We start from the raw sequence: 144,179 nt of genomic DNA on the forward strand, positions 1-144,179 counted from the left end.
ATTTAGGATGAACAGTGGTGATTATTAAACAAACTCACCTTTAAATGCAGTTACCCTTTACTCCCTTTTTAAAAAGGCTTCTGGTCAAAAATCTCTAGTAGGAGGTGGTTACCAGAGGCTTGGTGGTTAGGCAAAAGGGGGAGAGGGGGATATATTGGTCAAAGGATACATAATTACAGTTAGACAGGAGGAATAAATTCAAGAGCTCTATTGTACAGCAAGGTGACTATAGTCGATGACTGTATTCTTCACAAATGTAAAAAGAAAGGATAAGTGCTCTCATCACAAAATAATAACTACTTGAGGTAACACATTTGTTAATTAGCTATATTTAACTATTCCATAATGTATATATACATTGAAACATCATGTTGTACATGATAAAAACATACATGGTATATGTCAATTAAAAAATTAAAAAGTCTGTAGTGGCAAGTTACTTTTTCCATAAAGGATAATGGAGATGTTGAATTGAAAGAAATAGTCACCTTTTCTGAATGAAATAGAATTTTTAGGATCCATATGATTTTGAAAATTAAAAATGGGTGAAATGGAGACTGGATATTCTACATTTCTTGGCTTGAGCTAATGACCCATATTTTTACCTCTGAAATTGAATATGAAGAGGTTTCAGCACAGTATCTAATACACAATAAAAGCTGTATAGCCAAATTCACAGCACTTATTTTCACGTATGTCTTATTTTCAGCACTTATTTTCAGCTATGTCTAATTTCTTAATGTTTTTGATAAAAAGGTTTGGAGAGATGCTCAGAGAGGTGAAAACCTTTGGATTTCTTGAGTTTATATCTCTGTGAGTGATTTATACTTTCTATTATTATTTTCTATTATTTCTATATTTCTATTTATTCAATTAATGTGATCACTATGTAGTTTGTATCAAACTGAATGATCATAATGAACTTTTTCATAATTCTCCATCGAAGTCTCTTTTTAGTTTTCACAATCAGGTCTGTTGCTATCTTTTCAGAGCTTAGTACAGGGATACAAATGGAGACGTCCATACCATCTAACCTAATATTTGAAATTTGTAAGTCAAGCTAACAAGTCATAAAACTTTCTATCATACTTTCTTGGCCAATATACCTCCATAGGAACTGAAGAGTGGGTTTAAATTTAGAATCCCAGACTCCTTCACCAAAAGCATAGAGAAGTAGGAGGACTGCCACCTGGCCCTTGGTCTCCACAGCCTACTTCCTGTGTGTTCTCTCTGCATCTCATAGGCACATCCATGTCCACCACAATGGGACCTTTCAAGCTCTGTCTAAATCCACCCTCCTGGCTTTCACCCAAGAGCCACTCCTTGATCATTCCTCAGGTTAGTAAGCAGCATTATTCACCTTGGTTCAGACATAGACAAATACCAGCACAGGCCATGGAAGCAGTCTTGGGATTTTGCAAAATGCCAATTTCCCTGAGCATGATATGAGGGTGGAACATATTCTCTAGATTTAACTGCATGGACTTAATCACCCTGTAAAGGAAGGTCAGAGTGAGGTCTTTCAAAGCCTTGCCCAGAAGGCTGGCCCTACGTAGAATCATTTTCAGACTTCTCATTTTTCTACTGCTCAATGGCATTATCTTCCCATTTTTAGTTATTTGGTATTATAATTTGCATTACAATGAGCATTCTTGAACATTGTACTGGTGCTCATGGGCAAGGGTTTATATCTCAAAATAGAATTGCTGAATCTTAAAGTATGAACTTTTTTTTTTTACTTTAATACAAAATTATTTTCCAAAGTGAATATACCAATTTACATTCCTACCATTGGCACTCCCATTATGCCATAGCCTTGCAAAAATTTGGTAGGCTTTAATTTTGCCTAATCAGTGGATGTGAACTAGAATCGTGATATGGTATTAATGTGCATTTCCCTAGTTACTAATGAGATTAAGCATATTTTCACATGTTCATTTGGCATTTTCCTTTTTGTAAGGTGCCTGCTCATGTCTTTTGCCCATTTTCTATTAGGTTGTTTTTCTTGATTTATAAGAAGTTTACAGGGGCAGCATACACATACTGTGGACATACAGGATTGGTTATATATTACACAAGATGGCACATCTGAAGACACACCATTCATGTTTGATCAATTATATCAACGTGCAGGCAAGGCCTAGTCCTGAAATAGTGAGGGAGAGCCAAGTCCTTCGAAATCCCACAGGAGTACACACAGCTACTACAAATAACCACTTGGGAAGGCAAACATTGTGAAAGCATTTACTGAACTCTGGCTTCACCTGAAGTCATTTCTATTGCTTCTCTCTCCTGTCTCCAATTTTTTTGAGGAAAGGGTGCAAACAATTTATTTGAAAATGATCTCAGGAAGTGCTAGTTATTGAGTGGGGAAATGAAACAGGGAAGGGAGAAATATCAATATATTGTACATTAATGGATGAATTAATACCTTGAGCAACTGGGTCTCAATTCCACTGTGGATGATCTCAGAAATCATTTAGAATTTGCCTCAGAATTTTCTCTCAATAGGCAGGGAAGTGGAGTATTTATCCACAGTTTTCTGTCTCTTACTTTGTTGAAGTTTGCCCCGTGGCATTAAATCTTTCACATCTAGGCAGTCCTGCGCATGGACTGCATAAGTTCTTGTAGCACTAGAGGAAGTTCTCAGACAGAGAAGCACAGAGATACGGGCCTTTAAAGTCAGCATGTGTGTGAAATGGGACAGACATCAATAGTGTCCGCTGGCCTTAAAACTTCCACATTCTGCTTTTCTTCCAAAAAAAAAAAAAAAAAAAAAAGCAAATGCTGTTCGTACATTTTTTTGCCTACAGTTGTGCCTATGGTTGTACTAGGCTCGGTAGGCATTTGTTTGAAACTGTTGTCCACATCTTTACCACAGGATCAATATGTCTCCTTTGGCTCTAAATTTTTTCACTCAGACAATCATCTGGCTATAAATCACCTTCCCAGCACCCCTATCAATCACCTTCCCAGCACCCCTATCAACTAGTCTTTTAACCTGTACACAACATCATGCTCAACTACTCATAATTTTTCTAATATTCTCAGAACCATGTCTTTATTCATAGTGTTCCCTGAGTCTGGAATACGATTGAAAATTCATATCCTCTGAGATCCAATTCTATCATGGAAGTCCCCCCTTCCTGCCCCTGTTAGAATCCATCATTCATGTATTCCTGTTATGACTCGGTTCAATTTGCATGCCTCTATTTAGGCCTACTTATACTCTATTATAACCAGTTTTCATTATTGTTTAAAAAAATTTTAATGGACAGATAAATATTATATATATTGTTGTATACAAAATGATGTTTTGAAAATTTGTATTCAGACATTGAGGAATGGCTAAATCAAGCTAACTAGCATATGCATTACCTCTCACCCTTATTTTGTTATGGTGAGAACACATAAAATTGATTCTCAGCAATTTTCAAGTATACAATACATTATTATTAACTATAGTCAACAAGTTGTACAATAAATTCTTGAGTTTATTTCTTCTGTGTAACTGAAATTTTGTGTCCTTTGACCGACACTTCCTCAATTCACCCCATTCCACCATATCACATTCTACTCTCCTGGTAACCAACATTCTACTCTCTGCTTCTGAGTTCAATTCTTTTAGATTACACATATAGGGGAGATCATGCAATATTTGTATTTTTGTGCCTGGCACATTACATTTAACATAACATCCTTCAGGTTTATCCATGTTGTTGTAAATGATAAGAAAGGCTAAACGTAATTATTGTGTGTACATACCACATTTTAAAAATCTATTTATCTGTTGATGGACATTTAGGTTGATTCCATATCTTGGTTGTTGTGAATAATGCTGCCATGGACATGGGCGTGCAGATATCACTTTGACATACTGATCTAATTTCCCTTGGATATATAAGTAGCAAGATTGCTGTATCATATGGTCATTCTATTTTTAATTTTTTGAGAAACCTCCATACTGTTTCCCATAAATCCAATTTATATTCCTGCCAGCTGTGTACAAAGGTTCCCGTTTCTTCACATCTTTGCCAGTATTTGTTATTTTTTTTACCTTTTTGATAATAGCCAGTCTAACAGGTGTGAGGTGATACTTCATTGTGGTTTTAATTTGCATTTCCTTAATGATTAGTAATGTTGAACATTTTTTCATATACCTGTTGGCCCTGTGTATGTCTTCTTTTGAAAAACGTTTATTCAGGTCCTTTGCCATCTTTTAACAGGATTTTTGTTTTGCTGTTATTGAATTGTTTGAGTTCCTTATGTATTTTACATATTAACCCTTCATCAGATGTATAGTTGACAAATATTTTATCTCATTTCATAGATGATCCCTTCACACTGTTGATTGTTTCCTTTGCTGTGCAGAAGTTTTCTGTCAATTTTTGCTTTTGTTGCCTGTTGCCTGTGCTTTTGGGGTCATAGCCAAAAAAAAACCATTGTCTAGATTAACAACATGGAGTTTTTTTCTTATTTTATTCTAGCAATTTTACAGTTTCAGATTTTCCAGTTAAGTTTTTAATCCATTTGAATTGATTTTTATATGCTGTCTCCAATTTTGGAGGCTTGATTTCTACCTCTGCCTAAAATGATGGCCTCATCTGGAGGTCAAAAGAGGGCATGAAGTGTGTGTATTGCTGGTATGTGTGCCCCAGAACCTGGTTGAAGGCAAGGGTGTGTATACATGAGAGTATGGGATGTAGGGATGTGAAGCCAGAGATTATGTCTACTGAGGCATTGGAAGGCTTCCCAATTAGAACTGTTCAAGTTCTACAAAATGATACTAACAAAAAAAATTAAGGAATGATACCTTTCCTAATTTGTCCAAAGGTGCTATATGGGCACCTTTTGTAATCATTGTTAGTGGTTGGCTAAGGTCATTTATGTATTCTCCAAAAATTGGATACCTAAATGACCTTAGCCGGCCACTAGCAGCCCATATAGCACCTTTGGACATCACTTTTTGGAATGCATCACTTTCTTTATGTTGTTTTAAAGACAGAAATTCTTAATTTAAAGGAAGTCAAATTAATCGTTCCCTTTGTGGCTTGTGTTTTTTTCCGCTTATTTAAGAAATTATCCTTTACCGTGATGCCATACAGTTATTTTCCTATATTGTTTCTATAAGTTTTATTGCCTTGTTCGTTACATTTACATCTTTAATGTACCTGTAATTGAATGTAGCTTGCAGTTTTGTGTGAGATATAAGTTAATGGTCCATTTTAATAAAAACATCAACCAAATATTGGAAATACAATTGAATTTATAAATCAATTTGGAATCTTTGGACTAGTCTTCCAATAAATGAACACAACGGTTATCTCTCTAATTATTTGTCTTCTTTAGTGACCAAAAATATTTTCAAATATTCTCCAAGAATTTATTATGCAAACTTTGTTAAATTTATTTCTTGATATTTTTTACTTTTTGATCGTAATTGATGTGTTTTTTAAAAATTACGTTTCCTAGCTGTAAGTTTCTGACATATAGAAATACAATTGACCTTTTATGTTTTTTTTAATTTAGAAATCTGCTAATCTTTCCCATTAATTCTAAATAGTTATCTAGACACTCACATCATCTGTATGTAACAAAAACCAGTCCTTGTTCTTCTTTCTAATTCTTATGTATTTCATTTATTTTCTTACCTACTGTACTGTTTATGATTGTCAGTATAATGTTGAATAGATGTGGTAGAAGAAGTCATCTTTTACCTGTTTCTTATTTTTACCACTAAAATTTTCCTGCATAGATTTACTATAAAGCTTTACTATACTATAGGTTACTATACTATACCATAAGGCTTACTATATAGGTATAGGTTTTGGGAGCTAGTATTTATCAAGCTAAGGAAGTGTTATTCTATTCTCAATTTTGCAAGTGTTTCCAAGCTTTTTAAATCATGAAATGAATGTTGGATTTTATCAAATGCTTTTTCTGCATCTACTAAGATGATCATATGAAATCTTTCTAATAATATATTAATATGATTAATTACCTCAATTTGTATTTTTAGTATTAAACAACTTTGCATTTCTGGGATAAATCCAGCATAGTAATGGTATATTATCTTTTTATATTGCTTGATTTATGTTTTTTGGTATTTTGTTTTAGACTTTTACATTTATGTTCATGAGTGAGATTGGTCTTTACTTTCCTCTTTCATACTGATCAGGTTTAGGTACCAAGAATATCCTATTCTTATAGGCAGGAGAAAAGTGTTCTTTCTTTTTCTCATCACTATAAACACTCATGTATTTTTTTCTTATGCAGAGATGTTAAACTACCAATCTAATTTAATCTAACTGATTTGGGGCTATTTGTTTTCTATTCCTTCTTAAGCAGGTCTAGTAGGCTAACAATTTGTTCATGTTACCTAAATTTTAAATTAATTAACATGTTATTTACAATATTCTTTATTTTTAAAATTCAGTTTATTAACTTACTTTTAAAATATGTAATGTAGTCAATTGCTGAATGTCAATTCCTATGATTATTTCCTTTTCATAAAGTTTCCAAGTTTTGTAATCATTGCTATTACTTCTTATTATCCTGTAGACTAGTGCTGATCAATATGTTAGCCACTAGGGACAAGTGCCAAAGTAGTTCATTAGTAATTTTCATATTGACTATATGTTGAAATAGATATACTGGGTTGAAAAATATACTATTAAACTTTAGAAAGCTTAAAATTATACATGAAATTTGCATTTGTGGCTCACATACTATTTCTATTTGACTACAGTGCTTTAGACATGTATAAGCAAAAAAAAATTTTTTTTTGACACAAGGTGTTGCCTAGGGTGGTGTGCAGTGGTGCAATCATGGCTCACTGCAGCCTTAAACTTCTAGGAACAAGTAATCTTCCTGCCTGAGCCTCCCGAGTAGCTGGGACTACAAGTGCACATCACCATGTCTAGTTAATTTTTTATTTATTTTTTATGTTTTTGTAGAGACAACATTTCCTTTGTTGCCTAGGCTGGTCTGAAACCCCTGGGTTCCAGTGACCCTCATGCCTTGGCTTCCCAAAGTGCCCAGGTTACAGGTATAAGCCACTGTTCCCAGCCCAATTTCGTTTTTTATATTAAAATATACCTGGTATATTATTTCACATATATGCAGAGCTATAATTTATTTATTTTTACAGCTGCATAAATATTTATTGTGTGAATGAACATGCAGGTTGTTTCTAATTTAGTGGTATTATAAAAATGCTGCCTTTTATGTAAGTTATAAAAATGAACTGCCTTTTATATAAGTTATATTTTATATGTGCAAGTGTATCCAAAGATAAATTCTTAAGAGGGAATTTCTTGGTCACAAGGTATTGGTAGATATTGACCCATTGTCTATCATGCGGATTTCATAGACACTGGCAATGTGAGAGTGCCTGTTCCTCAGTACCTTCGCAACTTTCAGCATTTTATCTGAGAGAAAAAAACATGGTTTCTCATTGTACATTTATTATGAATCTCCCATGATGAAGTGAGGTTGTGCATATTTTTATATGTTTTACAAAATGTTTTTTCTTCCTCTTTTATTAACTGATAATTATTACACATATTTGTGGAGTACAGGTGATATTTTGATACATGCATACAATGTGTAATGATCAAATCTGAGTAATTGGGATATACATTACCTCAAACATCTTTGTTTGGAGATCATTCCAAATCTTCTAGGTATTTTGAAATATACAGTAAATTAATAATCATTGTTACCCTACTATTCTGTTGAACACTGTAATTTATTCCTTGTATCTAACTATATTTTTGGACCCATTAAGCAATTTCTGTTTCTCTCCGCTTTCCATTACCTTTCTCAGTCTCTAGTAACCACCAATGTGCCTTCTACCTCCATGAGACAAACTCTTTTAGCTCCCACATGTAAGTGAGAACATGTGATAAATTTCTTTTTGTGCCTGACTTATTTCACTTAATATAATGTCCTCCAGTTCCATCCATGTTGCTGTGACAGGATTTCCTTTTTTATGGCTGAATAGTATTCCATTGTTCATTTTATATATATACCATATTTTAAAAATCTGTTCATCTGTTGATGGGCACTCAGGTTGATTCCATATTTTGGCTATTGTGAATGCAATGAACATGGGAGCAGATATTTCTTTGATATTACTGATTTCCTTTCTTCTGGATACATACCAGCAGTGGGATTGTTGGATCATATGGTAGTTCTATGTTTAGTTTTTGAGGAAACTTCATACTGTTTTTCATAATGTCTGTACTAATTTACATTTCCACCAACAGTGTATGAGAGTTCTCTTTTCTCTACATCCTCACCGGTATTTATCTTTTGTGTTTTTGATTATAGTCATTTTAACTGGGGTGAAATGATATCTCATTGTGGTTTTGATTTGCATTTTCCTGATTAGTGATGTTGAGCATTTTTTTGTGTATTTCTTGGCCGAGTTTATGTCTTCTTTTGAGAAATGTCTGTTCACATCATTTGCCCACTTTGTAATCAGATTATTTGTTTTCTTGCTGTTGAATTGAATTCCTCATATATCCTGGTTATTAATCCCTTGTTTGACGGAAAGTTTGCAAATATTTCCTCCCTTTCTGTGGGTTGTCTCTTCATTCTGTTAATGGTTTCTTTTGCTGTTCAGCATCTTTTCAGCTTGATGTAATCCAATTTATTTCTATTTATTTTTGTTGCCTGTGTTTTTTCAGATCTTTGCTAAATATCATGTGTTTGCTAAATATCATGTTCTGAAGGGTTTCTCCGTGTCCTTTTTTATTGCATCTTTTCTTTGCACATATATTCTGTTGGATCATAGGTCTTTTTCTTAGTAATACTGAGAAATTCAATATATTACCAAAATTAACTTTGGTAGAGGCTGAAAACATATTTTCCAGGTTTAATTTTTATTTTTTATGTGTTTTATAATTTTTCTTGCTAACAAATATTTTGTTTTTCATGTAGTAGCATCTACCCATATTTTCTTTGATAGATTCTGGATTTTGAATCTTAGTTAAAATGACCTCTTTCACTCTCACTTTATAAAAATTTTTTCCCATGTTTTGCTGTTTTAAAAAGTTATAGAAACTTAATCCATTCAAAATTTATCCCTAGTGTATGATATGAGGTATGAATCTAACTTAATTGTATCCAGATGACCACTCAACACAATTAATTATGTAATTCGTCTTTTCGTCGTAAGTTTGAGATGTCATTTTAATCTTTTTCTAAGTTCCAAAATGCACAGGAGATCTGGATTTCCTTATCTGTTCTTTTGATCTGTCTATTCATAGTTGAGGCCACATAGTTATTAAAATATTATGACTAGTTCTCTCTCATTGTTTTAGTTTTTTCAGTTTGAATTTTTATTTTTTAATATAAAGTTTATAATCAGCTTGTCTATTAATAAAACTGTTGGTATTTTTGAATGATCATATGAAATTATGAAAATGAGAGCATTGGTCTATTGAATCTTTGTATCAATAATTTAAATGTTTTTCCATTTTTTCAAGTTTTTGTTTGTGTTTTTTAGTTTGGTTCATTTGTGTCATATACTTTCCTTAAATTCATTCATAGGTGTTATATTTATTTTCTTTTATATAGTTTTTGTCTCTTCAGAACCTATATTTATTTTTCTTCCTCATTTCCTATTACTATTTGTTTGTACCATTTCCCCCTCATTTGATTAATCTTCCCAGAGTGTTGTCTATCTTATTTTCCCAGATAACTTTATTGATCTTCTCTATTGCATGCTTGCTTTCCATTTTGTTATTTTTGCACTTATCTTTATTGGTTGTTTTCTTCTGCATTCTTTGGTTTGATATATATACATTTTTTTTAGATGGAGTTTCGTTCTGTAGCCCAACTGGAGTGCAGTGGCACAATTTCGGCTCACTGTAAACTCCGCCTCCTGGGTTCACGCCATTCTCCTGCCTCAGCCTCCTGAGTAGCTGAGACCATAGGCGCCTGCCACCATGCCCGGCTAATTTTTTGTATTTTTAGTAGAGACGGGGTTTCACCGTTTTAGCCAAGATGGTCTCGATCTCCTGACTTCGTGATCTGCCCGCCTCGGCCTCCCAAAGTGCTGGGATTACAGGCGTGAGCCACTGCACCCAGCCTGATTTGGTTTTTCTTTTCCTAGTCTAACAGATATTCTTAGCTTATTAATTTTTAGTTTTTTATATAAACACTCATGGCTATAGATAGACCTTAAAGTACCACTTTGGCATTATTGCATAGGTTCATGATAATTTAGTTTAAATACTTTACATTTATTTATTTGATGTATTCACCACTTATAAGGTCTTTCATAATTTCAAAGCTTGTTTTTATTTTCAACTTTTTCTAATTATCTTTTGGTTATTGATTTCTTACTTATTTGCACTGTGGTCAGAAAATTTGATTTGTATACTAATTTCCTGAAATATATAAAGATTTAGTTTATGGCCCAGCCTGTGAAGAGCTTTCATAAATGTAATATTTTGTGCTTAATCTGTACATTTTCTAGTTTTAGAGTAAAACTATATGGTCATTAGATAAAACATACCAATTATTTCGTTCAGATATTTTGTTTTCTTTTTACTTTAGCTCCTTGATCTATTAGTTACTTAAAAAGTTGTATTAAAATATTCCAATGTGATGATGATTTTATCTGTTTCTCCCTAAAATTTTGATCATTTTTACTTTATTATTTTGAGGTTATTTTAGTAGGTGCATATACATTCAGGATCATATCTTCTTACAAAATAAAACTTTTCTCCTCTTTTTGATTTTTGATCTCTTTATCTTCTTTATTTCTGGTAATATTTTCTGATTTTCACACTATTTTATTGTTGCTAAAATAGCCTTACCAGTTTTCTTTTGATAAACAATTATTTTAGCAACGATGTATTTTTAACCCTTATGTATCTTCATGTTTTAGATATTTGTCTTGAAAATGACATATGGCTGGATTTTCAATAACAGTATTAGTGTATTTGTTCATTAGCTATGGTATTTAGTCAATTGTTTTGAATTAATATTATTTGACTTTATTTTTACAATTTTTTGCTTTCTATTTGATCTTTCTCTATATTCCCATTTATCTTATTTTGCCTTATTTTCCTTTTCTTTTCTTTCTTTCTTTTTTCTTTCTTTTTTTAAGATGGAGTCTTCCTCTGTCACCCAGGCTGGAATGCAGTGATGCAAACTTGGCTCACTACAACCTTTGCCTCTCCAGTTCAAGTGATTTTCCTGCCTCAGCCTCCCAAGTAGCTGGTATTACAGGCGACTGTCACCACACCTGGCTAAGTTTTGTATTTTTGGTAGAGACAGGGGCTCACCATGTTGGCCAGGCTGGTCTCGAACTCCTGACCTCAAGTGATCTGCCCACCTTGGTCTCCCAAAGAGCTGGGATTTTAGGCATGAGCCGCTACACCTGGCCTGTTTTTCTTCTCACTCAAAATTTTCCCTTTAGTAACATTCTAAGTTATTCACTCTATCTTTATGATTTGTGGATGAATTTGGAGATTCCTCTAGAAATTTTAGATACATTAAAAAAAATCAAACTATAAAGCTAATACTGGACCCTTTAACAGTTTTATCACCCCTTTTCTGACATATACTAATGTTATTATATGTTTTAATGCTATCATTTAAAAAATGTATTTAAAAATGTTTTGTAGTTAATGTCAGTTTAAATATATTCACAAATGCATCACTTACTTTTTTTCCATCCCTTTTTGCATCTCGCAGCACTGTCTGGGCCCCACTCCATCTACTCAAAGTATATCTTTTATAATTTCTATTAGCAATGATTTGTTCCTTGAAAAGTTCTTTTCAGGGATAACTTTTATCGTTTGTTTGTCTATTGTACCCTAAGTTTTGAAATATGCTTTTGCTGAGTAGAGATTTCTAGGCTTATAATCTTTTTGTCATAGCACACTGAAATTATTTGTGTTAGTTTTCTCTCTCCGTGTAACAAATTATCACAAATAGAGAAGTTTAAACAGCTGCCATTTACTAGGTAAAGGTTCTACAGGCCGAAAGTCTGGCATGGTATAGTTGGTTTCTTTGATAATGGTATATAAAGGCTAAAATCAGAGTATTGACTAGTTTGAGTTTTATTCTGCATGCTCTGGAAAAGAATCTGCTTTCAAGCTCATTCTTGTTGACAAAATTCAGTTCCTTGAGGTTCTATCTGTTTCCTTGCAAGCTGTCAGTTAGGGGCTGCTCTCAGTGCTCAGAGGCTGCCCACATTGCTTGCTGTGTAATGTCCCTCACCTTTAAACCAGCTTCTGCATGTCAAATCTCATGATTCACGTCTCTGACTTCCTCTGTCTCTGACTTCTAGACCCAGATTTAAAGAGTCTATATGATTAGGTCAGGCATACCTAGTCTTCCTATTTTAAGGCTGATTTGGGGTCTTAATTACATCTGCAAAATCTCCTCACAGCAATGTTGGATTGACTACACACCTAGAATTCTACCTACCACATCATTCGAAAGACTTAGAGCTTTCATTTCCTGTAAATAAGCCAACTTTCAGTCCAATTCTTGTTCCTTCCATTTTTCTTTATTCTGTGACTATTGTTAAGAACTTGTTTTTGCTTTGGCATTCTTTTCCTCTAGATAGAAGTTTCCTTTTATATGTACTATTTGGAATTTGTTGCTTTTCCAGGGTCTGTAACTCAGTGTATTTTTAGCTTTGGGAAATGCTTTGCCATTATCTTGTCAAATATTACCTCTCTCTCATTCTCTTTCCTATCTCTTTCTGAATGTCTGTGTATACGTTTTTAAACCCTGCTCTCTTTATGCTCCCCATCTCTTAACCTCTCTTTTGTATTCTCCGTCTCAAATCACAGACGAAAGCCTGAAAATCAAAGTTCGAATTCACCGAATTTTGTAAATTCTTGCTTTTGCCTGGTGTTCATTTCTAATTATTTGTTACTTTCTTTCTATCCATCATTGCATTTAGCAGGTTTTAAAAATATATTTTAATCAGAAAATTTTTGTTGTTTCTATTGGTAGGATTAATAAAAAAGTAACCTATTTTACTGTCAGAAATAAAATTTCTTGAAAGGGAGAGAGAGAGACAGAAAGAGAGTGTGAGAGAAAAAGTGTTTACTGGTTAAAAAAACTGAGAGAATGGAAAAATTTATTGTTTCCTGTGTTTTAAGCACTAGAGATACAATGATTCCTAAGCAAAATGTATATGGTTCTTATCCTTACATGTTCACTAACATAAACGTCAATCCAGTGAGAAAACCAGACCAATCAAATAATAAAACAAATAGCCTTCCATTTCCTTTCCCCACTTCCATTGATTAATCGAATGAAGCTTCCCTGACTTTTGTGTTATATTTATTTTCTATTCTCTTGTCATATACATAGTTGTATACATTTTCAGAACTTGGGACAGATAAAATACAAAGTTCTGCCTACCATGTGTCATCTGCCCTACTTTCTTTTCTAAAAGAGGCCAAAATGAACCTCAGGAGGACTTTGAAAAGTAAAAGAAATCCAGGAAATAGCTGGCCTTTTGGCTGTGGGAGACTGCGTCAAGGAAATTGAGGTCCTTTTCATCCTAAGAGCTGTGTTCATGGGCTGATTGCAGGGCTCATGCACTGCACCTTGGTACTGGTCATTCATTCATAATGGTTCTAATATTTGGAGTGTCTGCTCTGATTGGTAGGTACTTGTGGTGTCCTCGCTGTTCAGAATTTTAAGTATTATTCATGACTGACTGTGTGAGCCAGAAATCCTTTTTAGTGCTGCTTTACGCCACACCTGCTACCTACCCCCAAAGCCTATATTAGTAGAAGAGAATTGCTATGGTTTGGATGTGGTTTGTGCCCATCAAAACTCCCATCAAAACTTAATGCCCAATGTGGCAGTGTTGGAAAGTGCCTAGAGGGTGTGGTTTGGGTCATGGGGATGGATTCCTCATGAATAGATTAACGCTACTTCTAGAGGGTGAGTGAGTTATTGCTCTCTTGGGAATAGAGTAGTTTCCCAAGAGAGTAGGTTGTTATCAAGGAAGGATACATGTCTGGCCCTTTGCATTCTCCTGTGACTTTTTGCCGTGATATGGAACAGCAGGAAAGCCCTCACCAGAAGCCAGCATCATGCCCTTGAAACTCCCCAGACTGCAGAATGATGAGCCAAATAAACCTCTTTTCTTTCTAAATTACTCAGCCTCAGGTATTCTGTCATAACAACCCTAAATGAACTAAGACAAAAAAATACCTACTTTCATCTGTCTGAGAGTGGAGCCTGTAGCATATGTCAGAATTCGAGTTGATCCTAGCAACTTTCCTCCCCTTTGGTAAAGAACAGGATTAAACAGGTTATACCCCACAGTCATTTATGTTGCTGCAGGAAACAGGGCAGAAAGTTTTATTTATGGATGTGTGCATATGTAAAGCCAGCTTACTTTTGGGTTTCCGGATCTTACTTAGCCTTCGTGTCAGCTTAGTCCTCCCTGTTTCAATTCTCTTCCTGAGACTGACCCCTGTTTTCTGGGACACACATTTGCAAACCCTTCTGCTTCACTGCTCTTCTGGTCTGGTTCCTCATGGTGACAACCCCTTAACTATCACTTTCTGCATCTCAGAGAGTCAAACTAAACATTTTTAGGGCCCTCTGCTCTCAGTTTCTGGACTCTCTCTTTTGAACTAAACTGTTTGCCTTGCTCTCCAACTTTATTTTAAGCTCCATGCTTTTATTCTGGCCTTCCGTTTTCACTTTGTTTCAGATTTAACTGCTGTATTTATTTCTCTCCTTGTTTATATACCAAATATTGAAGTGGAAAGATCATGCTGAGTTAAGAATGTGTCTAGTTAAGAGTTCAAGTGGACAGAATATGTTTTATGAGGAAATTTACCTTTTAGCTTCTAGTCCAATGGACATACAACATTAAAGGAAAGACTCATTTATCTAACCTTTGGGAAGCTTCTAATTATTTAATGAGTGTTATAAACAAGGGGAGTATTTTTAAAAACCCTTTTCTAGAAGGCAAAGTCCTGACAAAGTCAAGTTTGCGGGCTTTACATTTATATTTGCTTAATTTTTTAAATTGTTATCAAGCATAATTAAGTTGCTTGGATAATCAAAAAATCAAATTTGGGCATTGCAGATAAAAGTTTTTCAAAATTATATATTTAACAATGTTCTTGTCTCATAGTTGGGTATGTACCTGCATTTCTATGATATTTCATTATTAAGTAATTCATGAATACTTTACCACCACCACCCCCCTTTTTTGAGATATTGAAGGTCAATTTGTAGAAGGAAAATCAATTTTAGAAGATTTAAAGAACAGTGAATGGAAAACACTTATAATATGTCCATTTGGGTAGTGAGGAGGGAGCTGTAATGCATGGATATTATACAATATTTTAGAAAATGATAGAACTTCAGAGTTGTACCTTCTAATAAAATCTTCTCATATAACTCTATACCTAAACCAGAATTTTCTATCTCCTGCATCTTGGTTGTGTAGCTACTGACCAATACTCACTAAACTTGTACTTTTATAATGCAGTGAATTTTTAGACTGCTCTCTCTTATATTAAGCAGAATCCACCTCTTTGTAACTAATCTTCTAATTAATTAACTTTCTTATTTCTATTATAAAATTTACTGCATACAAATTGTGTATTAGGTTGTATGTTTAGATGTATGGGTACAAAAATGAATAAAACATAGTCCTTATTCTGGAAAGTCTCACAGTCTAGGTGGGAAGATAGATGTGTAAACAAATAATTACGGTAGAGAAAGAAGTGCTAATAGAGGTACTCACAATAGCATTATGTGAGTAGAGTTCTTTGAGCTATTCATCATATAATGTAGATTCCAGGCCCTTTATCATCATAATAAAAGATTCTTCAAGTAAAGGTTGAAGAGATCTTACAAATTGCCTACTTATGTGAGGTGACTGTTCTGAGGCGTTCAGTTATAGTAAGTGTGACAATAATTAGGACTCCTCTACAAGGTGGTTTTAGATAGAAATAAGTAGTGCAAGTTCAATCAATTCTGGATTGTCCATGCACAGACAAGAATATGTATTTGAATGTATAAATGTAATTTATAAACAGTAATGCAATTCACTGGCTCTCAGAAATAAGTTAGTAATGATGTTTGTCTATTCAATAGAAGAAATTTCCAAATTCTAAACTCTATTAATATTAATTAATGCATTACTCATGCTCTGTGTTTTAGGATTTTAAAAATGTTTCCAGTTTACATTCCTTTTAATTCTAGTTATTTCTTTTCATGCTTTGATGTATGATTTCTAGTTCAGAAGTTTACAGGGATTTATATTGTCTGCTTTATTAAATGGATTGGAATAATAGTACACATTCCATTATTTCTTTCATTTTAAGTAGGTGGCGGTGACAATATTTGGGACCTGAATTCAGTGTGGCTTTTAGAATTTTACTTGATTTAAGGTTTGGAGTGCTTTATCTTATGAACAAAAGAAGCAAAGAAAGGGGTTCCAAATTGTGCAGATGATTCTCTTTTCACAGAGACTTTGCTTTGTATAATGTTCTTAACATGAGCTTTTTTGAAAGCACTTGTAATTTTATGTGAAATCTTGTGTTTGTGTGCATAGGATGTGCATTTTTCTTGGAAGAACACTCCAGAGGATTGATCAAACACTGAAGAGAGGCTGGATTCCTGTAAAAGTTTGTTGATCCCTGCAGTATATCCTTCATTTCAGAAATTCATGCAACTATACCAAATGGCAAGGCTCCCAAAGCCACGAGCATGCTTTATGCTTTATATACTTCATTATGCAATTATATACTTCATTTATGTCATTCTTGACATAAATAGTAGTATATGTTATTTTTAAAATGGATTAGTAAAGATCATATTATTAGTTCATGACTTTATAGTTTCAAAACACTTTCAAATATCATCTAATCCTTAAAACTTATGAAAATAATATTATCCCCATTTTAGAGAAGAACGAACTGAGGTTCAAATATATACAGCTCATAACTCATAGAACATAAACACAAGTCAGCTCTTCAGAGCTAAATATTCTTTTCCACATCAAATAGTTATAATAAAAATTTTCCTTTGATTAATTTATGTTTCTTATTTAAAGAAAGGGTGCTGGACTTGTTCTATAATAAGGGAAGCATCAGCACAATAAACTATGAAATGAAGGAAGCCATGCAACCTCTTGAGGCCTTGGTGTTCTCACATGTAAAATGAGGTAATAAACCTAACCCACACTCAGGTACCTTCCAGCTCCCACATTCCATGTGTCTCTGTCAAAGTTTGGCCCAAAACTTCTTCTCAGGAGAGCAGATCCATTTATTACCTCTGCATGCTACATGAGTTGGCCTGTTCCCCATCCACCACAGTTATGCCCAAGGCTGCAAGCTGTGTGTTTATGATCTTTAAAGGGTTTCTTCCTGTTCTAGGGAACCCACCTTGGTTAATCTTACAGAAACAGTTTGCAGTAGCTGGCTTTCGTTTGTTTTCTCTTCACTCAGGTCTTGCCTAGAGAATTATGTTAATCATGGCTTCAGTGCCGTGAGGCCGTTTATGTTTTAAGATGTTGTTGTGGTTTTCTTGCATTATCATGTGCTGTAGAGTATGTAAATCAAGTTTGTCCAACCCTCAGCCTGTGGGCCACGTGCAGCTCAGGGCGGCTTTGAATGCAGCCCAACACAAATTCGTAAACTGTCTTAAAACATTATAAGATTTTTTTGCAATTTTTTTTTTTAGTTCATCAGCTATAGTTAGTGTGTTTTATGTGTGGCCCAAGACAATTCTTCATCTTCCAATGTGACCCACGGAAGCCAAAAGATTGGACACTCATGATGTAAATCAATGTGAGGAGTGTGGTGCTTGGGGAACTTAAGCTTCAGAACAAAAAATAGTGTGTAACAAACAATATCAGGAATTAACTTGATTAAAGTTCCAGGCCTTTAGAATTCTTGAGTCTGAGTGCTATTATTCCTAGATCTGTTTCAGAAGTTGCATATCTTGGTGAAAGGATAATTGAACTGGGGATCTGCAGACTTGGTTTTCAGTATAGGCTTGTCACTGGACAAGTCACTCAGTATAGTCTTATCTTTGTCACTTATTAACAGGAAGTTGAATTAGGTAATCTCCAAGAGCCATGCCAGTCAGAAATCATCTGCCTTTTGAACAGTTTTATTAATAATCCTTAATATACTATTTTCTTCTTACTCTCCTTATATATTGTAGGATGACTTAGCTTTCTAATGTTGTCATTTTAACACTTTAATAAGATCTGGACTTTTCTCTGATAAATACATAGTTTCAAATCTGCAATAGGCATTCTCCTCCACTTTGCCCAAACCTAACCTTCCAAAGTTTTTCCCTGGAATTGTTTGACTTTTTAATCCTTCTATTCCTTTTATTTTAAATTAGTTGCATAAATGGAAATTAAAGCCACAATTAAAGCCCGAAATACAGTAGGTCAATATCAGCCCTCTTGACCAAAGGAGGACTGTGTAGGCAGGCTGGTAGTTCTCAAGCTCAGGATTAAGTGGTTTCTTCATGGAGATCCCTTCATAGATTATGCTCAGCACTCTGCACCACCTGGTGCAATATCCACTCCAGAGCTGAAATCACAGGCTGGATTTTTATAATGATGGGATAACTTGCTATTGAAATACGATTTTGCTCTCCTATTCGCAGTCTGCCACCTGATAAAAGCTAGATTATGAGTCAGAATAATAAACACGAAGGTGTTGTGGTAGGCCAAAATGCTTCCCATTGTCTACTGTTACGTCTATCTCTTTAGGCATATTCTCCGAGGACAACAAAATTTGAATGTTTACCTGTACACTAACAGTTTCTGGAAATGGCGGCGCCTATCCATTTTCTTTTTAAATAAAGGCTTTCTGTAAACGGCTCACATACCAGTTATTTGGCTTCAAATGGCCTCCTCATGAAAATGCCTGCTTTAATGTCAAGGCAGGGAATAGTGAAGCCTTTGCTGGAGTCCCAGTGTCTAGCAGATATACTATAAATTTAATTTCATGGCAAAGTGAAGTCTATTACACAAAATCAGAAAGAACTACCTTCTCAGCAAGGCCATCTCTCTTTTTTTATTGAGTCCTTTTTGTGTGGCTTTTCCCAGCTTTGTCTGCACCTGCCAATAAAAAAGGGGCTCTTTGTTTGAGGACAATACTAACAAATTAACCAGCAAACATATTTCCAGTGGTGGGTTGGGGCAGAGGTCCAAGAGAGGGTCATGGCTACTACCTGTTTTATTATACCTGCAACCAAGGAGCTCGGTCTTGTTAACAGTTTTGATTCTGCTAAATTTGAATAGTCTTGGTTCTCTCACTGTCTTAATATGTTTGTCAGTGAAGCTGGGACATTTTTGTACATTTTGCTGCTGTAAAGGCATAAGCCAAGAAAGGAGGAAGATGAGGTGGATATGAGAACCATTGTGCCTTGTGGGAATCCCAAAGGTTCTCAGAGACAAGTAAAAAAATCTTCCAAGTCATACAGAAAGTATTTCTTAATTGGTGTTTACTGGTTTGTTGCCATGTGATATAACACATTAATTAAAGACCTACTTGATACTTTGAAAAAAACAGCTGATGACTTTGTAAGTGTTTGATTTAGCCAGGAATCATTATTTTCATACAGTCAACATAAAATTTTCTTGGGCATTTAGAGAAGAATTACGTTGACATATACTATGAAAGGGATGAGCTGGAACTGTCATTATTAAAACCTCTGTAACTAAGGTTTTTGAAAGATTTCCTCCAGCTTTCTTTCGAAAATTACCATGGAATACAAGCACTAAGCTTTTCTGGTATATGCAGGAGTGAACTAGACAGTATATTAAATATGAAAATAAAGCAACAACTCCATCACCACACTTTTCCTGTAATTAGCTGAATGATTAGGAGTTTCACTAGGTGTTCCTTCATTGACGTCTGGTGGTTCAGTTTTAACCCAGATCAATTTCTTATGAATTTCTTTTTATGGAATCAATTCTCTATCAGTACCTATGAGGCTGCTGGTGCTTTTCTGTGTTTTGTGACATACAGAAATAATAAATATGGCTCCTATCCTTAAGGAACTAATTAAGCATTCAGCAGACCTCCATTAATATTTTTTAAAGCAGTATAAGTAATAATCATAATTGCAAAAAGCAATATTTATTGAATGTTTGTCAAGTGTCAGGCACACACTAGGGGATGTGCTTTTCCTTAGGTGTCACATATAACTCTTATAGCTATATTTATGGAAGACTTAATGATGTCCATTTTATGAATACACATCTGGTGCTTGGAATGGTTATGTAACATGCCCTATATTGTATAATTAATATTGGTTCCCAGGTCTTTCTGACTCTAATGTCCATGCAATTAATTACTACTCTCTTCTACTTCCCCAACACTATTTGAAATGTAATCAATGTATTTATTGTCAAAAATATATTAGCATGGCTAAGTTTCACATCTACAACTAGAATATAGTGTTAAAAATATTGATTGGTACCATTTGCCAAACTATTGTGTGGGGAAAGAACCTGGATGACTGAAAGTGTTAGATACTCCTTTATGAAATAGTTTACTCACTGTTGGAGCCCAATTCATCTATGATTTGCCATCACCTTATTTACAAATATAATGAGAGCTTTGGGAGGCCATTGTCCTGGGTAAAATGTGTCTCTCTGTGTGTGTGTATGTATATGTTTGGGGAGCAAACATTATGGGCGTCCACTTATCTAAAATCTGTTCTTAAAAACTTTCTCATAGAGCAGAGGTGTATCCATGCACGTTGTATTCTACTAACAATGGTATGAGAGAGAACTGCTGACACAGGTGGAAACTGCCTTTAATTGTGGAACTTCGGAGCTAAGGGGGACTTTGATAATCATCTAAATAAATTCCATCAGCCATGTTTTGGGGATGTTAATAGGTGTTTCCTGAAAAATTGGGGAAAATTATGTGATAAATAAAGTTCGTTCATTTGTTTTTAACTTCAGGGCTTCTCAGTTTCTTTAATGTTACTATGGAATAGAAACTTTATGACAGATTATAATAAGTAACATTTCCTAAACTTACATGGCCGTGAAGCCAGCTTTCTTTGGGAGCATCTTTAGGAATTAGTGCTCCAAGAAACACTTTAGGGAACCTTAATCTATTCCAATAGTTATATCCTAACAGACACCATGGTAAAATTATTTATCACACCTGCTATTACTTAGTTTTATATCTATAGATACTTTAAACACATATAATCTTTGATCTAGAATAGGTATAAATTATTGTTTATCCTGAAATAAAAATGAATATATTAAATGAATAATTAGATAAAAAAGTGCTTACATATTAGAATTTGACAGTTGGAAATTTGGCTTTAGTGCATAGTTCAATTATTAGCGAGGCTACTCTTGGCTGGTCATTTAACAAAATATCTGAATTTAAAGGGACTTAAACCGTAAGGATGCATTATTCTCCACATATTAAGAAGTGGGCTGTAAGGTGGCTTAGTTGCTACATGAAGTCAGTGAGGACTGAGGCTCTGTCCATGGTTCAGGTTTGTTATCCTCAATGTGACAGTGATGTTGCCATTCATGGTGGCCCAGGTGGCTGCAGCAGCTTCCAGACTGGCATCCTTAAATGCATAGTCATGTCCAAAAGTATGGAGTTAAGCCTCTCTCAGAGCTCTGTACTCCAGCCTCCAGCCCCCTTACCTAGTGAACTTCCCTGAAGGTCCATTGGGCCAAAGTGAGTCACATACCCAGACCCTAGACCCAGGATGCTGAGAAAGTGACTATCTTGCCTTTCAGCCTCTATCCTGGGTACCAGCTCTGCCAGGAAGGAGAATGGTTGTGTTCTTCATGTGTTTTCAGTATTTATATTTAACTACTATTTTGCTATGGCAATGTGCTAGCTTGCTATTGCCCAAAATGTCTTTGTTAGTAATTTAAAATGAGATTAAATGCTGAAATACTGTAGAGTGACTGTAAATATGGACTTATTGCAGAAAATGACAGTATTATAAAAGAAAAGGTTCTCTGGATATGCTTGACTCCTTTAATTATGGTTAGAGGTTTTTTTTTTTTTAATCCACTTGGTTTTAAATCAAAGGTTTCCCAACATGACCATAAACCTTAATTTCAAAGAAAGCTATTGTTTATAGAAAAGAAGTAGGAATCTGTCAAGTACTGGCTTTTAAATGCTCTTTCTTACCTTGCCCAATGCCAGTTTGTGTTCCTCATGTCTTTCGTGTTTTACATTCCTAGTCAGGCTGTTGGATTCTATTTTACTCATGATATTCCAGAAGGCTATTGCCTTCTTCCATTTTTCCCAATCATGAGAGATAAGTGGAGACAGGGAGCACTGATGATAGGTTCCAACACAGATATAACTGGTTTTGCTGTTGTCGTTTGATTGCTTGTTTTTCTTTAGCTCAGCTTGGAAAATGACATAGATAATTTATAGATGTAAAATTTCGACACTGCAGGATAGAAGACAGCTCCCTGGTTTCCCCTGTTCTCAACTTCATATACTCTTTTTCAGCTACTTGGCAGTTGAACCAGAATAGAAAAGGCAGTGTAGCAAGAAGAGCAGTTAAGTATAATCTGAATATGATCAGGGTAGTTTGTGAATCTGATAAGAAGTACACACCATGAGTGGGGCATGTGTGAAACTGCCATAGACTGAGTGCCAGGGGAACCTAAGCTATTTGAGGTGTCATTTGAAAGAGTGTTGATGATCCCTGAAGGCCTGTGATTCATTTTCAAGTATCTTAATGAGGAGATTTGGAAAAGGAGAGGAAGCACATTTGACAGCAAGTGTATGTAGAATAATGTGATACTTTAATGTATGAATGAAATGAAACTTTATTATAAAAAAGCATTTTTTTCCAGGCAACATGTATTGAGTGTATACTTGTGCCAGGCACTGGGGTGCTTAAATTTGAAATAAGTCATAATCTCTACCCTCTGGATACACGTGGTCTAGTGAAGGATCCAAGTTTGTAAGCATAAAAATTATAATAGCAAATGACAAAAGTTAGTTCATTGAACTACAAGTTATTGAATACCTTCTATGTGTCAGGGTTAGAACTGAATGTTGGCCATTAGATGTAGCATCAGGGAGATTACGGTGACCGTGATAATAAGAACTATTTCAGTGGAATGGTAGACAAGTACATAACAGTCATTTGTTCAAGAGAAACTAGAAGGTGGTGATAGAATTGGTGATTATAAATGACATTTTTAAGATATTTATTGTAAAAAGGAGCAGATACATGGTGTGGCAGCTGGAAGATCAAGGGTGAGGTTTTTGTTATTTGCTTTTAAAAGACTGGGAATATTCATCATCTAATATCCGGAGTCTAGATAAAATAGTATAGGAAGATTCAAGAGTCATTTGGAAGATAGATTTCAGTAAGAATCACCTCTATATGTGGAAAGGAATGAAAAAGGAATTGAAAAATGTGTTCATATTTCTAGTTTGGGGAACATATAAATAGTATCAATTTAAAACTTTTTAATTTGAGAGAAGAATTTTTCTGACTTGTCCTGAATTTTAACTTATGACAGAAATCTCTGATGATGAGATTTGATGGGTGTTAAAGATGGTAATATTAACAGGTATTATGGTGATGGTAACGTAGTTAGTATTTATTAATTTCAATGTAGCTTCAATCCACTGTTCAACAGTAGAGTATGTACTATTCTTAACCCTATTTTAGTGATGAGGAGACTAAAGCCCAGGAAGAAAAAGCAGCTTACCAAAGGTATCGGAGTTTGTTAATGTTAGATCCAAGTATACTAATAAGAAAGTCCAGTTTATTCAAGAAATCCTATTGACTCCAGTAAAGATTTGAAGTAGATAGATTTTTACTGAATGCAGAACCAAGCCTGGAACTTGGGTTTTAACATTCACTTCAGTTTTCTCCTATCATTTTTACATCTTCATCAGACAAATGGTAATTGCTTAATCAACTGCAACTGGTGTTATCGAAATCCATTCTTTTTCTGGTCCTAGTTTTCTTGTTTCATTTCAGCTCTTACCAGGCCTTAACTAGAGATTCATGGAATACCTTCAAGTCAGTTCCGTCTCTCCCCTGCTAGTGAGGTTATCTATGTTTCTAACAAGAACAGAAAGATAAGGTATTAATTTGAGCCTGCATTCTAAAGTATACTTGAACATGCTCACACACACACTGACACACACACACTACGTGAATCCATTATGAAACACTACCAAAAATATCTTCCAGGGTACTTAGACTCCTAATTCTTTCCGACTTCTCTGAGCGTTTAGGTTTCCCAGAGTCCCGTGTTTCATTTGCCCCCAATTCTCTCACATAATAACCTCATTCCAGAAGGAGGTAAACCCAGGTACCTTCTGGACATTTTTACTACATATTTCCCACCTTGCATGTACCACTTGGCTCTATTGCTGTCTTCAGTACTGCACACATAATTCAACAGGCAGATGGCAGAGTTGGATAATGAGGTGACTCTTATACTTTTCAAGTATGTTTTACCTGTGGATTCCTTTCTTTAACTGGGCCTTTTAACATTATGGATATGAGCACAAATAGCTTGTGTAAGAACTGACAGTAATGGTTAATGCCATGGCTATGGGTTTTAATTTTAACTCTACCACTATAGAGTTATGTGCATGGAATACATATGTCTATGTGACCCTGCCCAAGTTATTTAACATTTCGTGAGGAGTGGCATATTATTATTTTCTTAAGCCTGCTGAAATCTTTTGATTTAAAGTTTAAGGATAATATAGTATAATCAATTTGTTATTTTCCCTAATTATTTTTAAGGAGTTAATATATAAATATATTATAAACAGATGTGAGTATTTCTACTCCTGTTCAGCTGTCATTAAGTGACAAGTCATCTGGAATGACATCCTCACTGGCAGGATTTTTTGAAGGAGGGTAACAGATCTCACTACAATTCTAAGAGTATTAGTCTCTTCTCCTGCATGCATTTTGTGTTTTGTTAAAATTTAACTCTTGGGACTAATTATATTCTTAATGGACATGTGTTTTCCAACTGCATATAAATATTGGTAAAGAAAAAAATGGAAGAAAAGAAGAGAGCCAAGCAGGCAGACACGTTTCATGTATCAGATCTATCATTCAATTTTGAGGGAATGCAATTATATGGAAGGCAAATGAGAAGGAAAGTGTCAGGAGATGCTAAAACGTGACATTCACATATATGTATACTCATACACAGACTTAATTATCTCATATATATGAAAGAAAATCCCACCCCTTCAACCTCATCCTTTAAGATACATTTTTCTTTTTGCAATTCTGTCTTCTACCAAGATTTATCTTGATGTTCATTTTGACAAGGTTCTATTGGTATAAAAAAGTTGAGCCTTTGGGGACGGGAGAAAAGGAGAAGGGCACAGAGCATGATTGGCTTCGTGTGTTATATACCTCTAAGGATATCTAGGTCCACAGAAAATAATTACCTTTACTTCGGCTGATCCAATAGTAAAGAGGCCACATGCCAAAACATCCCATCTTCTTAGAGGCCACAGTGACATAAAACAATGGTCATGGAGCCGTTTTGGTTTTAATTTTGATCCTTTGTAGCATTGAGCACTGTTCATTATGCTTCCTTTTGATGTTTCTTCCCCTCAGTCATTTCTAGACCACTCCCTCTCTGAGGGCCTCTTCTTCCACTTAACTGTGAATTACCAATTTCTCCCAAAGGGCTGTGTTCCACGACCCTCTGACCACTTCATTTATTCTGTTCATTTCATTCACTCTGTTGCCCAGGTTGGAGTGCCCAGCCTGGAGTGCAGCAGTGCAGTTATAGCTCACTCTAGCCTTGAACTCCGGGGCTCAAGAGATCCTCCCACCTCAGCCTCCCAACTAGCTAGGACCAGAAGTGCATGTCACCATGTTGGCTAATTTCTTTCAGTTTTTGTAGAGACTGGGGTCTTGCTATGTTGCTCAGGCTGGTCTCAAACTCTTGGCCTCAAATGATCCTCCAGCCTTGACCTCCCAAAGCACTAGGATTACAGGTGTAAGCCACTGCACCTGGCCTCCTTTTCATTCTTTATGCTCTCTCTGAGCAACCTTTTCCAGCCTCTAGAAAGGTGGGCTACCTATATAGTCTGCATCATTCTGTTATGCTGAGTTCTATTTATCTAGTATCCAAATATTAAAATTTATTATTCTGCTCCAGAAACCCACTCTTCCTATATACTTTTTTTTTTTTCAGTGAATGTCCTCCAGCAAACACCCATTCACTCAAGCCTGAAAGATAGAAGTCATCTTTGACTCTTCCCTCTTCCTCATACATAAGAAGTCATGACATTCTTCAGATCGACCTTCTCAATATCTGCCTTTTTCTCTTCCATACCCACTGTCGCTGTCTTAGTTTCAGTTCTGTAGTTTATTTCTTACCTAGGTCATGCCAACATCATCCTCTGATCTCTTCATATTAATACAGAAGTGATCTTCTAATATGCAAAACATGACCGTATTACTCTGCTTAAATCCTTTATTTATTTCTTTGAACATTCAGAAAAGAAATTAAGACTTCTGGCTTAGCATACTAGCTAGTGAATGATCTGTCTCCTGTCCACAGTTCTGATCATATTTCCCTTCACTCACCCGTACCCTCTCTTTGTTCTAACCAACCTATTTAGGGGCTGTTCTCTGAATGTATCATGCCACATTGTCTCTGCTAGAAATGCTGACCCTGCATTTTTCTCTCTCTTATTCCAGGTCATTTTTTAAATCTCAGCTTGTGTTATATCCTCCTGAAAGCTCATAATGGGCAAGAGTTTTTCGAGATTAGATAGTAAATCTAGTGAGAAAAGTAAGCTTGAAGCAGGTTACTGGTAATTCAACAGACACATATTGAACCTCTTATAAAATTTTAAAATTGAATGATATATGCTTTATGCCTTCAATCAATTTATAGGTCAGTGAAGCAGTCAGAGAAGGAAATCAGCAAAAGGCAATGTAGCCCTATGGGTATGAACACATCTTTGGAGACAGGAATACTTAAGATCGATAACTGTCTATACCTGTTCTCACTGTGTGTACTTGAGAAAGTCACTTAAACTAAATTCTTTTAATCTGTTTATGTCAAAATAAAAATATCTACCTGAAAGGGCTATTGGGATTATTAAAGTAAATGAGATTGTGCATATGACTCATCGTAAGTGCTCACCTTGTGGTGGTGAAAAGGAGGATGTTTATGATGACAATGACAACTGCAGTGCCCTGGGATAAGTACTGGAACAGTACATGCAGGGGGTGCTAATGCCAATGCAAGCACAGACAATGGTAACTCTACTTCGGAGGGTCAAGGAAGGCTTTCAGTTACTTAAATTCTTCATTGATTAAAAAAATAATAGAAATAACATAGAGTTGTGAGGATTAAATGAAACAATGACTGTGAAAGTTCCTTTTCAGAACATGGCACATTTAATAATCTTAATCTTAATTAATATGAATTGACTTGGGTTTACATTGACCTTCTCCCCTCTCTATGTCATTATGTTAGACAACTTGTTGAGACTCTTAATGACAGTCAACTATTTATTACTCACAGTTTAGGCAGTATCCAGAAACTCTCGACTTGTATAAAATCAGAAAATTTCTACATTCACAATAATTAAATATATACATATCTTATTCATACCACAACAAAACTTGTAAATTCCACCATGCAACCAACATTTACTAACAGCTAAGATGCCCAGCAGAGTGCTAAATATTTGTTGGATGATTCAGGTATCATTATAGAGGCATCATGGAGAAGGATGTCTACCAAGGCCTGAAAGAATAACGTGTCCATCTTTGAATCTATAACTTAAATGTGTCACTAAGAGGAACCCTGTTTAATATCTTTACAACAACTTTAACAGAAGTCTCAAGTACCGTTACAGTGATGAAGTATGGATGTCTCATCCTACTTGATGAGATGTCTAAAGTTACATCTTTAGAGTAATTAAACAACGTTACTCTAGAGATCCTGGGAAATACTGCATAGCATCTGTCATTCCACGGTGCACTGAAGAAATATGGCCATTGCAAAGAAAGGACTGATGCTGCCATCTTAAGTCCCGTGTTAGAGAGGTTTAATAAATATATGCTGACTTAAGAAAGGAAACCAGTTCTCTTTAGGGCAATCATTGTAGTACCTTCCACATTTCTATTGCACTTGAACATAAGTTCTTGATGTGCTCTACAGCTCTGGATCACAATTTAAACAATATTTACTCTATCTCAGATACGCCCCCTTTAAAACCACAACTTTTGTTGCATATTATTTAAACCAAACTGTCATTATTAATGTATTAGCTAAATAGACATGAACCCATGATTATATGCCATGTATTATTTTAGACCCTAGAAATATGCTGATATAAATACTCTCCACTTCATGCACTCAGGTAGCCCATAGACTACTGAAGTAGTCATGCTAATAGACATATAGTAAAATTATGTTGTAATGGCAATAATAAAGGGATAGAAAAGTACTATGGAAACCCAAAGATTGAAGCTACTAATTTTGTCTAGGGAAAATTCTTGGATGCTTTCTCATATTTTTAAGCATAAGTTGAAGCATCAATAAAAATATGCCCTGAGAATACATGATAGGGCATTCCAAGCATTGGAAACAAGATACGCCAAACTTTTAAGTCGTACAACGCCTGCTACGCTTGGGGAAATTTAATAGTGGTGGAGAGCAGGCTGCATGCAGGAGGATGGTTAAAGGTGAGTCTAGGCCGGGTGCGGTGGCTCACGCCTGTTATCTCAGCACTTTGGGAGGCCGAGGCGGGCAGATCACAAGGTCAGGAGATCGAGACCATCCTGGCTAACATGGTGAAAACCCGTCTCTACTAAAAAAAATACAAAAAAAAAAAAATTAGCAGGGCATGGTGGCCGGCGCCTGTAGTCCCAGCTACTCAGGAGGCTGAGGCAAGAGAATGGTGTGAACCCGGGAGGAGGAGTTTGCAGTGAATCCAGATCACGCCACTGCACTCCAGCCTGGGCGACAGAGTGAGACTTTGTCTCAAAAAAAGAAAAAAAAAAAAAGGTGAGTCTAGAGAGGCAAGCATGGGCCAGGTTATGAACAGCTGTGAATATCATTTGGGATTTGAATTGTATTCATTCTCTACATGGTAGGAAGAATAAATTAGAAAAGGCAGACATCAGTGTTTAAGAGACCTCGTTGTCATGATCTAGATAATATTTGGTAGAGTCTGAACTGGAAAGAATGGAGGCGGTGAGAGATGTATAACCCAGGTATTATCTGGAGGCCTTCTTACCTTAGAGTTTAACTGAAATGACCTTGCTCCAAAATCCATCTCCATTTTTACCACTGGTGAAGTCAAATTTTGCCCCAAGACTATGGCTAAATTTTTGATATGGGTGGACAGAAAAGAGTCTTGGACTTTCCTACCTACTTAGTTTCCATAACCAATTTTTTTAATAATACCAAGTGTTCATGAATTTAATGAGCTAAATTCAGGTTTCTTTTAAAGGGCATCATCACTTAGCACCCAGGTCTTAATCACTTTACCCACTCTTCGTACCTCTCTGTTCTTCCCGTTACTGCTCTTTAGTCCTTCCATTGCCCAATAAGTGATGCAAAAAGTTATCACTGCCTTATGCAGAGGAAATCAACGCCCTCAACTTATGCAAAATCCTTTCATTAAATGTTTATCAGACGGCTCTCAGTGCCATGCCTTGTGACTTGTGGGGCCAAGAGTGTTTAGTAAAAACGAACTCCAACTCTTCCAATCTGTAAATATGAGATTTTGATCAAATAATCATATATGTGAAGTATTATAAATGCAAATAACTGCCAAGAAAAGAGGCAATGTGATATGAGAAGGGCCAGAGAAGTTCTCCTGGGGACATGTGAGCTGAAATCTGCGGTGGGATGGGGGTTAAGTAGGGAATTATGTAAAGGGTGGGAGACATGGGGCAGGAAGGGCTTTCCTAGCAAATGGAACAGTATGCACACAGCCCTGTGGTGAGAGGTGCTTGCTGAAATTAAACAACTGAAGACCGAACTAGAATCCACTTGCAAATTGCTAAACCCCAAATCAAGTTGTTTAGTAAAAAAGGACCTTGGTATGCACAATTCGCAGCTCTTATTAAAAGAGAATCAGTCTCAAAAAGATCCTAGGCATCTTTAAAGAAATGGCTTATTCTTTACCTAAGGAAGGGCCAACAGGGATAAGATATATCAAATTAAAAAAATTAACAACAAATATTTACTAAGCTCCCATTATGTGGTTAGTAATGTTTACTAAGATACCATTCCAGGTGCTTGGGATATAAGGGTGAAAAAAAAAAAAAAAAACGGAAAAATCTCTGCCTTCATGAAACTTACATTTTTCTAGGAAAGAAAAAAGAAGTAAACAAGATAAATAAATAAAATGTACAGTTGGCTAGATAATAAGTTGTAAGGAAAACAATACAGGGAAAATTATATGAAGTTTCATGATCAGGGATTAAATATTACATAGGATAGCCAGAAGAGGCTAACTCTTTTGCAAAGCTACCTTTTGAATAAGGACTTGAAAGAAATGTTGGAGCAAGCTAGTCACATCGCAATCTGAGGAGAAAGAATTAGAGGCAGAGAAAAGGGAGCAGGGGCACAGGCCTGGAGGCAGGAAGGTACCTGGACTGTTGGGGAAGAGAAAAGAGCAGAGAGAACTGAGAGTGGTTGTGGACAGAGGTGAGGCACTGGCAGCTGCCCATCCACTGTGCCTCCTTGGTTGTAGGAAGAAAGTGGCTGTCCTCTGAGAGATGGAGAGCTGCTGGAAGGTTCTGAGTTGAGGGGGGACCTAAACTGAGTTAAATTTCAAAAGGATCCCTTTTTCTATCTGTTTCTCAAGGGCCACAGTTATATAGTGTATAATTGGAAGGGGTTTCTTAAAGTATGCTCTAATGAGATTTTGTCTCCATCCGAACTGAGAACAACTAGATGCCCTTTTACTAAATATGAAGAAAAACAAATTCTGGAGAGCAGTTGGCTAAATCATACATTTAGCAGCAATAAGACAGCCTTTCAGAACTTCTAGAGGCAGGAGGTGCTGGGGAGTGAAAAAGGGAATTTTTTTATAGTAAACTCCTTTCTTGGAGATTAATTTCACTGACACTCAAAAAAGCAGCCGGTGAATAATGAATGAAGACAAAAGAATGAATGAGGGGAAGCATGTGCATTGAGCAGGTGTGCTCAAAGCTAAATGATTTGCCCAAACCTGTAGTGAGGAAGGTGAACCCCAAGAAATGAAGTTCTGGTTCTCTCTCAATGATCAGTCATTCCACATTTTTGGTTTTTGGACCTGGGGGCATCTTTTGGTCTGGGTGCAATTGCGTGATTGTGCTTCAGCAGTGAACAGTAGATGCTGATTCCAGAATCATTAACAAAATTTACCACTTAACCACCATTTTCACTTAAAATAACTTTATTTGCTCCTAAAATGGTGAATGGGGGAGTTACTTCCTGATGAGATATTTATATGAAAAATGAGCAGAAGGGAGTTTAATAGAAGGAAAGGTCTGGTTCAGAGATCAGTGTCCCTCTGAAGTGCTGTTCTGGAAGACTAGAGGACAGAATGCTGTGGATTCACTGTGGGGCCAAAGTAAAAGACAACCTTGCAATTGTGTCGTGTGATCTTAAACCATTTTAGCAAAACCCAGTGCAGGAGGCTTCCCTATGGTGCCTTGACTCTGACAAGTATAAAGACTCCAAATAGTTTGTCTTGGTTTTATTATGTATTTTAAAAATAAATCTTAATATGTATATTCGAGGTTCACAACATGATGTTATGGCATACATATAGATAGTAAAATGGTTCATATACTGAAGCAAATTAACATCTTTTTCGGTTATGATTTTGTGATGAGAGCAGCTAAAATCTATTTGTTTAACAAAAATCATTAATACAATTTTAGTAACTATAGTCCTCATGTTATTCATTAGATCTCTGGACTTGTTCATCACACGTATCTGCTACTTTGTATTTGCTGGCCTACATCTCCCCCTTTCTTGCCTCTCACCCTGACCTTGCTAATCATTTAACCTCTGTTTTATTCTCTGTTTCTGTGTATTTGACCTTTCTTTCTTTATATCTTTCTGCTTTTTTTTTTTTTAGGTTCTACATATAAGTGGAATCATGCAATAGTTTTCTTTTTAGGTCTAGCTTATTTAACTTAGTATAATGTCCTCCAGCTCCATTCATGTTGTGGTAAATAGCAGAATCTCCTTCTTTAAGGCTGAATAATATTTCATTGTGTATATATAAAACACATTTCTAAATCAATTTGTCCAACAGGCTCTTGGATTGTTTTCATGTCTTGGCTATTGTGAACAATACTGCAATTAATATGGTACTTCAGATATATTTGTGAGGTAATGATTTAATTTCCATACCCAGAAGAGAGATTCCTAGGTCATATGGTAGTTCTATTTTTAATTTATTTAGTGACCTCCATACTGTTTTCTATAATGGCTCTACCAATCTACATTCCTACCAACAGTGTACAAGGGTTCCCTTTTCACTATACCTTCACCACCATTTGTTATCTCTTGTCTTTTTGGTAATAGCAGTCCTAATGTGTGTGAGGTGATATAGCGGTTTTAATTTGCATTTCCCTCATGATTAGTGACATTGAACACATGTGTCCCCTTGGTGATCTTGTTGAATACAGTTGACTGTATATGTTTGACTTTATTTCTGGGCTCACTATTTTATTCTATTGGCCTATGTTTCTTTTTTTGTGCAAGTACCATGCTGTTTTAATTACTATAGCCTAGTAACATAATTTTAAACCAGGAAATGTGATGCCTTTAAATTTTCTTTCAGTGTTGCTTTGTCTATTCAGTTTTTTTTATGTTCCTTGCAAATTTTAGGATTTTTTTTTCTATTTCTGTGAAGAATGCCATTGGAAACTAGATAAGGATTGCATCTAATAGGGATTAAATTTTATGTGACATAGTCGCTATCATCTGAGAGGGATTGTGTATTACTTTGACCAATATAGACATTTTAATAATATTAATTCTTTTGATCCATGAACATGGGACAGCTTTCTATTTATTTGTCTTCAATTTTTTCATCAATGTTTTATTATTTTCAGTATACAAGTCTCAGCTTCTTGGTTAAATTTATTCCTAATATTTTATTTTTTTGATGCTATTGTAAATAAATTATTTTCTTAATTTCTTTTTTAGGTAGACTGTAATGTGTATGTCGAAATAATGCTGATTTTGTATGTTAATTATGTATTCTGCAACTTTATTGAATTCATTTATTAATTCTAATAGGTTTTATTTTTCCTTGTAAAATCATTGGGTTTTCTCTATATATGATTATGTCACCTGCAAATAGATGTAATTTTATGTCTTTCTTCCCATTTTGGATCCTTCCTTCCTTCCTTCCTTCCTTCCCTCCTTCCTTCCTTCATTCCTTCCTTCTTTCCTTCCTTTCTTCCTTCCTTTCTCTTTTCTCTCTCCCTCCCTCCTCTCCCTCCCTCCCTTCCTTCTTTTTCCTTTGTCTGATTTCTCTTGCTAGTACTTCCAGTACTATGTTAAATAGAAGTGGTAAGAGTTGACATCCCTGGCTTATACCTGATCTTAATTGAAAAGCTTTCAGTTGTTACTAATTGATTATGATGTTAGCTATGGGTTTTTCATAAATAAACTTTATTATGTCAAATAGCTTTTCTTCTATACCTAAACTGTTAAGAGTTTTTATCGAGAAAAGATGCTGAACTTCGTTAAATGTTTTTTCTGCATTGATTGAGATGATTGTGTGGTTTTTAACATTCTATTAATGTATTATATCACATTGATTGTCTTGCATGCCAGAAATAAATCCCAGTTGGTCATAATGTATAATTTTTTGTTTGCAAATATTTTATTGATAATTGTTTGCATCTATGTTCATTAGAGATATTGGCCCGTAGCTTTCTTTCCTTGTGGTGTCATTGTCTGGCTTAGGTATCAAGACAATACTTGCTTTGTAAAACTTGTTTGAAAGTATTCTCTCTAGCTGTATTTTTCTGAAGAATTTAAAAAGCATTAGTAATAATTCCTTTTTGAATGTTTGGTGGGATTAATCTGTCAAGCCATTTGGGCCCTGACTTTTCTCTGTTGGAAAGTTTTTGGTCTGTTTGAGCTTTCTATTCTTCCTGATTCAACCTTGATAGGTTACATTTTTCTAGAAATTAATCATAGAAAATTTATCCTACAATTTTTTCTCTTTGGGGGGGAGTAGCTTTACTAGTATATAATTCAAATACCAAACAATTCACACATTTAAAATGCACAATTTGATAATTTTTAGTATATTCACAGACTTGTGCAACTATCACCACGATCAATTTTAGAACATTTTCATTACCTCAAAAAAGAAATTATACCACTTAGGTATCACCTATCAATTTCCGCATCTCCTCCAACCCTCAGCAACCACTAATCCACTTTTTGTCTCTGTAGATTTGTCTATACTGGACATTTGATATGAAAAGAATCCTATAATATTAGGTCTTTTGTGATTGGCTTCTTTCATTTATTAGTATAATGTTAATAATGTTAATAAAACATTAACAATATAATGTTTTCGGGTTCATCCATGTTTGTAGCATGTATGAGTACTGAATTCCTTTTTATGGCTGAATAATATTCAATGGTATGGACTATCATATTTTGTTTAATCATTTATCAGCTGATGGACATTTGGGTTGTTTACCCCTTTTATGTTTATGTTGCCATGCATATTCGTATGCAAGTTTTTGGGTGAACATATGTTTTTATTTCTCTTGGGTACATACCTAACAGTGGAATTGCCAGATCAAATGGTAACCAATGTTTAACTTTTTGAGACATTTCACACTGTTTTCCAAAATGGCTGTACCATTTTACTTTCTTACTATCAATATGTGACAATTCCAATTTCTCCAAATCCTAACACCTGTTATTTTCTCATTTAAAAAAATATATAGCCATCTTAGTGTGTGTGAAGTAGTATCTCATTGTGGTTTTGCATCTCATTTCCAGATGACTAATATCATATCTATAAATCTTAAAAAAATATTTTTTCACCTATGGTGTTGTTGCAGTCACTCTGGGATTATATAATACTCAATTTTTACCTCTTGAGTTTTTTGGTTTTCTTTTTCTTTTCTTTTTTTTTTTTTTTTAACTTTTGTTTTAAATTCCAGCGTACATATGCAGGTTTGTTATATAGGTAAACTTGTGTCAGGGGGGTTTCTTGTACAGACAATTTTGTCACCCAGGTATTAATCCTAGTATCCATTAGTTATTTTTTCTGATCCTCTCCTTCCTCCTATCTCTCACCACCAGGTGGTACCCAGTGTCTGTTTTTCCCTTCTATGTGTCCATGTGTTCTCATCATTTAGCCCCCACTTACAAGTGGGGACATGTGGTATTTGGTTTTCTGTTCCTGCATTAATTCACTAAAGATAATGGCCTCCAGCTCCATCCATGTTCCTACAAATGACATGATCTCATTCCTTTTTATGGCTGCATAGTATTCCATAGTGTATTTGTACCACATTTCTTTATCCATTCTACCATTGGTGGGCATTCAGGTTCATTCCTTGTCTTTGCATTTGTGAATAGTGCTGCAATGAATATACATATGTGTCTTTATGACAGAGTGGTTTATATTCTTTTGAGTATATACCCAGTATTGGTAGTTCTGTTTTTAGGCCTTGGAGGCATCACCACGCTGCTTTCCACAATGGTTGAACTAGTTTACACTTCCACCAACAGTGTATAGGCATTCCCTTTTCTCTGCAATCTCACCAGCAACTGTTATTTTCTGACTTTTTAGTAATATCCATTCTGACTGGTGAGAGAAGGTATCTCATTGTGGTTTTAATTTGCATTTTTTAATAATCAGTGATGTTGAGCTTTTTTATTATATGCATGTTGGCCACATGTATGCTGTCTTTGGAAAAGTATCTATTCCTTTCATTTGCCCACTTTTTAATGGGATTATTTTTCTTGTAGATTTGTTTAAGATCCTTATAGATGCTGGATGCATCTTGTCAGATGCATAGTTTGCAAAAACTTTTTCTCATTTTGTAGACTGTATGTTTATTCTTTTTATACTATCTTTTGCTGTGCAGAAGCTCTTTAGTTTAATTAGATCTCATTTGTCAGTTTTTGCTTTTGTTGCAATTGCTTTTGGCAGCTTTGTCATGAAATTTTTGCCTGTTCTTATGTCCAGAATGACATTGCCTAGGTTGTCTTCCAGAGTTTTCGTAGTTTTGGATTTTATAGTTAAGTCTTAACTCCATTCTTGAGTTGATTTTTGTATATTGTGTAAGGAAAAGCTCCAGTTTCAATCTTCTGCATATGGCTAACTAGTTATCCCAGCAACATTTATTGAGCAGGAAATCTTTTCCCTCTTGCTTGTTTTTATCAGCTTTGTCAAAGATCAGATGGTTGTAAGTGTACGGCCTTATTTCTGTACTCTCTAGTTTGTTCCATTGGTCTATGTGACCGTTTCGTACCAGTACCATGCTGTTTTGGTTATTGTAGCCCTGTAGTGTAGTTTGAAGTCAGGTAGCATAATGCCTCCAGATTTATCCTTTTTGCTTAGGATTGCCTTGGCTATTCAGGCTCCTTGTTTTTTTGGTTTTATATGAATTTTAAAGCTTTTTCTAGTTCTGTGAAGAATTTCATTTGTAGTTTGATGGGAATAAGTGTTGAATCTATAAATTTCTTTGGGCAGTATGTACATTTTAACTATATTCATTTTTCCTATCCATGAACATGGAATGTTTTTCCATTTGTTTGTGTCACCTCTGGTTTCTTTGAAGAGCGTTTTGTAGTTCTTATTGCAGAGATCATTCACCTCCCTGGGTAGCTGTATTCCTAGATATTTTACTCTTTTTGTGGCAGTTGTGAATGGAATTGTGTTCCTGATTTGGCTCTCAGCTTGACTGTTGTTGGTGTATAGAAATACTGGTGACTTTTGCACATGGAATTTGTATCCTGAGACTTCACTGAAGTTATTTAAAAACTTGAGAAACTTTTGGGCCAAGGCTTTGGGGTTTTCTTGATATAGAATTATATTATCTGGAAACAGGGATAGTTTGACTTCCTCTCTTCCTATTTGGATGCACTTTATTTCTTTCTCTTGCCTGATTGCTCTGGCCAGGACTTCCAATACTATATTGAATAGGAGTGGTGAGAGAGGGCATCCTTGTCTTGTGCTGATTTTTGAGGAGAATTCTTCCAGCTTTTGCCCATTTGGTATGATGTCAGCTGCGGGTTTGCAATAGATGACTCATTATTTTGGGTATGTTCCTTCAATACCTGGTTTATTGAGAGGTTATTTTTTACATGAAGTGGTGTTGAATTTTATTGAAAGTCTTTTCTGCATTTATTGATAATCATGTGATTTTTGTCTTTAGTTCTTTTTATGTGATGAGTGATATTTATTGATTTGCATATGTTGAACCAACCTTGCATCCCAGAGATAAAGGCTACTTGATTATGGTGGATAAGCTTTTCGATTTGCTGCTGGATTCAGTTTTCCAGTATTTTGTTGAAGATTTTTGCATTGACGTTCATTGAGGATATTGGCCTGAAGTTTTCTTTTTTTATTGTGTCTCTGCCAGGTTTTGGTATCAAGATGATGCTAGCCTCATAGAATTAATTAGGGAGGAGTCCCTTATCCTTATGTCTTTGGGGTAGTTTCAGCAGAAATGGTACCAAATCTTTTTTGTACATCTGGTAGAATTCAGCTCTGAGTCTGTGTGGTCCTGGGCTTTTGCTGGTTGGTAGGCTATTTATTACTGATTCAATTTGGGAGCTTGTTACTGGTCTGTTTAGGGATTCCATTTCTTCCTGGTTCAGTCTTTGGAGGGTGTATGTGTCCAGGAATTTCTAGATTTTTCAGTTTGTGTGCATAGAATAATTAATAATATTCTCTGATATTTATTTTTATTTCTGCGGGGTCAGGTGTAATATTCCCTTTGTCACTTCCATGCAGAATTGTTTGTGTGGTTGCCTTTATAGTGTCATTGGTCTGTGTACTTAGGTTCGTTTTTGTCGTGGCTGGTAACGGTCTTTTCTTCCCAAATCTAGTGCTTTCTTTAGGAGCTCTTATAAGGCAGGTCTGGTGGTAACAAATCCCCTCAGTATTTATTTGCTTGTGTGAAAAGAATCTAATTTATCCTTCACTTATGAAGCTTAGTTTGCCTGGATATGAAATTATTAGTTGAAATTTCTTTTCTTTAAGAATGTTCAATATTGAGCCACAATCTTGTAGAGTTTCTGCTGACAGGTCCACTGTTAGTCTGATGGGCTTACCTTTGTAGGTGTCCTGACCTTTTTCTCTAGCTACCTTTAACATTTTTTCTTTCATTTCAACTTTAGAGAATCTGATGATTATGGGTCCTGGGGATGACCTTCTTGTGAAGTATCTTTCTGGAGTTCTCTGCATTTCCTGAATTTGAATGTTGGCCTCTCCAGCTAGATTGGGGAAGTACTCATGGATGATACCCTGAAATATGTTTTGCAGGCCAAGCACGGTGGCTCACACCTGTAATCCTAGCACTTTGGGAGGCTGAGGTGGGCAGATCCCCTGAGATCAGGAGCTTGGTGGTCAACATAGTGAGACCCTGTCTCTACTAAAAATATAAAAATTAGCTGGATGTGGTGGCGCATGCCTGTAATCCCAGCTACTTGGGAGGCTGAGGCAGGATAATCACTTGAACCCAGGAGGCGGGGGTAGCAGTGAGCTGAGATAGCGCCACTGTGTTCCAGCCTGGGTGGCAGAACAAGACTCTGTTTCAAAAAACAAAAAAAAAAAAAAGAAAAGAAAAGAAGAAAAAAAGAAACATGTTTTGCAAGTTGCTTCCATTCTCCCCATATATTTCAGGGACACCAATGAGTTGTAGATTTGGTCTCCTTACATAAGCTTATATGTTTCAGAGGGTCTGCTTGTTCCTTTTCATTCCTTTTTCTCTATTCTTGTCTGACTGTCTTATTTCAGAAAGCCAGTCTTCAAGCTCTAACATTCTTTCCTCAGCTTGGTCTATTCTGCTATTAATACTTGCGATTGCATTATGAAATTCTTGTAGTGTTATTTTTTTCATGTCGGTTATATTCCTCTCTATACTGGCTATTTTGTCTGTCAGTTCCTGTATTGTTTTATTTTGATTCTTAGCTTCCTTGGATTGGTTTTCAGCATATTCCTGCATCTTGATGATCTTCATTCCTATTCATATTCTGAATTTTATTTCTGTTATTTCAGGCATCTCAGCCTGGTTCAGAAACCTTGCTGGAGAGCTAGCGCAATCATTTGGAGGAAAGAAGGCACTCTGGTTTTTGAGTTGTCAGAATTCTTGCTCTGTTTTTTTCTCATCTTTGTGGGCTGATTGTTCCTTCAATCTTTGAAGTTGCCATGGTTTGGACTTTTTTTTTTTTTTAATCCTATTTGATGACCCTGAGGGTTTGATTGTGGTATAAGGTAGGTTCAGTCTACTGGCTTCATTTTTGGAAGATTTTAGGGGGTCAAGGCTCAGTTTCTAACACCTTGACTGCGCTCTCTAACTGGAGGAGTGGTATTCAGCCCTTTGTTCTCTGGTTCCTCGAGGCTAGCAACCTCCTGTGCTGGGGAGGCCAAGGTGTTCCTGGACTGCTGGTCACAACACTCTGATGGGTTGTGCCAGCCAAAGTGTTTTGTAGGGCAGTGGCAGTGGGATTCATCCTTGTTTGCACTTGCCAGCAGAAGTGGCAGTGGCAGTGGCAGTGCACTGGGGTGAATGCTTGTTGGCAGCGGCAGGGTGCTAGCAGGTGCCAGGGTTCTGGCCTCTGTGTAGGCATTCATAGGAGCACCGGAGGAAGCCCAGCTGGGAAGTGGTGACTGGGTGTGCAGTTGCACTGGTAGTGATGTTAGCACATGGGCAAGTGCTGGGAGGTACAGGACAGTGTGCATCCTCCCTGCATATCATGCGGGTATAGCTGGCCACTCAGGCTGGTGGAGGGTTTACTGTTCTCCATACGTAGTTTTACTTCAACAGCAATGTTGGCTCAGGGGCTGGGCACTGATGTGGGTGGCACTGAGAGGCTCTGTGCCTGCTAAGGCTCCCACTACAATGGCTTTACAGTGAGAGGGTGGATTGCACTCACGCCAGCAGCACAGCAGGGCATGGTGCACAAACACACACACACACACACACACGCTAGCAGGGCAGGGAAGGCAAAATCCACCTGTACATACACATGCCAGCCAAGAGATGTGGGTGGTGGCTGTGGGCCTGGAGGAAGCCACAGTAGGAGGAGGAAGCGGGTGGGCTGGTGCATGTCCCTGGAACCCACTCTGTTGGAGCTCTGTACTGGTCAAGTACAGTCCACCAGCGCAGGAGGTGTCATGCAAGCCTCTAGAGAACCCAAGACTGCACTGCATGCAGGTGTGGCCAGGCTGGGGCCCCAGGAGAGGGCAGGAGACCAAGCAGAGCTCAGATCACACCGATCCCATCTGATAGGCAAGACTGCACTGCAGGGTTCAACTCTAACTGTTCCTCTCGGGCTAAAGTTTTCTGGAAGCAAGTTGAACCTGGGGGGATGGCCATCCCTGGCTCTGCTCCACTACAGACGCTTCTGCAGCAAATCCTCTGGGCTTCACTTCAACTGGATTGCTGTCTCTACTACTTTTCTAAGCAGCTTTCCCTGCCAACTCAAGTGTCTGTGGTGGTTGAAGGGTCTCCTCCTACTAGAATTCCAGAGGACCATAGCAAGAGCAAGTTGTTCCTTGCCAGTGCAATGTACCCATTCCTTCACAGTCACTAGGCACCAGGAATGAACCCCAATGCATGCTAGCCCCATGCAAGTTTCCCAGCTTTCTCCCCCTTCATCCTAGCTTCTGTGTCTTCCCACTGTCTGCTCTCAGGGCCTTCCCCCTGAAGATCAGTTAGTGTGCCAGTTGTTCCAGACCCTCCATTGCTGCTGCTCCACCTGGCTGCATTCAGTCTGCCATCTTTTGAAATTTTTCTTTAGATTAGCCAATTTATTGGCACAAGGGACTACATTTATTATTTTTGAGGTGTCTGTTTCAATGCCTCCACTTTATTTTATTTGTGCCTTTTCTCTTTTTTTTCTTAGTCTCAGTGTTTGTTGATTTTATTTTTTCAAAGAACCAACTATTGATATTATTGATATTTTCTATGACTTTTCTATTCTCAATGTGATTTATTTCTATTCCAATATTTATTATTTCCCTCTGGCTGCTAACTTTGGGTTTAGTTTGTTCTTATTTTCTAACTCCTTGAGGCATAATATTAGGCTATTTATTTGGGATCATTCTTCTTTTGTAACATAGGCATTTATTGCTATCAACTTCCATCTTAGTAGTGCTTTTGCTGTAGGTCACAGGTTTTGATCTGCTGTATTTCCGTTGTCATTTGTCTCAAAACTTTTATAATTGTGCGTTTGATTTCCTCTGTGACCCATTGGTTGTTCAGGAGCATGTTGTTTAATTTCCACATATTTGTGAGTTTTCCAAAATTCCTCTTGTTACTGATTTCTACTTTCACACCATTATGGTTGGAAACAATACTAGATATAATTTTATTATTCTTGAATTTGTTAAGACTTGTTTTGTGGTCTAACACATGGTCTCTCCTGGATAATGTTCCATGTGTATTAGAGAATTAAGTATAGTCTGCTGCTGTTGAAATGAATGTCCTACATGTTAGGTCTATTTGAGCAAAAGTGCAGTTTAATTCCAGTATTTCCTCACTAATATCATGTTTGGTTGATCTCTCCACTGTTAAAAGTGAGGAATTAAAATCCTCTACTATTATTGTATAGCTGTCTATTTCTTCCTTCACGTACATTAATATTTGCTTTATATATTTAGGTGTTCCATTTATGAGGTACATATATATTTATAATTGTTATGTCCTTTTTCTGATTTGACCCCTTTGTAATTAAGTAATGATTTTCTTTGTTTTTCCAAACAGATTTTGACTTGAAATCTGTTTTATCTGATATAAGTATAGTCACTCCTGCTCTTATTTGGTTACTGTTTGCATAGAATATTTTTTTCGTTCATTTACTTTCAGCCTATGTGTGTACGTAAAGCTAAAATGGGACTCTTGTCAACAGTATATAATTGGATCTTGTTTTTAATTCATTCAGACACTATTTTTTTATTGGAGAGTTTAATCCATTTCATTCAAAGTTATTACTGGTAATTATTGACTCCTGCCATTTTTGTTAATTGTTTTCTGGTTGTTTTATAAATCTTTATTCCTTTCTTCCTCTCTTCTTGCCTACCTCTGTGGCTTGGTAATTTTCTGTAGTGGTAAGCTTTGATTCCTTTCTCTTTCTTTTACTTTTTTTTTTTTTTCGAGATGGAGTCTCACTCCGTTGCCCAGGCTGGAGTGCAGTGGCACAATCTTGGCTCACTGCAACCTCCGCCTCCCATGTTCAAGCGATTCTCCTGCCTCAGCCTCCTGAGTAGCTGGGATTACAAGCACGTGCCACCACATCTGGCTAGTTTTTTGTATTTTTAGTAGAGATGGGGTTTCACTGTGTTAGCCAGGATAGTCTCGATCTCCTGACCTTGTGATCCACCTGCCTTGGCCTCCCAAAGTGCTGGGATTACAGGCGTGAGCCACTATGCCTGGTCTGTTTCTCTTTCTTGCTTGTGTATCTGCTGTAGTTTTTTTGCTTTGTGGTTACCATGAGACTTACATAAAAAAATCTTATAATAGACTATCTTAAGCTGACAACTGCAGTCTCTTATGAATACTCTAGCCTTTAACCCTCCCCCACAATTTATATTTTGCTCTGTCAATTTAGATATTTTTGCATTATGTATTCCCTAACAACTTATTGTTGTTTTAGTTATTTTTGACCATTTGAAATTTTAGCCTTCAGAGTAGAGATTTGAAAGATGTATATACCACCATTACAGTTATAAAGTATTCTGAAATTGACTACTATTTACCTTTACTACTGATTTTTTACCTTCACATTTCTTCATGATAGTTATCATTGTCCATTCACTTACGGTTGAAGAATTTTCTTAAGTATTTCTTATAAGGGATGCCCTTTGGTCAATTTCCTCAGCTTTTACTTGTCTGGGAAGTCTTGATTTCTCCTTCATTTCTGAAGCACAGCTTTGTTGGATATCATATTCTTGAACAGCAGGTTTTGGCACTTTGACTATATTATCCTATTCTCTCCTGTCCTGCAAGAAATCTCCTGCTAGTATAATAGTGATTTATTTCTTCGTCAATTGACATGTTTTTCTTATTGCTTTTAAAATTCTCTGTGTCTTTCACTTTTGACATTTTAATTATAGTATGCCTAGGTGAGGATCTTTCTGGGCTGAACCTGTTTGGGTACCTTTGATCTTTATGGATCTGAATATCCATAACTCTCCTAAGAGTTAGAAAGTTTTCAGCAATTACTTTGTGAAATAGCTTTTTTTAAAAAAAGTTTTAAGACAGGGTCTTGCTCTGTAGCCCAGGATGGAATGCAGTGGCGTGATCTCAGCTCACTGCAACCTCTCCCATCCAGGTTCGAGCAATCCTCCTGCTTCAGCCTCCCGAGTGGCTGGGATTACAGGCATGCATTACCATGCCTGGCTAATTTTTGTACTTTTAGTAGAGACAGGGTTATGTTGGCTGGGCTAGTCTTCAACTCCTGACCTCAATTGATCTGCATGCTTCGGCTCCAAAAGTGCTGAGATTACAAGCCTGGGCCACTGTGCCTGGCCTACTTTGTTAAATAAGCTTTCTGTGACGTTCTCCAATCATCTTCATCTGAATTCCCATAATGCAAAACTTATTTACTTAGTGATGTCCCGTAAGTCGTATAGGTTTTGTTCACTCTTTTATATTCTTTTGTTATTTTCCCCCTGTGAATGGGTTATTTTAAAAAACCTTTCTTCAAATGCAGAGATTATTTCTTCTGCTTGATCTAATCTGCTGTTGAATTTCTCAGTTGCATTTTTAAAAAATGTTATTCATTAAATTCTTCAACCCCAAGATTTCTATTTGGTTCTTATTTTCTGATATATCTCTGTTCAATTTATCTTTCAGATCATGGATTTTTTTCCTGATTTCATTGAATTATCTATCTGTATTCTCTTGTATGTCACTGAGTTTCCTTAATATAATTATTATGAATTTATTTTCAGGTAATTCATAAATTTTCATTTTAGGAGGGTCAGTTACTAAAGATTTATTGTGGGCTATTTTTGTGGTATAATGTACTCTAGCTTTTTCATGTTTCTTGTGTTTTTGTTTTGGTGTCTGTACATCTGGTGGAACTCTTATCCCTTTCAATTTTATAGTGCAGGTTTTGTAGGGAAATATTTTCACCTATAGATGGGTCATAGGGACTAAGTTGGGCAAGTTCTTTGGCTCTGATTTTGAATGGGTGCAGTAGTATAGTCTCTATTCAGCTTGGGCCCAGGAGACAGGGATGTACCTATGACTCTGATCCTGTGCTTCTGGGTGCAGTACTGACATGACTCCAAGGAAGACTATTTCTTTCAAAGCCTCAGGCCTCCAGGAGCAGTCACAGCTGCAATTTGTGTCCCAAAGGCAACAGGGTACAATGGAAACTCAGGCACCCAGGAGACACGAACTACATGGTGGTGACTCTTGACTTTGGAATGGTGGGACATAGCAGTGGCCCAGGCTTTGTGATGTTGGGGCACTGGCATCAAGGATTCAATAATGATGGGCAAAGTTGTGACTTGGGCCTCAGGGGGTGGAAGCATTGTAAAGGTGGCTCCATTCCTTAGGGAGGCAGGGTGCATCAGCAGGTCAGACTCCAGAGGACTGTTCAAGATCCAGGGAAGTTGAGCACTGCTGCTGTTTGGCCCAAAGGATAGGGTGATACAGATGAGTGAAAACTCTGTTTCCCTAGAGGGCAGTGCGCCATGTCAGCTCAGGTGCATAGAGGTTTGTCTGCTCTGCTGGATCAGATTCTGGGTCCCTTCAGGGCAGAGTGCCATGTGGGCTTGGGTGCAGGGTTGTGACTGTTCCCCTGGGCTGAGGCTCTTATTCCTGATGGACAGGTCACCAGGTTGTTTCAGGCACTAAGGGACACAGCTGCTCTGCCAAGTTGGGTGCAGCTTCTCTGTTCGGCCAGTGTACCTGGTACTCAGGGATCAGGATGCCATGTGGACTCTGATACTATGATTGTAGCTGTTCACCTAGGCCAAACCTTTAGTTCCCTAGGGGCAGGACACTTGGTTGGTTTAGGCACTGAGGGGACATGGCTACTTCTCTGGGCCTAGGCTCTGAGTAGCTAGGGGAAGATAAGGGATATGGATTTTTTCCTAGGCAACTTTTCCCCAGAAGGTAGAGAGCTGCAGCAGCTCAGCTGAGGAATATTATGTCCATTCAGGGATGAAAGGATGCAGTGGCTACTGGCTCCTGAAACCTGATACACTCTAGCAGTGGCTCTGGTTTCACAATGACACAGTGCAGTAACAGCTTAGGCCATGGGGGCATGGTACAAATGTGGTCTTCTTCTCTGGAGTAGTACAGCCATGTGAACTCGAGGCAGCTCTTTAAGCTGGGCTCAGAGCCTGAGAGAACTGCAGGATTTCCCAGTAGTGAAGACTTCAGGGGTCCATGGTAGTGGCGGGGGCCACTGAGGGCTTCCTGGTTACCTTTTCCCTTCAGGAAGAAGTCCCTTCTCTTTCTGAGCTGATCTCCACTTGGGGGATGAGGAGGTGGAGGCAAGATGTTTTCTTTCCTCCTCTTTGTGGCCATCCTAAGTTTCTGTGTTCCACAGGGATTTTACCATTCTCTTGCCATACTCTAGCCCTCTTCTTTAGTCACCCTTGTCAAAATGTGGTTATTTATTCATAGCTTTGGTTCCTTTTTGTCAGAAGAATGAGCGTTAGGCACCTTTAGACTGCCATCTTGCTCTGCTGCAGCCTCCTAAGCTATAATATTTTGAATACGACTGAAACTGGGGGATAAATTTGAACGCCAAAGTTGGATTGAATTTTCAACATAAGGAATCATCTCTTGAATTATGTATTATATAATGAAGTGCACTCTTGGTGTAATTAAAGTTTCTTAATTCACAGATATATGTCACTTTTCACGTCATTGAACACTCAAGGGCCTCTAAATGAACTAAAACTAGAAGGTTGTGATTTTTCCTTACAACTGTATTTTTACTTAGCTTTTATGGGAAAGCTAATCTGACAAGGTATTTGAAGGACTGCTGTAAATATTAAAATCTGCCTATTGTTGATAAAGGAATTTCAGAAATTATACTAAGCATATCATGGGGCTGGAAAAAAAACAGTACTAAATCATCACTTAATAAAAATTGCCTGCTAATTCAGTTTATAAAACTCACAACCTTTGTATTATAATATATCATTTAATCATGAAAAAGTAAATTAGATAACTAAAGTTTTAATTATTCATCAATCACGTAAAACAATGACATATTAATTTCACTATCAAAATGTATAAATTAACATCACAATTTAATGTTTGTTTTTAGTTATACAGTCTATAAATCAGTTTTGTTTATTCTTTTAATTACAGATTGATTTTTCTTATATCAGCATGATCTATTTTAAAACGACTGTGAATAATACGGTGGTTTCATGATAAAAATGAAGGTGAAGCATGGAGATAAGAAAAAGTAATTCCTCCCAAATAGATAATTAGACTTTGAAGCACAGTAATCCTAAAACAGTGACCACTGTGGGGTCTGATAAAGATTTGGATCACTAAAGTTTTGATAGATTCTTATTTAACTCTACACTTTGCCATAATATTGGAAAACCTTCTTGGCAAAATTTCTCAATTGTCAAAAAAATAGCCTCGGTCATCATCATCACCTTCTATTGAGTTCTTTTTGTGTAGAAAATTATAGAGAAGATTATAAGAGTACACCTTTACCTAACAAAAGCTTTTTTGAGTTTTCTTCAAAGCATGCATTGAATTTATTTATTTTTATTTGAATTTATTTTTATATTTATGCAAGATTCAATGAACACCTGCTATATGCTAGACATTGAGAGGTACTAAGGGCATCAAGGTACATATGACTCAGTCATTGCCCTCAGTGAGCTTACCATCTAGTGAGGGAGTCAGACAAAAACAACTTCCAAGCAACAGAGAAGACACTAGGGGAGGAGAGACCAGCTCTCCGTGAAGTAATGGAAGAGCTCAAAAAGAACTTCAAGAAGTAGCTTTAAGATGCCTTCAACTGAGTCCCTAAGGACAAGTAGAAATTAACTAAATTTAATTTAGGCAGTCTGGGTAAAGAAGAATCAAGGAGGGAAGAGCATATTTCATATAGGGAAGGGCCTATTAAAATAGGACATTGTGCTTTATTAACTAGAAAGGGCTTGAAAGACCATCAAGTTTATATTTTCCAATTCGTAGATGATGAAATTGAGGGTGAGAAAGAGGCAAAATGATTTGCTAAATTTCCTTCCTCTCCTTTCCCCTGGATAACTCCTAGTCATTCTTCTGGCCTCAAATGACATCTCATTTTGCTACTGGAAACATTCTGGACTACCTTTAGGCTCTGAGCTCTATAGAACACCATGTTACTCTATGCTTAATTTGTGAATCAGTCAATTAATGAAAATCACACTATTATCAAAACTTACTTGAATGGTTGGAATAATATGCATCATTTCCATATGATTCTATGTAAGATAACTTTTCTTAACTGAGTGATAAAATTAACAACAAAGTCAAAATTATAATGGTTAAAACAGGATCTGTTTTTATAGTAGATTATGCCAATGGCTTTCTATCTCTGATGTCTAGAATTCTACTGCAAACCAAAATTCAATCACCGTGAATCATTCCTTTTACAATAACCCATGTGGATGGCAAAAAGAAGGAGCACAGAGAAAATAAACATAGGATTTTTGGAGTTACGTAAACTGGAAAACTTATCTAGGCTATTTGGGGACTCTTTCCTATATGCATAAAGGCTTTCTGAAAGATAATTTTTAGATAACTAATAAAATGTTTTATGAAAATAAAAGTAATTGGTGGTTCTTTTTTTAAATATTTTGTAGTAGAATGCAATGCCAGAAATAGGCTTTTAAATAAAATCTAAGGCCTATTCTTAATAAAGGTACTGGAAAAATTTTATTTTAGAAAAATACACAAGTTTACCTTCTTTTCTTGTCCCTGGAAGATGAATATTCCTTGATACACTATCCTTAATCTCTCCAGGTGAAATCTGTCTTTATTTCTGTGGGAATGATTAACAAATAGTATCTTTGGCTCCAGTCTCTGAATTTTTTCGTTTTTTCATGATACCCCAGAGGCAGCAAGTTTAAAACTGAATTAAAAGATTTAACATTTTTTTGTTAAACAAATATTTTCCTTTTTAATACAGTTTCTCGTATTTACACTTCTTCTTTTGTAAATGGAATAATCATTCTCACAGTTAAACTAATTCCAGAACACTCTGCTTTCCTTTCCTTACCTCACCTTATTATCAGGATTTGTTGCTTCTTCTATGGAAATAGAAGAAGCCTCCTAAAGGTTCTTCTATTTCAGAGTATTATTGAATATTGAATAATGTTATTGAATAATATTAAATATTATTCAAACCTTTCACTGGGTGTCTTTCCAACCTGTAAACAAATCCCAAATCATTTCTTCAAAAGTGAAGTTCTGATGATATCACTCCTCCTTTTGCTCTGAAACCTTCATTTGCTTCTCTTTACATGGTGGACATAATAAAATCTCCTAAATAGCATCTTCAAGGACTTTCATGAACTAACCATAATTAACTTGCAGCAGCATCTACCACTTCCAGCTCTTATGAAGCCTAAACACCAGCCAAACTAGTTTATCCACCATTCCCAAATATACTGTGACTCTGCTACCAAGCACTTGCTAATTTGGCTCTTTCTACATCTATCAGAGTCCTACTCTGTTCATATTGTTTCCTCTGTGATGTTTTGTTTTTTCGTTGCCCTCAGCCCTTGATAATTGCTATTAAACATCAGATGCCTGCAATGCCGAGAAGGCATTCTACAGAATTTTTAAAAATCCGCACAATAATACTAGCACATAGATGCTATTTTGTAAATTTCACAATTTATTTCATCAATTGGGAAATACTTGCTGGGTGCCTAATATGGGCAGTCACAATGCTTGTTATTGAGAATAGAGAACCTTTGCAATCATGGTATTTGCCCTGAATTAAAACTTAAGAAAGATTGAATAACTTGGCCACATTGAGTAAGTGGCAGAACTGAAACTGCCAAGGTTTGTCTGGATCCAAATTTTGTGCCCATTTCATTATGAATGGAGAAGTTTTGTGCTGTACCTGGAAGAGCTTTTCTAATTACTCAGCATTTCCCTGTCTGCATGACCTACTCTCCATGATTCTGATACGTTTTTAAAATTGTGAGTGTCACTGGGATCTGTAGGGGTGTGGGAAGGGAGAGCATCAGGAAGAATAGCTAATGAATGCTGGGCTTAGTACCTAGGTAATGGGTTAATATGTGCAGCAAACCAGCATGGCACATGTTTACCTATGTGACAAACCTGGACATCCTGCACATGTACCCCAGAATTTAAAATAAAAGTTGAAGAAAAAAATAAAATAAAACTGTGTGTGCACTGGGCAGGGAGGGGCAGAGAGTGGTTGGGGTAGAGGTTGAGAAATAATTGGAGTGATCGGGAGTGATGATGAAAAATCCAAATATATTTAAAGAGGTTTCTTCTGAGCCGATATGAGTGACTGCAGCCCAGGTTACACAATCTCAAGAAGTCCTGAGAAAATGTGCCCAAGGCTGGCAAGTTACAGATTGGTTTTATACATTTTAGGGAGACAGGAATTGCAGATAAAATCATTAATCAATACATGGAAGGTATACATTGGTTTGGCCCCAAAAGGCAGGACAATTCAAAGTGGGTGGGGATTACAAGTCATAGATAGGTTTTAAGAATCTTTAGTTGACAATTGGTTGAGACAGTTAAGCTATTGTCTACAGCCTTGAGGTCAGCAGAAAGGGATTCCTGAGTTACAAAGGGGTTGTGGAGTCCAAGGATTTTTTTTTTTTATGTAGATGAATTCTCATAGGTGACAGCCCTCAGAGAGAATAGATAATAAATGTCTCTTTTCAGACTTTAAATGTGTCAGACTCTCAGTTATTCTCTCCTAGATCTGGGAACAGCCTATAAGGGGAGAATTCTGGCTACTTTAATGGAGATTCTCTAGGGGTGCAAATTTTTTCCACAAAAGACAATCTGCAGGGACATTTCAATCTGTTGGCCCTGTGGCAGCCATTTCAAAATAGGTAGAAAAAAATATATTTTGGGGTAACATTATATAGAGTCAATAAAGAGCCATCTGATGGGATTTTGTGGTTTGTAGGGCATGACTCCCCAGGCCTTTTAGACAGAAGTTTGGGCAAGAGAAAAAAAAATGAAGTCAGAGTTTAGTCCTCAGGAGAGTTAAAAAACCTTCCCAGATGTTTTTAACATCATATCCCCCAGTTGACACCCACTATATTAAATATATATATATACATAGCAAAGCTCCTGCATTATTCTCTATGTAATTGGTTTACATATTCAGTGCATATTACCCTGATTATAGTTTTTCCTGCTTCTCTAAAGAGGAAGGAAAGTCACAATGATTGACTGAATACTGATATTTTGCTAAGCACTGTATGAACATTATCTCCCCATTCTCATAACAAGCCCATCAGAAAGACATTTTTATCCCGATTTTACATATAAAGAACCAGAGACCCAGCTGGCAGCAGGCAGAGATGGAATTTGAACCCAATCTGTGTGTTTCCAGAGTCCTCTCCTTTCTAACATCTGGCCTCCTTGTCTGTATGAAAATGGAGACTCCTTAAAGGCAGAGACCATATTTTCCCTTTTACCCACTAAAGCACTTAACACAATGCCTCACACAGAATATGCTCTCGACATATATTTGTCTAAGGAATGAAGAACCAGAGCAGACCAGGAAACATTTTTTTGTTCAGAGAAATCAAATAAGCATCAATGTACAAAGTCCTTGAAGAATAAATAAGCCATCTGAAATTATAATGTCAGACACATTATTACATTTCACAGTTTTTCACAATTTGCACATTCCTATTGATCCATGCAATAATTTAATTACATAGATTATTGCATTGTGATAGTTTGGTATTGCCATTTTCTCCAGCATGTTGTTGGATGGAGATAAATTCTTTCTCAGAAAGGAAATATATTACAGAAGAGTCTAAATAAAGATGAAAGAACTTGCATTCAGCTCCTCCATCCCCAGGATAGTATTGGCTAGTTCCCTCCAGCATCTTTTAATGATTTTGTCCAGAGCAGTTTTAAGTATTCCAAGTGGAGTTCCAGTCAGTTCTCAGGGAATGCAATGGAGAAACTGCGATATTTAATGGAAAACTGTTCTAGTTAAATTCTTTCTTTCTTTTTCTTTCTTTTCTTTTCTTTCTTTCTTTCTTTCTTTCTTTCTCTTTCTTTTTTTTCTTTCTTTCACATATGCTAACAGTTGTTCTCATTAGAATGCTGAAGGAAATCAGAACCTCAAAAATGCCTTTCTAATGCTTTCATATTTACTTTTTATAAATATAAATTATGGAATAAAATTTATTTTTTCTGTTTATTCTAATTCTTTGTCATTATTGAACTTTGGTCTCTTTACACAAATACAGTTGCTATATATCCTGTTTTGTGTAGTTTCTAATATTTTCAAAAACATTTTCATATTTAATTTTAAACTTCTTTTGAGGCACATAGGGCTGCCTGTTGGGCTTTCTGGTTTCAATTCACAGAAATATGATCAGGTTGCTTCAACTAATGGGGGTTGTAAAGACCAATAGGGAAATAATGACAAGGAAACCATCTTAACCTTTCAGGCAGAAGTCACAGAGAACTTAGATATCAAAATTTACATAGTTGATTTAATGTACTTTTGACAGTACATTTAAAGCAGTTTTTTTTCTTCTTGATAGTTGTGATGAGAGGAGGATAGACATCTATGAATGCTTGTCCCAGAGTCTCTCTGCCTCTGACTTTAGTCTTTTCTCCCCTGAACCTCATGGTTCCCTCTGACTCATGATTCCTACAATTTTATGGCTTTTTTTCTTCAGCCTGTCTTATTGCCTGTGTGTTTCTGTGCGCGTAAGTGTCTGTCCAGCCTATTTGTATTGATTTCACGTCAGGCACGAATCCATGACACAGATGTTATGGGATCCTTGGAGTGTCACTTTTCTGGGCAGAAACCTCTGTGGCTGGTGGCTTCTTTGTCCAAGTTTTGCTCGGACTTGCTGGGCTTGTTCTTACTACGCAGCATGGCAGACTGTGCTTGGTTCATGCTACAAGCCTGGATCCCACACCTGCCAAGGGTGAGTCAGGCGTGGAGCAGCGAGGGTTGTGTGAGTGAGCATGGGGTCCATCCACTGCACACAGTCAGACATGCCTGCTGCTGCAGTGGGGCAGGCAGCTTCAGGTGCCGGCACAGGTTCTGGCTCTCTGTGAAGCTGTGGCCAGACCAGGCACACCACAGACAGCTTCCACGGTTGGCAGCGGGGAACGTGGTGGCACCTGGAAGCTTGGAATGCCAGGAACCACAGAGCCCCAAAGAGGGAGTAACAGCCCTGGCTCAGGGAGCTCCCAGGTCTGGGCTCCCTGACAGGTGGCAGATATTCACTCCTCTTTGCCTGCAACATGGTGAGCAAGGGGCATGTTTCAGCCCTTTTTGTCTTAAGGCTCTTTTAGCCTCACCATTTGGTGGGTCCCAAGTTCTTGTCCTGTGACCAGGAAGAGTGAAATACTCAGACAAGTAAAGGGTGAGCAAGACAAAGGGGAGCTTTACTGAGCAATAGAACAGCTCAGAGGAGACCTACAGGGGATAGCTCCTTTCTTTAGTCAGGGTGTCCCGTCAAGAGTTCAGCTCCTAGCAGAGAGAGTACCTCCTCTCTGCAGCTGGTCATCTTATCATCTGTCCCGGTCTGGCTGAGCCCAGGTCTTTTACGGGCCTCAGAGGGGAGGAAGTACGTGGCAGTTGGTTCATGGGCGACCATCAGTGGGCCTGGAAAAGGCACCAAAAGTTCCTACTCCAGTCCACAGGACTGGCAGCCCAGCCCCGCTCTGTGGCTTGAAGGTGGGGCTTTACCGGTGACCTGCCCCCTTCTTCCCAGGAAACTGTCTCCTGCCACTGTCTATGGCATCCAGGCTCCTCGCACCAAAGGGCACCTGCAGGTCAGCATCTAGCTGCCCTCAGTTCCCTGTTGGCTTCCCTGCAATGCTCGCCAGTGCCCAAAGTCCAGAGGGGGCCGAGGCAGCATGAGGGTGGCATATCAGCACTGTCCCAAGCATGTGCACAGTCAGTCAGGTGGTGACAGTGCTTGTGCTCAGCCCCAACCCCATTCTGAGGTCAGAGCAGGTGTGGGAGCAGGGAGAGGCCAGCAGCAGGCACAGACACCCCCAAGCCTGTGAGGGCAGCAAGAGCCTTCCCAACTGACCATGAGTGCAGAGTGCTGCAGAGACACCTGAGTCCTGTGCCTGGGATGGCAGGGCTCCCACCCAGTCCATGGAGCATGTAGGCAGCCCCAGCCACACTTGTTCATAGCTGGGGTGAGGGGCTCTGGGTCCTCGCTGGGCCCCTCTGCCCAGCCCTCAGTGCTAAACCATGCTGCTCCCCTATCCATGGGTAGCTTGGCCCAACCCCATTGCAGTGGACCCCAGGGCAGTAGGCTCCAGGGGGGGCTCCCACTTGTCCCTGCCTCCTGCCAGCTCCATGGAGCATAGCACCACCCGGGGCTCAGCTCCACCTCCTCTCCGTGCCCTCCCTACAGCAGCAGTGGGCAAGAGTGGTGACACGGGACAAGGTTCTGGAGCAGCAGAGGCTCCAGACCTGGAAGTGGGTCTTGCCTGGCCACATGAGGGTAGGAGTGGTGCAGTCGGCTGCCTCAGGGATGTGGGGTGCAGGGGACCCACCACTGCCATTGCTGCTCCTGCAGCCGCTCCTGCCACCACTGCTCATACCTTCCTGCTGCAGCCTGCACGGTGGCAGTGGCCATTCCAGATGGCCCACCGCTGCCATCACAGAGACCCAAGGGTAAAGAGGTGTTTTTTTTCCCACTTCTTGTGCCATATGAGGCTATCAAGTACTCAAAGTATTGCACACCTCCTTGCAAGTAGAGTTTCATATTATTTCGATGTGACAAATATGGACATGAGATCTCAGGAAAGTTGCCTGATTTGTTCATGTCCACTCAGTTGCTGGAGGGTGATTTAGATTTAGTGCACAGTTTTCCTGAAACTTATATATTCAATGATCATACAAGGACCTCACTTAGCAAAGCTATACTACTGAAACAGTCATTGCAAAATTGTAGCTGAGACAGTGAAAGATATCTGACCTAACCAACTCCATCTTGCTTCTAGCCTCCAAGCTGTCCCTGTTCATTCCTGGGTGTAGGCTGAACTAGCTTTGAGAGGAACTTAGTTTATAGTTTATGGTTTAGTCCTTTCTCAAAACAAAGCTCCTTCTTACCTGGGGACTAGACTGTCTTTGTGGCCAACATTAGCCACAAGAATAGAAATTATGGTTTAGGAGTCATGCAGCTTGAGGCTACAAGATTCTGATTCTCCCTAAACTGCTTCTAGGATCGTGCTTGAGACATTTTGCAGACCCTGCACTTGATGAATCAGCTGACAACACCCAGATCGATAAGCTGGCTCATCTGATCTTGTGGCCACCACCCAGGAACTGACTCAGTGCAAGAAGGCTTCAACTCCCTAAGATTTCATCTCTGACCTGACCTATCAGCACTCTTGGCTCACTGGCTTCCCCCAACCCACCAAGTAGTCCTTAAAAACTCTGATTCCCCAAATGCTCAGGGAGACTGATTTGAGTAATAATATAACTCTGGTCTCCTGCATAGCTGGCTCTGTGTGAATTAGTCTTTTTCTATTGCAATTCTCCTGTCTTGATAAATCGACTCTGTCTAGGCAGCGGGCAAGGTGAACACAATGGGCAGTTACACAACTATGCATATTTAGCTTGGTTTAACTTAATATCCTTAGTGTCCCTAATAAGTTATTCATCTTTCTGATCTTCAGTTTCTTTATAAAATCAGAGCCTTATAGGGTTGTTTGGAGATTAAATGATATGATGCACATAAAGCCATCAGGATAGTGCCAAGGGGCTAATGATTTATAGCTATTGTGATTTGTTTCTAGTATCTGAAGTATTTGAACATTTGTGTCTTATAATGTCCTTTTTGGGCAAAATTACCCACCAAAATAATGGAGAAGATAAAAATTATTCTTTTTATCTTCTCAGTTATTTTTTCTTTAAAAATGCTCTTCCATTTCTAAAACTTCTTTCAGATTATTAACAGTGATGATAAGGAGGTTGAAATTGAGGATAATGATGACAACTAAGATTTACCGAACAATAGTCTGCTAAGCACTTTACTTATGTCACTGAATTTTTTTAAACATCAACTTAAAGTGTTTATTATTTTATCCGTATTTACAGATGAGAAAACTGAGGCTCTGAGAGATGACATCATAAAGCCTTGTAAGACCCTGGTCTGTCTCACTTTAGTTCCAGAGGTTTTAACCAAGACACTTGCTATTTATTATTTTTCTTTACCATTTTTTTATTATACTTTAAGTTCTAGGGTACATGTGCACAATGTGCAGATTTTTGTTACATATGTATACATTTGCCATGGTGGTGTGCTGCACTCGTTAACTCGTCATTTACATTAGGTATATCTCCCAATGCTATCCCTCCCCCCTCCCCCCACCCCATGACAGGCCCCAGTGTGTGATGTTCCCCACCCTGTGTCCAAGTGTTCTCATTGTTCAATTCCCACCTATGAGTGAGAACATACCATTTTTGATAATAGAATCTATTCCTCAGTAGTCATGGGGCCCATAATCACCTAATCACCGTTTTTAATCACTTAGCTACGGTGATTGTTCTAAGATGTGTCTACCTAACCAATTAATTGTCCTCTTGTGTTTTTTGCTTTGTTTTAGTTTGTGTATGTATTTATTTTTACACAGATCTAGAAGGCAAATTCCTTATTTCTCTGGCTGCTAAGCTTTGAGGATACTGAACTCCAAATTTCTAAATGTCCATTAGTTTCATGTATAAGTCAGTCTGACAATCAACTGACAGCAGAGGAAGTAAAGCAGGGTAAGATAAGATGAAACCACCTTTGCAAAAATCATAACAGTGAGAAAATTATGACAGTAAAAGAGATTTGATCTAAACCTCCAAACTGTGCTTGGTCATTCCTGGATGTGGGCCAAGCTAACTTTGGGAGAAATTTATAGTTTAAGTGATAATATCCTTTCCCAAAACTAAACTGCCTTTGTAAAACTAAAGAAAGGCCAGGAGGTTAGGATGGATTCCACTAAAATGTAGGTGTAGTTAGGTGATTAGCATCCATTATTTTGGAGGTCATGAGATGTGCAACTTCCCCAATTATTCCTGCAAATAACACTGAAGCAAGAAATTTTCCCTGATCCCTTTGTGGGTGGGAACTGGAGTGCATGGGTGCTGGCAGGGGCAAACTCCACTCACTTGAACCTGCTTTGCTCAACCCCTTGAGGGAGTGAGTACACAGGTGAGGGGGTGCAGGAGCTGGGGCAAGCACTTTTGGGTGCCAGCAGGAATGAACTCTGTACCAGCCCCACGGCAGCATCTAGGGGGGTGCCCACGCTTCCTGAAGCCCCAGAAGGAGTGTTACAGTAAGCGCTCTTTTAGCTTTGCCATCTGCAGATGGCTTAAGTGTTAACAGCTCAGTGAAAGGTCAGTGTGACAGCTTTTTGCACCCACACCCAAGTTCTCGTCCAGTGTCCAGGAGGAATGAGTTCGCATGAACAAATTTGAAGGATGGTGAATGTGGGGGATTTTATTTCCAATGAAAGTGGCTCCCAGTGGGAAGGGGAGCTGAAAAGGGGATGGAGCAGAAAGGTAATCTTCCCCTGGAGTCCAGCTACAGCTGATCTCTTCTGCGAAGCTCTGCCGTCAAGCCATGTCTCTGAAGTTAAGTTGCTTCTTTCCAGTATTCAACTGTAGTCCTTGACATCCAAATGTTTCTCCTCTTTGCTGGCAGAGCCTGGGGTTTTTATGGGCACAGGATCAGGGGTGGGGTAGGACATGGGTGGTTTTGGAAAAGGCAAAGTTTGAGCAAGAAAACAGGAATGTATGTTCTCACTTTGGGCTGTGGTTCCAGGCTTGAGGCTGGGGCCCCTGCTGAGGACCCACCCTCTTCTGCCCAGAATTTTCCTGCCTTGTGTCTCTATCAACATCACTATTGTAGAACCTACAATAGGCCTTTTGAGGTATCTTTCCAGGCTTTTGCATTTCTGACTACTGAATGGCCCCACCCAGACCAGCAACTCCTCTGTGGTCCCCATCCAGAAGCTGACTCAGTGTATGAGGGCTGCTTTTGATACCCCTATGATTGTATCCCCAACCAGTCAGCATTCACCCTTTCCTAGTCCCCAGCTCACCAAACTATCCTTGAAAAATTCTAGTCCCTGAATTGTGGGGGAGGCTGATTTGAGTAATAACAAAACTCCAGTCTCTCATTTAGCCAGCTCTACTACTGGCTATTTTTCTCTACTGCAATTCTCCTGTCCTGATAAATTGGCCTTGCCTAGCCACAGGCAAGATAAGCCCATCGGGTGGTTACAAGTACAGTCTTGATGGTTTTGTATACTTGGATCTTGTTGTTCCTAAGACAGCAGTGCCCCTACTTTTAAAGGTTTTGTGTAGAATTAGATTTATTAAGATATACAGCATTCACGGTTCTTTCAAAGCTAGTTCAAGTTCTGTAATTTGCCAGCAAAGCATTTTAACTAATAAAATACTATTACCTCCTAAAATGAAAAGAAGCAGGGTATAAGATTATACAATTTATAAAATAAAAAAATTACAATAAAAAACAAAAAATAAAATTAGAGCCATAGAAAATATTTCATAGGGAATTTAAAAAATTACAGTGTAGAAAATGATTACTAATAAGTGTAGCCTAAAGTGACCTCATTATATATTTATTTTCAGTTTAGACTAAAGGTTTCTCCATTCATAGTGAACTGTAACTTAAGAGAATGTTCAAATAGACTGTCACCTATTGCTATAAGAGGTAGCCAAGTCTGCCAGTCACAGGTGGACAACTGTTCAAATTGTGTTTAAATAAGGCCAACATCAAACAGTAACCAATCCAATTGTTTCTGACCTCACTTTCTTTTCTGTATGTCACTTTCCTTTTTGTTTGTTCATAAATGCTTTCTGACTCTGTGGCAACCCTGAAGTCACTCTGAACCTACTCTGATACTGGGAGCTGCCTGATTCATGAATCCTTCTTCGCTCAATTTAGCTCTGTTAAATTTAATTTATCTAAAGTTTTTTTTTAATAATGGTTATTTCAGAAATTGAAAATTTGTGATTTTGTAAATAAGTATGCTTAATTTCCTAACAAGGGTATTGGTTCATTTCATGGTGATTATGATTGGTAATAAACTTAAAATCTTGTTCATTCATTTACATTCATTTACTTATTCATTTACCAGCTACTATTTATGTGCCATAGTATTTTGGCTTTCCTGTTAACTAGAATATAAAAATGAATAAGACATAGTTCCTGCCCTCTTGGAACTCACAAGCCAGTTATGGAAACAGATAATTATGGAACTATCTCCTAGTCCTACAGAAAAGATACTATGGGAGCAACAAGGACTAAATGATTCTAATGAAAATTAAAGCACTATGTCAAGAGAAGACTTTGTAAGCATGACATGAAAAATAAAAATCATAAATACAAAGAGGGTTAATAAATTCTACTCTATAAAAATAACAAATAAAAAATCAAAAGCAAACAATATTCCATAAAAATGTTTACCTCACAAATGGCAGTGTACATAATATCAAATAAACTCTCACACATGATTAAAAAAACTCACAATAAAATGGGCCAAAGGTGTACACAAGGCTGTTCAATGATCCATGTAACTGTATTGGCTGTACAAATGCCAATAAACACAAAAGAAGACATAATGCCATATCAGGGAAAAATACAAATTAAGACAAGAATAAATAATTTTCAAATATTAGATTGGCAAAGATTAAAAAGATTATTAATATTGATTCTCTGTTGGTGAAGATATGAATGTAAAACAAAGTTTCACATACTTTGAGGCATTTATTCAAGCTTTTTGGAAGCCAATTTGGAAAAAGACATCAAAAGTAGAACTCCAACTCAGCAAATGTTTTGTATTTAACCCAGCCTATATTTAATTTAAAAGATGACAATTACAATGCTATATAAATGTATTATAATGTAATTATAATATTGGAGCCAACTTAATTATATTCTGAGAACTAATTAATGCTATGTAAAAAGGAATATACACACACTTAAGTGTACATGGGAATGTTTGTGTAGACATAGACTACATACCAAAATATTGTCCACAGCCACCTGAGAAGTGGTAGAATAGAAAATCTCAATTTTTACTTAGACACAGCTGCCTGTTTTTGTCCATTTAAACAAATGAGTTTAATTATATACTGAAAATACTAAAAAAAATTACATAAAATTATGAAAAAGAGGATGCACAATGTGACTTTACTATGAAGATGGTGTCACTTTAGCTTTTTACTCAGCGAAAAATAACCATTAAATGAAAAGTGGAGGGTATTCTGTAAAGGGGAGAAAATTCATAGAGATATGAGAGAGTAGATGATAGGGCACAAAAATGGCCCAGGAAACACAGGAGAAGTAGCAAAAACCAAACACCTTAGATCTCAATGCTCTGAAATTTTGCATAATGCTATTGGAGGTTTATGCTTTCATCACTTGCAAAACTCTAGTTGTTTTGCTACATATATATTTTTTCTAGGATCTTTACCCTTGAGAGGTAAAGGTATGCTTTATTATCTGTATCAATAATAATAATAGCAATAACAAGATTTGTTATCACATAGAAATTCTACTTCAGTTTTCTGCACTATGAAACAGAAGCTTTTGGATGACAGAAAGAACCAGCTAAGTAGGTTATCTAATCATTCCCTTCTTTCTTCTTTTATACCACAGTCCCTATCTATTTCTAAATGACTTAAACAATGGAGATCCTCTTTCTCCTGTGGGGCCAAACTACCAGATGATAGATTTAATTTTCTGAAAGTGTTCATGATATCCACCTAAAACATCAGTCTCTAATTATAACACTGACTCCTTTATACCTTTGTTTATGATTTTGTAGCTCTCCGACGGTGTATTTTTGGCATTATTTAGATATTTTTGAATGCACATTTCATTTTTCTTCTGCTTATGTCATAATTTCTTGATTTAACTTACGAAATTTTCCTTGCTAGTAAATTGAGACTGTAACATTATGTAACCCATAATAAATTTATCTAGAAAAATTAAATGCTAAATAAATTAATGTTGTTATGCATAACACCATCAGATTAAAAAAAAGTGATTATAAATCCAGATTTCCTACACCTAGCATTTTCCCTAGTAATACCTTACTTTTAAAATGGGGTAGTCATTGAAAGGAAAGGGTTCTCCACATTATGACACATGCTTTAAAATTCACAGCCATTTCTCATACCTTAAAAAGCATTTTGTGGGCTGTGTGAGGGAAAAGTGGGGGATGGGACAGTCTCAATAGGTTCTGCATTAGCTCATTAAATACTAAAATACCATTTCTATTTTACATAATTTAACACGGCAAACTATAAAAAAGGTGAAACTGGCAACCCCTAGGCATGCGTTTTAAAACATCCTCATTTAGATGCTAATTTTGATTCTAAGTGTATGACTGGCTTAAAAAAAAGCCATTAACAAAGGGCCAGATTACTTAAAAGGGATTATTAGGCAAATATGTGAGGGTGTTCTGATACCAAGTGGCCTCTTTTATGACCAAATACAACCACCTCAAGTAAAAAGGGATGAAGGTATTTGTTTTAAAAGGAAACTGAAATCACACAATAGGTTTTAAAAAAGAAAAAAGTAGATAATAATCACCCTAAACATAAAATGTGCAGCTAATAAATAAGGTTACCTTTTCCCTAGTGCTAGAGGAATATGAGTTACTGTAACATCTATAGCATTTGAAAATATGAGGCATGGTTGGTCAGACACAGCCTTGTAACAAAAATCTGTTTAATAATTTCTTACACTGCCTTTTGTGTTAATGAAGTCCCCACCATGACAGAAAAAGTGAAACAAGAAAAATAACAGACAAGAAAGGAAAGTATGTTATCTTCAGCTGAGATTGAACTGATGACTGGCAAAAATGATGATATAATAATATTAAAATGAGACCTGTCAGACAAAAGAGATATATGTAAATGTACGATACTGTATAAATAAATGAGTTGTAGAGGATGCGCAGATGATTATGTAAGTACATCACAGCCAATCAATGCTGAACTGGCCTTGAATATGGTTCCCTGCTAAACACATGCACATTTCTCAGTATGAGGAGGACAAAGGAAGTTTGACCAGTGAAAACATGCAAACCTATAGAAACAGTCATATTTTCCCTTTGAAATTATTAGACAATTCATCTTTCCCTTCTCATCATTGGCTTCTCTGTGTTCAGTTTCTTAAAGCTTGAAGTTCTCCAAGAAGCTGCTAGACTACAGTAATTCTCCCTTATCTGTGGTTTTGCTTTCTACAGATTCGGTGGTGAACCGAGCTCTGAAAATATTAACATATTTTAAGAGAGAGAAAGAGGAAGACCACATTTACATAAGTTTTATTATAGTATATTGTTATAATTTATTGTATTATTACTCTTGTTTATCTCTTACTGTGCTTAATTTATCAATTAAACTTTATTATAGGCATGTATGTATGGAATCAAACATAGTAGATAAAATGTTCGGCTCTATCCATGGTTTCAGGCATCCTCCAAGGGATCTGGAAGGTATCTCTTGTGGATAAGGGGTGCTACTATAATTTACTTCAATGGCTTTTTCATTGTGTGATTGCTAATTGTTTAATTGTTTTATACCTCTTACAACAATATAAACAATTGTGGGATAGGAAAAAATAATTTTTTTCACTACCCTTCATAGTCTTTAGTTGGGACAAATCCCTGTATCAAAAGACAGATTAACAAGAGAAAAACAAACAGAAGTTTATTAACATGTATACCTCACGTACCCACACATGCAAAATGAGTAAATCTCAAAGAGGTGACTTCTAATTTAAGCTTAAATACCATCATCTACTGAAATACAGAAAGAAGGGTGAGGGCAAAACTAGGTTATTAGGAGGTGGCCAGGAAAATCACCTTAAACAAGGATAAGGTTTTTATGCAGATTTAAGTCAGTGCCTTCTCCATTGATAAGAGTCAGTAGATTTAGAATCATTCTCTTCCAGGTACAGAGAGGGAGATACCCTTACAAATGGAGGTTTCCTTTATAAATATACATTTCTCTTACCAAAGGGTAATTTCTATTTTCAGAGCTTCTCCTGTGTCTGCAGTGTCTCAAAATAATCAGCTCAAAATAAGCCTTAGGCCAAAGAGGCATATTTTGGGGTGGCATAATTTCAGTTTTCTATACTCATATTTTGGGTTTAGCATATTTTTGTTTCCTACAAAGTAAAGGGTGAGGGGTTATTTCCTACTCATTTTCTTTTGTAGCTTGCAGAGTGCCTTGCCTATTGCTACTTAGTGAGTTCTCATTGAATGCATGGGTGGATGGATAGTTGGATGGATGAATGAGCAATTTCAGATTTTTTCTCATCGCCAATTAAATTTTAAAATAATATTCACCCAGACACCCAAGGTACCTTTTATCTTTCCAGATTCTTTTTTATTCCTTCAGATTACCCAATATTCTGTAGCCAAAATGGCTGGCTCACTGATCCTGAATCCACCCCTCCCCTGCCTATTCTGTGTGCCTTGGACCATGCTGTGAACTCTATCTGGAATATCATTTCTACCCTCCTGTATATCTGCCTCTCAAAATCCTATCTGCTTTCAAGTTCCATCATAAACATCAGCTTGTCCATTAAACCTTCCTCTTGACTGAGTATTATGTATCTTTTCTTTCAACTTTCTACTTCCTATCACTTCTTTCAACAACGATGTCTGCAATATTCTGTTTTATTGCAATATCTCTCTCATTTTAAACTCTCAAGTTTAGTTTTCTTTCTTATTATTGTTATTATCCCTCTTTATTTTTTTGTCTCATTTTGGCTGTTTGATAATTGTAACTGTAATAGGTTCACTGCCTGATGCACACAGCAAGTCGATACACCAAGATACCTGGTTGCAGAAGAGAAAGAGGATTAAGACTAGGGTCACCAAATGAAGAGCGGGAAAGGAACCTCAAATCTGTCTCCCCGAGGAGTTTGGTGCTAGAGTTTTTAAGGGTTGTGGAGCGTGCCAAAGTGTGGAGATTGCTGATTGGTCAAAGAGTACAAGGTGAAGTCATGGGACAGAGAGGTGAAGAAGCTGTATTCTCACGCAGCTCTCATTACTCTGTGGGGGTCTTCAAACTGGTTGCTAGAATTTGGGATCTGAAAAACATCTTAAGCAATCCTTAAACAAAAGACTTATGATTCTAATGTCAGGGATCCTGTCTCTAGGTACAACAGGGATGCAAATCAATTTTTATAGTCTTACGACCCTAATGTCAGAAATCCTATCTATAGGAATAATGGAGATGCAAATGATCAGGATCTATTGCTGTGTGACTTTTGGCAACAAGGAAATGGGCCAAAGTGCAACTTGATTAATGCTTAATTGTAACTATATTTCTGTCCAGAATCTGGCGTGTATTATAATTCTTGTCAACCCTGTAGGGACAGTTTCAACATAAACTTTTTAAGGGTAGAAAATGGAGTATGATTTATGTTGCTCTCTCTAATATTGTTTTTCAAACTGCAGATTTCAACCCATTAATGGGTTCTAAAATTGATATAGTGAGTTGATCACTTTGTATAAAGTAGATTATAATAATAAGTTATTAATTAGAGTAGGATAGAAAATATCAGAATGCATCATACTTATTAAGGTTAAATATTATTTCATGAAATCTTCTTTGAGTCATATAAATATATTTCTAAGCATACACTGTGTCACAATATAAAATACATTTTTACTGTTTCTTGGAGTGAAAATTTTCAATTATTGCCTGAGCTTTTAGCTCAGTTAGTTGTACATAATAGGCAAATCAATAATAATTTTTAATAACAGAATGAATTTCTATGAATGTCTTTATTTTAAAATACCTTATGCATATTCAGTAATGCATATCTCTGCAGATAGATTTTACTGTCAAAATAACATTGCTAACCATTACTTCACTTCAGGAATGATAGAAGAGTTAATATTGACAATTCAGAGAAAAATGCTGTTAAAGTGTAAAGTATCTTTACTTTTTAGGGGCACTTTAATGCTTAGCTTTTGAGGTTTTTCTATTTGAATAGTGTGGTCCATTTCTATTCATTCCTAATGGTTTTTGTTTCTTAATTCTAGTCTCATGAAAAGGCTCTAAATAAATGTAGATTTCAATTAAAAGAGGCTAGACTGTTATTTATAATTAACCATCCTAATAGTATGAGATTGTTTACTAGCCAAATGAAATAGAAATGGTGGCTTTTACAATAAATTCAGGGTTGGAGCTTGTTGCAGCATATTTGACTTTCTGTTATGCCAACACAGCTGGAGGCAGATGGTGGAAGTGGTTCCGAGCTGCCTGCCCATGAATAATGGTAGGCAAGGGGAGCTCAGCCCTGCGGGAGGGTTCCGGCTCTGCCACTTTTAGGAGAGACTCGGAAATACCTCTTTGTGTTTAGAGTATTGTTACCTCTGAACAGGACAGAGACCCCCTGCTAAAGAGCAGGAAATAGGGAGCAATGCAGTTTGAAATTAAAGTGATTACTTCACACACAAACACCCACACCCCATAACAGACAGCACATGGGCTGTGGAGTCTGCCTTCCCTTTCTGACTGGGAAACCCTATGCTCCTTTTTTTTTTTTTTCACTTTTACCTTCGTGGGCACCATAATCTTCTATCCCTGTTGTAAATTTTGACACACTTCCAACACTTGCATAATAATGTTAAGAGAATTGCAGTCTTAGGGCTTAATGTTAACAAACTTATCCAGGTTGATAAGATGGAGTTGACAACACTGCACACACATTTATGGGGGTGTGACTGCTATGATCACTGGCATCTCTGTTTTGTATACCTTCACCTCTCTCATTTTCATTTATCGTTGTATTTTCTCACTTCTTTTCAACATTTCCTGCTCACTAATACATTCATGGATTTGGCAGAATATAGTGGTCTGTAGCAATGCTTTGGTCATCAACCACTTTGGCTATCACTGCCATGCCATTGTCATAGGTAACGTCTTTCCTCTCCTGTGTGCCTTCAACAAGGCTAGCATGACAACCAGATAGGACTGCGCTGACCTTTAAAAAATTTTAAAGGTGTTTAAATTATTTAGTTTGAAGGTTATTATTTATTTTCGTTAAAGACTTCAAGTCAATAAGAATTATTTTTCAGAAGATAGTATGCTATCCTCCAGTTAAAGGGGAATAAAAATAATTTTGTCAAAATGTTAGCATCATTTTTACCTTAGTCCTACTTGAAAGTATTTGGTTTGGATGATTACAGATTGTTCTTTGGCACTAAACACATCCCTAAATATCAGCAATGTGACCTAAAACTGTGCTATCCAATATAGTAGTCATTAGTCATGTTTTAGTTCTAATTTAAGTGAACTGAAATAAAATAAATTCTATTGCTTAATTAAACTAGTCATATGTCAACAGATCAATGTCCTCATGTTGCCAGTGTCTGTCTACCCTTTTGGAGAGTGCAGATATAGAACATTTCCACTGCTGCAGAAACTTCTTTGGGTAGCACTATTCTAGGGCCTTCTATCGTTAGTCCTATACTTCAGGATTCCAGGATAGTATGCAGCACCCCTAAGACTACTTTAAAGAGTTGTATACTAGCCTCAAATTGTTCACTTGACATTTTTTTTGTTTCTTTCTTCTTTTGTTCTTTTTAAATTTGTGTTATTTAGGAATCAGAAATCTCCAAGGGCACTTTGTTGAAATCATAAGTAAGTGGAGTAGAAAATGATACAATTTTTCAGTAAATATTTTTGGAGTACATAGTTGAGGCCATACAATGTGCTAGGTATTGCAGATAACATAGCTAGGGAGAAAGATATAATCTCTGCCTGTATGGTGATAACACTGCAATAAGGGGCACACACAAAAACCAAATGCATATATCTCTGAGATGTGTGTTGAATCCCAGATTCCCACCCTTTTTCTAATGGAGAATGGAATAGAAGTCCAGAAGTGCTGAAGATGAAACAAACCATTTGAATTGGGCTACCAATTGTCTGGTGATTCATTTAGATTTAGAGGTATCTAATATTTTTACGTCAAACTGAAGAATATCCTTACAACCTAAACACATTGCAGCTTCTGGTAAGAAAAAGAAAAAAAATAGGAAGAATAGATGAAGCTGAAGGCAGGTAAGGTGAGAGAGTAAGGGACATGCCTGTTTTAGAGTAGACCTTTGTAATGGGTCTTACAAGAGGCTTTCAGAATTCTGGTCTGTCACAGGGAAGTGTGAGCCATGCATTCATTCATCTACTTGGTCATGCATTCATTCATTTACTTGTTCATTTTTTTCTATTCAGCGTTTTCTGTGTTTGGCAATGTGCCCTAAGAGTAAAAGAACTTCAGGATCCATTTAATTTTAATCTGTAGTCATAAGACAGCTGGAATACACTAGAATTGGATCCAAAATTTAAATGTCCCATTCACATAGTTAAATCAAAGAGGTGGGTGATCCCTGTTCCAGTATATTGTTATGATATCCACTTGAAAGTTCAAAACCTTGGAAGAGGCCGGGGTGGTGGCTCATGTCTGTAATCCCAGCACTTTGGGAGGCCGAGACAGGTGGATCACTTGAGGTCAGGAGTTCGAGATCAGCCTGGCCAAAATAGTGAAACCCTGTCTCTACTAAAAATACAAAAATTAGCCAGGTGTGGTGGTGCATTCCTATAATCCCAGCTACGCGGGAGGCTGAGGCAGGAGAATATTTTGAACCCAGCATGCGGAGTTTGCAGTGAGCTGAGATCACGCCACTGCACTCCAGGCTAGGCAACAGAGTGAGTGAGACTCCATCTCAAAAAGAAAAAACAAAACAAAAAACCTTGGAAGAAGGCATGTATGACCCCAAATGCATTTGTTTTTATCCTGTCTTTGTCTGTTGCAAGCAAGTTTTATTTAACATGGACATTGCCTGACCCATAAGTGGGGGTTAGGGATTGATTTGGGAGAACATGTTGAATGTCTTCAAGGTTTTGTCTAAATGGGCATTGAGATTGCTAGTGATGGGGTTCAGAACGTGCTACCCCAAAATATCGCACTTTGAATACTGAATATTTTAAACTGAAAGAATTTGAGAAAGAGGGCAGAAACAGAAAGTTCACTTTCACTTTCCTCTATCTTTCTCCCCTGAAGCAGATCAGAAGAACCTCATGTGAGAAGTGTTCTCCCTTATCTAGAGAAAAGAAGCATCTTTGTCTCCAAAGATGAAGAAACATAGGGAAGAATCTGAACGAACAAGCTTGCTAAGTTTCCCCCTGTTTATTACCATTAGATCACACTCTTTTGCCCTATCATATTTCTCCATAATGGCCTACTCTTCATCAAACCTACTATAAAATACTCCGATTTACCCATTTTGGGGGGGTCTTCATTTCCTTATGAAGACTCTCATGTCAGGTAAAACTCATATTCAGTATTTGCATACTTTTATTTTGTAAATCTTTGGTTATTGGGGCCTCAGCCATGAATCTAAGATAAGTAAAGGAAAACATATTTTTCTTCCCGTATATTAGATTGCTACATTTTTTCCCTGACAACTGAGAGATAAATTGATCATCTGTAGTCAGATAGTCTGGTGTTAATGGCACCTCTTTCTAGACAACTCCTCAAACAACTTCTAAATAACTTCTTGAGTGATGATGTTTCTATCCTTCTTACTAAAAAAAACCTCGTCCTGCTTAACATATGCTTTGCTAATTTTGTGTTTCTAACCCCATCACATTGTGTGGCATCCTTAACAAAATCAGTACATTTCACTTACTTTTGTGACTGATACATGAAGCACAGGGATCACACTTGAAGTAACAAAGCTCTGAAGCCTCATTTCAATACTATTTAGTTGGTTACCTGTGTAGTCAGTTGAATGCCCAACCCATATGTCCTATGAGAGAAGGAATCATATTTGTCTGGTCCAGAGATGGTTCCCCATTACCAAGCATATGACTCAAATGTAATTTGCCATCACTACACTTGCAAATACACACACATGTAAGCACACGCACACACGCACACACATTGTTGGAGGGGTGAAAATGGATAAGTCAATCAGCATGTAATCTTGATCTTTTCTCCTGCAGATAGCTTACTGAAATTTAAGTAGACGTAATTGGAGGGTACTCTAGTGTTTATTGAATATTGTATAGACTCCATTCTTCCTTGATGTATTTTCAAAGAAGGTTCTCTGTAGTTATTTTCTCTTCTGTCAAAAGATAGGGATAGTGCTGGTGCCAGGTTCTCGACACTGAAATGGGCCTAATGGTTTGGGTTACAGCTTGGGGTTCTTTTAGGTGGGTATTCAATTGGCAGTATAATTCTTGCTGGAAGAGCAGATTTTCTGAGTTTGAATCCTGGCTCCACTGCTTTCTAGATTTTGGACTTCAGCAAAGTTACTTAACTTCTCTGTGCTTCAGTTTTTATTTGTAGAATAAAGATGATAATTGTACCTATCTTACATACATTGTAAAATACTTTAAATTGTTCCTGGCACACCGAGTGCTCAATTAATTTTAGTAATTGTTATTATTATTTTATTTTTCCAAGATTCTTAGCTTATTGCCAAATATAATACGTGCTTAAAATTGAAATGAACAAATGAATGAGTGTGTGGTGAGTACTTTCTTCTGCTTAGAAAAGATATCTGTGAGATTTTTTTTTACTGCTGCTAGAATAGAAGTGTATGGAGAAATGATATATGTCCATCCAGCTTTCATGACCCTTACTCAATGGAAGAGGGAGGTGAGAGCAACATAAGTAGCCTTTTGCTTTCTAAAATTGGTTATTTTACTGCAATTCATTAATTGCTTTCATTCTGCCACATTTATCTATCATTAAATTGCAGAAAATATATTATTTTTACACTTATTGAATGAAGAAAGTGGGAATTTGCCTGCAAGGAGTAGATGGGAGTGGATGCAAATGTTTATTTTATTAAAATAATTAAAACATATAGAAGAAATAATACTAACAATATCAAGGATAATAACAGTAGGCATTTATTGAGTGTTGTGTGTTCAATTAATTTATAATTAATTCATATATACAATCTCATTTAATATTTACAAGACCTCTATGAAGTAGGAGTTAATATTACCCCATTATGATGAAACTAATATTTGAGAAAGTTAAGTACCTCCGTCAGTGTCACACATTAAAAGAGGTGTTTGGAACCGGCTAATCTAATTTCATAACGTGAAAGCGTAAAATACTGTCGTAGGTTGGAAAAAACAATGGTCAATTAGCAGTGTGCTGTTAAACCAGCTCTCTGAAAACAAAAGCAAAAGTTTTGATTTGTAGCATATGCTGATTTCCAAGTTGGAAATGCTCCCACCATAGCCATGGTCAACTTCGAGATGACAGTGTGATGTCTACTGGCTCCCAGAATTCATGAACCTTAACAGTCAGCTCTGGCCGCTTCAGCCCAGCACTGGTGGAGGTAACTAGCCCCTCAATGTGGCTCAGAGGCTTGCCAAAGATGTGCAGCAGTGGCAGTGGCATGAATAGGCAAAAAGTTATGATGATGCACAATAGGGACAACATTTCACCACGGGCACATGAAAGAAAAGAAAAAGTACCTGGACAACACAAAAGAATGATTATGGTTTGGGAGGAAAAAAATTGAATTTAAGCTCATTTGGCAGAGAAGACCAGGAGCCGGATGCTGAAAGTGATTTGAACTTGGTCTAGGGATTTATGATATTTAAAAACAAACCCAAAACCTTCCTTATTAAGGTAGGAATTTGGTGGCAGAAACACTTATTTACCTTAACTGAGAGAGGAAATAGACAAAACTATAGCCACATTTTCTGTTTCTGTGAATTCGTAGGAACTTTCCCACAGAAAGATGTCTGAGCTTTGCTGGAAGGTGAATTCAACTTTGAAAATAAAAAGAGAAATTCATTGCGCATTTAGCTACCTTAAATCATCTCTAGGATAAGATATTATATATGTATATGCATGCATAAAACATACATATGTATATGTAGAGAGACATATATATGCAATACATGTACATACATAATTCATTCATCTATGAGATATTAGATGAAGCACCATTTGGTACATTGAAGTATCCAGCTTTACATTTTCCAGATCTCTACTAGCCCACTCTTTCTAATGTTCACCTTCTGGAACCACGCAGGTTGCAAAGTGAATGGAAATTAGCTGTCTATGGGTGTTCATCAGACACTGAAGAATACAGTTGGGTTGCAGCAGCTGTTATTTTCTGGCAGAAACCAAATCATTTGGAATGCTGCAGAATGAGAAGCTTCCTGTCAACTGGTGGCACTTACCACAAGGGAGCAGAGGCCTTTTTACGCCTGCTCTTAATCTGCAAGTCTAGAAATTCACTCATTTTTCTTACTCAGCAATGTCTACTTTTCTCATTAACAAGAAAAATCTATGAACAGATTGACTGTGTTGTTCCTGCAGTGTCTGGAGAGACACATGTTTGCATATGGGGGTGAGATGGGTAGAATTGGCTCCTTTTAAAGATTTTCCTGTAGTCTTCTGTTTAACCTGAAATAAGCACATGGTAGTAGAAATGTACAGAAAAGATTATTAGTCTATGCTACATGAACAAGATTCCATTATTTCAGAGTAAATTAAAGGTAGCCAGAAACGCTGTCAGACTTTGGCATGATGAAAGGCAGGTGAAAGTTAAAGGAAAGACACAATAGTTTCAATTACTTTGAATCTCATAATGTCAAAGTTATGATACCCTTTGTTGCTTAACCAGTAGAATTGGTTTTAAGCCCTTTATACTCAAGTTCTTCTTGATGAAACAAAAATATGAAAAATTGCTTCTTCATGGGACACAGAAGGCTTTGTAAAATACAGTGTAGTTTTCTGTAGTTTTATATGAGGTTCTGCTTTCTACTATTTTACAATAGCTGTGCTCCACCTTCATACCTTCACCTATGTTAGAACTTCTGAGAAGCTGAAGCATCACATATAAGAAGGTCTGAAGAATAATATCACTTGGGTTAACATGGGTCAGTTGTCTTTGGATTGTTTTGTATATCTATCTATCTATCTATCTATCTATCTATCTATCTATCTATCTATCTATCATCTATCTATCTATCTATCTATCTATCTATCTATCTATCTATCTATCATCATCTATCTATCTATCTATCTATCTATCTATCTATCATCTATCGTCATCTATCTATCTATCATCTATCTATCTATCTATCTATCTATCTATCTACCTATCTATCATCTATCTATCTATCATCTATCTATCTATCTATCTATCTAAATGTCTTTTTTCTTCAATCAGGTGATAGTTGTATTCCACTTTTGGTTTAATCATTAGAGTTAATGAGCTTCCAGAAAAATCAGCATCTCATGCTGTCTCTTCAAGAGTATCAGTGAAGCTGGCTTCTGAATGTATTCTGTTAACTTTATTGCACAAACCAAGGAGCTCATAGTCTCATACTCCTATTGGATAGCCTGAAGGATGCTTGTATTTGATCAAAGTATTGCGTGTGTTTATTCATTCATTTATTTATTTATTCTCTATGCAGTGACCAAAATGGAGGAAGCAACAAAATATCTATCCTGTTTAGAGCCTAGCATTTCATGTCTAAAACCAGTGATTTTCCAAGAAAAATCTATACAATTCCACTCAATTACTTTTTACTGAGCACCTACAGAGTAATAAACCTGATGCTAGATACCATCAAATCCTTGAAGTCTAGGGAGTGTGACTGTCTTAGTCTGTCTGTACTGCCATAAGAAAATACCTGAAACTGGATAGCTTTTAAGCAACATAAATATATTTCTCAACATTCCGGAAAGTCCAAGATCAAGGTGCTGGCAGATTCATCCCTTGTGAGGGCCCAGGCTCTACTTCCAAGGTGGCAGCTGGAATATTGTTTCCTCACATGGCAGATGGACAAAAAGGGGGCAAATACCATGGTCTCACATGGCAGAAGATAGGGAAGGAGTCTAACTCACCTCTTAAGTCCTTTTATAAATCACCGGTTGACTCTATGAGGGTGGAGCCCTTATGGTCTAATAATTTCCTAAGTGCTCCATCTCTTAATACTCTTGCATTGGGGATTAGGTTTCAATATGAATTTTAGAGAGGACACAAACACTCAAAACTATAGTATTGACAAACTATTTTTTTGTTGTTATCAGATTGTATGCCTTGTTACTACTTAAAAGTATAAACAGGGACTTCAAAATAAATTTATCCTCCTTTTACAAAATGGTATAATTTTTCTAGCTACATAAAATATTTCAAACCTCTCTTCATCTGGTTTATTGATGGATCCTTTAACAGATATTGTTTTAGCTGCTGTTAATAATTTATAATTTTAAAAAAGTTTTTGAGGATAATAACTTTTTCTGCATTTTCTTTCATTTTGTTTATTAAAATGGCTAACGACTTTTGCAAAAAAATTTTTCAAAGATTCAATGGCCTCATGTACTGTTATGTGTAAAAAAAAAAAAGAAAAAATGGATCCAATGTCTGCATACTATATAAATAAAAACAGTGTTGAAAATTTTTATTTGAAGGTTTTTTGTATTCAATTACAAAACTTTATACTTTGGTTAAAGATCTTAACATTTTCCATTTTTCCACATAAATAACAAAGAGTTCTTTGGAAAGACATTACTAGTGTATAAAATGCTGTTGCAAATTAAAAAGAATCGGCAAGATAAATTTTAATATAGTCACTTGAGCTATTCAAATCTTCTCACTAAAGTTATTTCTTGTTATAACATGAAAGCTAGAGAAGAAAAATGTGTTCACTTGAGTTGATATTCAGACCAACTCAAAAGATTTCATCCTTTGACCTAAATAAGACAAAAGCAAAAAAGGGGCTTAAGATGGTCTCATTTTGTTGCAATCAGAAGTCTTCCACTTGACAGTATGAAGTCTGAAAATAACGGGCCAGATTCGCCTCCTATGGGATTGAGTGTACATATGCTGTATATTCTCATATATATGATTTAGGGCATAAATATGATATTTTTAAAATAAGGTCAAGCTATGAAAAATTTAGATATTTTAGTTCAAAACTTCATGAACTTATTTTGTTGTGAATTGGTGATGTGTGTTGGCTTTAAGTTTAGTTTGAAGTTTGGTTAATTTAAAAAATTATCAACTTACTAAAACTTAATTTTGGTGGGTAAAACACCCTATATCACTTATTGCGTTCATAGTTTTAGGTTTTCAGTTTTCCAGAATATTTTCAAAAGATAAATAGGATTTCATCAATAAAGACTTTAGATTCCAAATTTTGTAGTGTAGAATGACAATGTATATACATTTAGTCATTATTTTTAACATGCGTTGCTGTTCTAAGTCACTCAACAGAAAAGTTTTTCTATTGAAAATTACATTTCCTTATATTTATATTAGGCTTTCCACATTTGCAAAATGCTTTCACAGTAATGCTTTGACCAATGCTTGTTGCACTTGAATGAAAATATGAATGAATTTATTGTCTCATTTTACTCTGATAACTGCCCTTTGACATTCAGCTTTATTACCCCTGTATTTCAGAAGAGGAAAATGAAGCTCCAAGGCCACAGGGCTTCTACTGGTTTTCCTGCAAGAACTGAAACTAAAAACCAGGATAATCTTATTCCCAACCCTGTCCTATTCGCTCACATTTTTAATTAATAAAATTGCAGCACCATTGTTCTTGTTGTTTTCTATTCTAGACACTATTGCAACATGGATCTCACTGTCAAACAGGTTTCAAACTTTTAGAAATGCCCATTTAACAAAAGTTTTAGTAAATAAAACTTTTGCTAATCAGCAAACGTCTGTTGGGTGTCTGCTATGTGCAAGGTACTGAACAAAATGGGCACAGATCTGCCCTCTTGAAGCTCACACTGGAGAAGGGGCAGAGAGTCAAACATTGTAAGTAAATCAGTGATATAATACATTAGCAAGTGCTCAATAATGTGCAGGAATAGGCAGCATGGATGTAAAAAGTTACCCTAGGGTAGACTGAAAATTTAAAGAAGGTAGCCAAAGAAGGTCTCTCTTACAACATGGTGTTTGAATAGAGATTTGAAAAAAGTGAGGAAGCAGGCTAAGTTGATGTGTGAGTAACAGGTGTTCTAGACAGAGAGAAGGCATGTGAAGCTTTGGTGGAGGGTGCCCTGGCCAGTAGGAGAAGCTGGAAGAGATCAGGATAACTGAAGCAGAAGTGGGGATTGTAGGTAATCAGGTCAGAGGAGAAGGCCGGGGGGAGGACAGCGCTGGGTGGTGGTGGTGACTTGAAGGCCATGGTAAGAACTGTGGCTTTTACTTGTAGTGAGATAAGTTGTGTTGGGCATAATTTATGTTCCATCAGGATTGGTTCACTGCTGTATTGAGAATAGACTTTGAAGGCCATGGTGGAAGCAGGAAGACCAATTTCAAAGATATTGGAATAATCCAGGGAGAAATGATGATAGTATGGATAAGGGTGATAGAAGTATTGATGGTAAGAAGTCGATATATATATACATATATACACACATATATATACATAGACACATATATATACATATATATACGTGTGTGTGTGTGTATATATATGTGTATATATATATATTTTTTTGAGATGGAGTCTTGCTGTGTCGCCCAGGCTGGAGTGCAGTGGCGCGATCTCTGCTCACTGCAAGCTCCGCCCCCCGGGTTCACGCCATTCTCCTGTCTCAGCCTCCTGAGTAGCTGGGACTACAGGCGCCCGCAACCACGCTCGGCTACTTTTTGTATTTTTAGTAGAGACGGGGTTTCACCGTGTTAGCCAGGATTGTCTCCATCTCCTGACCTCGTGATCTACCCGCCTCGGCCTCCCAAAGTGCCAGGATTACAGGCGTGAGCCACTGCTAAAGAAGTCGATATATTTTTAATGTCTCATGAGATTCGCTCAAGGAGTAGATGTGGGGTGGAGGAGAAAACAACACATCAAAGATAAAGTGTTTGGCCTTAGCAATTAATATTATTGGAGTATCATCAATCGATATAGAAAAGACTGTGGGAAAAGCAGGTTTGGGAGTAAAGGGAGTTTGCTTTCACTATGTTTGGTTTAAGAAGCCAGTTAGCTATCAAAAGGAAATATACAAATGGTTTGGTTATAACAGTCTGGAGTTTAGGGGACTCTGGATTGAATACATAAGTTTGGCAGTTCTCAGGATATGTAAATGATACGTAGTCTTGACACTGGATGGGATCACCTATGGTGTGAGTTTATATAAGGAAGAAGAGACATCCAAGAATATGATTAAGTAGGTTTGTTTTGTGATGGTTGGTGTTGTTTCGAAGAGGGAAGAAATATATTTACATGCCAATGGGAATAATCTAGTACAGAGGGAATGGTTGTTAACATATGAGAGAGAGGAAGAATTTCTGGAACAATATTCTTGAATAGGCAAGAGAAATAGGATTTAATCCAAAGTGAGTTGGGTTGTTTGCAGGTACAGACAGTTTATAGTAACAAGAAAGAAGACAGAATTACAGATGAATATAGTGATGAGAATTTGGAATGCTTGTATTTTCTTAGTGAAATAGCAAGTAAGGACAGATGCTGAACAGGAAAAGGGGTGGAGAGGAAAGTTGCTGAATATTTCCGAAGATAATGTAGAAAATCATTATCTGGAGTGAATAGACTTGGGAAAGTGAGTATGTTTATTGGCCAGCAATAAGAACCTATTTAGATTCTCATGGGCATTAATTTAAAATTATGCTGGTCAGTAGAAATCTTGTGTTCTTTTTTTTTCTTGTGTGGATGTAGACATGCAGGGGTAGAAAATTGTATTTAAACCAGTACTGATATGGAACCAAAAAAAGAGTTTGTCCGTCGATGCTGCCTCTGACAAATCTTGTCCAAAAAGGGGAAAATGGGAACTAGAAATAAAATTATAAGCCTCCCAACTGACTGAACAGATTATCTCTTGGCCAAAGAGACCCTAGATTGATCTTGAAAACTAAGTTCTCAGCCTCAACAGAATGAGGGGTCAGACAAATCTCATTATACCTCTTCCCTTGCTAACCACAATTAGGCTTTCTTCCCTAAGAGCCTATTGGGAACCAGCTTTTTCAAAAGACACCATTACTGGTATCAACCAACCACTTCATGCTGCACCCTCTCCGCCGCCCTTTTTTTTTTTTTTTTTTTTTTTGCCTGATTAGAGACCACCAACCATGGAATGGTTCTGGCCAGATGACAGAGGATGCACAGTGAGAGTTTTTGCATTCTCTGCTTCACATTTTTATGTCAGAGGGCCAAAACCTCCATCCTCATATCATGCCAACTCCACCATTTTTTGATCATGGGTGCCATGGAAAGGCAAAAAGCTCAACTGCATACATGCATGTCTCTTTTTTCATAAATGTTAATGACTCCTCCTATAGGTTATTGAATATGTATCTTTGCCCATGCTGCTCAGCATAAACTCCTGTTCCCTTTGCCCCTCCTTCAAAGTGTCTGCTTTTGGCTTCCAGCCAGAGGCTGTGCATCCCAGCCTGTCAGAATTGTCACCCTGCAGGCTGCAACCCTTTATGAGAAATGAAGCTCTCCTTTCCAAATTTAAAAATGAAAATAAACGAGGTCTGGACCTTTATTAAGCTAGTGTAATAATGTAAGGGAGGTGCAAAGGAGTAAAGTGTTTGTGAAGAAATAATTTAAAAGATTAACCATAGAGTGCAAGTGTACTAAAAAGGAAGATGAGGCAATTAGAGAATTGAAGAGTTGGGTATAGGTGTTCTGATTCATGAGATGGAAGTACCTGTGGGACCGAAGGATTGTTGGAGTCAGTGAGGTAGAGAGAATGGACTGGAGATATAGGAAGCAGTGGTCATAAAGCAGAAAACTTGGAATCAAGGTTATGGAAAGGGTGAAATCATTGAAAAAATAATTTCAAAGTTTAGTGAATGACCAAGAAGTGAGTGACTGAAGTAAGGTGAAGAAGAAGGTCATTGGAGGGAAGGAGACCAAGGAAACAAGAGGCCAGAATATTGGAAGGATCATCTTCATAGATACTGAAGTTACCAAGAAGTAAGATGGAAATAGTGCTGAAAAGAAGGACCTGATCCAGCAGGCGAAATCTTTAGATAAAAGAGGGAGAGTTGGTAGATGATTGGTATAGTTTGATCACATGAGATTCAAAGCTGATTATTTTAGGGGAGGAAGAATGGCTAGAATGCATAAAAAAGGAGCAAGGATACCCAGACGACTTCAAGTTCAGTATTGTGATTGACGTAGGAGGCAAAACTGCTGCTACTAGGAGCAGGGAGGTAAAAGGAAACTCAGAAAACAGAAAGGAGCTATGGAGGATTTACTATGGATGAATATGAGCAAGAAGAGGTACAGTGGAAGGGTAGTTGAAGGAGGTAGGATGAAGGACAAAGAATGGATTACAAAGCCTTCTGATGGCAGAGTTTAGGAGATACTTATGGTTTAGGATAATTTTCAAAAGAATATTTGGATAGTATAGCGTTTATGATAAAATTTTCTTGTTACATTTCTGTGTTTATAGTACCAGAATTTATTCACTTTTTCTCCCCTTTTAAAAAAATTGGGCCAGGGCTTTAGGAGCCCGAGGCAGGCAGGTTGCTTGAGTCCAGGAGTTCAAGACCAGCTTGGGCAACATGGCAAAACCCCATCTCTACAAAAAAATACAAAAATTAGCCATGTATGGTGGTGTGCACCTGTAGTCCCAGCTACCCAGGGAGCTGAAGGGAGAAGATTGCTTGAACCCAGGAGGTTGAGACTTCGGTGAGCCGAGACTGTGCCACTGCACTCCAGCCTGGATGACAAAGCAAGACTCTGTTAAAAACAAAACAAAAAAACAGATGCATAATAGATGTACATAGTTTAGGGATACATGGGATAATTTAATACATTCATATAATTGATGAAGATCAAATCAGTGTACTTAAGATATCCATCATCTTAAATATTTGTCTTTTCTTATGCTAGAAACATCTGAATTATTCATCTCTACCTATTTTGAAATGTACAATAGATTATTGTAAGCTATAGTCACCCTATTGATTTATCAAACACTAGCTCCTATTTCTTCCATCAAACCATATATTTGACTCCATCAATCAACTGCTCTTCATCACATCTCCCCCTTTCCCTATAATTTCCAATCTCTGGTAACCACTGATTTACTCTTTATATTCATGAGATCCAATTTTTTAGTTCTCATGTGCAAATGAGAACATATGATATTTGTCTTTCTGTGCTTGGCTTATTTCACTCAACATAATGACCCTAAGTTCCATCTATGTTGCTGAAAATGACAAAATTTTATTTACTTTTATGGCTTAATAATATTTCAGTGAGTACAGATACCACATTTTCTTTATCTGTTCATAGGCACTTAGGTTGATTCCATAATGTGGCTATTGTGAATAGTGCTGCAATCACTTTAGAAGTGCTATATCTCTTCTATATATTAATTTTCTTTCTTTCAGATATATACTCAGCAATAGAATTACTGATCATATAGTATTTCTATTTTTAGTTTTTTGAGGAACCTCCGTCCTTTTCTCCATTGTGGGTATACTAATTTACATTCCCACTAACGGTGTGTGAGGGTTTCCCTGTGTCCACATCCTGGCCGTCAACTGTTCTTACCTGTCTTTTTGATAAAAATCATTTTAACTTAGGTGAATGATATCTCATTATAGTTTTGATTTGCATTTTTCTGATGATTAGTGATTTTAGCATTTTTTTCTTATACTTGTTGGCCATTTATATTTCTTCTTTTAAGAAATATCTACTCAGATCTTTTGCCCAGTTTTTAATGGACTTACTTATTTATAGGCTATTGAGTTGTTTGAGCTCTGTATAGATTGTGGTTATTAATCTCTTGTCAGATGGATGGTTTGCCAGTGTTGTCTCCCATTATGCGGGTTTTCTCTTCACTATGTTGATTGTTTATGTTGCTGAGTAGAAGCTGTTAGCTTGACGGGCAACCATTTGTTTATTTTTGTTTTGGTTGCTTGTGATTTTAAGGTCTTACACAATGATCTTTGCCTGGACCAATGTCTTGAAGCATTTCTTCAATGTTTCCTTACACTAGTTTTATAGTTTCAGGTCTTACATTTAAGTCTTTTATCAATTTTGGGTTGATTTTTTGTGCATAGTAAGAGATGGGGGTCTAGTTTCTCTTCTGTATATAGTTACCCAGTTTTCTCAGTATCATTTATTGAAAAGACTGTCTTTTCCATATTGTATGTTCTTGCACCATTGTCAAAGTTAAGTTCACTGTAGATGGATGAATTTATTTTGTGGTTCTCTAGTCTATTTCATTGGTCTATGTGTCTGTTTTTATGCCAATAGCATGTTGATTTGGTTAATATAGCTTTGTAGTAAATTTTGATGTCAAGTAATGTGATGCTTCCAGCTTTGTCCTTTTTGCTCAGCACTGCTTTAGCTATTTGGGGTCTTTTGTAGATCCATATAAATTATAGATTTTTTCCTAATTATGTGAAGAATGTCAATGGCATTTGATAGGGATTGCATTGAATTTGTAGATTGTTTTAGATAGCATTGCCATTTTAATACTATTAATTCTAATTCCTAAGCATGGGATATCTCCCCTTTGTGTGTCCTCTTTAATTTCTTTCCTCAGCATTTTATAGTCTTCCTTTCACTTCTTTGGTTAAAATGATTCCTAGGTAGTTTCTATTTATTGTAGCTATTGTAAATAAGATTATCTTCTAGATTTCTTTTTCAGGATGTTCACTGTTGGCATATATAAATGCTACTGACTTTTGTATATTGGCTTTATATCCTGAAACCTTACTGAATTTATTCATTCTAACAGTTTTCTGTGGGAGTCTTTAGGTTTTCGTAAGTATAAAATCATGTCATATTGGAACAAGGCTAATTTGACTTCTTCCTTTCCAATTTGGTTAGCATTTATTTCTTTCTCTTGCCTAATTGCTCTAACCAGGACTTCCAGTACTATGTTGAATATGTTGGTATTAGTTCTTTAAATGTTTGGTAGAAATCTTCAGTGAAACCACCAGGTCTTGGGATTTTCTTTGATGGGACATTTTATATTACACCTTCAATGTCATTACTTGTTATTGCTTTTGTTGAGGGTTTCTATTTCTTCATGGTTCAATCTTGGAAGGTTATATGTGTGTATTAGGCTGTGCTTGCACTGTTATAAAAACATCAGAGAGTGGGTAATTTCTAAGAAAAGAGGCTTAATTGACTCATAGTTTTCTAGGCTATACAGGAAGCATAGTGGCATCTGCTTGGCTTCTAGGGAGGCTTCAAAAAGCTTCCAATAATAGTAGAAGGCAAAGGGGGAGCAGGCACATCACATGGTGAGAATGGGAGCAAGAGAGCGAGAGGGAGGAGAGGTGCCGCACACTTTTAAGCAACTAGATCTCATGGAACTCACTCACTATTGCAAGAACAGCATCAAGAGGATGGTGTTAAACTATAAGAAATCTGTCCCCATGATACAATCACCTCCCGCCACGCCCCACCTTCAGCACTGGGGATTAGAATTCAACATGAGATTTGGGCAGGGACAAATATCCAAACTAAATCAATGTGTCCATGAATTTATCTGTTTTATCTATGCTTGATTCCTTGTATTTCTGTGCTCTCAGTTGTTGTGTCTCTTTTTTCATTTTTGATTTTATTAATTTGGGTCTTCTTTTTTTCTTAGTCTAGCTAAAGTTTTGTTGATTTTGTTTATCTTTTCAAAAAACTGATTTCTCATTTTATTGATTGCATTTTTTTAGTCTCAAATTCATTTATTTCTGCTTGGTTTTTATTATTTCTTTTCTTCTACTAATTTTGGCTTAGGTTTGTTCTTGCTTTTCTAGTTCCTTGAGCTGCATTATTAGGTTGTTTATTTAAAGCCTCTACTTTTTTGATATAGTCATTTGTTGCTATAAATTTCCCTCTTAGTACTGCTTTTGTGTATCCCACACATTTTGGTATGTTCTATTTTCATTTTTATTTGTTTAAAGACATTTCAAATTTTTTAAAATTTTCTTCATTGACCCTCTGGTTCTTTAGGAGCATAATGTTTAACTGCCATGTGTTTGGGTAGTTTCTGAGGCTTTATTTATTATAGATTACTAGTTTTATTCCATTGTGGTCAGAGAAAGTACATCATGTGATTTTTATATTTATGAATTTGTTCAGACTTCTTTTGTGGCCAGAGATATGGTCTATTCTGGAAAATGTTTTATGTGCTGATGAAAAAAATGTGTTTTCTGCAGCAGTTGGATAAAATGTTCTGTAAGTGTCAGTTGGGCCTATTGAGTCTAGTGGGTAGTTTAATTCTGATGTTTCTTTGTTGATTTTCTGTCTGGGTGATCTGTCCATTACTGAGAATGGGCTGTTATTGTCCCCTAATATTATCGAATTGCAATCTATCTCTTTATTTAAATCTATTAATTTCTGTTTTATATACTTGAGAATGCCTCTATTTGATTCATAGATATTTACAATTGTTATATTCTCTTATTGAATTGACCACTTTATAGTAACCTTCTTTGTCTCACTTTATAGTCTTTGATTTGTAGTCTATTTTATTTGATATACATATAGCGACTCCTGCTCTTTTTTGTTTCTATTTGCATGAAATAGCTTTTTCCATTCCTTCACTTTCAGTCTGTGTCTTTATAGGTGAAGTGAACTTCTTATAGGCAGCATATAGTCAAATCTTTTTCTTTATTCTTTCAGCCACTCTACGCCTTTTAATTGGAGAATTGAGTCCATTTACTTTTTTGCTTTATTTCTTGTTGCTTTATAACCTCTGTCATTTCTTACTTCCTTACTGTCTTTCTTTGTGGTTAAGTTACTTTTTCTTGGTATCATTTTTAAAATTATTCCTTTCTATTAGAGGTTTTTGCATTGTGGTTACCATGAGGCTTGCAAAAAATATCTTATAGATAATAGCATGTTATTTTAAAGAGACGACAACTTACCTTAGATCACAATGAAAAGAATAAAAATGAAAGCAAAACAAAATTCTACGTTTTCACTCCATCTTCCCCACACTTTGCCTTTTAGTTTTCTCAATTTACATATTTTTATATTGCCTATTTATTAACAGATTGTTGTAGATAATATAGCTTTTGATAGTTTTGTTTTGGGCTTCATACTAGAGTTATGAATGTGTTTCATACCACAATTCCAGTATCAGAGTATTCTGGTTTTGTCCATGTACTTAATTTGACCAGTGGGTGTTATACCTTTAATTTTTTGTGTGTGCACATTAGTGTGTTTTTCTTTCAGACTGAATAACTCTCTTTAGCATTTGTTATAAGACAGGTCTTGTGGTACTAAATTCTCTCAGCTTTTGTTTGCCTGGAAAAGACCTTAATCTTCTTTGTAGTTGAAGGATAACATTTTTGGATACAATATTCTTGGATGGCGGTTTTTATTTTTAAGCACTTTGAAAATGTTATTCCTCTCATCCTGTCCCGTATGGTTTCTACTGAGAAGTCAGTTGCCAGGCAAATTGGAACTCCTTTATACGTTATTTATTTTTTTTCTGTTATTGCTCATAGGATTCTCTCTTTTTCCTTGACCTTTGAGAGTTGATTTATTTCACTTGAATTTATTTAGTGTTATCTGACCTTCCTGTACCTAGATATTTATATTTTTTCTCACGTTTCTGAAAGTTTTCTATTATTACTTCTTTAAATAAGATTTCTAGCCTTTGCTTTTGTTCAGTTCTCTCTTAGACACCAATAATCCTCGGATTTTTTTCTTTTGAGGTAATTTTTATTATCTTGTCAGTGGTATGCAACCTTTTTATTTTTTTTCATCTTTATTCTTCATGTATTTTTCAAATAGTCTGTCTTTGAGCTCACCAGTTCCATCCTCTGCTTGATCTGTTATGGTATTGAGAATCTCTAATAAATTTTTCAGTTAAGCAAATGTGTTTCTCAGTTCTAAGATTCCTGTTTGAATTTTTAAAATTATATCAATCTTGTAGTTAAATTTCTCTGATAAGCTTTCAAGTTGCCTTTGTGTCTTATCCTGGAGATCACTGAATTTCTTTAAAATAGCTCTTGAATTTTTGGTCACAGAGCTCACATATCACCAACTTATTAGGGTCAGTTACTGGTTTCTTGCTATGTCTATTTAGGGGGGTCATAGTTCTCTATTTACTATTGTGTTTTTTTGATGTATGTCTATATCTTTGCACTGGAGGGTGAATTATTTATTTCAGTCATTCCTATTTGGCTTGTTTTGTTTTATACTGGATGTATTTTCTTAGAGAGTCTTTATCCCTAGCTTGCTGCCTCCTTTTAAGCTCTAAGTGTTGATTTAATCCCAAGTTCTCCTCAGCTCTAGTAAACAATGAAATCATTGTCTGTTCCAAATGGGGAGGTTCCAAAAGCGGGGTATCCCAGTGGCTTGAAAAGACTGGCTAGGTGTTTGTGCACCAGGAACCTGTGGGAATTTACCTCCTACAGCACAGTGCTGCTAAATGGCCACTGTAATTTGACATCTCCTTTGGCTAAGTTATAGGGTAAAATTTTAAAGACTGGGGATGGTAGTTTTACCACTCCTTTTTGTCTCTGGCCATCCTCAAAGGTATATCTCCCTTTAGGTACTTGTGATGCTTCTTATGGGTTCAGACAAGGACGAGTCTTTGCCAGGGAACCCGAGGTGTTGAGGAAGCTGGTTGTCCACCTCAATCTCACTTTTTCTGCAGTGGAAACCATGAGTCAGGGAAAAATTTTTGCACACTTGGTGCCGAGCAGATTGGGAGACAGATGTCATGAATATGGAAGTCTGGTTCTCTTATTGTATACTTGAAGGTTTTTCACTTCTCTGTGATCCAAACTGTCTCTTCCTCATATTTGAGTTCTGGGATATTGCTGGTGACAATCTTGGCACTCTATATTAGTTTTTTGTTTTCTAGGGGGTGGGAGGAGTGAAGTCAGCTTGTTTCTACACTGCCATTTTGGAACCAGAAGTCTATTCACTTTTATAACAATGAACTATAACCGTTGTATTGTGACTACGTATATATATGTACATGTGTATAAACACATTTTATAAGTCACAGTGCCTCCAGTTCCAGAAACTTAACTCTGTTAGGTTGGGTTTGTTTTGTTTTTAATGGACCTTAGAAAACATTTACAAAATAAAATTTATTTTATAACATAAAAGAAAAGCCATATGTAAAAGATAAGTAAAGTAGGCATTAAAAGGCAAGATACTGTAGTATTTAAATGTCAGTAATTTTTAATTAAGAAACTTATTTATTCTGCAAATATTTAATAATTCTTTGGTGTAATTAATCATGCAACTTTGTGCAAAATGTTTTATGACTTACAGCCAGAATGTATACTTTAAATTTCATATGAAATCTGGCTGGCCGTGGTGGCTCATGCCTATAATCCCAGCACTTTGGGAGGCCGAGGTGGGTGGATAACTTGAGATCAGGAGTTCAAAACCAGCCTGGCCAACATGGTGAAACCCCGTCTCTATTAAAAATACAAAAAATAAATTAGCCAAGTGTGGTGGTGGGCACCTGTAATCCTAGCTACTCAGGAGGCTGGGGCAGGAGAATAACCTAAAGCTGGCAGGTGAAGGTTGTAGTGAGCTGAGATTGCACCACTGCACTCCAGCCTGGGTGACAGAGCAAGGCTCCCTCTCCAAAAACAAGATAAAATAAAATAGTAAATAAATGCATAAATTTCATATGAAAACAAACATACAAAAGTAAATATGTTTTTTCAAAAATATACAAAAGTAACATAAATTATCTATTTATTATGAGATATTTTGATAGTAGAAAAAGAAAAATTCTTCTATGCTATATCAGGTAGTTTAACATTTTATTTTGAAAATACAATGTCACAAATAAAGACTTCTAACATTTTAAAATGCATTGCATCATGCCTCTCAATATAGCACTTGTAGAGAGCACTAAGTGACTTACAAATTCTCATGTGTAATGCAATTGTAGTGTTCATTCTATCAGTTCCAGCATCTTTTTATGATCCATAATGTAATAATATGAAAAAGCTAGGTTACCATCTCCCAAAGTGTGTTCCTGGGAGTACACATCAGAAGTGTTATCAGAAAAGGGGGTTCTATAAACAATGTTAATTACTGGGAACTTCCAATATATAAAAATTGTGCATTGTAAGTTTTCTAGCATATGACACAGTTTCTAGCTTACTAAAATTATTTTGCAGTGGAATCCCTATTTTTTAGAAAACATATTTAACAATGCATACTTTAGGAAGGCTGACCTAGAGAGCAAGTTAAATGCACTTCTGAAATATTAGCATAATTTATCTTTAACTTTTTTTGGAGTGTTCACTAGTAGCAATGCTTTTACTAAGCATAGCATAGCTAAAGCCATCTTTTCTACCTCCTTAGGTCACATTGTTACTTCATCTACTACTAATAACACTAGCCAGTACTAAGGCATTGCTGATTCAAAATTGAAGAAATCAACTGACGATTCACTCTTTAGGTAATAGAACCTACCTGTACAAATAGCTTTACTGGTTGGTGTGATGGCTCCATGAAATAATATCCTGCAGGTGAGTGAGAAAGGAAGAGCAAGCATGCCTGTAGCTGATGGATGACTAAACCAAGAGTGTAATCGAGAGAAAGAAATTAGGTCTGCTTTTGCTCCTGGGGAGAGAGAGACGACTAAATCTGTCATGGGGTTTCAGAAACCACAAGGCAAGCATTATCAAGCAAAAAGCAAAGCAGGTTATGAAATTTCAGCTTTTGACTTTGGATGCTGAATTGCTAATAATATGTAGGAGGACTGAATATATGTTATGCATATTTAAATTTTTTTAAAAAACCATGTGATTATAGCCATTGAGTTTCATAAGAAATATTTCTTTCATATTTTTAAAAAAATTCTTCAGGTACTTCAGAAAGCTGATTGATTATCCTTATCCTTTGGAAACATTTCTTCAAAGTTACCCCATGTATTGTAAAATATTACAGCTTTATAAGAGACTGAGTTAAACATTGTTCTTTGGTACAGAATGATTAGGCAAGTCAGACTTCATAGTGATGATTTCCCGAAACAAATCATTTAGTGTCCACTGACCCAATTTTCTTCATTTGTGAATGAGGATGCTGGGGAGGAAAAAGGAGAGGAATAAAACACAAACAAGGAGAAATTCTTAGGTAATTATTAGCCAGACTCTGCTGTGGCAGAGTCAAAGATAAAAATCATGTGGTTCCTGCCCTCAAGGAGCTTTCAATAAAATAGGTGGAATTAAAAATGACACAAAAGTAAGAATAGCATGCTATGAAAATCCAGAGAGAGGAATGATTGTGTACATGGGGGCTACTTGGCAGGGCTTTCTATAGGTACGATATCAATGGCACGAAATTTGAATGATTAAAGGATAAAAAGTTTAGACTAAACAAAATGTCTTAGTTTGGGTTGCTATAACAAAATGCCATAGACTGGGTGGCTTATAAAGAGCAGAAATTTATTTCTTACAGTTATGGGGACTGAGAAGTCTAAGATAAAGGTATCTGATCAGGGCTGCTTCCTGGTTCATAGAGAGCTGTCTTCTTGCTGTGTCCTCCATAACAGAGAGGACAAAGGACCTCTGCTGTGCTTCCTTTATAACGGCACTAATATCATTCATGAGGGCTGTCCTCATGACCTATTCACCTCCCAATAGCCTCACCCTCTGATTCCATCATCTTGGGGTTTAGGATTTCAATATATGAGTTTTTGAGGGATACAAACCATGTCACAATCCATAGAACAAGACACTAGGAATGTTGTCTTTCTCCTCATTTAGCTTGAGACCAAAGTAGCCCATGATTTGATGGCAAATTTCTCCAACTTTTGCCTTCTACCCTACACTGAAGATATTTATTATTTTCTAGCCTAGACTGCTATCCCATCTGTTTCTACAAGGATTTTCTATTTCTGCTTAACCTATTCAGATTGACAATATTCCTACTAAACTTTTGGTGGCCTTACATCTCATGATGTTGCTTCTTGTATGGTATTGCCTGTCCTTCTACTCTGCTCTGCCTCTGCTTCTAAACATCTGGGACACTACTGCTTGCCTGGGAGGTGTAATTAGACAGGTGGGCATGGACTTGAGCAATAAAAAAGATACCAGAAAAAGAGAGCTGTCTTCAAGGGAGAACTACTGTTGCATTTGGCCAAAAATCATGGTAGAGAAAAGGGACTAGTGGTGTGAAATAAGCCCTGGAAGACAGATGGGAGCCCTCCCATGAAATTCTTGAATGTTCATTTAGTTAAAAAGTCAGACTCTTTTCTTTTGTAAGAAATGGGAACATATTTAATATATTTTATCAATGAAGTAATGTGCTGTAGATTTTTTTATTATGAAGGTTAATTTGGTGGCCACGAATAAAGTGGATTGGCAACAGAACAGGCTCCTGCAATAGTTAATGGAAGTTGATCTAGACATAAAATTAGAAATAAGACAATTTTGGAAGTAAATCCATAGGATATTATGATAAATTAAAAATGATTCTGAGGAAGAGACAGCACTCATGTAATTCCCAACAACTGCTGTATAATAACAGGAGTATTTGAGACCCAGCGGATAAACTATTAAAGAAAAACAGGGAAGTTCATGTGAAGAACATGGTTTTATGCCCATAAGAGGTGGTATGAAATGGTAAGAAATAGGCTAAATTTGGAAAGAGAAGCTGAGGTTTGTGTCTCACCTTGGACAAATTGTAACTTTTGTGAATCTAATTTGTCTCAGATAATACCTCTCTTGCAGAATGGTTAAATGAATAATATGAAACAGTTATAGAAGTTCCTGCACATAGTTGATGCTTTACAAAATGTTGCCTGAAGTTGAATCTCTGGGTGGGAATGGGCCTTTTAATTCTGGTTCAGCTAGATCAGGCACCCTTCCTATGCTTAAATATGTTCCCCAGCTTCTGTACCATGGCCATTCTGCTCACACATGGACTCCTCCAGAGACAGAGAGCTTCACACCTTGCTGCATAACTCATTTTGCCCTCAGACAGTCTTGTATGCAAACAATTTTGTACGTGATGTGAAGTGTCTTCATAAACACAGTTTAGGAAGTGACAATTCTCAAGCCTTACTGTGCGTGAGCACTACTCCAGCAGCTTAAGGTCCCAGTGAGATTTGTGCTGTGTTCATCTGTGGAACAGCACAGGAATTCGTGTTTTAAGGAGTTTTCTGAGTGATTCTGATGATGAAGTTCTTTGATAAACATTATCCCAGAACTTCCCCCACATGTCCTATTTTGGCCTCTAAATGTTATATAGAATAAACTTATAATGATTCAAGAAAATTGCTAGTCAGTCTCCAGTGACTTTCTTTTTCAAGTATAGTGTGAAATTATATGTAAAAGTACTTTGGAAAAACAAAAGAAGCACATAAAATTACTTTAAACATTATCATGAGGTGGAATAATATTTTATTAAATCTATAAATAGCAATTCTTATCATCACAGTTAATATTTATTAATGGTTTCTACATGCCACCTCTACTGCATACCTTATTCTGTCTAACGTTCATATTTCATTATTTTACCATTATACAGCTGAGACTTAGAAAAGTTAACTTTCCCAGGGTCATAAAATGGCATGGCCAAGTTTTAAACACTACGTTTCATTGCCTTATTTAAAAACTAATGAGATTTTTTTTTTCTTTTGTAGCCAAGACCATCCTCAAGGAGTTTAATGAATGTGGCACCACAAGAAAAATATGCATCAACATTGAAAAGTAAGATGAATTATTTTACCTAGTAGTATTTTTTTTGTTAATTATACTTTTATTCGTTTACATTATTATCCTCATGTTGTCGGGGTGCATTAAGACAATAACAGTTTTGCTCCAAAGAAAAAGTCATTTGTGCTTTCTCCTGGAATATTTTCCTATGACCTTAGTTCTCTGGAGAAGGCTTGTGTGGTAAGCCTGTAGTAATGAGACTTGGGAGGTAATGGGAATGGAATGTGAAGAAAGGGAAGAGTAGGGCACCGAAGATTCACAATCTGTTTGAAAATTTTGCTGAGAACTAGCTGGGACCAGAGTATGTACACATAAGATCACACCAATTGATTCTGAATTTACCAAGAGTTGTTTTACATACTGCAAAGTTTAGAATAATATATATAAATAATTCTCTTTTTACAATGGTATGCTTCTTTTTAAGTGTCTGCTTTTTAGTGACTTGAGTCAATAACAAATTAGAAAAAGTGACTGACTTCTAATCTCTCAATTCTGAAATATTCTATTGGGATTATTATTTTTATGGGGTAAAAGGGAACTGAGATCTAGCCTTCTCAATCCTAGATGCAATTTAAAATCATTTGAAGAAATTCAATAATTATTCATGCTCAGATTTTACTGAAAACCAGTTATAATCAGAATTTCCAGGTGATTTTAGTGTGTAGCGGGGTTGAGAACTACAACATAACTCCATGTTTGGAGTCAAGCACAAAATTGGATCCAAAATTGGATCCTCCACACTTTATGAAAAACAAGAACAACGACAAAACAAAACTAAGCTATCAATAACTGTATTCATTAATAGAAGTACTGGCTATTGAGGTACTTTATTTGGGTCCACATAATAAATTCATAAGATTTATATGATGAGGAAGCTATTTTTAGGTATAAATATGAATGTTTCTCAGAGAAAGAAATGGTGCTCAGATAACTCTTGAGAATCTGAGCACAAAATTATCATTGAAACTTCACCTGGTAAAATCTAACTTTTTAATATCTTCATAATAATGAATTTGATTTTGTTTTATACCTGATTCTTAAAAAGTTACAATTTTATTTATTGTTATAATTTTATGGAAGCTCTGTTTCTAAATAGAATAATTTCTCATTATAAACTGTGTAAATTTTCTTGAAGAACTAGATTGTGGATATTTTTATCAAAGTAAATTAGCATGGTTATTGCCCTGAGTCACTTTCATGACCAAAGAAAGCTGGAAAATTGAAGGAAAAATAGAAAAGATACATTATATATTTGATTGATTCCTTCAGTTCACATTTGTGGGGGTTTTTGTTTGTTTTTGTTTTTTTGGCTTGTGAAGTTCTGGTCACAACATATTACTTACTTAGCTTTACTTAAAATGAGAGTATTTTTGATATGTCAAAATCAAAATTGATTCTTCTACACATGATAGACTGCTTGTAGAATTTGTTTTAGAGTCTTAGTTGAAAGTTGAAATTTTAAAAATATCTTACCAAGGTTTGCTTGAATTGAACTTAAGTGTACTAGCTCTTAGGCAACTGTTCATCTTGCGAACACATCCTAACTATCTCAACATGCCCGTGGCATATCATAATGGCCACTGTAAAGACCCACAGCCTGGAATTATTTTGATAATGGAGGGGTTCCCAAGGAGTACCTGTGATTGACTCCCGCAAAGCTAAGAACCTTCTCCACTGCTGAGAGCATTTCTTATGATGCACTCTTTAAGTGGTCACAACAGGACACTATGGGACTGAAATGGTGTTTAGATACTCTCTTGCTAAGAGCCATTTCTAGTTTCAGTGTCATTATGAAGACCCTTGATGTTCCCAGTCTTTTCCTCACATACATCCTTACTTTTGTGATCTACTTTTATTTTCAAGGAAAATTGGTTTAGTACCATTTGATTTCCTAATTGTTAAACTTTGTTCCCATTTTTGTCATAGATTACCTCCTCCTCTTCCTCCCTTTCTCCTTTGGTTTTCCTTTTCTCCTTCTTTCCTTTCTCCCTTCTTTCTTTTTTCTCTTCCTCCCTCCAATTGCTAGTCATAATTAGGATATGACTTAGTCTAGGAGTATCTATTGAATGCTTTAAGTCTACAGTACTGACACTTCCCAGTTGTTAGGGGTTGTTTTGAAGGGCATAAATTGAGCTATTAGTTTAGAGTGTTTGAGCTTCTTTCCTTTTTTCTGGTGCTTTTATCTAGCTTCTGACTTTTAGATCCTTTTGCATCATTTTGCAAGGTTTTTATAAAGTCATCCCTTTGTGAAAATGTACTGCTTTGTTGAGTGTCATGGAATTTTTATTGATTTGTGGTTCCTTCATCTTGGGACAAATCCTCAGTTACCTCGGATGATATATGTTTTGTGTTGGCATTGCTTTTATTATTTGCTGTGTATGTTCTCTTTGACATTTTGATTTTTCATTTTTCAAGCAAAGGTTTTATCTTGAGTTCTCTGTGTAGTTTCCAACACTTTATGTTTGAATACTTTTCACTGAGGTTAAATTCTTTTAAAATAAAATTATTAATAGCCCTATGGCTCTTTCCTTAATTGGTACTGTTGGGTAGAGTTTACAAAGCTTGTGACAGCTGGCTGTGTCTCTCTTTATATGGCTAATGATCTGGATTTGTCCCGTGTGTGTGTGTGTGTGTGTGTGTGTGTGTGTGTGTGTGTGTGTTGAGACGGAGTCTCAGTCTGTCACCCAGGCTGGAGTGCAGTGGCGCGATCTCGGCTCACTGCAACCTCTGCTTCCTGGGTTCAAGCGATTCTTGTGCCTCAGCCTCCCGAGTAGCTGGGATTACAGGCGCCCACCACCACGCCTGGCTAATTTTCATGCTTTTAGTAGAGACGGGGTTTCACCATGTTGGCCAGGCTGGTCTCTTAACTCCTGACCTTAAGTGATCCTCCCACCTGGGCTTCCCAAAGTGCTGGGATTACAGGCGTGAGCCACTGCACCCAGCCTGGATTTGTCCCTTTCTCTGATACTGCATCTTGGCTTCTGAGTTGTTACTGAAGCCAAATGCCTTTTCTATCTATTTCACAAGTTTGTTTTGAATCTTAAATAGTACATTGTATGATAACTCTTTGTTGGCTCTAAAGTGCTTTGCAAAAGTAAAAGATTGCTATTTCCTGAAGAAAATACACAAAGATGTATTTTATAAATCTTAAGTTTAAGCTTTTAAAAATATCCAAAAGTATACTGAAACTATAGCATTTTGTGCAACAAAAAAGAGGAAAAGATATATAAAAACTCAGAAAAATGAAAAAAAAAGGTGAATAGTACTTTCTGAGATAATGTCTAGGACAGAAACAAGTTTGGATGTGATTCAGTTGTCACTTGCGATGACAAAATTCATGATAAGAAACAGAGAAGAAATTTTATGTGTTATTTTAATGAATATTTCTTAACTAGAGAGAGATTATAGAAGAGATAAAGATAGCTGGAGCAAATATAGAGGAATTAGTAACAAATTGATGACACATCTAAATGCACACATCCAGGAAAGTAAACAAGCTTTAGTCTAAGATGAAAGCTTTCTTTTGAATTCTAATTTCATCTAGTTGAAGACATACATCTAGCACATAGGTAGACACTATTTAGAACTAAATGGTAATTTATTATGAATAGGAATTTCCTATTACTTAGGCATTACCTTCTTCTGCAAAACTGTGTTTGAGCAAGCTGATGAATGAGGAAAAGGCATCTGGGTAGGCTATCTCATGTTAGCCTATAAAGAGAGCATATTAGATGTAATAGAAAAATACTAACATTAAAATTAAAAAGTTGTGTTTAAAGCCTAGCTTTTTCACTTTAACAGTTAGGAACATTGACACGGAGCAGTACTGTTCCTCAAAGTTTTATGTGCAGGTGAATTGCCTGGAGATCTTGTTAAAATGCGGATTTAGATTCAGTAGGCCCAAGAGTCTCCCAGGGGGTGCTTGATGCTCCTGCTTTCCTATGGACCACACTCGGACTAACAAAAGGCCAGAGTCTTTCATTTATTTGTGTTCCGCCACACTATTGACAAGAACTAGGATTGAAATTCGGTATTCTTCATATTACAGTCCATGAAATAGGCATTGACCAATCATAAACTTCCTTCTTTTCCCTTGAAGTATGGATTCTCATCGATAAGCAAAAACAAATTCACAAAACATTGCCCCTTATCATTTATGTTCCATGTGTATGTTGAAACTTGATTTATATGGGGTACATTTATGATATAATCTAACTGTAACACAAAATATATTCTAAGCACAAGAAAACTATACTTTCACCTTTTGTATACCTGCAGTTCATTTACATAAAACAGTTAATTTGGTAGAGATTTTTCTAGTAGTTTCTCCCTTTTTAAACATTTTTTTGGAGTAAAATTTATGTACATAAAATATACAATTTTAACTATTTTAAAGTGTACAATTCAGTGGCTTTTAAGACATTCACGATGTTATGCAACTATCACTATTATCTAATTCTAGAATAGTTTTGTCATTCCAAAAACAATTTCTGTACTCACTAAGCCATCGCTCCCTGTTCCCTCTTCCTCCAGACTCTGGAAAACATGCATATTATTTCTGTTTTTGTGGATTTGTCTATTTGGGGCATTTTATAAATATGAGATTATGCAATGTGTGGCCTTTTGTATCTGATTTCTTTCACTTAAGAAACTTTCAAGGTTGATACACATTTTGGCTTGTATCATTACTTCATTTTTGTGGTTGAATAATATTCCATTTTATCAATAACCATATTTTGTTTATTCCTTAATCAGTTGAAAAACATTTGTGTTGTTTGGTTTGTCAACTATAATGAATAATGTTGTTAGAATAGTTGTGTGCAAGTTTTTAGGAGGACATATTTTTTATTTATCTTGGGTATATTCCTAGAGGTAAAATTTCTGAGTCATATTGTAATTCTATGTTTAACTTTATGAGGAATCACTAAACTGTTTTCCTAAGTAAGTGTCACATTTCAAATTCCCACTAACAGTGTTTGAGGGTTCCATTTTCTTCACATTCTCATCAATACTTATTATTTTCTGTTTTTTCATGTTGATTGATTTTTTTTAAACAGCCATCCTAATGCAATGGTATCACATTGTGGTTTTGATATGCATTTCCCTAATGACAATGATGTTAAATATCCTTTCCTATGCTTATTTTCAATTTGTATATCTTCTTTGGAGAAATACCTGTTCAAGTCTTTTGCTCATTTAAAAAATATTTATTTTTGTTATTTTAATAGCTTTGGCGGTACAAGTGGTTTTCAGTTACATGGATGAATTATATAGTGGTGAATTCTGAGATTTTAGTGCACCTGCCATGCAAGTAGTGTACATTTGATATGGTTTGACTGTGTCTCCACCCAAATCTCACCTTGAATTTTAATAATCCCCACATGTCAAGGGTGGAGCCAGGTGGAGATAATTGAATCATGGTAGTGGTTTCCCCATACTGTTCTTGTGGTAGTAAATGAGTTTCATGAGATCTGATGGTTTTATAAATGGAAGTTCCCCTGCACAGGCTCTCTTGCCTGCCACCGTGTAAGACATGACTTTACTCCTCATTTGCTTTCCACCATGATTGTGAGGCCTCCCCAGCCATGCAGAACTGTGAATCAATTAAACCTCTTTCCTTTATAAATTACCCAGTCTCGGGTTGTGATGGTTAATACTGAGCGTCAACTTGATTGGATTGAAAGATGCAAAAGTATTGATCCTGGGTGTGCCTGTGAGGGTGTTGCCAAAGGAGATTAACATTTGAGTCAGTGGGCTGGGGAAGGCAATTCCACCTTTAACCCTGGTGAGCACCATCTTATCATCTGCCAGCAAATATAAAGCAGGCAGGAAAACGTGAATTGGCGAGACTGGCCTACCCTCACAGCCTACATCTTTCTCTCATGCCGGATGCTTCCTGCCCTCCGTCATCAGACTCCAAGTTCTTCAGTTTTGGAATTTGGACTGGCTCTTTTTGCTCCTCAGTCTGCAGAAGGCCTATTGTGGGACCTTGTGATTGTGTGAGTTAATACTATATATATATATAATGTATATGTATATATGAGTTTATTAAGTATTAAGTAAAAGAAAAAAAAATATATATATATATCCCATTGGTTTTGTCCCTCTAGAGAACCCTGACTAACACAGACTTTGGTACCAGGAGTGGTTCTAGAGGGACAGAATATTAAGAATTGAGTTCTTTCATTGGTTTTGGGGTTTCTGGAGTTGGCTGCTTAATACAATTAGACCCCAAAATACTAAAGACTGTACTTCTAATAGTATGGAGAACACTGATAATCCTTGGCATGAACGATTTAGAGAGTCATACAAAATAAATGCATTTGACACTCCTGATTCTTTGCTCATGAGAGGCAAGGAGTTTAGTGACTTTATACATAATACCTTTGGCCATATGTGGAGAACCAAGAAACATAATGAAGCTGATTGATTGCTCCTAAGTTCAGTGGAAAGAGGGATGAAATAAAATGATGAACTCAGGGATTCTATTTCCCAGCTTCAGAAGCAGATACCAAGCCTCAAATCTGCTGAGATTGCCCTGAGTGAGTCTTACCTCCTGTAGAAAAAGAGCTGAAATTGTGAAAAAACAGACACAAGCTCTTATCATGCAAGTGACTGACTTGCAATGAAATGTGCATCACAGTTCTGCCAGGGGTCTACTGTTGAAGTGAGGGCATTGATTCGAAAAGAATGGACCCTGCAACTTAGAATGGGGATATGTGGGAGGACCCTGATGAAGCTAGGGGCATTGAGTTTGTAAACTCTGATGAACGTTGTTTGCCGGGAAAAACAGCTTTCCCATCCCCAGTAGTGGCAACATTCCCTTCTGGACCCATGCTGCCATCAGCCTTTCAACCTTTGTCTGAGGAGATAAACCCTATGCTGCCTGAGGCAACAGTGATGGCCTCCCCTGAGGCAGTGGCCAGGCAAGATAATGTTGATTCTCCTCAGGAGCCACCCCCAACAGCCCTGTTTGCTTCTAGACCTATAACTAGACTAAAGTCCCTGTGGACCCCTAGAGGTGAGGTTGAGTGTGACCCATGAAAAGGTGTGCTATACTCGAAAAGAACTGCTTGAGTTTTCTAGTTTATAGAAACAGAAATCTGGAGAACAAGCATGTGAATAAATATTAAGGGTGTGGGATAATGGTGGAAGGAACATAGATTTGGAAAACGCTGAATTTTTTTGATTTGGGCCGACTAAGTAGGGACTCTGCATTTAATGTTGCAACTCAGGGAGTTAAAAAAGTTTCTAATAGTTTATTTGCTTGGTTAGCTGAAATATGGATTAAAAGCTGGCCCACTATGAGAGAGCTAGCAATGCCTGATCTCCCTTGGTTTAGTGGAGAGGAAGGGATCCAAAGGCTTAGGGAGATAGGGATGGTGGAGCAGATTAGTCACTTTAGACCTACTCATCCCAGCTGGGAGGGTCCAGAAAATATACACTTGACCAATGCCATGCAAAATAGATTTGTGAGGGCAGCACCTACATCTTTGAAGAGCCCTGTAATTGCTCTTCCCTGTATGTCAGATCTAACAGTGGGCACCACAGTCACTCAACTATAAAATTTAAATACAATGGGAATAATTGGATCCCCATCCCTGAGGTGGCAGGGGCCAAGTGATGGCACTCAACCATCAAAGGCAAGGTGGGCATAGCTACCATAATGGACAGCAGAGTCAAAGTGGTAATCAGAATAGTCTGACTCATGTAGAGCTCTGGCATTGGCTAATTATTCATGGTGTTCCTAGATGTGGAATTGATAAGAAGCCTACTGCATTCCTACTTAATTTATATAAGCAAAAAACTTCTAGGTTGAATGGACAAAACACTAATTTGGATTATAAAAACAGAGAATCACTATCCCACAATCAATTTCCAGACTTGAGCCAATTTACAGACTCAGAACCCCTTGAATGAAGGGGAGGCGAGGTCCCCTTGAGGAAGGACCCCACTACATTACTGACAATTTTTGCAGTGAATCTTTCTCCCATTCTTCTTCAAGAAGACCTCCAGCCTTTTACCGGGGTGACTGTGCATTAAGGAAAGGGAAATGATCAGACATTTCGAGGACTACTTGACATTGGTTCTGAGCTGATGTTGATTCTAGGGGACCCAAAATGTCATTGTGGTCCTCCAGTTAAAGTAGGGGCTATGGAGGTCAGGTAATTAATGGAGCTTTACCTCAGGTCTGACTTATAGTAGACCCAGTGGGTCCCTGGACTAATCATGTGGTCATTTTTCTAGTGTCAAAATGCATAATTGGCATAGACATATTTAATAGCTGGCAGAACCCCCACTTTGGCTCACTGACTGGTAGGATTAGGGATATTATGGTGGGAAAGGCCAAATGGAAGCCATCAGAGCTGGCTCTATCTAGAAAAATAGTAAATCAAAACTAGCATTGCATCCCTGGAGGAATTGTGGAGATTAGTGCCACCATCAAGGACTTGAAAGATGTGGGGGTGGTGATTCCCACCACATCCCCCTTTTAACTCTCCCATTTGGCTTGTGCAGAAGACAGATGGATCTTGGAGAATGACAGTGGATTATTGTAAGCTTAACCAAGTGGTGGCTCCAATTGCAGCTGCTGTACCAGATGTGATTTCATTGCTTAAGCAAATTAATAAATCTCCTGGTACCTGGTATGTAGCCATTGATTTGACAAATGCCTTTTTCTCCATTCCTGTCCATAATGCCCACCAGAAGCAATTTGCCTTCAGCTGGCAAGGCCAGGAATATACCTTTACTGTCCTACCTCAAGGGTTTATCAACTCTCCAGCTTTGTGTCATAATCTTATTCAGAGAGACCTTGATTGCTTTTCACTTTCACAAGATATCACACTGATCCATTACATTTACGACATTATGCTGATTGGATCCAGTGAGCAAGAAGTAGCAAACACACTGGACTTACTGGTGAGACATTTGCATACCAATTAAAATTCAGGGACCTTCTACCTCAGTAAAATTTCTAGTGGTCCAGTGGTATGGAGCCTGTACAGATATTCCTTCTGAGGTGAAGGATAAGTTGCTGCACTTGGACCTTCGTACAACCAAGAAAGAGGCACAATGCCTAGTGGGCCTATTTGGATTTTAGAGGCAACACATTCCTCATTTGGGTGTGTTACTCCAGCCCATTTATTGAGTGACCGAAAAACGCTGGTTTTGAGTGGGGTCCAGAGCAGAAGAAGGGTCTGCAACAGGTCCACAGTGCTGTGCAAGCTGCTCTGCCACCTTGGCCATATGATGCAGCAGATCCAATGGTGCTTGAGATGTCAGTGGCAGATAGGTATACTGTTTGGAGCCTTTGTCAGGCCTCCATAGGAGAATCACAATGGAGGCCTCTAGGATTTTGGAGCAAGCCCCTGCCATCTTCTGGAGATAACTACTCTCCTTTTGGGAGACAGCTCTTGGCTTGTTACTGGGCTTGGTGGAAACTGAACTTTTGACTATGGGTCATCAAGTCACCATGTGACCTGAACTGCCTGTCATGAACTGGGTGCTTTGTAACTGATCTAGCCATAAAGTGGGTCATGCACAGCAGCCTTCCATCATCAAATGGAAGTGGTATATTCATTAACCGGGATCGAACGGGTCCTGATGGCACGAGTAAGTTACATGAGGAAGTGGCTTAAATGGCCATGGTCTCCACTCCTGCTACCCTGCCTTCTCTCCCCCAGCCTGCACCAGTGGCCTCATAGGACATTCCTTATGATAAGTTGACAGAGGAAGAGAAGACTAGGGTCTGGTTTATACACGGTTCTGCCCGATGTGCAGGCACCACCTGAAAGTGAACAGGTGCAGCACTGCAGCCCTTTCCTAGGACATCCCTGAAGGACAGTGGTGAAGGGAAATCTTCCCAGTGGGCAGAAATTCGAGCAGTGTACCTGGTTGTGCACTTTGCATGGAAGGAGAGATGACTAGATGTGCAATTATACACTGATTCACGGGCTGTAGCCAATGGTTTGGCTGGATGGTCAGGGACTTGGAAGAAGCATGATTGGAAAATTAGTGACAAAGAAATTTGGGGAAGAGGTATGTGGATGGACCTCTCTGAATGATCAAAAACTGTGAAGATATTTGTATCCCATGTGAGTGCTCACCAACAGGTGACCTCAGCAGAGGAGGATTTTAATAATCGAGTGGGTAGATGACCCATTCTGTGGACACCACTCAGCCTCTTTCCCCAGCCTTCCCTGTCACTGCCCAATGGGCCCATGAACAAAGTAGCCATGGTGACAGGGATGGAGGTTATGCATGGGCTCAGCAACTTGGACTTCCACTCACCAAGGCTGACCTGGCTACGGCCAGTGCTGAGTGCCCAATTTGCCAGCAGCAGAGACCAACACTGAGCCCTCAATATGGCACCATTCCTCAGGGTGATCAGCCAGCTATGTGGTGGCAGGTTGATTATATTGAACCTTTTCCATCATGGAAAGGGCAGAGGTTTGTCCTCACTGGAATAGATGCTTACTCCAGATATGAGTTTGCCTGTCCTGCATGCAATGCTTCTGTCAAGACTACCATCCATGGATTCATGGAACGCCTTATCCACCATCACGGTGTTCCACACAGCATTGCCTCTGACCAAGGCTCTCACTTTATGGTTAAAGAAGTGTAGCAGTAGACTCATGCTCATGGAAATTGCTGATCTTACCATGTTCCCTGTTATCCTGAAGCAGCTGGATTGATAGAACAGTGGAATGGCCTTTTGAAGTCACAATTGCTGCACCAACTAGGTGACAATACTTTGCATGGCTGGGGCAAAATTCTCCAGAAGGCCATGTGTTCTGTGAATCAGTGTTCAATATATGGTACTCTTTCTCCCATAGCCAGGATTCATGGATCCAGGAATCAAGGGGTGGCAGTGGAAGTGGGACCACTCTTCATCACCCCTAGTTATCCACTAGCAAAATTTTTGTTTCCTGTTCCCGCAACATTACGTTCTGCTGGTCTGGAGGTCTTAGTTCCAGAGGGAGGAATGCTGCCACCAGGAGACACAACAACAATTTCATTAAACTGGAAGTTAAGATTGCCACCTGGACACTTTGGGCACCTCCTAATTTTAAGTCAACAGGCTAAGAAGAGAGTTAGTGTTGGTGGGGGTGATTGGCCTGGACTGTTAAGATGAAATCAGTCTACTACTCCACAATGGAAGTAAGGAAGAGTATGCATTCAATACAGGAGATCCATTAGGGCTTCTCTTAGTATTACCATGCCCTGTTATTAAGGTCAATGGGAAACTACAACAGCCCAATCCAGACAAGACTATAAATGACCAAGACCCTTCAGGTATGAAGGTTTGGATCACTCCACCAGGAAAAAAACCATGACCTGCTTAGTAGCTTGCTGAAGGCAAACGGAAGACAAAATGGGTAGTAGAAGAAGGTAGTTATTATTACCAGTTACCACCAAGTGACCAACTGCAGAAATGAGGACTGTAATTGTTCATGAGTATTTCCTCCTTTTTTTTTTGTTACAAACATGTTGTGTGTGTATACCCTTGTACTAAGTAAATATCTTCATTTTCTTTTCTTTTTCTTCTATCATGTGACATAAGATTTATTGACTTCACATCAGCACTTAAGTATTGTTAACTTTATGTACTAGTATTTGCTTTGGGGATTGGTGCATTTCTGGTTGTATGAAGGATAGTTGTGTTATGTTAGGCATAATTATGACTTTATTATTGTCTTTATTTGAAGATCATGTGTGATCTTAGGAGATGTGTATGGGTTTGAGTTGACAAGGGGTGGACTTGTGATGGTTAATACTGAGTGCCTACTTGATTGGATTGAAGGATGCAAAAGTATTGATCCTGAGTGTGTCTGTGAGGGTGTTGCCAAAGGAGATTAACATTTGAGTCAGTGGGTTAAGGAGGGCAGACCCACCCTTAATCTTGGTGGGCACCATCTAATCGTCTGCCAGCAAATATAAAGCAGGCAGAAAAACATGAAGAGGTGAGACTGTCCTAGGCTCCCAGCCTACATCTTTCTCCTGTGGTGGATACTTCCTGTGCTTGAACACTGGACTCCAAGTTCTTCAGTTTTGGAACTTGGACTGGCTCTCCTTGTTCCTCAGCCTGAAGATGGCCTATTTTGGGACCTTGTGATTATGTGAGTTAATACTTAAACTACTCCCTTTTATATAAATATCTATTCCATTAGTTCTGTTCCTCTAGAGAACCCTGACTAATACACGGTATATCTTTATTAGCAACATGAGAACATACCAATACAACATTGTACCAAATATGGAGGTTTTTTTATCCTTTACCCTTCTCCCACTTTCCTTCTTCTGAGTTTCCAAAGTTCATCATATCACTCTGTATGTCTTTGTGTCCTCATAGCTTAGCTCTCACTTATAAGCGAGAACATATGGTATTTGGTTTTCCATTCCTGAGTTATTTCAGTATCCAAGTTGCTGCAAAATACATTATTTCATTCATTTTTATGGCTGAGTAGTATTCCACAGTGTATATATAACACATTTTTTATCCACTCATGGGTTGATAGACCCTTAGATTGGTTCTATATCTTTGCAATTGTGAATTTTGCTGCTATAAACACAAGTATGTATATGTTTTTCATATTATTTTTCATATAATGACTTCTTTTTCTTTAGGCAAATACCCAGTAGTGGGATTGCTAGATAGGTAGCTATGCCTTTAATTCTTTAAGAAATTTCTGTACTGTTTCCCATAAAAGTGGTACTAATTTACATTCCCACCAGCAATGTAAAAGTGTTCCCTTTCCATGACATCCATGCCACATCTATTGTTTTTTGACTTTTTAATAATGGCCATTCTTGCAGGAGTAAGGTGGTATCTTAGTGTGGTTTTGATTTTCATTTCCCTGATGACTAGTGATGTTGAGCATTTTATCATATGTTTGTTGGCTGTTTGCATATATTCAATTAAGAAATGTCTATTCATGTCTTTGCCCACTTTTTTGATGAGATTATTTGTTTTTTTCTTGCTGATTTGAGTTCCTTGTAGATTCTGGATACTATTTCTTTGTCAGATGCATAGCTTTCAAATATTTTCTTCCATTCTGTGGGTTGTCTGTTTTTTCTGCTGATTGTTTCTGCTGTGCAGAAGCTTTTTAGTTGAATTAGGTCCCATTTATTTATTTTTGTTTTTGTTGCATTGTCTTTTGGGGTCTTAGTCATGAATTATTTACCTAGGCCAATGTACAGAAGAGTTTTTCCAATGTTATCTGCCAGAATTTTTATGGTTTCAGTCTTTAGATTTAAGTCTTTAATCCATCTTGAGTTCATTTTTGTTAAAGTAAGAGATGGGCATACAGTTTTATTCTTCTACACGTGGCTTGCCAGGGTTCCACTTTTGCTCATTTTTAATTAAGTTGTTTGCCTTTTCTTTTCTAAGCTGAAATTGTTCTATCTTCTGGATACTAGACTCTTATCAGATATATGAGTCACAAATACGTTTCTTCATTCTGTGGGCTATCTTTTCCCTTTCTTCATTGTGTTATTTGATGCAAAATTTTTTTAATTTTAATACAATCATATGTATCAATTTTTTTTCTCTTTTTTTCTTACGCTTTTGGTGTAATACCTAAGAATACAATGCCAAAATCCAAGATCGTGAATATTCATTTATATGTCTTCTTCTAAGAGTTTTATAGTTACAGCTCTTACATTTAGGCTTTTTATTCGTTAGCGCTAATTTGTATGGTGTGTGGTAAGGATCTAACTTTAATTTTTGCACGTATTTATTCAGTTGTCTCAGCAATATTTGTTGAAATGACTCTTACTTCCTCATGGGATGATCTTGACACACTTTGATAATCGATTAACAGTAGGCATATGAACTTATTTGTAGACTCATAATTCTATTCCATTGGTTCATATTTCTATCCTCAAGCCAGTACCACACTGTTGTACTTGGAGAGCACTACAAGCACTTATGATTACTGTAGTTTTGTAGCACTTTGAAATTGAGAATGTGAGTTCTCCAACTATGTTCTTCTTTGCCAAGATTGCTTTGGCTCTTTGGAGCCCCTTATATCTTCTTTTTTAAAAATTAATACATAATATTTTACATATTTATGAGGTGCGTGTGATTTATTTTTGCATGCACTGAATGTAACATTATCAAGTCAGGATATTTGCGGTATCCATTGCCTTGATTATTTATCATTTCTGTGTGTTGGGAACATTTCAAGTCATCTCTTCTAGCTACTTTGAAATATAAAATCCCTTGGCTGGGCGCGGTGGCTCACGCCTGTAATCCCAGCGCTTTGGGAGGCTGAGGCGGGTGGATCACGAGGTCAGGAGATTGAGACCATACTGGCTAACAGGGTGAAACCCTGTCTCTACTAAAAATACAAAAAAAAAAAAAAAAAATTAGCCGGGAGTGGTGGCAGGCGCCTCTAGTCCCAGCTACTCGAGAGGCTGAGGCAGGAGAATGGCATGAACCCGGGAAGCAGAGGTCGCAGTGAGCCAAGATTGTGCCACTGCACTGCACTCCAGCCTGGGTGACAGAGAGACTCCGTCTAAAAATATATATATATATATATATATACATACACACACACACAATAGCTTGTTGCTAACTGTAGCCACCATACCCTGCAATCAAACATTAGAATTTATACTTTCTATTTAACTATATGTTTGTACTCATTGACCAACCTTGTCATCCTTCCCTTCCCAGCCTCTAGTATCTATCTTTTTTTTTTTTTTTTTTGAGATGGAGTCTCACTGTGTCACCCAGGCTGAAGTGCAGTGCAGTGGCACGATCTTGGCTCACTGCAACTTCCATTTCCTGGGTTCAAGCATCTCCTGTCTCAGCCTCCTGAGTAACTAGGATTATAGGCATGTGCCACCACACCCTCCTAATTTTTTGTATCTTTAGTAGAGAAGGAGTTTCACCATGTTTACCAGGCTGGTCTCGAACTCCTGACCTCAAGTGATCTGCCAGCCTTGGCCTCCTAAAGTGATGGGATTACAGGCATGAGCCATCGTGCCCATCCTTAGTATCTATCATTCTATTCTCTACCTCCATGAAACCAAATTTTTTAGCTCCCACATATAAGTGTGGAGATGCAAAAGTTGTTGCTCTGTGCCTGGCTTATTTCACTTAACGTAATAATCCCCCATTATATCTATAATGTAATTTTATTCTTTTTTATGGCTGAATAGTATCCCATATATACCACATTTTCTTTATCTATTCTTCTGTAGATAGATACTTAGGTTGATTCCATATCTTTGCTATTGTGAATAGTGTTGAAATAAACATATGAGTGCAGGTATCCCTTTAATAAATTGATTTCCTTTCCTTTAGATGAATACCCAGTAGTGGACTTGCTAGATTTTATGGTATTTCTATTTAGATTTTTAAGAATCTCCATACTGTTTTCCATGGTGGCTGTCCTAATTTGCATTCCCACCAACAGAGTTCCCTTTTATCTGTGTTCTCACCACATCAGTTATTTTATTTGCCTTTTTAGTAATTGTAACTGGGATGACAATTCATTGTGGTTTTGATTTGCATTTCCCTGATGATAATTAATATTGACCATTTTTTTCATATACCTGTTGGCTATTTGTATGTCTTCCTATGAGAAATGTCTATTCAAGTCCTTTGTCCCCTTTTTCTTGGATTATTGTTATTTTTTTTTACTGTTGAGTGGTGTTCCTTCTGGATATTAGTCTTTTGTTGGATGAGTGGTTTGCAAATATTTTATCCCATTGGTATTTTTTCTTTTCACTTAGTTGATTATTTCCTTCACTGTGCAGAAGCATTTTGTATTGTCCCATTTGCCTGTTTTTGTTGTCTGTGTTTTAAAGTCTCAGCCATGAAATATTTGCCTAGACCAACATTTGGAAGTCTTTCCCTTATGTTTTCTTCCAGTAATTTCATAGTTCCAAGTCTTATGTTTAAGTTTCGAATCCATCCTGACATGATTTTTGTGTGGTGAGAGATAGCTATCCAAATTCATTCTTCTGCCTATGGACATCTAACATTCTTAGTTTCACTTATTGAAGAGAGAGTGCTTTCCCCAATATATGTTCTTGGCATTTTTGTCAAAAATCAATTGGCTGTAAATATGTATATTTATTTCTGGATTCTTTATTCTGTTTTATTGGTCTATGTGTCTGTGTTTATACCAATAGTGTGCTGTTTTTGCTACTATAGCCTTGCAGTATATTTTGAGTTCAGATAGTGTGATGCTTCCAGTTTTGCTCAGAATTGCTTTGGCTACTCAGGCTCTTTTTTGGTTCCATACAAATGTTGATAATTGTTTTTTTCTATTTCTGTGAAAAACAATGTTTGTATTTTGATACTGACTGTATTGAATTTGTAAATTGCTTTGGGCCTTTTAATATTATTACTTTTTTTGATCTGTGATTATGGAATGTCTTTCCATTTGTTTGTGTGTTCTTTAATTACTTTCACCAGCGTTTTGTATCTTTTGTTGTACTTACCTTTCACTTCTTTGGTTGCATTTATTCCTAGGTATCTTTATAGCTATTGTAAATGGGATCACTTTCTTGATTTCTTTCTCAGCTAGTTTATTATTTGTATATAGAAACATTACTAATTTCCCTATGCTGATTTTGTATCCTGTAACTTTATTGAATTTATTTATCAGATCTAAGATTTTTTTTTTTTTTTTTTTGGTGGCGTCTTTAGGTTTTTCTAGATCTAAGATCATATCATCAGCAAAGATGGATAGACAGTGTTTGACTTGTTCTTTTCTAATTTGCATTGCTGTCTTGCCTGATTGCTCTGTGTAGGACTTCCAGTACTACATTGAATAAGAGTGGTAAAAGTGGTCATCTTTGTCTTGTTCCAGTTCTTAGAGGAAAGGCTTTCATGTTTTCTCCATTAAGTATTGTGTTAGCTGTAGGTTTGTCATATATGGTCTCCATAATATTGAGGTATGTTTCCTCTATGCCTAGATTGTCGAGAGTTTTCATCATGACATGATTTTTGAATTCTATCAAATGCTTTTTCTGCATCTATTGAGATGATGATATAGTTTTTGTCCTTCATTTCATTAATGTATTACATTTATTTATTTGCGTACATTAAACCATCCTTGGATTCCTAGGATAGATCTCACTTGATGTGGCATATTATTTTCTTTATGTGCTATTTGATTCAGTTTGCTAAGTTTGTTGAAAATTTTTGTATCTCTGTTCAACAGATTTACTGACCTGTAGTTTTCTTTTTTGTTGTTTTTGTTGCTTCCTTGTTTGGTTTTGGGATCAGGGTAATTCTTGATTTGTTGAATCAATTAGGGAGAATTCCGTCCTTTTCTATTTGTTGAAATAGTCTGAGAAAACTGATGTTAGGATTTTTTTTCTTGAAATTTGGTAGAATTTGGCAGTGAAATCATCTGTTTCTGGGCTTTCCTTTGTTGGTAGATTTTTGTTATTGATTCAATATTATTACTCATTATTGGTCTGTTCACATTTTCTATTTCTCACTGACTTAATTATAGTAGGTCGTATGTGACCAGAAATTTATCCATTTCCTTTAGGTTTTTTAGTCTGTTCATGTGTAATTGTTCATAATAGTGCCTAATGATCTTTCTGTGCTATCAGTTGCAGTGTCTCCATTTTTATTTTGCTTATTTGGGTCTCCTCTCTTTTTTTTCTTGGTCTACCAAATGGTTTGTCAGCTTTGTATATCTCTACCAAAAGCCAGCTTTTCATTTTGTTGATCCTTTGTATTTTTTAGTCTTTATTTCATTTAGTTATGCTCTAATCTTTATTATTTATTTTCTTCTACTAATTTGGGGTTTGGTTTGTTCTTGCTTTTCTAGTTCCTTAAGGTACCTTATTAGATTGTTTATTTAAAATCTTTCTATTTATTGATATAGGCATTCATTGCTATGGACTTTCTTATTAGCACTGCTTTTCTTATATTACATAGGTTTTGGTACATTGTGTTTTTCCTTTTTTTTTAAAGAATTATTTCATTTTTAATTTTTTTAACTGCCACCTCAACCTAAAGCTCATTCAGGAGCATGTTGTTTAATTTTCATGTATTTGTATAGTTTCCAAAGTTCTTCTTGGTATTGATTTCTGCTTTTATTTCATTGTGGTCTGAGAAAATACTTGATGTGATTTTCATAGTTTTTAATTTGTCAGGATATATTTTGTGTCCTAACATATGGTATATCTTGAAGAATGTTCTGTGGGCTGGTGGAAAGAATGTGTATTCTGTAGCTGTTGGATGAAATGTTCTGTAAATATGTTAGGTCTAGTTGGTTTAATATACAGTATAAATCCAGTGTTTCTCTGTTAATTTTCTGTTTAGATGATCTGTCTAATGCTGAGGGTCAGGTGTTGAAGTTCCTAACTATTATTGTGTTAGAGTCTATCACTCTCTTTAGATCTACTAATATTTGCTTTATAAATTTGGTGTTTCACTGTTGGGTTCATACATGTCTAGAATTGTTATATCCTCTTGCTGAATTAATTCCTTTATTATTAGGAATTAACTTTCATCATCTTTTTTTTACGTGTTTGCCCAAAATCTGTTTCATCTGACATAAGTATAGCTACTCTTGCTTTAACATTTCAACCTATTTAAAAAACAATTAATTACTTTCACTCTCATCTCTACCTCCAGCATTTATATTCTTTTTTTGTTTTCTTTCTTTCTTTCTTTCTTTCTTTCTTTCTTTCTTTCTTTCTTTCTTCTTTCTTTCTTCTTTCTGTCTCTTTCCTTCCTTCCTTCCTTTTCTTTCTTTCTTTCTTTTTTCTTTCTTTCTTTCTCTCTCCTTCCTTCCTTCCTTCCTTCCTTCTTTCTTTTTCCTTCCTTCCTTCCTTCCTTCTTTCTTTTTCCTTCCTTCCTTACTTCCTTCCTTCCTTCCTTCCTTCCTTCCATCCTCTCTCTCTCTCTCTCTCTTTCTTTCTTTCTCTATTTCACTTGGTGGCATTATCCAACATCCCATCACTCAAAGTAAAAACCTAGCAATTAGTCACTTAGTGCTTCTAATTTTATATTTTATGACAAATATTTTTTCATTGTTTTCTTCCTGTCTCTACCACCTATATTCCTTGCTCTTGTTTAGTTCCTTCTTGTTTATGTCTCCTGCACAACACTGCTGGGACACATTCATTGGTTTCCATGCTGCCAATATTTTCAATTTCCATACATTCCTCCACAGGCCTCAGAAAAGTTCATCTAAAATATGAATCTGACTCTGTCACTACCCTGATAGGATCCTCAGTGACTCCGTGTGCCCTGTAATTAAAAGGATTACTATTCCTTCATTGTGCTTATAACCACTTTCCTTCAAATTAAAAATTATTCAAAAATTCAAAAGAAAATTGAAGAGAGATGCTGCTAGTAAAAGAAGTATATGAGCACCATCATCTAGTTTTTAAAAATGGAACAACTTTATTTTATGCTTTAACAGAATTAATTTTAAAAGCTTGATGGTTCCTCAAATGGTGAATTTGCATCAAGTATTATTAAGCCTACTACATTCTATAGAAAGGGATCACTGTATATTTACTTTTACATATACAATTATAACTCATATATGTGGTACATTTATCTAAACAAACCTAGTTTCCATTTCTGGAAGTTTATTTTGAACAGCGCTATCCAAAACTGACTTTCCACAAGAACAAAGTTACATATGGGAATTATGCTTCTGGAGAACAACCAGAAGACTGTGCATATCATGAAATAAAGAAAATAAGAGAAGAAACATTAAAAGGAATTTGGACCTGAGCAACATTTATCAAAGACAGTCATTAGTAATAAGTCCCATAGTTCAAAAACTAGATGTTTACTAAAGACAAAACAACAAGAACAAAACCATGTGATTTGGTCAGCTGACTCACTAAGGAAGATTTACAATATTATTCTTAACAAGTTGAACTGGTTCGTCTTCCACCCTTTCCATCAAGTTTGTTCCTCCTCAGTCTTCTTCATCACAATAAAATACCTCTACTATCTACTCAATTGCTCAAGCCAAAAACCTGTAAATCATCTGTTAACACCCTTTCCTTCATCCCTAATATCTAATCCATCAGCAACTATTCAGGGCTCTTCTATCAAAAAATATCTTAAATCTATCTACTTATTTTTGTCTCTATCATCTCCTTCTAGTCCTTTCTAGATCTAGTTCTTTCTAGATCTCCTTCTAGATTCATCAATCCCTTCCTAACTGCGCTTGGCTCTTTTATTTTAGTCCACTTGCAACTTAGCCTATATATCAAGAAAAAGATGATATTTTAAAATGAGTGAAACCATATTATTTAACTAATCTATAGAAGATTATCCAAGGGTGTCACCACTTCAATGAGATTCAAACTCCCTACCATGTCCTGTACGGTCCTACGTGACCTGACCTTGCCTCCCATTTTTGACGTTGTCACCTACCACTCTTCCGCTCACTTATTTTGTTCTAGGTACACTGGACTTCTGAATGAACCACCTTGCCTTTGAGGGAGCTCTTTCCTGTCTTAAGTGTGTTTCCATACTACTTGATACACTTTTCTTGTAATTATTTACAGGACTAGCTTTGCCTCTTCATTATCCTTGGCTCGTAGGTAGCCATCTATTATGGGCTAAATTGTGTTCCCTGCAAATTCATATGTTGAAGTCCTAACCTCTAGTAAGTCAGAATGTGACTGTGTTAGTCTGCTAGAGCTACTGTAATAAAATATTACAGACTGGATAGCTTAAACAACAGAAATTTATTCTCTCATGATTCTGGAGGATTGAAGTCCAAGATCAAGGTGTGAGAAGGGTTAGTTTTTCCTGAGACTTTTCTCCTTGACTTACAGGTGGCCACCTTATTGCTGCATCCTAACATAGCCTTTCTTCTGTGTGTATATATCTCTGGTGTCTCTTTCTCTTCTTATAAGGGCACAGGTCATATTGGTTTAGGGACCCATTCTTAGGTTCTCATTTAACCCGAATTGCTTTTCTGAGGGCTTTTTCTCCAAATACAATTACATTGGGGATTAGGGCTTCAACATATGACTTTTCTTGGCGGGGGGGCACAATTCAGTTTGTAATAGTGACTGTATTTGGAAATAAGGTGTTTACAGAAGTAATTAAGCTAAAAGGAATGAATTAGGGTGGACTTTAACTGAGTATAACTGGTGTCCTTATAAGAAGAGGGGATTAGGACATAGACACTCATAAAAAGATGATGATGTGAAGACCCAGGGAGAAGATAGCCATCTACAACTCAAGGAGAGAAAGCTAAGAAACCAACCCTGTTGACACCTCGATCTTGGATTTCTAGCCTCCAGAATTGTGAGAAAACATATTTGTGTTGTTTAAGCCACTCTGGCTGTGGTACTATAGTATGGCAGCCCTAACAAATTAATGTAGCATCACAGCGAAGACTTCTCTGACCACTCAAACCAAGCAGAGACCCTTTCCTCTCTCTATTGTCCCATTGTTGGAATGTCACTCCATGACAGCAGGGTTCTTGTTATGCTGTTCTCTGCCTCCAGTGCTCATAGTATTATGCTCGGTTGAATAATCAAGTGAGGGATGGGCTGATTGATTGAATACCTGGGTGGAGAAATCATCTTACAGACAACAAATTCAGAAGAAACGGCACACGGGCTAGGTACATTTTGAAGAGAGGAACCTTATAAGGATCTGTGTAAGAAAGAATAATGAGCTCACAGAGATATTAAGGTTTTATTTCAAAGGGTTAGTAGGGCTTGAAGATTCCAGTAGAATGTGCATGAGAGGAAAAGTGGTAACAGAACAACTACAATGACTATGACTACATAGTTGAACAACTACAACTGTAGAGTTATAAATACAATGTTGTTGTCCTTCCATGAGATTGCAGCAAATAAGAGGTTATTAGTTCAGAGACTTGATAGGAAAGAGAAGCAAGACTCACAAAACTTTATAAAAATTTTACTAATTCATTCTGGCTGTGAAGAGACCACATCTTCCTTTTTTTTTTTTTTTGAGATGGAGTCTCGCTCTGTCGCCCAGGCTGGAGTGCAGTGGCGCGATCTCGGCTCACTGCAAGCTCCGCCTCCCGGGTTCATGCCATTCTCCTGCCTCAGCCTCTCCGAGTAGCTGGGACTACAGGCGCCCACCACCACGTCCAGCTAATATTTTTTGTATTTTTGGTAGAGACGGGGTTTCACCGTGGTCTCGATCTCCTGACCTCGTGATCCGCCCGCCTTGGCTTCCCAAAGTGCTGGGATTACAAGCGTGAGCCACCACGCCCGGCCCACATCTCCCTTTTGAATGCAACCCATCTATCTGTCACATTCCGGATGCTCAGGGCCTTCTTTTTTGTGCATGAAGCAAGATGACCCCAAACCTTGTTTAAATCTGACAACTCTCAGCTCTACTTGACACACAAACTTTCTCCATATATCCCAGATACCTGGCAGTGTTTGCTATAACTGTGTTTACATTCCCCTACTTTGACGGCTTGCTGTCTAATTCTTGCCCAAGATGACTCACGTGCTGCTTTTCACAGATCTAATAGCAAGAACTGACATTTTATTAAATTTATAGAGAGCTTGATCTTTTCCCAAGCCTTAGGGATAGGCTAGAAGATTATAAAATTATGGAGCTACCGACTAGCAAAATATCTAAAGAAGAATTGCCCCAGAAATTGAAAAACAATTTTAATCAAAGCAGTAAAAGCAGTTTGAAAAACACATATTTGATATTGCACAGCTATTAAACACATAAACTCTATTTAAGCCTATGAATTTATGTTAGGTAAAATTTCTAATCCAGTGTAATTCATTGTCCACATGAGCAAAATGAGCAAAAACAATGTTAATATGAGCTAAAGATGGAAACAGATGTTATAATGGCATTATTAAAACCTGATTGGACCTGTATAACTATACTCATAGCTTTGAAGACCAAGATTGTAAATTTTAAATATATATATATTATTTAGAGATTAGAATAAATCAGAAGAACCAAATTCAGTTTCAGTGACTATCATGATATATTCATTAACGGAATTAAAGCTTTCTTAGCCAACTTTCATTTCTAAAAACCTTCAATAAATTCTTTTTTCTGAATAGTGATAGTGAATTTATCAGTTTTAAGCATTCCTTTATTAAATTTTTGTAACTCTGTGAGCTGGGCACTATTATTATTATTAATGACAGAAACTCTTAGTCTGTGACCCAGGCCGAGGGCAATCTCTTCTCACTGCAATGGTGGGATCTCTGCTCACTACAACCTCCACCTCCTGGGTTCAAGTGATTCTTCTGCCTCAGCCTCCCACGTAGCTGGGATTACAGGTGTGCATCACCACCCCCAGCTAATTTTTGCGTATTTAGTAGAGAGAGGTTTTCACCATGTGGTCAGACTTGTTTCAAACTCCTGACCTCAAGTGATGTGCCCGCCTCAGCCTCCCAAAGTGCTGGGATTACAGGTGTAAATCACCATGCCCAGCCATAGGCACTATTATTACCTTAATTTTGCCCATGAGAAAAATATTTAAATTTTATCCTAAATTCAATCCATAAGTTGTAGAGTCAAGAATTAGACCCTAGAAGTTTGATTTCAGATAAGGTTTCTTTACTCAGTACATTTATAGAAGGAAAACTTTTGGTGTCCACAAATTACTTACACAATTCTAAATCAAAGTTTATTTTCTTTACATTTATAATTATAAATTTTGAATGCTGTCTTACATATATGCATGTATAATCTATATGCATTGGACAAAATGTTATGTACATAATATCTGCAGCATAGGCAAAAAACACATAGTAACATATGTGTATAAAACTTTATTGCTCGATTGATTTTTGCCCTGTAACTGCTTTGGTTTTATAATTCAAACTTTTCCCTGTTCAGGAGCTTGACAAAGGTAAATCGAGAATGGGTTTAAGTTCCTGCCTTTAATTGCTGCATGTGTAACGAGATGTTATTTGTTTTGTAGAGTTGATATTCAGACACAGTTCCATTTCTCTTTTGTTAGTATTATTCTGCTTTCCAGAGACAGTCCAAGCTTCATAGTCATGTTTTGATTAAGAGAGTAATGCTTTATTAAATTTTGAATAGAGTCTGTTATCAGTGTGGTGTTATTCTTATTGAAATAGCACCATAATATTCTTCTGCTGCTTTGTGAAAGGAGAGCAAAATGTGATTTCTATCCTTACTTTGGTTCCTAGTTGTTTACAGTGATTTAAATAATTCTTATTGTAAAAGGCTCCCATTTTAGTTGGAGATGATACTGGGCTGTCTCACTAATTCTATTATCTTCAAATACATTGGAAGTGTGGTCCACCTATTCCAACTTTATTAGTTCTTGAGAGACAGAGATGTATTAACATGAAATACTGATTTCTACTCTGAATTCTGCTTAGTGGGTCCAAGATATTCAATGTATTTCTGAGAGTCAAATGATTATTTCAAAGTTTTCCTTTTATCTTCTAATTCTTGCCATATTACCTGGGCAGTAAGACACAAGATCTGTGAGGACTTTTTACAAAGGATGCATGGAAAAGCTAGAGTTTGAAATTTATGGCACTCTCCGATATGCAAACCACTCTGAAATGATTCATGTTCATGTCATAGGCCTTAGTTACAGAGTTTGTGAAAGGAAGGGGTGGGACTAGATAATTTTTAATCCTTCTAACACATGATTTTATGCTGAATAATTTTATAAATTTAGTCTTCTATGTTGTAGTGGCATCTCTATATACATTGACAACACATTCATATATTACATTTACATCTAATATGCTAGTAATTGCTGATTTGAGCCTTTTAACCACTTTCTGATGGCAAATGCTTTACATGCATGAAAAATGTTGATTCATTCAACTAATATATATTTACTGGATATTATGTGCAAAGAACTGTGCTAGAAGAATACATATAGGAAGAATAATAGACAGTAAATACTCAAGTTGCTTCATGATTGATGAGAATTTGGAGAGCAGCCTACGTCCATAGAACCTAGCAAAAACAAAAGGGCAAAAATAATGTTTAAACTTATGGTCTTAACTTCATTAGCAGTGGGCTATATTTAGCCGAGCTAAACATTTGACATCTTGGTTTTATTGATAATTAATATTGTAGAAAGGATTTTCTTGACATTATAGAAGGGATTTTTCTAAAAACTTCCTTGCAAATATACATAAAAGAAATGCTGATATAAAATTTTGTGGAACATTATAAATTAGTTTTCTATTGCTGGTTGCAATGAATTGTCTCAAATTTAGTGGCTTAATACAATAGAAAATTATCTTCGAAATCTGAAAGCCATATGTCCATATTATTATTTTTAAACAAATCATACTAATTCATGTAACAGTTATGATAATGTGGCCATGAGGGCTCAAACTATTCCTATGATGTTTACTTGGCAACTCTTGGTCAAATGCAGAATATATTCTTAACAGGTCTTCATTTTCCAAATGTCAAATGTATTTTTGTATATACTTATGGTATTTGGAGTTCAAAACCGATCAACAAAAGGTTGCTTCTAAAATATACTTTGAATTTTAACAAAGGAAAACTACTGCCAAAGAAATTAGACTGATTTTAGTGTATAATAAGTATTATTGTTATTGTGTACTTACTAAGTGTCAGGACATAGTGTAAGTGCTTGTACATGTATTAATTCATGTAGTCCTCAAAACAACGCAATAAGTTAGATCCTATCATTATTTCCACTTAAAGGTGAGGGCACTGAGGCTCAGAGGTTAAATACTTGTCCCAAATTACACAGCTAGAAAAAGGCAGAGGTGGGATTTGAGCCCAGGCTCTGTGCCTCCAGAGTCTGTATGCACTCTCTAGGAAGTTCCAAAATCATTTTTAGAGCACAGTGTCCTTCGGGAGGATTCAGTGTATTTATTCTTAATTTATAGTTGGGGAGCTAACGTGGCAGAGAACTCAAAACAACTTCCCCCGCTTTGGTTCTGAGATGCCCATTTTGAATTTTAAATGATTTCTCTCTGTTATTAAGCTTTGTTGTGGGATCATTCTTCACTTTAATCTTTTGGTATATGTTGACTTCTAATATTCTAAAAGACCACTAAGAAAATGAAAACAAGTATTGTGATTTTAACAATTTTGAACTTTCTAAGTCATACTTCTTGTAATCAGACATGGTGCAAAATGTTTCTACATGGTTATATGACTGACTTATAGCAAACATTATGGAGCCAACCTGTTAAAATAAGTTGCCTTCCCATTGTGGCCTCACAGTTTATTTATTATGATTGGTTCACAATGCCAGTTAGCTGTACTTTTTCAAATTCAATTTACTCTCAAAACAAAATGCCATCTACTTACAAAGCTGAAAAACACACACCAGAGGCTCTGAACATAATTCCAGAAGTTATTTTTCTGCAATGGTTTGGGCAAAGCCATACTTCCCCAAAACTGTGTCTCCTCTCAAGATGACCATTCTGAAGTAATTTCACATAGTAGCTGGTATAATGGCTAGCATGCTATCCCAGTTGGTTTCTCTGTCAGGAATGCTGTTACTTGATCTATTCATGATGGGTATAAAAATTTTGACTGTAGTAGTTTATTTACAGTCTTACCTGGAGGAATTTTTGTCTCTGAACATTATGGACTAATTAGGTTTGACTGAGTAAAACACAGTTTGAAATGACTAGATATAGTTGATTTAAATATAATATAGAATAAGCCATAAATGATATAGGAGAGTTATGAGGTCATTTTCAATTTTCCCTCATTAGAAACTGGTGAAAAATACTCCTTAGCCAAGCCGAGCTAAGAGAAAGTCTCCTGTTTTGGTTCAGACTTCTTCAATTGTTCACATCCTCTTAAATGTGTTCTGGGTGACTGTTTCTAACCCTTCTGTTTTGGTCTGGTTCCTTCCTTTCACCATCATTGATCTTGTCCTTATTTTCTAATTATGGATTTCTTCAAAACTCATCTCAAGTGCACAATATTATCATATACTGTACTTCTATTGTACTCTTCAAATTGCTTGCTCCTGTTTTCTTTTTATTGGGAGATGGCTTCTGTTTTTGCTTTTGTTTGTTTGTGGGTTTTGTGTGTGTGTGTGTCTACAGCTTTAATCTCTGCATCTGTCTTCATTCCTATGTGCTGTGGTCAGCTTCTATGATGGTTGTAAAAGAAGTGTTTTTAATTCATTTACTTCAGCAGGAAGAATGTTACTAATGACATGCAAGCGGACACCTAAGCACACACTTATACGCACATGCATGCATACACACATGTATGAGAGCTTTAATGCCACCAAGTTTCTTGTGTAATACAATTAAGCATCCCTCCTGGTTTCCAGTGCTCAGAAATGTTGTTTATCCATTTGAGGTCCAGCGTCGTCCAGAGGGTGCCTTTTAGAGGGTGTCTTCTCTCTAATTCATTGCTGGTGGACATTGCTTCAGTTTCCTATAACCTTTAAATCCATCTTAAATTGCTTGGCTTAGCTTTTTTGTAAGCTAGTGACTTAGGCAGCGACATTTCTCTGGGTATTACAATCTGGAAGCCCCTTAACTAAAGCTGTAGAACAGAAACCCTTGTAAATCCAGCATTAACTAGGAAAGTTTGTAAGGAGGCTGAGGTCTGGTTATGCCACTAGCTGGAAGATTCCGCTTTCTTAGCTGGAAGATTCTGCCATGGAGGTATCTTCCTCAGGAAAAATGACTCATCAGCTTTCAAAAGTGAAAATAAACTTATATAATATCGTACCTTTAAAGGATATTAAGCAAGTTCTTTCTGTTTCCTTTTTTACATGCAGATAATACCAAATGTGATCATAAACCCTAAGAAATTTGGATTAAAAAACAATAAATTACAAAGTCAAAAATATTAAAAATTTGTAGGGATGTATATATGGAAAATGTATAATGTAATGTATATGATCAAAATATGAATAATTCATTAAACTAGCAAGTATTTAAGTTTCTAAAATGCTAAAGTCTATTAAAATGTAAAAACAAATTTCTAAAATAATCTTGATTTTCCAAATATTGAACACAAATTTCTAAATCATTTAATATAATTTCTTCTTATGGGCATGCAGCTTATTTTGTGTTATACTCAGCCTTTGAGTCCTTAAGTGAGAAATCTAAAATAAAATTGCCTGGACAATGTTCATTAGAATGGGCCGCAAATGCTCATCTGCTAACATTTTAAAATATGGCAGCTCATTTATTTTAGATTAGATTTTTGCCCTTCTAAAATGGTAGGCATTTTATACATGTCTAAAATATTTTTAAAATTTAATTTGAAGTGATTTCGGCACCCACTCTTTACCATCGTATTAATTATGTTAATCATATAAAGTAATTACTAATGTTAGAAATATGCTTATATTAAGCAAGAATAAAAAACAGAAAGGCATGAGGAGTATTATTCTTAGACTTATTTAATGAACCTAGAAAAGAATACAAGGTGTGCTGTTAATGCTCATAGCACAAGGGTTGGTCAAGCATTATTAAATAATGTTGAAAATATAACAAAATTGCCTTAACGATGCACTCAACTTACATTTTAATTCCCAAAGAAATAGAAATAGTTTCTTCCTACATTTTAAATAAACTTAATAAATTCTTGTTGGGCAAACTAAACATGTGTTGACTAGACATTAGCCATTTTAAAGAGATCTAACATGCTGTAATAAAATACTTTATAACACCTATAGCAGCAGTTTTCCTAAAGATCAAGACAATTACTTTGACATTATGTAAAGAAAATGACCAAATCAGTATAGCTGCTTCAGCAGTAAGTTTCCAGATGAAACAGCTGTTTACAAAGGCATCACAAAACTTCATTAGATGTTTTATTTATATTAGAGGTTAAATGAAACATCTGGCCATACCTGATAGCAAAGTTACAAATGAGCATCACCATTGACCTGATTTTGTAATCAAGACAAGGGCTGGGACTGGAGAGGAGACATTGAAAGGTAGCATCAGGTAGCCCTAACTATGGTTAAAGAGTTATTTCTTTTCAAAAATCTGTTTTATAATTTAGCTTATGCTTATGTCAGACTTAGCCTGTTGCAGATATGTCTCCAATATATCATAACGTGTTCAAAGGGTCTTAAACAAATTCATTAATGTGAATCACTATTAGTAATATTTTGTATGTGTTTATATGTTTTCCTCCATCGCATTCACATCTTTAAAATGCTACTTGAAAAATTTATTGTCTGATTTAAGCAAATGCCATGAAGAATGCAAAATCTATAATTTAGTAAGGCTTAAAAGTTACTAAGTATATAGGAAGTTTAAATTTTCAAAAAAAATAATAAACACTAAATCTTGAAGAGCAAAGACGGCGTTTTAAGGTCTGTTAAGTTTCAATTTTAAGATGGTTAATATATTTAAGTGTAACCCTATCAGAGAAGGGCGGAGTCAATAACAAGTTTTTTGGCTGATTGGTCTAACCTGTGATTTTTGTTTTCTTCTTGCCTTTCATATTGTGGAAAACTAGATGTTCACTGGTGATTGCAGGAGAAGACGGGAGGAAAAAAAAATGGAAGGCATTTGTCTGATGTCTGTTTAGACAAACACCCAGAGGAATTTCTGAAGAATTTGCAATCTTCCTTAGACCCTCTCTTCTCCATATTTCCATGGCACTTTTAACCTCTTCCTGATTGTGACCCATTCTAGGCTCCAGCTAGTTGTAATTCTGGACTAAAAGGGAAAAGGAGCTGAAAGTCCTGAGGTAGAAGGTGCAGGAAGATAGTGGGGTATAGTAGTGAGGGGTGGGGGTTGGGAAGAAAAAATTATTCCATTATGAAAACCATACATTAAAAAATACTATTCAAATAATCTTGTCAATTTAGATTTTTGAAAAAAAAAGTCATTGTCAGTTATGAGTTGCCAAGTATTTGCATGAAAAACTTTTGTTACCAGAAAGTGCATTGAAATGTAATTTTTGGCATGATTTGGACCTCACTGGATAAATACACTGATCCCCTCCTTCCCAGTAATGCATATCAATAAGCAGTACTATAAGTGCATTTTGATGAACTCAACAGTATTTCCTCATCAGGAGTTGTAAGTATAGTTTTATTCCCAATCAAGTACTCAGAATCAAACAAATAATAGATTTTACACATAATATGTCATAAAAGCAAATCTAAAACAACTGTAAACATCTATAATAACACAATATAAAAATATGATGCTACTTCTAAAAAAGCATAAATATCCAGTGTACATTACTTATAAAATGGACCCTTATGTCCAGTAAAGTATACATATAAAATTTTAAAACCTCTAATACTTGATAATTTGACCCATAACTAATAATCTTTATAAGACACTGTACATATTTTTTAAAAACCTGTATAAATATAATAGTCATTTTGCTTATTCTTTTAAAATTTAGAAGATATTTTAGAAAGCAATTTTATTAATCCAAGTTTATCTGGATTAAGACAGGATGTTTGAGCAGATTCTTTTTTTTCCCTCTCAAATGTCTTGGAAAATAAGATAAACATTTCAAATTATTTTAATTTTAGAACTGTCTGAAAGAAATATAGTGAGCTATAATTGATTATCTAAGAATTTTTTTCTACTTAGAATATTGTAATTAGCCAATAATAACATCAACAATAATACCGGATACCTTTTATTTTAGCACTTGTGTTGTGCCAGACACGGAGCCGAATGTTTTCTTTTTTACTTCAATTTACTCTTCCATTGTCTTCTATCTCAGCGAACTGCTTGTGTCTCTGAGTAAATCATTCTAAATAACATCCAAGAACATAAGTGATAGCTGTAAGGTGCCTTATTTTAAAGAATAAAAAATATTTTTGGTCATCAGGAAACTCAAAAAAAGTTTTCAAACCTCTCATCTAATTTCAAAAGCAGGCATTAGATAAGCACTCCAACTCCACACGTGGCACTCGAAGAGTAGTAAAGCCATCTACCGAGAAGTGTTAGTTCAGCTGGAAATGAGCCATGGCATGTTTTAAAATGCTTCCGTTCCCATACTCTCCATATGTAATAAATAATCTATCAAAACATTTAAATAACATGTTTCTTATTTATCTATGATATACAGTGAGTTTTTGTTTGTTTGCTTTTGCTTTTTTTTTTTTTTTTGGCAGGGTCTCACTCTGTCACCCAGGCTGGAGTGCAGTGGCACCATCTCAGCTCACTGCAACCTCTGCCTCTCAGGTTCAAGTGATTCTCCAGCTTCAACCTACCTAGTAGCTGGAATTACAGGCATGCGCAACCACGCCTGGCTAATTTTTGTATATTTGGTAGAGACGGAGTTTCCCCATGTTGCCCAGGCCGGTCTCAAACTCCTGGACTCAAGGGATCTGCCGGCGTTGGCCTCCCAACGTGTTGGGATTACAGGTGTGAGCCACTGCTCCTGGCCCACAGTGAATTATTTATTTAAGCAGAGTCAGGCATCCTTACAGAGAAAAGCAATCACCTACCCCTTTCACCATCTCTACTAATATTATACTAATTTATATTGCTGAATTGAAAAAAATTGATTTCCACTGGATTTTTATAATTACAATATTAGAACATGTTCGTATTAATATTGTTACACTTTCTATCTGCTATTAAATAAATGGAAATCTTGAAATAGCCTTACCAGCGTCTAGCAGGAGTAACAATGTTGAAGGCAGAGTTTTCATACAAATTCCATCCGCTTGGAGACACGCTCCTTTTCTTTTGGGGTTCTCAAGAACATCTTGACTCTAAGAAGATTTGTTTTTGTATTTCCTCAGATGGAGGCCAGTTGTGAGTTCTAAGTATTCAGATTTACAAATTGGTAGGAAATAGAGATGGAAAATTAAGGCTGATATATCTAGTGAGCAAACCATTCTCTGAAAATAAGTTATTTCAGAAAACATGTGTTAGTCACCTCTATTGTGCTATATAAATAGCATTTTAAAACAATAGAATGAAAGAGATGTTTTATTCTCATCATGTTTAGCATTAGGCTTGTGTAGCTGTAGATTTTCTAAAGTCACAAAGCTTGAAAATAAATTTGGACATATTTTTCTTTGTTTTTCACCCTGAATTCTTCCTCCCTCCTTGTTTTAGAAATATAGGCACACAGAAATATATATATATATCTGAACTATAGGCCATATATTGTATGTATATTTAGAGATAGTCTTCACAAATATGGTTCATATTTAGAAATTGATATTGCAAATAAAGCTTTAGCAGAAATAGTTTTTTTTGTGTGTGTATGTGTGTGTGTATTTAAGTATAAGGGCAATGTTTAACAGTTTTGTAAATGGCACCAAAATATGATATGCGGAACAACTAACACACAGAGTAGGGAGGCAATAAAGCTTGATAATTTGGCTAGAAAACAAAGATAAAAGACCAGTGTACTCCAGAGGACATCATACACAATCACTAGATATTACAGATGTAATATTAAACAAAATTTTATTATAAGATTTGTATCTATCTTTTTAATGACTAATTCTACTTTGTTTACACAGCTGTCATCCCTTGAAATGAAACCACTTGAGGTATTAGTAAGTCAATAAAAACATTTATGCCATATCGAAAGAGTCATAAGTCATGTAAAACTTTGCAGACTCAGTTCTCAAGGGACGCCTGTATGAGCAGTAATATAATAATGGTATGTACTAGAAACATTAATTTAATTATTATTATTTAAAATACTAAGCACACATGTGTTATGTTAAATACACACATTGTCTCATTCAACCCCTCAACAAACTTATTATATTTTTATTTTATACATGAGGAAAGTGTCACAAATAGTTACATCATTTACCCAAGATCACACAATTAGGATTATATAATTATCTTAAATTACAAAACATGATATAGGATACAAAACACTTTGATTTTTATTTTTGCCTTGAAAAAATCTTGTGATATTATTATCCTGCTTTTAGATTTATGGAAATTGAGGCTTGGAAAATTTAAATGACCTGCTCAATGTCAGTCAGTTGGAAAGGCCAGAGCGAGCTAGGGCCAATGCCGAGCACTGTTGGTGAAATGCAGAAACATTGCCCTTTCACTAGGAAGACACCGTTATTAAATGACAATCTACAAACCATTTATACATCATTCCATTTGATCTTCAAAACCACTCTGTGTGATGAGCTGGTTAGATACAGAAATTCCATTTTGTAGGTGAGAAAACTGACATGCAAGAGACTGTGACTTACAAGTCACAGAGACAAGGACCCATGCATTCTGCTTTCTAATTCACTGCTTCTCCATTATACAACATGTCCTCTTTTTAGGAATCAGCAATATGGTTGATATGATAATGAATAAATAAATGAAAGATAAAATAAAGTGAGCTTTAGTATGAATGTGTTGTGATTATAGTAATTAATACAGAGATTGAGAGTCTAGGGAGATCCATATGGAATTATAATAACCTATAATTTGCTCCTTGCTTACTTGGCTTCCCAAACATGATAATCTCAGCAGTCTTTCATTTTTAAAAAAGTATTTTTCCTAATTTGATCTCTAATGGATCTTTGGATTAGGGATAATCTGGAGCCAGTTATGGACAAATGGGTATTTCACATATCTATTTATTTCTATTAATAATTGAGCAATCCATGTGCAAGCACTGAGAATATACAAAAGTATCCATCTTCGAAGAGACCACAATTTCAGAAGGGAGTAGTTGTAAACACATTGTTAAAATCAAATGTACTAGAAGTATAAATAAGGTCTATACAGCAATAGGATTAAAAATCATATGGTTAGCATAGTCCTAGAAGGTCAAATGTTTCACTGAGAAGAACTTTGTGTGCGTTATCTGAATATGAGTAGCAGCTTGTTAGGTGGCCTGGGGAAGGGATTAGTCTACGAAGAGGCAACCATATGTTTTATGAAACAGCATGGCGGATTAGAAGAACTGCAAGTGATTGTCTGTCTAGATTATTGGCTGTGTGCCTATGTTTGGCAAGAAATGACACTGGAAAGACAAACAGGAACCATATAGCTCTCTGTGCCATGACAGGTACTTTGAAAGTTATCCAGTAGATGGAGATCGGCATGGAATGTTTTGAGCTCAGGAGAAAATTTCTCCAAATTACCTTTTGGGAAGATCAGCCTAAAAGCGCTGTGGATAAGCAATCCAAGAGTGGTGAAATAAAAGGGAGATTTTTGGTAGTTGTATTACTCTGTTAGAGCTGATTTAACAGAATACTACAGACTGGGTGCCTTAACAAAAGTTTATTTTTACAGCATTTTGGAGGCTGAGTCTAAGATCAAGGTGTTGGCAGGTTTGAGTTTCTCCTGAGGCCTCTCTCCTTTGCTTGCAGATGGCCATCTTCTCACTTGTCCTTACATGATCTTTTTCTCTGTGTATGCATACCCCTGTGTCTTATCATCTTCTTATAAGGACACCAATCCTATTGGATTAAAACTCCACTCTTGTGACCTCCCTTAAACTTCATTACCTCCTTAGTGACCCGACTTCAAAATATATTCCATTTGATGTTAGGACTTCCACTTATGAATTTGGGAAAAACACAATTAATTTAATAATATTTGTCCTGCTAGACCTCCAAAATTCACGTCCTCTTCACATGCAAGATGCACTCACTTCACCTTGAAACAGCGCCACAGTCTTATTCGGTTCAGCATCAGCTCTAAGTCCAAAGTCTCATCTAATTATTAACCTAAATCAGGTGTAAGACTCAAAAGCTACGGTTTATCCTGAGGCAAAATTCCTCTCCAATTGTGAATCCGTGAAACCAGACAAGTTATGTCCTTCTAAAATACAATGATAGAACAAGCATAGGATCGACATTCCCATTCCAAAAGGGACAAACTGGAAATAAGTGAGGTGTGATGGGTCCTAAGCAAATGGAAAACCTAACAAGAAAAATTCCATTCAATTTTAAGGCTTGAGAATAATCCTCTGACAACATGCTCTGTCCTTCAGACTTACTTGTGCAGCAAGCAGTGTTGCTCCCACAGCCATGGGCATTGCCCCACCCCCTCCAATGGCTGTGACTGGTTGCATGGCTCCTGGGGCACTGATGGGCTGCAGCCTTGTGCACTGAAAGGAGGAGGAGACAGCCTTGTTCCACAGATTTGTGCATTCTGGACCTGTGGTAGCAGGGGCAGCCATGCTGATTTCTGTATTGTCTTCTTTATTGTTCTTGAATGACAAGGCATTTACACAGCCTGATGGCTCTATTGTTCCATCCTATAAAATCCTCCTTTATTTAATCCCATCTCTGCTCCCTTTAGTTTAAACTGGCAATGTTTCAGTTGGTATAATCCCATCTATATTCTTGGGTTTTGCTGAGATGTTTGATTCAATCCATGAGTAATCTCTTCAGGGAGTGATTGTTCAGCCACACCCTTGATGGTCTCTCCAGAGCACACTTTCTCTTTCCTTGCAATATGGATAGGCTGCAGGTTTTCAAATATTCACATTTTGGTTCCTTTTATGTAACAATTTCTTTAATTGATCTGTCTGTTTTCTTGCATTTTACTATAAGCAGTTAAGAGAAACCAGGCTGCACCTTTAACACTTTGCTTGGAAACCTCCTCAGCTAAATATTTAACTTCCTCCACAATTAACTTTAACTTTTCAGAAAATACTGATATTTACTAAGATAAAATACTATGATAAAATTTACTAAGATAAAATACCAAGAACTCAGCAAAGTTCTTTGCCACGTTTGAACAGGATCACTTTTCCTCCAGTTTCCAACAACACGTTCCTCATTTCCGTCTGAGACCTCACCAGAATTATTTTTAATGGCCACATGCTTACCAACTGTCCCATCAAGGCAATCTAGCCTTTTTCTAACATGTGCCTTAAAACTCCTCTAGCCTCTACCAATTACCTAATTCCAAATTCATTTCCACATTTTTAGACATATGTTATAGCAGGACCCTGCTTCTTCCTACCAAAATCTGTATTGGTCAGGGATGTCCAGAGAAACAAAATGAATAGAATGTGTATTTGTTTCACATGATTGTGTAAACAGGCAAGTCTAAATTTGCAGCGTAGGCTGGTGGGTTTGAGATCCAGGATAGTTGGTGGTACAGATAAAGTCTGAAGGCAGCCTACTTAAGAATTCCTTGTAGCTCAGGGAGGCCAGTCTTTTTTGTGCTATTCAGACCTTCAACTGGTTGGATGAGGCTCACCCACATTATGGATGTCAATTTTCTTTACTCAAAGTTTGCTGATTAAAATGTTAATCTCTTTCAAAATACCTTCCAAGTTGACACAAACTTAACTATCACAGAAGTGTATTGATGGATGTATGTGAGAAATGGTTAGAGTTTGAACTACAACAGTTATGTTAATATGAAGTCAAGGATGACTCTTCATTTTCAGACAATTGTGGCTGGGTAAATGGTGCCATTAAAACTGAAATTGAAATGTTTGAAGAGAAATAAGTTTTGTGAAGATGATAAAAAATTCAGTTTTGAACAGATTGATTAGGAAGTGACTATGGAACACAAAATAGTAGATCTACCCCAGGGAGAAAAAACTTTGACAGAAATTTGGGGAATCTTAACTGTGGAAAGCAGTAGAAGCTATTTGGGCATGGACAAAATTTCACTGAAAATAGAAAGTTATATAAAAACAAAAGATGGCTGGGTGCAGTGGCTCACGCTTATAATCCCAGCACTTTGGGAGGCTGAGGTGGGCAGATCACTTGAGGTCAGGAGTTCGAGACCAGCCTGGCCAACATGGTGAAACCCCATCTCTACTAAAAATACAAAAATTAGCCAAGCGTGGTGGTGGGCACCTGTATTCCCAGCTACTCGGGAGGCTGAGGCAGGAGAATTTCTTGAACCTGGGGGGCAGAGTTTGCAGTGAGCTGAGATTGTGCCACTGCACTCCATCCTGGGCAACAGAGTGAGACTCCATCTCAAAATACATAAATAAATTAATTAATTAAAAAAATAGGCCTTTGATGAGTTTGGATTCTAAGGGTTCTGGCAACAGAAACCTATTAGAATAAGCTTAAGCAGAAAGAGAGGATTTGGTTTAAGGATACATGAGTTTCTCATGGAGGCCAAGGGTTCTAGGTCAAGATTACATTGAAATCAGTTTTATTTATTGTTTGTTTGTTAATTTATTTTATGTTTAAGATGAGAGAAATTTAAGCTTGTTTATATACAGTTTAGAAGGAGCTAGTGAAAAATAAAGATTGAATATATTTATTTTAGAAAATAGTTAATGACAATAGATTATGAAGAGAATGACATCTAGACGAGTGTTTCTCAAACTTTTATGTGCATAGGAATCACCTGGGAACCTTTTATAAAATTCATCAAGTGAAGGGTGGGGTCTGAGATTCTGCACTTCTAGTAGGTGCTATGGTATTGGCAAGTCTGCTGGTCCACAGGCTATACCTTAAGTCATGAAGATCTGGGCACAGTTGGGAGACGTTTCAATAAAGTGTGTACACCTTTTTATTTAAAACATAAAGAAATTGCCCAAGAAGGAATCATGCTTAAAATCTGCTCAGCTTCATTCTTTTTTTATTATTATTATACTTTAAGTTCTAGGGTACATGTGCACAATGTGCAGGTTTGTTACATATGTATACATGTGCCATGTTGGTGTGCTGCACCCATTAACTCGTCATTTACATTAGGTATTTCTCCTAATGCTATCCCTCCCTCTCCCTCCCCACCCCAAGACAGGCCCCAGTGTGTGATGTTCCCCACCCTGTGTTCAACTGTTCTCATTGTTCAATTCCCACCTATGAGTGAGAACATGCAGTGTTTGGTTTTCTGTCCTTGTGATAGTTTGCTCAGAATGATGGTTTCCAGCTTCAACCATATTCTTACAAAGGACATGAAGTCATCCTTTTTTATGGCTGCATAGTATTCCATGGGGTATATGTGCCATATTTTCTTAATCCAGTCTATCATTGATAGACATTTGGGTTGGTTCCAAGTCTTTGCTATTGTGAATAGTGCCACAATAAACATATGTGCGCATGTGCCTTTATAGCAGCATGATTTATAATCCTTTGGGTATATATCCAGTAATGGGATGGCTGGGTCAAATGGTATTTCTAGTTCTAGATCCTTGAGGAATCACCACACTGTCTTCCACAACGGTTGAACTAGTTTACAGTCCCACCAACAGTGTAAAAGTGTTCCTATTTCTCCACATCCTCTCCAGCACCTGTTGTTTCCTGACTTTTTAATGATCTCACTGGTGTGAGATGGTATCTCATTGTGGTTTTGATTTGCATTTCTCTGATGGCCAATGATGATGAGCATCTTTTCATGTGTCTGTTGGCTGCATAAATGTGTTCTTTTGAGAAATGTCTGTTCATATACTTTGCCCACTTTCTGATGGGGTTGTTTGATTTTTTTTTTGTAAATTTGTTTAAGTTCTTTGCAGATTCTGGATATTAGTCCTTTGTCAGATGGGTAGATTGCAAAAATTTTCTCCCATTCTGTAGGTTGCCTGTTCAATCTGATGGTAGTTTCTTTTGCTGTGCAGAAGCTTTTTAGTTTAATTAGATCCCATTTGTCAATTTTGGCTTCTGTTACCATTGCTTTTGGTGTTTTAGTCATGAAGTCCTTGCCCATGCCTATGTCCTGAATGGAATTGCCTAGGTTTTCTTCTAGGGTTTTTATGGTTTTAGATTTAACATTTAAGTCTTTAATCCACCTTGAATTAATTTTTGTATAAGGTGTAAGGAAGGGATCCAGTTTCAGCTTTCTACATATGGCTAGCCAGTTTTCCCAGCACCATTCATTAAATAGGGAATCTTTTCCCCATTTCTTGTTTTTGTCAGGTTTGTCAAAGATCAGATGGTTGTAGATGTGTGGTATTACTTTTGAGGGCTCTGTTCTGTTCCATTGGTCTTTATCTCTGTTTTGGTACCGGTGCCATGCTGTTTTGGTTACTGTCGGCTTGTAGTATAGTTTGAGGTCAGGTAGCATGATGCCTCCAGCTTTGTTCTTTTGGCTTAGGATTGTCTTGGAAATGCAGACTCTTGTTTGGTTCCATATGAATTTTAAAGTAGTTTTGTCAAATTTTGTGAACAAAGTCATTGGTAGCTTGATGGGGATGGCATTGAATCTATAAATTACCTTGGGCAGTATGGCCATTTTCACGATATTGATTTTTCCTATCCATGAGCATGGAATGTTCTTCCATTTGTTTGTGTCCTCTTTTATTTCATTGAGCAGTGGTTTGTAGTTCTCCTTGAAGAGGTCCTTCACATCACTTGTAAGTTGGATTCCTAGGTATTTTATTCTCTTTGTAGCAATTGTGAATGGGAGTTCACTCATGATTTGGCTCTCTGTTTGTCTGTTATTGGTGTTTAGGAATGCTTGTGATTTTTGCACATTGATTTTGTATCCTGAGACTTTGCTGAAGTTGCTTATGAGCTTAAGGAGATTTTGGGCTGAGATGATGGGGTTTTCTAAATACACAATCCTGTCATCTGCAAACAGGGACAATTTGACTTCCTCTTTTCCTAATTGAATACCCTTTATTTCTTTCTCCTGCCTGATTGCCCTGGCCAACTTCCAACACTATGTTGAATAGGAGTGGTGAGAGAGGGCATCCCTGTCTTCTGCCAGTTTTCAAAGGGAATGCTTCCAATTTTTGCCCATTCAGTATGATATTGGCTGTGGGTTTGTCATAAATAGGTATATTATTTTGAGATATGTCCCATCAATACCTAGTTTATTGAGAGTTTTTAGCATGAAGGGCTGTTGAATTTTGTTGAAGGCCTTTTTTGCATCTATTGAGATAATCATGTGGTTTTGGTCTTTGTTTCTGTTTATATGATGGATTACCTTTATTGATTTGTGTATGTTGAACCAGCCTTGCATCCCAGGGATGAAGCCAACTTGATCATGGTGTATAAGCTTTTTGATGTGCTGCTGGTTTTGATTTGCCAGTATTTTATTAAGGATTTTTGCATCGATGTTCATCAGAGATACCGGTCTAAAATTCTCTTTTTTTGTTGTGTCTTTGCCAGGCTTTGGTATCAGGATGATGCTGGCCTCATAAAATGAGTTAGGGAGGATTCCCTCTTTTTCTATTGATGGGAATAGCTTCAAAAGGAATGGTGCCAGCTCCTCTTTGTTCCTCTGGTAGAATTCGGCTGTGAATCCGTCTGGTCCTGGACTTTTTTTGGTTGGTAGGCTATTAATTATTGCCTCAATTTCAGGGCCTATTATTGTTCTATTCAGGGATTCAACTTCTTCCTGCCTTAGTCTTGGGAGGGTGTATGTGTCCAGGAATTTATCCATTTCTTCTAGATTTTCTAGTTTATTTGCATAGAGGTGTTTGTAGTATTCTCTGATAGTAGTTTGTATCTCTGTGAGATCAGTGGTGATATCCCCTTTATCATTTTTTATTGCATCTATTTGATTCTTCTCTCTTTTCTTCTTTATTAGTCTTGCTAGCGGTCTATCAATTTTGTTGATCTTTTCAAAAAACCAGTTCCTGGATTCATTGATTTTTTGAAGGGTTTTTTTGTGTCTCTATCTCCTTCAGTTCTGTTCTGATCTTAGTTATTTCTTGCCTTCTGCTAGCTTTTGAATGTGTGCTTTTGCTTCTCTAGTTCTTTTAATTATGATGTTGGGGTGTCAGTTTTGGATCTTTCCTGCTTTCTCTTGTGGGCATTTAGTGCTATAAATTTCCCTCTACACACTGCCTTAAATGTGTCCTAGAGATTCTGATATGTTGTGTCTTTGTTCTCATTGGTTTCAAAGAACATCTTTATTTCTGCCTTCATTTTGTTATGTACCCAGTAGTCATTCAGGAACAGGTTTTTCAGTTTCCATGTAGTTGAGCAGTTTAGAGCGAGTTTCTTAATCCTGAGTTCTGGTTTGATTGCACTTTTGTCTGAGAGACAGTTTGTTATAATTTCTGTTCTTTTACATTTGCTGAGGAGTGCTTTACTTCCAACTGTGTGGTCAATTTTGGAATAAGTGTGGTGTGGTGCTGAAAAGAGTGTATATTCTGTTGATTTGGGGTGGAGAGTTCTGTAGATGTCTATTAGTTCTGCTTGGTGCAGAGCTGAATTCAAGTCCTGGATATCCTTGGTAACCTTCTGTCTCGTTGATCTGTCTAATGTTGACAGTGGGGTGTTAAAGTCTCCCATTATTGTGTGGGGGTCTAAGTCTCTTTGTAGGTCTCTAAGTACTTGCTTTATGAATCTGGATGCTCCTGTATTGGGTGCATATATATTTAGGATAGTTAGCTCTTCTTGTTGAATTAATCCCTTTACCATTATGTAATGGCCTTGTTTGTCTCTTTTGATCTTTGTTGGTTTAAAGTCTATTTTATCAGAGACTAGGATTGCAACCCCTGCTTTTTTCTGTTTTCCATTTGCTTGGTAGATCTTCCTCCATCCCTTTATTTTGAGCCTATGTGTGTCTCTGCATGTGAGATGGGTCTCCTGAATATAGCCCACTGATGGGTCTTGGCTCTTTATCCAATTTGCCAGTCTGTGGCTTTTAAGTGGAGCATTTAGCTCATTTACATTTAAGGTTAATATTGTTATGTGTGAATTTGATCCTGTCATCATGATGTTAGCTCATTATTTTGCTCGTTAGTTGATGTGGTTTCTTCCTAGCATTGATGGTTTTTACAATTTGGCATGTTTTTGCAGTGGCTGGTACTGGTTCTTCCTTTTCATGTTTAGTGCTTCCTTCAGGAGCTCTTGTAAGGCAGGCCTGGTGGTGACAAAATCTCTCAGCATTTGCTTGTCTGTAAAGGATTTTATTTCTCCTTCACTTATGAAGCTTAGTTTGGCTGGATATGAAATTCTGGATTGAAAATTCTTTTCTTTAAGAATGTTGAATATGGGCCTCTAATCTCTTCTGGCTTGTAGAGTTCCTGCTGAGAGATCCACTGTTAGTCTGATGTGCTTCCCTTTGTGGCTATCCTGACCTTTCTCTCTGGCTGCCCTTAACATTTTTCCTTTGTTTCACCTTTGGTGAATCTCACAATTATGTGTCTTGGAGTTAGTCTTCTCGAGGAGTATCTTTGTGGAGTTCTTTGTATTTCCTGAATGTGAATGTTGCCCTGCCTTGCTAGTTTGGGGAAGTTCTCCTCTATAGTATCCTGAAGAATGTTTTCCAACTTGGTTCCATTCTCCCTGTCACTTTCAGGTACACCAATCAGATGTAGATTTGGTCTTTTTACATAGTCCCATATTTCTTGGAGGCTTTGTTCATTTCTTTTTACTCTTTTTTCTCTAAACTTCTCTTCTGACTTCATTTCATTCATTTGATCTTCAATCACTGATATCCTTTCTTCCACTTGATCGTATAGGCTACTGAAGCTTGTGCATGTGTCATGGAGTTCTCGTGCCATGGTTTTCAGCTCCATGAGGTCATTTAAGTTCTTCTCTGTGCTGTTTATTCTAGTTAGCCATTCATCTAATCTTTTTTCGAGGTTTTTAGCTTCTTTGTGATGGGTTCGAACATCCTCCTTTAGCTCAGAGAAGTTTGTTATTACCACTTGTCTGAAGCCTTCTTCTCTCAGCTTGTCAAAGCCATTCTCCGTCCAGCTTTGTTCCGTTGCTTGCAAGGAGCTGCGTTCCTTTGGAGGAGAAGAGGTGCACTGATTTTTAGAATTTTCAGCTTTTCTTCTCTGGTTCCTCCCCGTCTTTGTGGTTTTATCTACCTTTGATCTTTGATGATGGTGACGTACAGATGGGATTTTGGTGTGGATGTCCTTTCTGTTTGTTAGTTTTCCTTTTAACAGTCAGGTCCCTCAGATGCAGGTCTGTTGAAGTTTGTTGGAGGTCCACTCCAGACGCTGTTTGCCTGGGTATCACCAGTGGAGGCTGCAGAACAGCAAATATTGCAGAATGGCAAATGTTACTGCCTGATCCTTCCTCTGGAAGCTTCGTCTCAGAGGGGCACCCGGCTGTATGAGGTGTCATTCTGCCCCTACTGGGAGATGTCTCCCAGTTAGGATACTTGGGGGTCAGAGATCCACTTGAGGAGGCAGTCTTTCTGTTCTCAGATCTCAAACTCCATGCTGGGAGAACCACTACTCTCTTCACAGCTATCAGACAAGGACGTTTAAGTCTGCAGAAGTTTCTGCTGCCTTTTGTTCAGCTATGCCCTGCCCCCAGAGGTAGAGTCTGCAGAGGCAGGCAGGCCTCCTTGAGCTGTGATGGGCTCCACCCAGTTTGAGCTTTCAGGCTGCTTTGTTTACCTACTCAAGCCTCAGCAATGGTGGGTGCCCCTCCCCCAGACTCACTGCTGCCTTGCAGTTCAATCTCAGACTGCTGTGCTAGCAGTGAGCGAGGCTCTGTGGGTGTTGGACCTTCTGAGCCAAGTGCGGGATATAATTTCCTGATGTGCCATTTGCTAAGACCACTGGAAAAGCGCAGTATTAGGGTGGGAGTTTCCCAATTTTCCAGGTACCGTCTGTCACGGCTTGCCTTGGCTAGGAAAGGGAATTCCCTCACCCCTTGCACTTTCTGGGTGAGGTAACACCCTGCCCTGCTTCAGCTCACACTCCGTGGACTGCACCCATTGTCTGACAAGCCCCAGTGAGATGAACCCAGTACCTCAGTTGGAAATGCAGAAATCACCTGTCTTATGCGTCACTCACGCTGGGAGCTGTTGACTGGAGCTGTTCCTATTTGGCCGTCTTGGAACTGGACCCAGACAGCAACTTTTACTGAAGCGACAGTGTATAGCAGCAGCAGAGGTACTGTTCTTTGTGGAGCAGGGCTAGCCTATAGGCACTGTGCCTAGAGCAGCAGCTCAGGAACAGTTCTTCAGTCATATTTATACCCACTTTTAATTTCACCCTCATTCTTAATCTCATGGTAGGTAAGTAATCAAAGATAACTCCAGCTGGAAAATGAATGATTATCCTTTTGATACAAATTTTAATATAAAAATGCTCAAACATGCAGATAAAACCCAATATATTCATCAACCAATTTTGATAATTATCAACATTTTGCATTCTTTTTTCATCTTTCACTATAACTTGCCTCATTTCACCCGACTACTATAGTATTTTTTTTTTTCTTGAGATGGGATCTCACTCTGTCACCAGGCTGGAATGCAGTGGCACGATCTTGGCTCACTGCAACCTCCGACTCCCTGGTTCAAGCGATTCTCCTGCCTCAGCCTTCCAAGTAGGTGGGATTACAGGCAGGCACCACCACGCCCAGCTAATTTTTGTAATTTTAGTAGAGATAGGGTTTCACCACATTGGCCAGGATGGTCTTGATCTCCTGATCTTATGATCCACCCGTCTTGGCCTACCATACTATAGTATTTTTAAGGGAACCCACCTATCCATTATTTTTCTCATAAATACCTAAGTGTATATTTCTAACAAAGACAAATTTTAAAAATAAACACAGTGCCATGATTGCAAGGCCAGAATTGCTACTTGTCTCAAAAGTGTATTTTTACTTTTTCATCTTGATTCCATAAATGTTAATTCACTTGAATCAATATCTCTCAGTATTCTTACATTGTTTTTTGTTGACTCACCTCTGAAGTACATTTTAATATGTAGCAGTTATTCCTCCCCTACTATGTTTCAAAGCATTCATTTCTTTGAAAACTGGATTATTTTATTTTTTATAACATTCTCTATATTCTGGACATGCTTATGGCATCTTTATGTTGTCATTTAACATGCTGTACTATCCCTCATGTTTCCTGTAAAATGGTAGTCGATCTACAGACTGGATTCAATGTGGTAAATTGTTTATTGAGCACAGTAGCTCATGGATAATGCTCTGTGATTCCTTGCATCAGATCACAAGGCATGGAATTTCTTACCATCCCAGTTTGGTCATGTTACTATTAATCAGTGAGTTCAGACGTTGTCAGCCTCATCCAACCATTTACTTCTCACATAATGAGTTTAACAGCCATTGATGATTGCAACTTAGATACATCATTTGAATAGAGGTTTCAAAATGGTGACTTTTTTCTAATTCTTCCATTTATTCTGCATTTATTAGGTATAATTCTTTTATGGAGACAAATTTTCTGTAATCAAATATTTCAGGCTAGAAAGGCAAGATAGATGATAGATAGATAGATAGATAGATAGATAGATAGATAGATAGATAAAATTGCTTCATTTATTTAATACTTTTTCATAATAATTATTGTTACCCTAGTAATTTCCAAAAATGACCACAAAGACGCAATTAGCAAAATTGAGTCTGTGGAAAAATCTATAGAATAAAATTATCCAGTTTCTTCAAGTAATACATTGAGAGCAGTAAAAAAAGAAGGTAGAGAAGAATAGAGAACCTATAGATTAAAAGTATGTCAGTCTTACTTTATCCTTATTTTTAAACATGTAGTATGATATTTGAAAATCAATTTAATTTGTGCTCTCATCAGATATTTGATAATATTCATGAATTGTTATTAATTTTAAGTGTGATAACATTGTGGTTCTTTTTCACAGATATATACTAAGATATTTATAAAGGGAATTATAGGGTGTCTGGGATTTTCTTTAACTGATGAAACTGGTGATACATATGCGTGAATCCATTATGCTTTTCTGTCTTTTTTGTGTATGTATGAAATTTGTCATAGTGATGATTTTGAAAGACTATCTGGGACAGGAAAATTAAAGTAGCAGTCAAATTAAAGTTATAAGATACATTTTTCTTTTCATTTGAGATCCTTAAACATTTGCATATGTTACTCTGATATTTAGAAATAGCTTTTGTCATATACTCGACTCTGTCTATTTAGTTGTTTCCTGCTTTAACCATTTAGCAACAACAGGATAACAACTGTTTTTTGGTTTTTATGTTTACAGCAACTAACACAATTTATGGTACACAGAGGCTTCTCACCAAATGTTTGTTTAATAAATGGCTGACATTTCAATACCATTCTCATAGGTAATCAGAAAATTTCCAATAGGGAATTTGCCCTTTGAAAGACCACATGCATATGATCAAAACCCTAAAGGGTTTAACCCAACAGAGTTAAAGCAAGTCAGGCAATATCAAAAATTCTAAATTTACTTGAAATTTCTGGAGCTATTGTAACTGTCTCATATCCTAACATATGAAGACATGACAGATTTATATGTTTTAACTATTATTTTTTCCTTGGAAATTGTTCATTAGGAATTTTTACATTTATAAATTGTGATGAAACATGAGTATATTTTACTGCTAAGAAATCACCGATTCTTGCAATAATCAGAAGTTGAGAATGAGGATTGATTATTAGTTTCCCTAATGCTCAACTTATTTCATATTTGTTCTCTCTGCAAAGCAACTCTCAGGGCAGATTGGAACTCTAATTAGGGGTCTAGCTTCCTTTTGATGTTGACGGCAACTCCTATTAGTATTAATGTATATGGAAGAGAGAATAGATCTTTAAATAATTTAAAAACAGCTTTGTGTATTATGAATACAGACAAATAAAAGATTTAATGATGTGACTTTTACATATTTATACTATGTGCACATAAACACACACTCTGTGTATTGTATATAACTATGTCTTGGGGACTAAATGAAGCTCATAAAATCTTGCCATTAATTATGTTGACAGAGAGAATATCCTTTTGTGTTTATTCATTCATTCCTAGAAATGGCTGCAGCTTCTTTTAACAATGATCTGCCTAATTTTCAAGTCTCAGTCTGTTATAAGAACCCTAACTTAGATTTCTATAAGTTGAGGAACACATATTTTGCAGCCATGCAAATTGAAAGAGAGGTAGCTTCAGCTTATGTCTTTATATGTCAGGTGTATGAGAGTAGACATTTCTTAGTAAAAATGTTTTACAATAGTTGACATTTTCTCTTTGTGAGTGTGTGTGTTTCTTTCATAAATATTGTGAGCTACAGCTGTAATCCTTCTTTGGGCAGAAGTGACCTACAGTGTGATTGTACTGTATTGTATTTGTAAGTCATAAGTGGTGCTTGACATGGCAATAAGAATAGCTTGTCTGTGACTTCCACAGGGAGAGGCACTGGGGTTTTGTTGGTCAGAAGGTGTATTTTTCAGTTATTATGGCGCGGCTTCTGTATTTCAATGGTCCAGTTACATTTAACACTCTGATCTTTATGTATGGCTTGCTTAACACCTAAATTATATCTTAAAGAAACTTTCAAAAGCAAAAAGGATAAAAATAATGCTAAGTAAGTGTTCATTCAGGAATCACAGAAACAAATGTAAGAACAAAATTCTTCTGGGGTTTATTCTATTTGTTTAGTTTTAAGGCGAGAGCATTTCAAACTTCCTATATGCATAAATAATTTTTCTCTTTAGAAAATCCTGCCCCTGGAAAGCAACCCTGAAATGGTTTCAGTAAAGCCTCTTTTGAAGGACTCTCTGCACAGGTCAAGGAATAAACAATGCCAAGGGGCAAGGTCTTTGTTATGCATGAAGCCGCTGGCCATTTCAGAGCAGCTCTGGGTGTCAGGGAACCCAGTTGATGACAGATGGTGTGACTGTCCTTGCGAATTTTTCACCTTAAAATGACAGCCTATGTGGAAATACCCTGTAATCACTCGGGAAAGATACTCTAAAAGCCCCTTGATAATTACATAAAGGAAAACAGTTTTTATTTCAGGTATACTTCTGGGCTCTTTTGATATTTAGGAAAGCTTAGATGCTTGTAGTAAGAAAGGGGAAAGAAGAAAAATATCTCAGTTCAAAGGGTAGTGTTCCCCTACACACAAGGCAATAAATGGCACACACACAAGGATAATCGATATACTTTTGGATTCTGCCTTTTAAGTGCATATAATGTTTGGTTTCCTGCAAATACCAGCAGAAATGGCCAAAGAGATTTCCCAGGTATATGCCAGGCCAAATGCGTAATATAAAATTAAGCAATAAATTGAATTGAGCAGCTTGCTTCAAAAATTGTCAATGTATGAGTAAAAGATTAAAAAATATACATTTCCCCTTTATTCATTTGTTCTCACTGAATCCACAAAAGAACACAAAGATGGGAGAAAATTCTATAACTTTGGCAACAATTTTGTATTTTCCTCTGTATATTTTTAATTTTTAATTATGTGTGTTTGTTTAAAATCTTGCAAAAATTCTGAGTGACAGTGAGGGGTTTGTAGCTTATATACTCTATAGATTTCCAGTGGCAGTCAGTATTAGAAAATTAAGACATATTGAAAATGCTTGGTTAATTCTGAATGCAAACATTGTTTTAGGCTGATTTTAATGAGAAAATCATAGCTGTCATTTCTTCTTCAAATTCAGCTTCATGTACTATAATTTGCTCATATAATGCACTGTGGCCTCAAAGTATATGTCAAGGAGTGGAATTAATTCACAACAAAAGAATCAATAGTTCATTATTTTTTGATTCAATTATTTGTATGTCCCTTTAGTAACTTCATTAAAATTAGAGGATTGAAAAATTAAAAAAAAATTGGGATCAATCCAGTAAATTGTTAGAATATGTTCCTAAATGGGATTTTGCTTTAAGCTTTGTGTAGGAAGAATATTATTTTTTTCTTTATAAAATATGAGACAGTAGCAGTTACTAAGAGAGGTGCATTGGTGATGGGGATGAGTGGCTTCCTCACTTATTCCAGGTTGGCCAATTTTATAAATTATGCTCTGCCTTTATTCATTAGTTACTTTCATCATAAATCCCTGTAATAACTAAAGTCTCCTGTGGTTCACTATTATAATTACATTTCTTGAGATATGGATGGAGTTCAGTGGTAATTTGCAGGTTACCATGATTTTTAGGGAATGTACAAATGGTTGGATCAATAAACTAAATTTGGAGGATTTGCCTTTTATATTGGCAACTATATTACAAAAATGTAAGGAAGAACAAGAAAGAAAGGAAGGAAAGTAGGAAGAAGGGAGAGGGGAAGAGTTAAGAGCGAAGGAAAGGAAGAAAAATAAGAGGCTTCCTTACAGACATGGCCAATTGTACTTCAATATATTAACATTCTAAATTAGCTGTTCTATCATATGATTTTTGTGTGTGTGTGTGGGCACTTGTAATATTGTTTAACACAAAACAAAGTAGTATACGATTCTATAACTGCTCTCATAAAGTCCAAACATTAATTTTTTAAGAAATGGTTACCTCACCTTTTTATTCCTATGTGCAGAACTGTGTTAAGGTGACAAAAAAGCATTGGGAACTCAAATCTCTGCTACAGTAAACCTTTTCTGTCTGTAGCTCATTACTTATTTCATTTGCAATGGTCTCGTTTTCATTCCTATCATTCTTTAACCTTCTATATCTGTAATGTAGTGCATTGTTGCATATGTTACTAATCAGGTTCAACATGTTAAAAAGCTGTTCTGAAAGTTGTTTAGATTTAAGTGTGCTATTTAGGTGAATATGCACAGGTTTCTTGTATACAGTGCTTCTCAGAACCTTTAATATGTAGAAGTAAATTGTAGTATCAAAACTGGAGCTATAGTGTGAAGAATTTTTCAAACGTTAACTGACCATTGAGCTTTTCTCCTCCATTCTGGAAACAGCTTACAGCACTCCTGGTTGAAAGGATACTGTAGAGGGAAAATCAGACATGTGTCAGAGTGTGCTGAAGTCACACAACTGAGTTTAGTGGAGAAAGGAACCTAGTAGAGTGGTGGAGACAAGCTTCATCTCAGGCCAGGTCTAAAAACTTAGTATGATTGCACTGTCTAAAAGAACATTTTGCGCACAAAAGGAACACGTGTTTGTTAGGTATGGCAAAGCTCCAAAATAGTCATGCAGGTGGTTAATCTCTTTGGGCCTAAATATTCTCAGGTGTATAAGTAGCTAAAGCTCTCAGGCTTACTTTATAAGGTTATAATGATCAAATTATGTTTGTAAAAGCACCTTGAAAATGGCAAGCATAGTTCTCATATAAGAGATTATTATTGTTTGAGGTAGTCATATAGTGAACAAAGCACAGCATCTAACTCCACAGGCTTATGACTCACTTGCAATTATCAAGATGTGTAAAGTTGGGTAAATTCTGTGACCTCCTTGGGCCTCAGTTTCATCATCTATAGAATGGGAATAATAATTTCTACTTCATAAGTTGTTGAGAAAACCAGATAGAATTACTTGTTTTAATGCTCAAATTAAGCAGATATGATAAGCAAAATTATCATATTAGGGTTTCTTTTGTACTGACAACTCCTGGGACACATTAAGAAGATGATAAGGGTCTTTCTCAGAAGGCTTCCAACTTTAGTCCTACTGCATTTGCCAAAGAAATCTCAAGTAATAGTCCTGGGATGAGGAACTAAGATATTAGAATTAAAGAAATAAAGAAATACTATAACTGTTTATTCATCCAACAGAACAAGACTCTATCTCAAAAAAAAAAGAAAAAAAAAGAAAAGAAAAAAATAATCAAATAAACATAAGCACAAATTTGGATGAATAAACATTTTTGTTTTATAATGTGATTATTAAAAAATAACTATTGAATATGTAGTATGTGTCAGACACTGTTTTGAGCCCTTTGTATGTAATATTTATTTAAGCCTAACAATGACACTATGAAGTAGATACCACTGTTATCCCCGTTCTAAAGCTTAATAAACAACAACAACAACAAAAGAACCAAGGGATGGAGATGTTAAGTTTACCTTGGTAGTTAGTAGTTGAGCTAGGATTTCTATAAGGAGGGTTGGCTCCAAAGCCCAAGATTTTTACCATTATGGTCTACATTCCTTCTGTTATGGCATTTTGGATTACATATTATTTTAATACATGAAGAATACATTCCATTTCAATGTTTCTCATCTACTGTAAATCTTGGTATAAAATAGTAGGCTGCCAACCTCTGCTAAAATAGTTTAATAGTATTTTTCAACTTTTGAGGAGTTCCGTTTTCATTAGTCACTTTAATTTAGTAATAGAAATATCTTTGTTGTCATCCTCCATATTTCATCATTTTTATCTATCACATCATTTGTGAACATCCTTTCTTACTTAATTTAACATTTTTGAATGTTTGTGGAGCATTTGTTAAGAGTCCATCCAAAAGTCTAACTGAATTACCCATGTGGAATGTGATGATTTAGAATTTATGGACTCCTGCTAGAGAGAATGCTTTGGGTGGAGTAGATACAAGTCAAGGCTTTTAGACATATGATAAAGGATTCACTGTGTGTTCTCAATTAATACGTAAAAAATGCCTGGAGCCAATGTTGTAGGAGCTAAGTTCCCTGTGTTGAAAACTAAAGCTCTCTCTAAGAATATATTTTCCCAGAGCCCAGACTTGAATGGCCTGGCCTTTTAGCCAGAACTTGCATACCCACATCTCATCACTCAGCCATCTGCTTGCTATCACTAGAAATAATCTTGTCTAAATGACTTCACACAAAAAACTAAAGAGCACTACTTGAAGAAATTTGTTCCTGTCACTCAGGGATCTGTTTCCTAATAGGCAACAAGGCTTAATCTAATAAACTTAACCTATAGCTATATTAGTGGTTCAATTAAATTGAATTTTATGAAAAAATATTCCTTTTATAAGAGCTTTATTATTTATAATGCCTGTTCCAAAATAGCAACTTTAATTACATAAATCTTAGACATGAAAACACTCCAGATGTGGGAGACAGGTAGGAATTTTAATGCTACTCATATCACTTATTTTAAAGTTACTTAGGAATAAAAATGATAATAAAAATGGATTTGTATTTGTGATTTGAAAAAACACTTCTGAATACATTTTCCTCTTTAATCCTTATAAAAATACTATTGAGTAAAGACTTTCTTTATTCCTAATTTACAATGGAAAAGTCTGAATCTCCTAGTAGTTAAAAACTACACAAGTTTATACAGTTGTACACTTATACAACTGGTAAGTGATCAAGTTGGGAATGGAACCTAGAGGTCCATCTTAACACAGGATTAAGTTTCCCCCTGCCTTAGCTATCTCTCATAGGGCTTAGTGCTGGTCTTGAAAAAGATCACTGGCAACAAAAGGAGTTAAATTCTAGATGTTCTAATGCTCAAGTCTATGAATTGGTCATACAGATTCTGGGGTTAAACATGGTGCCGTTGAAATCTATTTTCACTTTATTCTACTTCGTTCATTTAAACACAGGCTATTCAACAGCTGCATTCAATAAGAATAAAAATTTCTAGAAGGTAGAAATCATTGAGTAATGATTTTCCAACTCAATAGCAGTGTTTTCTTGGACAGGTAACTTTACTGAGTCTCAGTTTCCTTATCTGTAAAACTGGGATAATAATATCTCCCACATGGGCTTTGCTGAAGACTGATCATAAAAATGCATAGGACTGCATTAGCAGAGATAAATTGCTCTACACATAAATAAGTCTGCTCTCCGTATATTTTCATCCTCTACTTTTCAGCCAGTCCTCCTTATGATGTCATGGGAATTTGCCCAGTCTCTAGGGTAGAAAACAGCCCAAGCCTGGTTTCAATCCTATTTTTATAAAATATCACTACATGTTATAGAATATTAAATTGTATATAAAATCTCACTAAATTTTATAGAACAATAGGATAATAGGCAAGATTCAGTTAAGTCAGATATTTTAAAATATAAAGAACTCCATGCTCTATGTAAGTCCTGAGTTGCAGTTGATCATTTATATAAAACTGGAGTGCTAAGGAAGGCCCCAAAAAGGTGAGAATTTCCTGAGAATACAACCTCCAAGCTCTGGCCATGATAGGTAGCCATGAACTACTGGTAGACAGCACACATGGAAGGTTCAGCAAGAGCCAGGCATCAGTGGATAAAAATGAGGCCTTAAAGCCTCTTGCCTCTGGCTTAGAATCCTTAAAATAAGCCTTATGCAAGACCATATATTGAAACTGTGGCTCCAAATTTAGCAGCTGAACCATTTTGCTGAATTCAGATATAAAGTTAAGATTGTAATTCATTAGACCTAAGCTGGTGATAAAATTGTATATAGCTAAATATATTTATATATTTGAATATGTGTATATGCATTATGCATATGCAGGTATGTATATATATATATGCATACACATATATATTTAGAAAAAGTATATTAAATATATGTATATTTTAAAATACTTGCCCAGGATCATAGTAGTTATGATCCTGGTTTATGACAGATGTGGGATCCTGTCTGTCTACTTCTAATGCTTGTTCTATGATATCCTACTATATTTTGGAGGTTATAACTGTACATACACATAGAGAAATAATTACTCTGTTTTATAAGCATTTACTAGTTGCCTTGGACTATGCTGAACATCTCCTATGAGCCTCCTAATTAGTCTATAATGTAGGCGTTTTAGGTTCACTTTACAAAAGAAAAAGTGATTCCAAAGGATTAGGTAACTTATTCAATATTATACAGTTAGTAAAATTACAGTCCCAAAGCCAAACTGTGATCTCTTTCACCCCAGGTCTTAACAGCGTTTCTCTTTTCATTATTTCATTTTCACTACATCGATGCACCCAGTTTACCAAATATATAGTAAATCTGAGTTGAAAACATGCCTTTATGTCATGAAGTCCCTTGCAACATTGTGGAGGTTACATACTACTAATCACTCATGTTGTTTTCTTTCTAACCACATAAAAGTGTTTGATTAATGATATGGTAGGAAAATGACAGAAAAACAAACAGGTCAACAGTTTCTATGTAAACTCTACTGTCTCTTCACTATTTGCTACTTTATAGTAAATCAAATCCATTTTATATAATGAAGCTTGTCTTTGTTATCCCATTATGGCTGTCTTAGAAAAGAAATAGTGTGTATGCTTCAGTTTTAGGTCATATGTAATTATAAAAAAATAGCCAGGAAAACCATGTACTTCTTGTATGCTTTAAAATCTTCTCCCTTGGTCGTTCTGCACGTTTTTACCGTTTTATAAAGGAAGTATTAGAAGCTGTGTTTTTATTGCTTTGCTGCCTTTAATAGTACACACTGTGAAACTAAGCTGGAGACCTGATTGATGCCATTCCTACCTGTCTAGGAAGATAATGATCAAACATCCAGGGGGCTGTTCTCCAGATGATATGTGCATGGAACTCCCATTAATGTTAATGGGAATCCTGCAGCTAAGCACAGTGACTGGAGACAAGAGGCTGAAGGTGTGGTAGGTCCATTAATACTTTTTTTTCATAGCAGCTGGTTGGAGTTTAAGTGGTTGGCAGTCCTTTCGAAGCTAATAATCAGCCATATTTGAAAAGTGCTGCTTGTGCAAGATATGTAAATATATTGACAATAAACTCTTTGTATAACATATATGTATGCTAAATTTTACTATACGAAAAGATTTCTTATAAAATGTTTGCATTTTTGGAAGAATATTTCCATAATTAAGCTTCCTGAAGAGTTTGATTAGTAGTCTATAAAGGAATTTTTAAATCTGTGGTTAAATGAGAACTATAGATATTAATTTAAGAACCAAAAAATGTAGTTATAAAGGATGATGACATAAACTGACTTAAGTGTAGACAAGAGAAGACCAGCATACATACACAGAAAAGATGAAATTTTGTGCCTACACAAAGTGATATATTTAAATAGTACAGAGATAAGATGCATGTATGCAGCCTATATACATAATTATAGAAATTAATCCATTAACAAAACACTGCATATAAATATATACTCCTTAATTTATCCTGTAATATTTACTGAAGTGTGAGCATTATTTTAGACACTTGGGATGTTGCATTGACAACCTTGAGCCTGGGCTTCATGAATGTTATAATCTAGGAGGGATTATAAAAGAGAAAAAAAAAGCTTAGAAATAGTCTTATCCAACCCTGATTTTCTGTGAACAGAAACTCATACTCAAAGAGCTACATTAACTTGCCCATTGTAACAAAGCTGGCTGATGGCAGCAGGACCCAAATAGTGACCCATTTTTTTTTATAATTGTGTAACTCCCAATAAAATAAAAATATCTCAATTTAACAAATGATTTTATTACATTATAGTGTTTTATCACTTAAGAAATATGCAAAAAGGTAATCTGTTTCTGATTATAATGGAGTACTAATGCCTCTACCAAAAACAATGAGGAAAAACTATAAAAATACAAAAAGAGAAGAAAAGAAAAGGAAAAAGAAAAGAAAAGAAATCTAGCTAGAACTGAGGGATTTGATCTGTAGAAAGGAGATCTGGCTGCCCTAGATGGCACTTGGGCAGAGATGCACATAACAACAGAAGAAAATCAGGCTAAAATAGTAAGATGTTAAGACTTGAGGAGAATTTGGAAATGACATT

The sequence above is a fragment of the Hylobates moloch genome, unplaced genomic scaffold, assembly GCF_009828535.3.
Source record: "Hylobates moloch isolate HMO894 unplaced genomic scaffold, HMol_V3 SCAFFOLD_9, whole genome shotgun sequence".
Taxonomy (NCBI): domain Eukaryota; kingdom Metazoa; phylum Chordata; class Mammalia; order Primates; family Hylobatidae; genus Hylobates; species Hylobates moloch.